General features: G+C 41.4%; 4 protein-coding genes and 1 long non-coding RNA gene across 7 annotated transcripts in view; 1 reads left to right on the top strand and 4 right to left on the bottom strand.

Moving 5' to 3' along the window:
- Positions 1 to 905, bottom strand: part of LOC143121366 (uncharacterized) — a 3,153-nt gene extending 2,248 nt beyond the window's left edge. The window contains exons 1-2 of the long non-coding RNA XR_012986475.1: positions 814 to 905; positions 608 to 718 (exon numbers count right to left, since the gene is read on the bottom strand). This is a non-coding gene — a long non-coding RNA (uncharacterized LOC143121366). The remainder of the gene's footprint in view (positions 1 to 607; positions 719 to 813) is intronic.
- A 22,060-nt stretch (positions 906 to 22,965) lies between these two features.
- LOC143122454 (endonuclease domain-containing 1 protein-like) lies at positions 22,966 to 38,883 on the bottom strand. Its single transcript, XM_076283275.1, has 3 exons — positions 38,556 to 38,883; positions 32,440 to 32,586; positions 22,966 to 23,275 (listed from the first exon to the last, which is right to left on the bottom strand). Exons 1-3 carry the CDS (start codon positions 38,583 to 38,585, stop codon positions 23,081 to 23,083), a joined length of 372 nt encoding a protein of 123 aa, XP_076139390.1. The 5' UTR covers positions 38,586 to 38,883; the 3' UTR covers positions 22,966 to 23,080.
- Positions 38,884 to 45,192: 6,309 nt separating this feature from the next.
- Positions 45,193 to 76,772, bottom strand: LOC143121372 (uncharacterized). Of its 3 annotated transcripts, XM_076281747.1 has the most exons (17): positions 76,530 to 76,772; positions 72,646 to 72,666; positions 71,190 to 71,352; positions 70,358 to 70,626; positions 67,592 to 67,719; positions 65,232 to 65,415; positions 63,308 to 63,397; positions 62,822 to 62,984; positions 61,164 to 61,432; positions 57,544 to 57,683; positions 56,510 to 56,729; positions 52,249 to 56,407; positions 49,712 to 52,155; positions 48,327 to 48,427; positions 47,268 to 47,332; positions 46,674 to 46,816; positions 45,193 to 45,856 (listed from the first exon to the last, which is right to left on the bottom strand). In XM_076281747.1, the coding sequence occupies exons 1-17, from the start codon at positions 76,591 to 76,593 to the stop codon at positions 45,756 to 45,758; spliced, it is 8,724 nt and encodes a 2,907-aa protein (XP_076137862.1). In that variant the 5' UTR covers positions 76,594 to 76,772; the 3' UTR covers positions 45,193 to 45,755. The 3 variants fall into 3 exon arrangements, with proteins under 3 accessions (XP_076137862.1, XP_076137855.1, XP_076137847.1); XM_076281740.1 differs by having other exon boundaries at positions 48,327 to 48,424; positions 49,712 to 56,407; XM_076281732.1 differs by having other exon boundaries at positions 49,712 to 56,407.
- A 15,323-nt stretch (positions 76,773 to 92,095) lies between these two features.
- Positions 92,096 to 95,131, top strand: LOC143117061 (uncharacterized). Its single transcript, XM_076278527.1, has 8 exons — positions 92,096 to 92,177; positions 92,327 to 92,472; positions 92,595 to 92,672; positions 92,776 to 92,805; positions 93,291 to 93,393; positions 93,548 to 93,732; positions 93,860 to 93,937; positions 95,120 to 95,131. Exons 2-8 carry the CDS (start codon positions 92,344 to 92,346, stop codon positions 95,129 to 95,131), a joined length of 615 nt encoding a protein of 204 aa, XP_076134642.1. The 5' UTR covers positions 92,096 to 92,177; positions 92,327 to 92,343.
- A 48,189-nt stretch (positions 95,132 to 143,320) lies between these two features.
- The window catches only part of LOC143121540 (transmembrane protein 272-like), a 1,549-nt gene continuing 690 nt past the window's right edge, over positions 143,321 to 144,179 (bottom strand). The window contains exon 4 of the mRNA XM_076281957.1: positions 143,321 to 143,646. Within this exon, the coding sequence (XP_076138072.1) occupies positions 143,453 to 143,646 (194 nt within the window). The 3' untranslated portion in view covers positions 143,321 to 143,452. The remainder of the gene's footprint in view (positions 143,647 to 144,179) is intronic.

Below are 144,179 nucleotides of genomic sequence, written 5' to 3' on the forward strand. Positions count from 1 at the left end.
GATCTGAACCAAAGATCCTTAGGTCAAATCTCACATCTCCTTAGGTCAAATCTCACACATCTCCTTAGGTCAAATCTCACAAACTCAAAGATCGTAATTCTTGATTTCGCTTACGAACTGACTGTTTTATGCATTCACTGAACAAAGGTTATGGAAATTAATCACCACTTTTCTATCAAAAAGCTTGTTGTAAAAAGCATAACTTGTTGGATTTAAGACCTAGGTTCACTAGCTCTGTGCCTGCCTGGGCGCCTTCTGGTTAACACCGACCCTTGACGAGAACCCACGTGAAAGATGTGATGCAGGATGTAACTGTGTGATTTGTATAATTGCAATGTGTACATATAACAATGTCAAAAAGAGACACAGCCATTTTGTAAGGGTATACATACTTGGTACCATGTTCACATTCAAGCAAAGCACTGCTACTTGGGCAAAGTGATATGCAGGCAGCACCTGAAAAGCTCTGGTGTTACTTCTTCAAACCCCAAGGAGCAGTGTTTTGCCTGAATGAAAACATAGTTCCAAGTATGTATATAATGCGGTGAATAAGCTAAAGTCCCAAAAAGTCAGCGTGTTCCTTTAAGGTGTGATAAGAGTTATTTACCCGGTCATGTCTGCTAACAAGTTTTTTTTTTGTTTTTAATTTCATCCGCCCTCCCGGAGAGTTCCAATCTCATTTGAGTTTTCAGATTTTCAAAAAATTTGTTGCAGGCTTCTGCGAGAAAGAAACAAATAATGAGTCAAAATATACAGGCTCATCAGTTTATCATTTATCACTTGAATGTCAGGTGAATATGTTTAAAATCGTACTTCTCAGCAAGTTCTCTGGTCCCCAAGTCTCCCCAGAATCTTTAATGGCTTGGATGATGGCTTTCGTTACCTCCTCATTATGAGACGATCTGAAACTGAACAGAAAACGTATACAATAACGTACACTGATTTTAGCGTTCACTGCCGATCCACTGTTAAATCCAGCATTCAATTGTATCTTGATTATGTGGACTGATATGGAAGAATATTAGACTTAAATGTTTTGTACGTGTGTATCACGTTTTGAAACTGTAGAAATTATTTGTAACTGTAAAAATGATCTGTACAAAATTACAAATATGCCCTACACATACAAATCTATTCTACGGTTTTACAGCTACAAATAATCCTCCAGTTAAAAATATTTTACCATTGCAAAAATATTCTACAATTACAAATCAATATTCTACGCACAAAAAGTTGTCCTGCAGTTATAAATCTTTTCTGCAAGTGCACAGACTTTTGCACCACCTTAGGGATGAGAAGCGCATCATATGTATTGTGTGTGTGTGTATCAGGATTTGTAACTGTAAAAATGATTTGTGATTTAACAAAAAAATAACACCAACGATTTTAAGTGTCCATTTTTACAGTTACAAATAATTTCTACAGTTTCAAAATGTGATACACATGTACAAAACATTTGAGTCTAATATTCTTCCATAGACTGACAGTTAAGCTACACAACAGTAGGAATGATTCATTATGACCTGAGTGAAGTGATTAGTACTGTAGATGCAAGTCTGGAAACACAAATATTTCTCCATACCCTTGTTTCTTTTTTCCATTCTTATCCAGACCTTGAAATTGCTAAAATCAAATTCCATACTTTTCCAAGTTTTCCATACTGCATAGGAACCCTGTGTTCTTTTTCCTACTGATAGTATGCAATGATCTCAAATAACAGGGCTATAAATAAAGGGAAAATAACATTTGACTAGATTGTGAAATTGGACATACATGTCATTAGGTCCCACTCGCCACTGCAGCTCTTCTCCCAGCCCACGGTGTATACGCCTCACTCGTGCCTGGTGAAAAAAAAAACATAATTGAAAGTTTTATGCAAGGAAATACTGTTAGGAACAATAGTGTCGTTTCTTAAAGGCACCATCAGTGATTGAGCTACGAGACTTCCTAATTCAGACTTTGCCGGGAAGCAAGTGCAGATCTTACAAGGCTGGTTTTCCGCTAGTAGACTGTAGGGGAGCAGGGAAAGCCACAGGTCATTTGACCCTCAAAATGATTTCTAAAGTGTTTATTAAGTTGAAAATGTGGCATTGTTCCACATCACTGATTTATGAAATTGGCCAAGAGTTTGGTAAGCAGGTCACGATGCATGCATTACCTGCAGACAGAGACAAGCACCACTAACCTAGATTAGCATAGTTCACTCATTTCAGAGTATCCCAATAGCCTGTCGCTCAAAAAAGCAAATAAGAAAATAATAATGATTCAGGTTTTCTTGTAATTACTACTGGCAAAATGTGCAGTCACATCATGTGCAAGTGTCAATGCAAATTGACACCTGGTGCTTTCTAGGCATATACTTACTTGAAACTATACTCTTGTGAGTGCAGTGACAAAGTAGAGCAGTCTTTTTGAAGGTTTTTGAAGTTTCAAAGTGGTTCCTGGGTGCTTTGTGATATTACTGCACCCAGACAGCAATCAGAAGAATATAGTTCCAAGTAAGCATTACCACTTGCACATATTGTGACTACACAGCTCACAAGAAAGCTCAAAATTGACCTGACAAATTGAGGTCATCAGGATACTTAAATCAATGAACTATGCTGAGCTAGGTTAGTGAATTTGTATCGGTCTGCGGTAATACATACAATGGCAGAAAAGCTTTTACCCACTTAGTAAAGCTATTGGAGAAACAGCGAATAAGTCAATTTAAAAAAAATGGTGGCGTGGTCTTTTAAAACATACAATGAAATACTTTACCGATAGTTTATGTGGCACTTTGTTGTTGGTGCTGGAGGAGGGCTGCTGTCTGGAGTTGTTTTAGGTCACCTCTCAAAATCATCAATCGGACTCCTGATGTCACCCTGCATCAAGAAAGAGAGACACATGAGCATTTTAGTGCATATTTTCCCCACTGAAACAGAATGCCACAGCACCTGACAATGGCAGTCAGTAAATATCTTAAAATAAACCTTACATTTCAAGGGCTTAATTATCTTAACATGCCAATGGGCTCTTCTACTACTCTACAGGGTATCTGTACATTTTCCAAATGCACATTTAAAGACTTTTAAGACCTTTTCAAGACATCTAAATAGGAAAATAGGAAAGATGCAAACAGATCAACTTAACATGTACAATATTTCCTCCTGATTGCGAAAACGTTTGTTTTCTTTTTCTGTCAGTCCGTGCAGCTTGAGGCTGCGCCGGACAGAGAGCTTTTAAAATCCATAGGCTATGTCCTGCCTAAATTCGAACGTATGGCCACCCTATCGCTAACTGGCTTACCAACCATTTCTCCCGCTCATTCTACCACTCAAGTAGGCTACCTGCGTATGTCTCAGGCCTCGGCTATACCACGAAAACGTCAGGCATATTTGTACATATTATTACCGTTCACACCTTTAACCACACCCGTGAAAAACATCTTCACTCTGCAACCATTACACTTTCTCCAGTAGCCTTATAGGTCACTTATACAATTGCAATTTTAATACACGAAAAACCGAATGGAGACCATTTCACTCGCTGACGGTCCCATACGCAAATTTAATACCTCCTTTAAAAAATTCGAGACATCCCAGACAATTTAAGACTTTTTTTTTTATCCATCCTGTGCAGATTAGCTACTAGTGGTTGTGTGATTCAAACTGCGGTGATTCAAAATACTATTAATTTGCGCTACGGTTGTAGCTTCTAGCTCATTTGGACAAGGTAGCTGCTAACGTTAGCACAACTCGACAGAGCACCGGGAAAAAACGCCCCCCTGGGAATAACGGCACAAAATGTTAGGCCTTACATTAACGTTACAATTTTTTTGCAAAAGAGGGGCAGAACAATAATCTATAATCTATCTCCACCGTACTTTGAAGCAACCTTAGACATTGACAACCCAACACACACCAGTCCCAATGCAACTAGCTCTAGTGCTAACGTTACTCAATCACATCATATGCGAATCAGCCTAGATAAACGTTACACTAGTGTCACACTAGCTACTAGCTATGTAGCTAACATTAACGCGCGCCCAAAATTTCTCAACCTTCTCTGCCGGTAACTAACGTAGCAACTATTTAGCTAACAGCTAAGTTATTTAATGATAGGCGCTAACATTAACGCTAATTTAGACCATCACGTTAGCGTCAGTTAGATAGCTTCTTTTTTTACCTAAGCGTTTTATTCACACTTTACCTTTCTAGAAAAAACATACTTATGTAGAGCTACATCTGGATGGATACAAATAATTATCTTATTTCAACTTACCTCAAAACGTCACGAAGGCTCGTATTGATACTAGCATGTTCCTCCTCATCCGAGAGTTGTCGCCAAGCATTTGCAATCTCATTTGGCGATCGCCTTGGAGTGCTCATGGTTAGAACTATAGCAGCTACTTAACTGCTACTACAACTTGAAATAGAAAATAGTGGGAAATACAGTTAGCTGCTACTTGGAACCTACTGTCCGTGTCCAATCTGCTGACTGTAATGAACGTTAACTGATCTATATCCCTGATTTTGAATAAGTGAGCCAGATGAGGTCCAATCATTCATGAGAACCGCAACATTTGATTTAATGTGATTGGACACTGCAGGTTCTGGCGGGGATTCTCCAACAGCAGCAAGCAAGATTAAAGCTCAGATCTCAGATCAGTGGGTAAAAAACGAAGAAGCATCAGTAGCGCAATTTAAATTAACCCTTTCGCAAAACCGCATAATCCATGTCCAAACGGGGCTACCTTCACTACTGTGAACATTGTGATGACCTGGTGTCAAAATCCACCTTCTACAGGCATCGAAGGAATGTTTCAGAAGGGGTGAGTTGGTTCTACCTATCAACATTTCTTTTTTTGTTGTTGTTAATACATACATACATACACTGTAGTGTGATGTTTTTTAAGTGGGTATACTGCGCATCATGTAGACACCACTGCATAGCATAAAAACATCCTAAGTCTCTTGAGGAACTGGGCACTCAATATAGCCTTAAAAGCACTTAAAGTACATTACGGGCCATAACAATGGCATATAAAGAAACTGCATGAAATGTTCTCATACCCTGCAAATCACTTGTTTCAAAACTACCTGACCTCATCAATGACTTTTTTCCACGTAAACAGTTAACCACAAGGCAAACCGCTCAGACCAGTGGCACTGTTTCTCAGGTGAGTTTTGACAATGGCACAAACCGATCTACATGAAACCTGAAGGACATGGACACACTGCTCATTACATAAGTGGATACATTATTAAGACTCCTTACAAAAATGTTTTAAAAATGAACTGTTTCTCACTAATAGGCCAATACAGACCTGCAGAGAGAGCAAGATGAGCAAGAGATACAGGATGAATGGGTGAGCAAATTTGCATTCTAGATGAAATGTTACAAGAATATTTACTGAATACCTTCTTAAACACCCAATAAAGTGAAAATATTGGCTCCACATTACTCACATCACAGCTGTCAATTAACAATTGCTATTACAATTCTACAATAATTGGAATTTCACGCTTTACAGCGTTTCCCATACGTTGACTAATTTGTGGCAGCCCACCACAGTATCAAAATTGACCACCACAAAAATGATTTTCTATGCTGTGGCCTACTATTGAAATATGACTAAATTAGAATAGAATAGTGTTAGAACACTGTTGTGTTGTTGAGGTTAGCCATAATGTTACAGCTACAGTTAAGAACAAAATGATTAATACGCCCTGGCAAATATTGATTTAATGTTGATTTTCTCTTGACCAATATGTTTGTTCTGACTGAAAATGACACCGTCACATGCCAAAAGGTTGATAGACAATGTGGAAAAAACATGGAATCAAAAAGTAGTGTGTTCCTCTTTAACATTTTTATAAAAAACGGTATGTCAAAACTATTCATACCCTTTTTAAATCAATAGAAACATCTTTATTTGCATTCACAGATCTCAAAATGGTTCTTGTGATATCTACCAAGCCTCTTCGTGTCTCCACAATGATTCAAGACCACAACTTTTTAACAGCAATCCGGGTTTTGAGTCAGGAATAATTATTTGCCATCACTCTGGCCTTGTGCTCACTTTTTTTGACGGATTGAGGTCTGGACTCTGGCTCTGCCACTCTAAAATGTTGATATTGTTCCCTGTTCATTTTCAGTCAGAACAAACTTATTGGTCAAGAGAAAATCATTAAATCCACCGCCCCCCATACACCTACCACCACAAATACAATTCAATTCTGTGGGAAACACTGCGTTATAACTTAATGCTACTGTACAAAACTCCTGTAACTCCAAAAATGTACGGTTCTGTGTTATTCAGATGAGCAGATCCATACCCTCAGACTCTGACTCCTTGGATGAGCAGGTAAACACATTTAGATTTCATATTTAATTTGTATCTGTAATCATGATGAATAAAACTATGTTCTCCAAAAGTATTGTAAACTATTTTATTTAGAACATTTAAATCCAGTTAAACATTCAATTACATTTAAACTACATTCATTTCATACAATCTGCACTCTATTACTTCTACACAGTCTATAAATGAGGATCCAGACAGCGAGGAGCTTGAAGAAGCTAGCGACCCTATGGAGCCTACAAGCACACACAATGTAATTGTGTTCCTTCTAATGATGCTTTCCAAATGGAAATGTTTCTTTACAGTTTCAGACAGGGCATTTGTGTCACTTTTAGTGGTACTAAAAGCCTTTCTTCAGGCAATAGGCATGCTGTTCCAAAGTGAACCTCTCAGACACCTCGGCAATCTCTTCCCAAAATCGATGTACCTCGTCAGAAAGCACACGGGTTTTAATAAAGATGACTTTCAAAAGCATATAGTCTGCCCTATGTGTAACTCTGTCTACACTTATGAGGCAGTCAAGACTGTTAGATGAACGTGGCAACATTATTAGGAGGACTGCTAACACTTGTTACCATATAGCCTTTCCAAGTCACCCTCAAAAAAATGTGAACCATCACCAACCAGAAATGTGGCACCATCTTGATGAGGTCTGTTTTGGGAAAGGGGGAAAGGAGCACGTTTACCCTAAGAAGATGTACTGCTACTGGAGTATAATACAATCCATTAAGGATTTAGTGAATAGACCCAAATTTAGTGACGCCTGTGAAAAGTGGAGATCTCGCACTGTCCCGGAAGGGACCTATGCAGACGTTTTTGATGGCCAGGTATGGAAAGATTTCGGTGTAGTTGCAGGCCAGCCATTTTTGAGTGCATCTGGCAATCTTGGCCTTATGCTTAATGTGGATTGGTTTCAACCGTACAAAGACATCCATGATTCTGTGGGAGTCATTTATCTTACAGTTATGAATCTGCCAAGGGAAGAGAGATGTAAATACAAAAATATCATTGTTGTCGGCATCATCCCTGGACCAAAGGAGCCAACACACCACATTAATGGTTTTTTAGAGCCTCTTGTTGCCGACCTGCAAAAAACTATGGGGTGGGGTCTACTGCACTAACGGAAATGGCGGGCAGCTCCTAATCCGTGCTGCTCTAATGTGCATTGCCAGCGACATTCCTGCAGCGAGGAAGGTGGCGGGATTTCTCGGCCACTTTGCCACAAGAGGTTGCAGTAAATGTACAAAGTCGTTTCTTAGGACAGCAGAAAATAAGGTAGACTTCTCTGGTTTTGAGGAAGATTGGCCCTCCCGAACAAACACAGAACACTGCATGTATGCCAAGAGAGCCAAGATAGCCAAAAACAAAGCCGAAAGAGCCAGAATTGAAGGCACATATGGGGCTAGGTACAGTTGTCTTCATGACCTACCCTACTTTGATGTAGTCCGCATGCATGTTATTGACCCTATGCACAACCTATTAGAGGGCACAGCAAAAAGGGTCATGCAAGCATGGAAAGAGCAGGGGGTCCTGTCTAAAGACAACTTTGTAGTCCTTCAGGAGAGAGTAAATTCTCTGAAACTGCCAAGCAGCACTGACTCTGGTTTACCCTCTAAAATTGATGCTGGTTTTGAAGGTTTCACGGCAGCCCAGTGGAAATTGTGGGTTTGTGTTTATTCCACCTATGCACTGAAGGGAATCATACCTGAGAATGATTACATAATTTGGAGAATGTTCATTTCAGCAGCCCAATTGTTGTGTTCCCGTGTAATCTGTCAGAGGGACCTTGAGGATGCACACAGATGCCTTAAGATGTTCTGCACCTCATTTCAGGAACGATACGGAAAGTCATGCGGTGTACCATGAACATGCATCTTCACTTACACCTAAAAGCTTGCATTGAGGATTATGGGCCAGTTCATGGTTTTTGGTGTTTTTCCTTTGAAAGAGCTAATGGCACACTAGGTCAGTACCACACCAATAACCATGATACCGAGCTTAATATAATGAGAAAGTGGCTCACTGAATGGCAGGTTACTGGTAGCCAGCTGACATCCCCCTTTTCCTCTGAGACTTTTGATTTTGAGGTTCAATGTGTTTTCAGCACCAATCCCGTTGTGACATCTGAGCACTTTGAGGTCTTATACGGCCTTGCTCATGACCTGAGGCTCACTAATTGGTATGAGTATGACAAAACTCTGGAAATAATGCTTCCTCCCATCAGACAGAGCACAATGTCATTTGTCCAAAATTCTGCACTAATGTCCATGTTTAAAATCCTGTACCCAAGTGAAACCATTTTGAGAGTGTCTTTACACTATACATATTGTTACCGATTCAGTTTAGCTGGGGATGTCTTTTCGGCATCCAATTATCGTACTGGGTCCTCTGCACTTATCTGTGCTAAGTGGTTGAGATGTGATGCACTAACAGGTGATCCCATCATTGATCTGGCTGCAACGACACGCCCAGGACAGATTCAATATATTTGGAAGGTACTGGTCTATGTCTTGAGGGAGGATTCTGTTAAAGTAGCTGAACATGTTGTTGCCGAAGTGAACTGGTTTGAAGAACATGGTGACAAGTGGCACTACGGTAACAACAGTACCTGCACTGTTCGGGGAACACAGTATGTCCCATGGTCACATGCTTCTTACATTCCCTTCAAAAGAATTCTTGGCCAGTGTGCTTCATGCTGCTGCAAAGTGGCTTTTTCTGCAATCAGAGAGGAAAGAGTTAATGTAGTAACAACAATTCCATCTGCAAGATGTGTTTAACTGTGATGCTTTGAATAGAACTTTGTATTCTTTGTATACATTTTGTTAGTCTTTATCCATTTTCCCGTTTTTCATCAGTAAGGAGTGAGGTTAGTTTCTGTTGTTGATTTCGTCTTTTGTTTTCAAGTAAATTAGTTCCACTCCAAATATGTAGTCTTGTTTGGTTTGTTATTTTGGTCTTTACCCATCCTGAAGTGTAAATAATTGAAGTTGTAATTTGAGTGTAATTCTAGATCATTTTTTGAATGTAGCCTATACAATTTCTACTTGGTTCATCAATGAAATGTTTGCTTGCCCTTACTTGCTTTGTCTAAGACATTAACAAAATCACAGCACATACGCAACAACAACAAACTGTGTCTTTTCGTAACCAACAATGTGATTTTATTAAGGAAGACCCTTAACGAGTGGACTGACCAATCGATCTGTAACAAAGACGTGACTTAGATCCCGTCTTGATGAGAGGGCTGACAGATTGCAATGTGTTTTTCCGATCGAATTTCCGTTTGAAATGAATTGCGACACACCTAACTACTAATCCAGGGGTCGGCAACCCGATCCCTCTGATGCGGCTCAGCTTTTGAAAATAATAATGAGTAGGCCTATTTAATTAAAATGTATTAATGTATCTGAGTAATTTATAACTTCCCACCTCACTTGACTGTAACCGTAGCCTGCACAATATTGTTAGGCCTACATTCGCGGTTCGTTGCCATGTCAATATAAAACAAATGGATATAGCCTATATGACAGTTTTGCGTGGAGTTGTCCTTAAATGATGACAGCCTCAATTCTTGCATGAAACTTCACCTCACTGAATATGAGCCAGCCAGACAAGGCCATCACCAAATATAATCTCTCTAATGTTCAATTCGAGTGTTGTGTTGTGAACTACGATGTTACTTTGCATACCAAAGGACACTGGGAAAATATGGGGTGGTGTTTAGCATGAGAAGCATATGGCCTACCGGTACTTCTGTCATTCCACTTTACATTTCAAGTTACTTGCACATTACTTTTATGTGTAGACTAGACTATTAAACTAGTAGAAAATGGATTAAAAAAACCCTCTGTTGAATGAAAGTAGGCCTAACTGTACGTTAATTATTTTGCTCTCCAGGCAAAAAAGGTTGCCGACCCCTGGCCTAATCAATCATCAATCTATCCACTATCAGTAGCTAATAGCCCAACACTTACCTCAGGGATTGAACACTCCATCAAACTGGTGAAGTGATTCCAACGTCCTGTCTCTAATGCTTCGTCTTCAAAGCCCCACGAAAAAAGAACATCTGGCTTCATCAAACCGTGACAACAGCAGAATAAATTTTAGAATATACTATTGGAGTTAAGTATAGACCTAGGCCCAAAACGTCCAGACTAGACCTCGACATGGCTGCAACAGCTGAACCTAATGAGTTTTAGACTGACAGGGGGAAGGCGGGAAAGTAAAGTGGTCTTTATTCCTCGCATGTGTATAGGGCATGTGTGTTAATTAGGCAGACCCTGGGCCTATCAGAGAACTGATACATCCGTAGCCTTTTATACCGCTCTGGCTTAGTCAGCGTTTTGTCAAAATAGGCCATTGGTGTGGAAACGTAAATATGTAGACACATCATAGGCTACACCAACTATCCAACTATGAAGGGTCCACAATAAATAGCCTACGACCAGAGATATTAAGCAAAAAAGTGCGAAAAACAGGCTATTTGGAAAACTAACTGTTTGTTTAAATTATCTTTGTGAAATATGTGGTTATATTGACTTCAATCACGCCATCTTCAGTCCCTGTTTCAAGTTAACATGAGTGTCATTAATAATCACAGGATTAAATAATGAAAATTAAATGACCTGTACGGGTTAGATGTAGGCTAATACACGCAAATGAACTGATTTAAATTTAACACAGCATCTTCAATTATCACGGTTGGACCAATTACAAAGGCTAAACTAGGCCTGTAACATATTTTTAATTCTGTTTGAACTTTCATGGTAAACATGTATGACTCCTCTAGCCAAACTTCACAGGTTTCAAGTAACCTATCGTCTTTGTATTTCGAGTTTGAACTGAGAAAATAGAAAAGTTACGATTGTACCGTTTTCCTCTGATAGCCTTGTGATGCCAGGCCTACCGCAAAATCCATAAACTGTGTGCGACCTGTGCTTTGGGTATATGCACCCCTGATATCTGATCACCAAATCAGGAGGCAAATAAATCAATATTTTAACTGATTCTTAAAAAATCAGGATATCATCAAATATGGTCCTGATATGCTGCGTGTGATAAAAAATATCCGGTCAACATATCTCCTGATTCCTGCTTATTTCGCCCAGTGTCCCCCGCCCACATTTTTCCTCCGGTTACAAGTCCGAAGCCCTAACCAGTAGGTCACGGCTGCCCCCTAATCTGTCTGATTTCCAATCAGAGACAGCTGTTTCTCCATTGGCCTCCAGTGATTGTTACCCCCACCAGGATGACAGCGTTATATACGTACGTTCTGGAGCCAAATACGGATCTAGCTTTCTAATATCTATGTGATTGTTGAAAGAAAGTGTAAGCAAACATAGTTGCTATATTTTGGCATTTTATGGATGTCTTTCACTATTGTTCCTTTCACTCTCATTCTTTCATGCCTTTGACAGTTCAGTCTCATGACTCATGAGGAAATGTTACATAACAGTTGCATAGCCAACACTCTTACAATAAATGGATCACTTCTAATAAACCAACACACATAAGTAGTATGCCTAATTTAAACTACCACACTTACAAGAATGCTCAAGGAAGTATAGGTCATAATTCATCGCTTGTTCACACCCACTCAGACACACTGAACATAGTTGTTGTTATATTTGGCATTTGATGAATGATTATGTCTCTTACAGGATGACATAGGTCATAAATAACTTGTTTACACACACCCACACACAAGACACGCAAGATGTTAACGCCCAAACATAGCACACATTAATAGCATACTTTGTAAAGCCCCATGCTCATCGTTATTGTTGTATACTTGTTTTGTTGTGTTCTTTCCTACTTTGTAAACATAGCACACATTAATAGCATACTTTGTAAAGCCCCATGCTCATCGTTATTGTTGTATACTTGTTTTGTTGTGTTCTTTCCTACTTTGTAAACATAGCACACATTAATAGCATACTTTGTAAAGCCCCATGCTCATCGTTATTGTTGTATACTTGTTTTGTTGTTGTTCAGTTTGTTGTTTTTGTTTGTTGTGTTCTTTCTTAACTTTTCTCAGGGCTCCCGTGAGAAAGAGATGACAAATATAAATGAGACTCACCTGGTAAAATAAAAGATTTTTTTTCAAGACGTCAGTGAAAGAAAAATTTGGCTGAAACTGAAAGGGGGTTATCTGACACGCACGAGACTGTTAAAGCATACTTTTTAACAGTATTTTTTTAATTTTAACTTCTCGCATCTTGAGCTTCTCTACCATCTCTACCGTCTCCACCTATGTGACAAGTGCTTCAACCAATGATATTTTTGAAAAGCAATTATGAGTTAAATATTAATGCTAGCCTTCTCGTGATACTTTACGTATTTTTTAAAAATATATATATATTTAATTAATTTTAACTGACCCGCCCACAAATTACCTGAATATCATTAAAATATGTTTTTTATGACTCATAACTGCGGGTCATCCGTGTGCGACCGCTCAATTTTGGTTGGACTTGCGCAACATTGACACACACACACACACACCTACGCCTTCGCCCGTCAACATGGATGGACCTGTTCTGTTTCAGGTTGTTACAGGTCCTCCAAAAACACACTCACTCACTCGCAACATATAGTGTTAGCATAGCGTTAGCCTCCATAGTTTGTGTTGGAAGGTCATTTTTAAAATATATTCCATTGCAGAATACGCAATACAAGCCATAAAATGTATTTTGTAACGCATTGCAATAGATTACTCAAAGTGAGAAACATATTTTGAATGCTTTGGATTACATGAACGTTAGATTTAATTTTTTTGCTGTGTATTCCATTACTAGGCTATTTGCTTTGTATACAGGCTTGGGAATCGGTTCCAGGTTCCGGTTTGGAACCGGTTCCAAACGTTCCAATCCATCGGAATCGTAGGCCTACACGTTAACAATTCCACTAACGATTCCGAACAAAGCTTTGTTTTAGAAATGTTTACTTTTTCCAGAAATGTTAAAGCATTCAACTTCTGTATTGATAATGGCACACATGGTATTCATTCTCTAAAACCACTTTAAATTACACTGCATTCCAAATTATTATGCAAATGAAAATTTTCTCAGATTTTCCTAAATAGTTGATGCAGTCAGATGAGTCAGTATAATTTGTACGGTATTACATCTCTGCCTTATTCTGCCAAGCCCATTTTAGAAATGTATTTTCTTCTGCCTTGTGCTCCACATTCCGGTCGGCTAGTTCCGGCCAGTTAGCTTCATTGGGATAGCACGGCAGAAGAGGATGGAGAGGCTAGTTAGCTTCATTGGGATAACACAGCAGAACAGGATGGAGAGGCTAGTTAGCTTCATTGGGATAACACAGCAGAACAGGATGGAGAGGCTAGTTAGCTTCATTGGGATAACACAGCAGAACAGGATGGAGAGGCTAGTTAGCTTCATTGGGATAACGCAGAACAGGATGGAGAGGCTAGTTAGCTTCATTGGGATAACATGGCGGCAGTAGAGGATGGAGAGGCTAGTTAGCTTCATTGGTATAACACAGCAGAAGACGATGGAGAGGCTAGTTAGCTTCATTGGGATAACACAGCAGAAGAGGATGGAGAGGCTAGTTAGCTTCATTGGGATAACACAGCAGAACAGGATGGAGGCTAGTTAGCTTCATTGGGATAACACGGCGGAAGTAGAGGATGGAGAGGCTAGTTAGCTTCATTGGGATAACACAGCAGAAGAGGATGGAGAGGCTAGTTAGCTTCATTGGGATAACACAGCAGAACAGGATGGAGGCTAGTTAGCTTCATTGGGATAACACGGCGGCAGTAGAGGATGGAGAGGCTAGTTAGCTTCATTGGGATAACACAGCAGAAGAGGATGGAGAGGCTAGTTAGCTTCATTGGGATAACACAGCGGCAGTAGAGGATGGAGAGGCTAGTTAGCTTCATTGGTATAACACAGCAGAACAGGATGGACAATAGCAGAGGGGTCAAGCAGGCAGACTTTACTCCTCTGAAGCAGGGTCTCCACCCGAAACGTCAGGAGAATTCTGAGAAACAATACGGTACCTTTACTCTATTTTTTTTCATGGCAGATCGACATCCTGGTGCCACTCGCCGAAATACGACTATGTTACGTTATGTATGCTAATATAATTCACCATGAACATAAATAAAAGCCACCTGTTGAAACTGATCCAGATTTCTTCCAAGATGTGTAACCTTAAGCCATCCTTACACTGGCAGACTTAGCCAGGGTCGTACTGGGAACAAAATTCGGCCCTGGCAATTTTCTCCTGGACCGGCCCACCACTTTTATTACTTAGTATTACTTAGGCCAGTGGTTCTCAATCTTTTTTCAGTGATGTACCCCCTGTGAAAAATGTTCTCAGCCAAGTACCCCCTAACCAGCGCAAAGCATTTTTAGTTGAGAAAAAAAGACTTAAAACAGAGCACTGTGCCATCAGTGTCTAATTTATTAAACTTTGGAACTGATAAACACATACAAAATTAAAACATTTGGAAAAAAAACTATTTTGAACATTTTAAATTGTATTAATCCATGACTAAATGTATTGCAAATGATTGTATATTTTGCAAATGATATGTATATTTTAAAATATCACGTACCCCCAGGGGTTACGCGTACCCCCATTTGAGAACCACTGCAGTAGACTGAATAGTGATCCACTTTCAGTTACGATCTGTGTCACACAGCACAAGATTGAGAACATGTGCATAGCACCAGACATGGACATGAGTGGGTGACTGAGAGGTCCTCAGTGCTGAAAATCCTTTATAATGGCCTTGCATATTTGCCATCCCATCTGTGGCATTTCCTATGCCCATGTCTTTGTTTAGCCTCAGATGACCCAACAACTATTGCCCAGTGGATGCCTCACACCTCACTAAGGCAATAAGCCTCTTGTGCACAGTGCCAGTAACATATCTTACACTGGTCATGAGAGGTGATCACTTTCTGATGAGGAGACACAGCACTCAAAAAATCCTCCATAGAAATGCATGGGGTTAGTTTGTAACACTGTCTACACATATCCCACCCCTTCCTCGCCAAAAAGTTGACGTGTGTATACACTGAGCCAATCATGTGGTGTGATGTGACTACATTGAGCCAATTATGTGCTGTGTTGTGCAGACATCGTGCCAATCATGTGTTGTGAACTCGCCACTGGAGCACGGTTGGTGTCGTGAAGCCTTGCGCACGCGCATTTCTGCCGAATAGGATAATAATAATTCATTTTATTTGTATAGCGCTTTTCAAAGACCCAAAGTCGCTTACAGAATGGGGGAAACAAAGAAACAAAGGACAACAGTACCACATACATACAAACATGCATACAGATACATATAGATACATATAGATACTTACAGACACAAGAGCAGCAGTGAATTGAGGAATAATGAGTAATAATGGTACAGACATTCAAGACAAGACAGGTGACAGGACAGTGAGTTCCAGAGTCGGAGTGCTGCTGAGGAGAAGGTTCTGTCACTGAAGGTTTTGAGTCTTGATTGTTTAGTGACTGCAGAAAGTAGTCCAGATCAAGGGGATAGCTGAGCCGTGGGGGAGGTGTTGATTGTGAGTGGGGCCAGGACCTCGGTAGATGTAACGTGGATGACGAAGGATCCCGGTTTGGCTTGCAGCAGAGGCAGCTGCAGCGTGGAGACGGTGATTTTTGTTGTTCAGGCGGTGGAGGTCAGCGGCAGAGAGGATAGGGTGAGGAGTTGGTGGAGTAGGGGGAAGGGTTGAAAGAGACTGCAGTAGCAGAACTGATAATCCAAGGTGGAGCTGAGTTGTGGTAGACGAGAGAAGACCAGGTAGGATATTGATGGTGGCTAGTAGCTGGTTAGCCACTAGCTGGCAGGCAGTGAGTTTTGCTGGGGCTGCCGTGGACCAGGGGTTGCAGTTGGTGGAGTGGGTGATGTTGGTTGACCCAGACCAAACACGCGCGGCGGACAAGTCCCACCATTTCAGACAGCTGTTGGCGACGGTCACAGTTGCTAGCGAGGCCCTCAGCTAGGCGTCGGATGACGAGCTCGGAGGGAATGGGGACTCCCCCCGCGAACGACACGCATACGCCGGTCAAAACAGCTGGGCTAATGTTTTTAGCAAGGCACGGTAGGCACACTAGGCAGACGACAGGCTAGGACAGAGTGGGGCTAATGCAGGGCACGCAGCAATCACCACCACAAAACACACAAGCGTACTCACCCAAGTCCACGCCAACCAACCCACACACTCAGAGCAGGGAGAAGGAAAGATCCAGAAAGTGGAGAGTTAACCTGCTGTTAGCTAGTTGGCTAACATGGCTGATAGTCCAGGAAGGGGGTAAATGAAAACGGGAACAACAGCAGAGGTGCGGAGTGGATTAAAGAGGAGCGTGGAGACGAACTGATGATTTAAGACAAAAAAAACAAACAAAAAACAGGCACTAGACAGACGTTGAGAACGAAACAAGACGAAAACATGGGCAGAAGCGGCAGTCAACAATCCAGACGCCAGCGATACTCTGACCTGGAAGAGACACGGACAAGACGAGATTCCAGGATGCCCGATGAGCGTTGCAATGCGTGTCCAGCTGAATGGACAACGTTCCAGCTTTCTGTAGTTTTAGAGAGATAATTCATCTGGCGAGAGTCAGGTTAGCTTTCTGTAGTTTTAGAGAGATAAGAGAACCTCGACCTCTTGTTCCACTGGATTTGTGTGTTTTTTTTTTTGCTCTTTTCAATACAATTGTCAAGGTGTTCTTTTAGGCAGACATCATATTTTCCTAATAAAAGGATGATTTTCCAGAAAGTTCCCATGGGCATCACCATCAATTGTGTCATCACTCAGTGTGTAGGCTGCCTCATTCTGTATGCCTGTAGCTCAGCCCCTTCGTCCCCATTACTTTCACCACATCTACAACACGCTCCAATATCCGACGTCTCTTTCTGACCTGTTCCCTATGAGCAGACAGCTGACTACCAGCAAACATGCTGCTGATATCTGCATTTGAGCACCTTATGGCTAACCTGACCCTAGCCAGATGAATTTCGTTCCGCTTAGCTCCGCCTAGTTTCACTCACATCCATCTGGGACCTCTTCCATTGAGAGTGATTTCTGCAACCGACTTTATGGTTCAGCCAATCAGGACGCGGGGCGGGAGTTTCATAGATGTGACATAGGCTGTTATTAGCGTCACGGGTTGGCTTCGATGTGAGTGGTTGAAGTAGCACGTCAATAGATGACGGACAAGTGGCTTATTCAATCATATACAAGCATTTTTTGATTAGGCCCAGCCTTCTGAAGCAACACTTCAATGGATCAGTTCCAGATGGATGAGTGGAGGTAGGCGGAGCGAAATTCATCTGGCTAGGGTCAGGTTATAGTTTACCAAGTTAAAATAGTGATTTTGAATCTTGAAAATGTCAGATATGGACTCAGCATCTCCAGTAACCCCTAAAACATACTAACATGGTCCATTTTGGCCAAGCAGCTCTTATAATATGATCAATATAGGTGATCATGCTAATTTATGCTAATTAGCTCAATTACACAAATTGCCCAACATATGCAAATTAGCATCTGGCAGTTTCTGCATGCTGGGAACCCATACTATATATTTCCATCATAAAACTTTGGTGTACTCAACATTTCCGGGTTCACCTCTCTGTCCACTGGACTATGCCTATGATAAGGCCAATAAGGTCAATATATTGTCTCAATTGTTTTTCATGTGACACGCCGAAGCTACATTCATGCATTGTTTTGCTCCATTTAAAAATGTTTCTGTGTAATTTGTCAGCTTTGATCAAATGTGTTAAATAAATTCCACTTTTATGTCATAAATATAATATGTTGCACTATGCAACAATTTTAACAAAAATTACCCTAATTATGCAGGTTGAGAGGCGTTCTGATGGTTCTACAACACTTTTTGGGTCGTTTGGTGGGTGCTTCGTCTCCCCCTATCGCTTCTCCGTGGAAAAAACGAATATGCAACTTTCTGGACCCGGTCCGGATGTGACTCAGCGGAACTATCCAATCGCACCTCGAAAATGTAGTCAGATTGTAGTTTTGAGGAAGACTACAAACGGACGCCGACTTGGCTTTGTTGCTGTTGAAATTGTAAGTAGCCTACCCTTGGGTGAACTTTGTCTTTGTAATGTGGTTTGATAGTCTCTTGAACAATGTGTTTGCTCGACCATTTTATTGTAAGCCATGTATGTTTTTAGCTTGGTTTCATGATGGCTAGCTCGTGGGGGTTTAGCGTAGCAGTCACTTGCTACCAAACCTGCAGGGGGAGCTGTGTAGTGAAAAATGCAAGCCCAAATCCGGCGAAAACCCAGAAACAGCGAAGGAATAACCAGACCTGCATAGTGCTTCTTTAAATTCCCCATGTGTGAAAATCTGTGAACATTTAATTAAACTTTGTAACTTTTTGTATTTGTTTGTACATTTGACCTAAAAACAAAATATAAAGTAAGTAAATGTAGCCTGATAACAATAGTAATAATAATAATAACTGAGTAATTATTCATAGTTAACAACTATTTTGCAATATTTAAGCAGTTTCTTCACATTACTTCTCAAATCTGAATCTAATTGCCCATGTAAGAAAACTTACAAAAGCATATTTAATTCATGTTTGTACCTTGTTTAGTCAAAAAGATGGAAAATTGATTTCAGCCTGGCGGTGGCGGCGATTTTGAATTTCTCAAATTTGAGGCATTTTGGGACATTTTTGAGCTTCATATACAGCAGATTTGGATTCAGCACCCCTTAATACCCCTAGAAATGTTGTACAATATAAATAACCACAAAATGCCTTCGGGGTTCTGATTTTGTGAAAATTTACCCTGTCTACTATTGAAGTCCTATCCGGTGACTGTCCATTTCTTTTATTGTCTATGGTGTGACTGTGACTAGGTTTGCAAAATTCCGGGAATTTTCAAAGTTGGAAACTTTCCATGGGAATTAACGGGAATATATGGGAATTAACAGGAATTAATGGCAATAAACTGGGAATTTTTAATATGGCAAGTTAGTCTATGACAGGGAACTTAAATGTAGTGTACAAACCCCATCTTGCAGTCTAATATTAGTTAAAACAACCTGATTTAATGCCATTTCAGTCAAATTTCTACCCTGCACATACTGTATGTCAATAACATGCCCACAGCAATCGGCATAGGCTGCTAGACATAAAGGAAACCTATGGTGCGTTCATATGCATGGGGAAAAAATGTTCCAACCAATTGGATTTTGTTGTTGAGTGGTGTGGTGTATCTTGGGCAGTTCAGTGTTGCTAGTTTAGCACGCTAGTAAACCATAGCAGAGCCCGTCTACGGAGAGCTAATGAATGACGTCATTGACACGTTTAAAAGACTTTTTAGAACAATTAATTGGCTTTTGAAAAATATAATACTCAACCAAGTGTATTTTCTTTGCCTCCCCTTTTGAATATAATACATCCAGAAAAGTGGATTTTGAGGGGTACAGCTCCATAGACCTCCATTCATTCTGGACTCGCCTGCGAGCGCCCTCATGTGGAACCACAGAAGGAACTGCAACCAGTTCAGAAACCGGAAGTTTTCCGAGAGTGGAAGTTCTCCCCTTATTAGACATTCTCTGACCATAGGCAGAGAATGGGATTCCCGCTAGCATGCTAGCTAGCTTTGTATGCTAAGCTAAGCAAAAATACGAACATACAAATCATATTGCTTATTACGAAACAAAATGTTAATGTTTGTATATGAAACAGTTTGTATGCATTACCGAAAAATTCCCAGTTAATTCCTGTAAATTCCTATTTATTCCCATAATTTCCTTTAATTATGAAATTATGAAAGTTTCCAATTTGGAATATTTCTAAAATTCCCCAGCTTAACTTCCCATGGTAAGTTTCTGGAAATGTTCTGCCCCTTTGCAACCCTAGGTGTGACCTGAATATCTATGGTGTGACCTGAATATGGTTCTGTATTCAGGGGACCTACTGTTGGGTGCACAGACACACACACAAAAACAAACACACACACACAGAAACAAACACACACATACAAACACACTTTAAGAACAGCCTTTAATTGCCCCAAATACACACAAACACAAAAACACACATACAAACACTCTTTAAGAACAGCCTGTAATTGTACCAAATACCTCAAATTGGACATTGTCATGTATATATCCAAGATTCATATTCAAATTCGATAGCGAATAGGTCTGCACTGTTGAGCTCCCATCACCTGGCATATATAGCATGTAGCCTTTGGACAAAAACACACCATTGTTGTCTTGACAACAGAAAGCTGACCAGTACATGATGGGGGATGTTCACTCTGTTTTTAACCACATTGGTGTAAATCCAGTCGGTCCCCGGAATGACCCCAGTCACTACATGGGCTGTGGTGGGCCTGCAATATTGGTTTCAACTAGCTTCTCCACCTGGTAGTACCACTGTTTGTTATCTGCTGCTGTCTGCGGGGCGGCGTTGGTCAGGGTGTAGGTGGACTCCGCCTGGTCCTTATCACAGTTGTGGCAGTGGGGGCAGACGTGGCCCTTCTGGTAGCCGGTGTTAGGTGGACTCCGCCTGGTCCCTTCCCAGTTGTGGCAGTGGGGGTAGACGTGGGCCTTCTGCAGGCATGCAAACTCCTCACCTTTCGGCGAAATTCGCCGTTTTGAATCCAAAATGACTGACTTACGTGGTTTGTGCAGAACCGATGAGAAAATATTTAGGGGGGGGGGGGGGGGGGGGTCAACGTGAGCTGTTTACTATTGTGCAGACGCAAACACATCTTGGTGTTGCCAGAGCGCCATTAAAAATGTCAGCAACGAATGTTAGGCTATGTGCGTTTAAACATCAGTGGAAGCTTGTTGCTGCAGAGGCAACGTGAACAGAACGCTCGCGCAGGTACAGCCTCCTTTTGTGAGCGCAGATAGGCCTAGATGCGTCTGAAATGTCAGCTGGAATGTGAGCACGGCGAGGAGAGGTGCCTAGAGATGTCACAGGTGGGCTAGTTGAAACTTTCAACTTCTGTTAGCAAAAGACGTTGAGATTAGTGTAGCAACATAGCATTGGCGGTTTTGTTTTAATGTTGTTAAAGTTAGCGATATGAGACAGAAATAGACACAATGAGTTAATTTGATGAATAGGTTACGTGCTGGACTTGGTCTAGATCGGCAAAAGGTGAAGCAAATACACAGACCTTATCAGAGCAAAGGCTAATGTGAATAACCTAAAGAGTTAAATGTCTCCTAAACTGGGCTGTGCAAAACGTTTAACTCTTTAATTATTCACATTTAACTCTTTAATTATTCATCTTTGCTATACTGATCTTGCTCAGAGACAAAATCAGTGTTGATTGACATGTCTTTAAGAAACGTTCAGTGACCTGTTCTGAAGTAGCCTGTGCCTATAGGGTAGGCTACGGTTTAACATGTAGTGTGAACACTATTCACACAACACAACTTTATTGGTTGGTTAAACAAACTAATTAGCACAATGCCACAATCTGTAAGTAACCTAGGCTGCAGGATAACACTTGTTATGAAACAGTGTGCCCTCCACAACACACCCACCCCCCTCTCCCCCAACATTATAAATAATTTGCACCATATTGCTATGTAGCATAGTAATGTTATACACCATTTGAAAGCTTGGACACTTGGGAATCCATATATGACAACCTTTTTCATGTACAATCTGTATAGTTTACATTGTCAGATTAATCTTACTGTCTCAATTAAATTGTATCAAATTGCCCTCCTCTCCCTCCGGTGCTACCCTACCTTCTAGCTGCAGTGTGTATCCTTATCAATAAGATAGATGCAGCAAATTGGGTATTGAAATAGTCACAGGAATCCATATTTTTATCCATTGTTTTATCCTATATTTGTTGTGCAGATGTATAATCCATCTTATCCACACCCATTGAACCAACAAAGAAAATGCAAAGACATTTCTGTAATTATTCCATAGTGTAGTCATTCCATCAGAACCTCTGACAAACAATCCAAATAGTCCAGAAACCACACAGTAAGGCTTTTATTGTCCGTATGCATTTTGGGTAACCAAAAGTCCTATGGGGAGTTTCCATTGGGCATTTTACAAAACGCATGAGCATACCTTAGCAAATAATGGTCTAAATGACTCATTTTTCATTTTATTTTGATCTACTTTTGCACACGGCTTCACAAGACCTGGTCTAGACACAAAAATGCCCATTCCATAGGAAGTTAAAACATTTCAAATCGATTTTACAAATTAGTCTAGTCTACCCTATTTTATATAATGTTAGTATGAAATAGTGTGTGTCTCAAGCAAGTTTCACCTGGTTTGGTTCAACAAATATTCAAACTTATCATCTTTATTCTAATACTATGCCTACTATGTCTTCATGTCCAATAGGCCTGAAATCTTCAGAAATGTCTGAACTTCAGGCACAGAGAAAAAAGAAAGAAAGAAAACTCATGTAGATTGCTTAGGAGGAGAGGAGGGCCATGCTGAAGCATGCTGCCAAACAGTGCAACGGGCCCCTCACACTTGAGGAGAAATAGGAGAAGACACTTTTTTATATTTACTTATTTTTTTCATACATATGATATTTTTGGCCACAACAAATTTTTTAGTGATTTTATAGTTTGTTTTCTTTGTAAATCTCTGGTTTTGGGCCATTTCATACTCCGTGGAAGCTATGCACTATTGTCACTTCGCGTGCCCTTCTCACCTTTTTCACCCCTGACCAGTTTGCATGCCTGCTTCTGGTAGCCGGTGTTAGGTGGACTCTGCCTGGTCCTTATCACAGTTGTGGCAGTGGGAGTAGACGTGGCCCTTCTGGTAGCCGGTGTTCTCGTAGTCACAGCTCACCGCCTGGTGGGCGCCCCCTGCTGGCCCCTGCAGGTTCAGCAGGACCTCTGAACTGGCTTCATTGGTCATCTCTCGCAGCGCTGATGCACTGGGATTATCAAGCTGCAGTTCAGATTGGAGACACGAGGGCAGGAGAGAGTCAGTACAGTCAGATGCTACATCAAGCTGCAGTTCAGATCACAGACACACGAGGGCAGGAGAGAGTCAGTACAGTCAGATGCTACATCAAGCTGCAGTTCAGATCACAGACACACGAGGGCAGGAGAGAGTCAGTACAGTCAGATGCTACATCAAGCTGCAGTTCAGATCACAGACACACGAGGGCAGGAGAGAGTCAGTACAGTCAGATGCTACATCAAGCTGCAGTTCAGATCAGAGACACAGGAGGGCAGGAGAGAGTCATTATAGTCAGATGCTACATCAAGCTGCAGTTCAGATCACAGACACAGGGCAGGAGAGAGTCATTATAGTCAGATGCTACATCAAGCTGCAGTTCAGATCAGAGACACAAGAGGGCAGGAGAGAGTCAGGCATTTTATGTGATTCACTTTCTAAAAGGTCATCTTTGTGTAGGGCCCTCCCTAATTCCTGAAATTCATGTGTTAGTTTATAAAGTTTAAAAATACCTTTGTGATAAGCTTAGTTAAAATACAGGTTATTGTGAAAATAATGTGAATAATGTGAATGTGAAAATTATATGAACCTTTCCATTTTGTGGGTTTCTGCCAATCAGCAGGGTGGCGCTGACAACCAATTAATGATTTGAGTTTTGTTTTTGTTGGGGTGGAGTGGGAAGAAGAGAAGAAGAGGGGACACTGTTAAGAGACGGACACAAGAAGAAGAAGGCATAGGCTAAGAAAGACATTAATAGTTAACACTGCTATTTAACATTGGGGGAGTTTTGTTACTTTTTTTCAATGTGGGCGCATGCTTAGCCTGTGCGAACGCGAAGGGAAAAAAAGTCATTTACCGCGGGGAAAGTTCATAAGGCTAGAAACCGCTACAGGCTAGTTACTGGACCACTTTTGTGCTAGCGGAATTCAACTGTGGCAGAGACGTGAACGACGGCGGGTCTTTCGTTCCCAGGCGTGGATGACTACAGGATTTCGGAGGGGGATTTCGGACTCCTATGGCACCTGGATTCGAACGACGGGAAAGGCTGGTCGTGAGTGGAATATTTTGCACGCCATACTGCTACTGTGATTCCTATGAGCTCCAACGAAAGCGCGCCAACTTTAGTTATACTGGCCAGTAGGACATTTGCTAGGTTGATTTTCTTGTTCTCTGTGTGGTTTCAACTGTTGCGGATAAACTATTATCTGTGGTGATTCACAATTAAGAACTGTGTGTGAATAAATTCGTCTTTGGTCTTCTACGTTAAAGCTATAACAGTGTCTGAGTTGGTTAGTAAAACGATTAAGAGTGTATTGTTGTTTAATATGATGAGTTACATTTTGATGTGCATCCCACCATTGTAGTTCCACAACCCCTAGACAAAGTAGAATTATGAGCCATATTATCGGTGGGAGGGCTACATTTGTGGGGGCTCGTCCGGGATGGAATAAGCGGTTTATTTTCAAGTGAATCTGGGAATTGTTTTTTGTTTACTGTGCATATGTGCTGTTGCTATTTGTGGCATAGTTTGCAAGCATTTTAGAGTGCTGTTTGAATATATAACACAGACATACAGAGTTATTGATTGGTGTATGTGTTTTTTTTCTTTCCTTCAGATTTTTTCCATTTAAACACTTATAGCTTCACAAATCCAACATGGATACAGAGAAAATTCTAGCTTGGTGTAATGAGAAAATAATTTCTTTTGAGCATCTCTTGTTCTAGGACAGGTGCTAATAGACATTCCCGAGGCAGATATTTACAAAGTTTTAGACACAGTCAAAGAGTTTGGAAAGACAAAAGTGCGTGGGCGATGCCATGATCACACAGGGAAACAGGAGTTTGTGTTAATTGAAACTTCTGTTCGGCTTTCTGAAATTACTGTTCCAGACAAAGTAGGAATAGTCGATGAAATAGGTCCATGGTCTGTACAGGTAATCAGTGAAATACCCCTTTCCCCCGGGCCTGATAAAGGAGATAATTTCCAAGCTAAGCTGCTTTCTTTTCTTCAGCAAGAAGGAAAATCTTTAGCTGATATTCAGAGCATAGCCTCCCCATCACTCACACTTAGTGCTGATTTAGTTGGAGCTATTAACTCGCTAGTCCAAAAATGTCACATTGCCTCACCAATTGAAACTCAGAGTTATAGGAAGCTGCGCACATTCTCAGGTGCAATTCCCACACCTAGTGGTGAAGATGAGTATGACGTATGGGCTGAACAGACTTCCCATATCTTGGAAGAATGGCAATGTTCTGACTCTTTGAAGAAACAGAAACTAGTCGAATGTCTCAGGGGGCCTGCTTCAGATATTGTGAGGTTTGTCAAGATTGGAAATCCCTCAGCTACATCCACTGACTACCTCAGTGCTCTAGAAACTGCATTTGGCAATACAGAAAGTGCATCGGATTTGCTGGTGAGGTTCAAAAGTACCTTTCAGGAAGAGGGAGAAAAACTCTCTGCTTATGTATTAAGGTTAGACAAATTGCTGCATATAGTGTTGCGTAAAAGCGGCATTGAGTACTCTGATATGAATCGCCTTCGCATTCAACAAATCATTCGCGGAGCACTTCCAAGTGACATGATAGCACTTCGTCTTAGGATGACCCACAAACTGCGAGACCCACCTTCTTTCGCTGAGCTCCTTAAAGAGGTACGAGAAGAGGAGAACATGGTTTACAATCGAAACCTGGGAAAAGCTACGGTGTCTTTGTCCTCTGTGTCCCCTACCAAACCTCCAAATGACACTGAACTTGAACTCCTTAAGAAGGAAATTATGGGCTTGAAGAGTGATGTAACACGTTTGTCGTCAGTGGCTGTTGTTCCAGCGGCCTCTCAGCTCCCTAAGGCAACCAGCTTAGCTGCAGCTGTTTCTTCCGCTGACAGGGTAGTGCCAGCAAAAACAGGGAGTGGAGCCAACTACTTCTGTTATAAATGCGGTGAGGAGGGTCATTTCCAACGTGACTGCTGTAATGAGGAGAACCTGCGCAAAGTGAATCAGCGTCTCATTAAGATGACACGGGCAAGGGGAAACTACCCCGGAGCTCAGTAGGGGAACGGCCTGAAGCTCCGGAAAAGACACGTTCCACCAAGTGCGAAACACTAGAACAGAGTAAAACTGCGTTGCCATCAGGATTAGTAGGGCCTACTTCTATCCTTCCTATTCAAATAGAGGGCATTTACGCTAAAGCTTTGCTGGATAGTGGGTCACAAATTACTCTTTTGTACCGATCCTTTTATGACAAGTACCTAAAACATCTGCCATTAACTCCAATTGGGAGATTTGGGGGCTAAGTTCTCAGAGTTACCCATATGATGGTTGTTTGTCAGTTAGGCTTGAGTTTCCTGGATCTGTGATTGGGGTAACTGAGACTATAGATGCATGTGTGTTGGTGTGTCCAGATCCCATCATGAAGGGAGAAGTGTCTATATTAGTTGGAACGAACACATCAGTGGTGAAAAAGCTGGTTGAAGCATGCAAAGAAAAGGTAGGGGAAGATTTTCTTACAACTTTGGCAGTTCATCCAGTAATGAAGACTGCTTATGAGAAAGTTATGGTAATGTCAAGTCAGTCGGCAGACATTGAGCGAGGTACTGTGTGGTTTTCACGCAATAAGCCACTTACATTGTCCCCAGGTGAGACTACAAGGGTAACAGGAATTCCTAAATATCCACAGAAGACCTCTAGCAGTATGCTTCTAATAGATTACCCTGAAGAGTCTCGGTTCCCACAGGAATTACTTGTCAGGCCTGAGATGCAAGCGGCAAATGTTCTACAGTCACGAAAAATCACTGTAACGGTCCGGAATATTTCTGTCCATCCTGTTACGCTGAAGAGGGGTACGCCCATTGCCCATATCTTTCCAGTGGAAGTGGTATCTAGTCCTTTTTCCTCAAAAGAGAACAGTCCAGAAGCTCAGTTGACGACAGAGTCATTCAATTTTGGTGACTCTCCAGTCCCTACTGAGTGGAAAAACCGGCTGGGACAAAAGATGCTGGACAGAAGTGATGTTTTCTCGCGGCATGAATTTGATGTGGGTTGTGCCAAAAGTACACAACACCAAATTAGGTTGACTGAGGACAAACCATTTAGAGAAAGATCTCGTCGGCTTGCACCAGCTGACATTGATGATGTGAGACAGCATCTGGCCAAGTTAAAGACTGCTGGTATCATTTCAGAGTCACGGAGTCCTTATGCCTCCCCCATAGTGGTCGTGAGGAAAAAGAATGGGCAGGTACGGATGTGCGTGGACTATAGGACTTTAAATCGACGCACAATTCCAGATCAGTACACAGTACCACGAGTAGAGGATGCTCTGGCTTGCCTTAGTGGGAGCAAATGGTTTAGTGTGCTTGATTTAAGAAGTGGGTATTATCAGATCCCTCTTTGTGATGATGACAAAGAAAAGACTGCTTTCATTTGTCCTGTTGGGTTCTTTCAATTTGAGAGGATGCCACAGGGAATATCAGGCGCTCCTGCGACTTTTCAGCGCATCATGGAAAGGACAGTGGGGGACATGAACTTATTAGAAGTCTTAGTGTATCTTGATGATCTCATAATTTTTGGAAAAACTCTTGAGGAGCATGAAGAGAGGCTCCTCAAGGTACTGGATCGATTGAAAGATGAGGGACTCAAGTTGTCATTAGACAAGTGTAAATTCTGTCAAACCTCAGTTAGTTATGTAGGACATATTGTGTCTCAAGATGGTGTCTCTACAGATCCGACCAAAATAGAGGCAGTGAGCTCCTGGCCCCGCCCCAAGAATGTGACTGAGTTGCGTTCATTTTTGGGGTTCTGTGGGTATTACAGAAGATTTGTTAGAGATTTTTCACAAGTGTCGTTCCCTTTGAACCAGTTGCTACAGGGTTGCTTGTCAAATAAGATGTTGGGAAAGAAAGCGGTTGTGAGACCTGAAGAGAGGTTGTACTATAAAGCATCTGAGTTGTTTGGTAACAGATGGGATGAGCGATGTGAGGCTGCTTTTGAAGAGCTAAAAGTTAGGCTCACTAAAGCTCCAGTGTTGGCTTTCGCTGACCCACGTCTTCCGTATACTTTACACGTTGATGCTAGCTGTGAGGGCCTCGGGGGTGTTTTGTATCAAGATCAAGGTCAGGGGTTGCGCCCAGTAGCTTTTGTCAGTAGAAGCCTCACACCTTGCGAAAAAAACTATCCAGTGCATAAGCTGGAATTTCTAGCCTTGAAGTGGGCGGTGGTTGATAAGTTGCATGACTACCTCTATGGTGTCAAGTTTGAGGTGCAAACAGACAACAACCCCTTAACATATATCTTGACCACAGCTAAGCTGGATGCTACGGGACATCGCTGGCTGGCAGCTTTGTCTGTTTATGAGTTTAGTCTTAAGTACCGCCCTGGAAGACAAAACATTGACGCTGACGCTCTTTCACGGCGCCCTCATTCAAATTGGGTGAGGACAGAAGACTGGATAAGCAACTCGTCTTCTGCAGTGAGAGACATGTGTCAGCTGCCAGAGGTGCATAAGTCAAATTGTTGTGCAAATTACCAAGTTGTTGCCAGTTTAGGTTGCTCTGTGAAATCTGTACCGATGGCATACTGTAATCTTGGAAAATTAAACACCACCTCAATCCCTAAATTGAGTTTTTCTGACCTGTCCACTGCACAGAGGGAAGATCCGTGCTTGGGTGGATTATGGAATGGCGTCCAACAGCAGGATGCTGGGAAAGTCCAGAGAACTCATAAGGACACTGCACTGCTTATGAGAGAGTGGGAGAGGTTAAAAATAGAAGACGGAGTCATGTTCCAGCACACACAGGCCCCAAATAAGCCAAAACGCAAGCAGTTGTTATTGCCACAAAAATTTCACCAGGTGGCCCTTAGATCATTACATGATGACTCTGGACATTTAGGCTTTGAAAAGACCTATGCATTTGTCAGAGACCGGTTTTATTGGCCTCGCATGAAGACTGATGTGGAGCAATATTGTCAGACATGTGCTCGATGCATACAGAGGAAAACACTCCCAAAAATAGTTGCCCCATTGTCTCATTTAAGTAGCAGTGGACCATTGGACTTGGTGTGCATGGATTTCTTATCCATTGAGCCTGATTCAAGCAATACCTGTAATGTTTTAGTCATCACAGACCATTACACTAGATATGCTCAAGCGTTCCCCACCAAGGATCAAAAGGCCACCACTGTTGCAAAAGTGCTGTGGGAGAAATATTTTGTTCATTACGGGCTACCAAGGCGCATGCACTCTGACCAAGGCAGAGATTTTGAAAGCCAGCTGATTCATGAGTTGTTGGAGATGTTGGGGGTGGAGAAATCCAGAACCACCCCTTACCATCCCCAGGGTGACCCTCAGCCAGAACGGTTTAATCGAACTCTACTGAACATGTTGGGAACCCTGGAGCCAAAGCAAAAGAATCAGTGGAGTAGACATATCGGACATCTTGTGCATGTTTATAATTGCAGCAGAAATGAAGCTACCGGTTATGCACCATATTATTTGATGTTCGGACGGGAGGCAAGATTGCCCATTGACTTGAGTTTTGGGATTTCGTGTGATGGTTCTTCAACCAAGTCGTACCAGAGATATGTGAACAGCATGAGAAAGGAATTGAAAGCAGCATATGAATTGGCCGAAGCCGCGGCTGAGAAGAAGAATGATGGAAATAAGAAAAGATATGACCGGAGGATCCATTATTCACATCTTAGTCCAGGTGACAAAGTGTTCATCCGGAACCTTGGGCTACAAGGGAAACATAAATTGGCTGACAGATGGAGCTCTGTACCTTACATTGTTGAAAGCCAAATGCCAAACCTGCCTGTTTTCCGGTTGAAGCCAGAAGATGGAGATGGGCCGGTCAAGATTCTTCATCGAAATCATCTTCTTCCCATTGGTCATAAGCTGCGATTGCTTCCAGATACAAAAGTTGCTGAAGAGACGGCAAAAAGAATTCTGAGGAAGCGGAAAGCTAAAGAGAGCCTGGGCATGGACCATAAGCTGAATAGTGCCACAGAGGGATATGATGAAGTTAAAGATGTTCAGGTTCTTGGCGATAATTCTGACAGTGAAGATGAGGAGTGTAGACCATGGGTTGGGTTGCCCTCTAAAGGTGGACATGGAGAAGACACCGAAGACGTCACACATCCACCATTTTCAGATTTAGATGTGATCGAATTTGACGAAACAGCATGCACAGAAAACACTGAGGAAGATGTCATACATCCACCCTGCTCAAATTTAGATGTGATTGAGTTTAACAAAACAGTGAGTGTAGGAAATACTGAGGGACCGTGTGAACAGAACCTTGAGAACATGAGTGATTGTTCGCAACCTACTGAGGATTATGAATTAGATGGCCTTTTTGAAGAAACGACCACTAGTGCTCCCAAACACTCTGACACCCTTCTAGAGGAGGCCGATCCGGAAGTGGACTTAAATGAGGAGGAAATTAGGGATTGTAGAAGGTCTCAGAGGATTAAGACAGCCACAAAACGCTTCACATATGATGAATTAGGTGAGCCCCATTTCCAGTCAGGCCTACCAGTTAGATATTGCTCAACACTGTTCATGTGGATAGGGAAACCCACACATAGCCGAACATGCATTGCACGATAGGAAACAGATAGTGTTTTATATTTGGTTCTTATTTTTTTTCCCCATTTCATTTTAATGTGTTATGAGGACATAACCTTTTTTTGGTGGGGGGAGAGTGTAGGGCCCTCCCTAATTCCTGAAATTCATGTGTTAGTTTATAAAGTTTAAAAATACCTTTGTGATAAGCTTAGTTAAAATACAGGTTATTGTGAAAATAATGTGAATAATGTGAATGTGAAAATTATATGAACCTTTCCATTTTGTGGGTTTCTGCCAATCAGCAGGGTGGCGCTGACAACCAATTAATGATTTGAGTTTTGTTTTTGTTGGGGTGGAGTGGGAAGAAGAGAAGAAGAGGGGACACTGTTAAGAGACGGACACAAGAAGAAGAAGGCATAGGCTAAGAAAGACATTAATAGTTAACACTGCTATTTAACATTGGGGGAGTTTTGTTACTTTTTTTCAATGTGGGCGCATGCTTAGCCTGTGCGAACGCGAAGGAAAAAAAAGTCATTTACCGCGGGGAAAGTTCATAAGGCTAGAAACCGCTACAGGCTAGTTACTGGACCACTTTTGTGCTAGCGGAATTCAACTGTGGCAGAGACGTGAACGACGGCGGGTCTTTCGTTCCCAGGCGTGGATGACTACAGGATTTCGGAGGGGGATTTCGGACTCCTATGGCACCTGGATTCGAACGACGGGAAAGGCTGGTCGTGAGTGGAATATTTTGCACGCCATACTGCTACTGTGATTCCTATGAGCTCCAACGAAAGCGCGCCAACTTTAGTTATACTGGCCAGTAGGACATTTGCTAGGTTGATTTTCTTGTTCTCTGTGTGGTTTCAACTGTTGCGGATAAACTATTATCTGTGGTGATTCACAATTAAGAACTGTGTGTGAATAAATTCGTGTTTGGTCTTCTACGTTAAAGCTATAACAGTGTCTGAGTTGGTTAGTAAAACGATTAAGAGTGTATTGTTGTTTAATATGATGAGTTACATTTTGATGTGCATCCCACCATTGTAGTTCCACAACCCCTAGACAAAGTAGAATTATGAGCCATATTATCGGTGGGAGGGCTACATTTGCATACCCCCCTCTCTCTATCTCTCTTACACACACACGCTCACACACACACACACACAAAGAGACAGATTCATGCACACACTCACAGTCATTACTTGGATGTGATGCTGTGTATTTCTTAGACAAACTGACTAAATAAGTTGTACAAAACAGTGCCCCCTACGGGTGAATGTGAAGATGATTGACAGCAGGCCTCACAATAGACACACACACTCACACACATTTCCACCTAATAGGCTACAATCAGACAAACAAACAATCAATCAAAGACAATACAAACAATCAGAGGTCACTTTGAACATTAAACATTGAATGCTGAGAGCTCAGAAAGGTTTCGCTGCATTATATGTCTCTTCTAAATGACCAACATGCAAATCACACTCACACACATTTCCACCTAATAGGCTACAATCACAAACAATTAGAGGTCACTTAAACATTGAATGCATTATATGTCTCTTCTAAATGACCAACAGGCAACCCACCTGGGGCTCAATCATCCAGGACCCTGATCTTGTTAATGGTGCGTATCCAACGTACTTGTAGGCCGAGTACACGGGGATCCTGTTGGTGGTGTCGTACAGCGTGGCGTAGCGGTACTTGTTCATGTGCTTCTGGCAGATCTGCTGGTACTGCGCTCCCCCCAGCACAGTAGGAGTGACCTCGATGAAGAAGTCAGGACAAATACACACCGCTGAGTATTATATTTTTTGAGTCACTTATTTGTTCTAAAAAGCCTTTCAAATGCGTCAATGACGTCATTCATTAGCAGAAAGCTAGTGTGTTGAGGGCAACAACGACCCAACCTGTAAGAAATCGAAAGGACGTAAGTACTCGTTCATTCAACTTTTGACCTATAATCCATATTGATCTTGCAGAAACCACAATCCAATCTTCGATTTTTCAACGACAACCAGGTGAAAGAGACACATTTAGCCGTCTAGCTCCATAGAACCCCATTGTTTTTGCACTTCGTGATCGCCCCTAGCGGAACTGCAGCAGATTGCAGGTACAATGGAGTAAATAGGGAGTGATCCGGCTCTCCGTAAACGGGCTCTGGTCATACCTACCGACCAGGGGCCTCATTTATAAAGCGTTCTTACGCACAGATTTGATCTTAGACGGTGCGTACACTCAAATCCATTCCAACGCTCAGATTTATAAAAGCCGTCTTTGACGTGGAAAAGTGCTTATCTCCACGTTGGGTTCAAACTTGACGTACGACCATTTCCTTGTGGTATTGCCGGGGTACTGCAAGTAATCAGAGGTCTAAGTGCGATGCATTTTCAAAATTCCAAGACCAACGATCTCATGTCTTACTTTGCCATATGCATGATCAATATCATGAGATTTTTAAAGACGTTTTTGGACGCAGCTTAAAGTTTCATGGTTTGGCATAAAACTGCTAATGAGAACTATAGCCCACTTAAGAAAGTGAAAAAACGTATAGCTTACTTATTTCATAATATCTATATAATAAAAAAAACACCAAGACCTACGATAGAATGATTGAAACATTCTTACAGGTGATCTAGTATATTTAGTATTCTCACCAATCTAATATTGACCATAAAATGTTCAATTGCCCTTGTTTAGGAGAGGAAAAGTACATTTGTGCCAGGGATGTAGTGATAAAATAAGAGGTGGGTGAACTATGAATTCTGAAATCTCGGTGAGGTGGACTGCGCCATGCGGTATCGGATTTTTAAAAAAGGCATTTGAACATGTTTGATAATGGTGGAGGTTATTGTGCAGTATTGGGAATATAGGATAGTATTGGATAATACAGTTTTGAATGTTAAAAGTGAATAAACTCTTTTGAGAGGTGGATAAACTCTAATAAGAGGTGGGTAGGCCTAAACTCTATTTCTGAAATGTCAGAGGTGGATAAACTGTGTTTACTTGCGTTTAGCCTCCACTACATCCTAATTTGCGCTCATAGGCCTATTCCCAGCTCCGTAACAGAAAGGTAATATTTGATTGTAAGCTATACAATGTAGGCTATAGATATTTTATATCATATATAGCCTACACAACCAAGGGACGGAAGTTATCCTCTGAAAGCAGGGCATCTTCATATTTAGTGTTGCGTCGGAGTTGCGTAAAGAGGTGCAGAGCTCGCACCTGTTTGCTTTTTTTGACTGGCAGTGCAGAAGATCAGATGACAATACGTGAGTTGGATAATGTAGGCTAAAATATAAAGGTAGGCTTAAAGCAAATAATAAAGGACAATGTTTAAGCCATTGGACATTATTGAAAGAAAACGATAGCAAAGATATGCAGAATGAATTAATAATGACCGGCGAACTAGGCTACTTTTTCAGCAAAAACATAGCCTATCCTAAAAGAAACGTTAAGCCTACATGACATATCACGCTTATAATTTAGTCCTCTGTTTTGTAGGGTAAATCAGCATATTACCCTGGGTCATATTGGAAACATACAGTAGCCTACTGTAGGCTACCATAACGTATAGGATTATGCTGTAGGCCTAGAGGTCTTTCCTTCATAAGGTAGGCCTACCCAATTTTCTTTTCTACAAAGTAGGCCTAAACAGAAAGCTTTGCTGGAAAAAAACATAATTAGTTAAGCTATTCGAACGACGCATATAGGCTAGTTAACATCAGATGGCATAGGCTAGGCCTATACTAATGTTTTTAATATATAATTTTACATAGGCTACAGCTTTTAGGCCATTGATTTCATTAAAACATATGCTAATGATATTGATGAGGGGGTGTTTACAAGGCGGAGACCTAAAACCATCCTGCTGCGCACAAGTTGACGTTCATTTGTGATTTATAATGGGCACATCTGGAAGGGTGGCCTAAGCACGTTTTTTTGTGCGTACGTTCGTTTTCTCTGAATCACATGTACGATCATTTCAGAAATGATCTAAGATCAAATGAAGGATGATTTCTACGCAACACTTTTATAAATGAGGCCCCTGGTAATGTTCCATGATGCTCACGAGATGTCACTGCCAGCCGAACTGCAGGGCTGGTTCTCCGCCTGCAGGGCGCTGCCAGCTGTGCTGTAGGTGTGCGACTCCTCTAATGAGTTACTACATTTCCCAGAAGTCTGAGGGGCGACTCCTTACTACAAGTTAGTACACCATCAAAATGTCTTCAAAGCTGGTATATTATACAGCTAGGGTTTTAATTAAGGTACAAAACTGGTATAGGATGCCTTTCAACACTAACCACTGACGTATGGTCCCAACCATAAACCATTGACCTAGTAACCACTGACCTAGTAGTGCACTGATGCATTGCCCCAATCATAAACCATTGACCTTTCACCTAGTAGTCCACTGATGCATTGCCCCAACCACTGACCTTTGACCTTTGACCTAGTAGTCCACTGATGCATTGCCCCAACCATAAACCATTTATCTTTGACCTAGTAGTCCACTGATGCATTGCCCCAACCATAAACCATTGACCTTTGACCTTGTAGTCCACTGATGCATTGCCCCAACCATAAACCATTGACCTTTGACCTAGTAGTCCACTGATGCGTTGCCCCAACCATAAACCTTTGACCTTGTAGTCCACTGATGCGTTGCCCCAACCATAAACCATTGACCTTTGACCTAGTAGTCCACTGATGCATTGCCCCAACCATAAACCATTGACCTAGTAGTCCACTGATGCGTTGCCCCAACCATAAACCATTGACCTTTGACCTAGTAGTCCACTGATGCATTGCCCCAACCATAAACCATTGACCTTTGACCTAGTAGTCCACTGATGCATTGCCCCAACCATAAACCATTGACCTAGTAGTCCACTGATGCATTGCCCCAACCATAAACCACTGACCTAGTAGTCCACTGATGCATTGCCCCAACCATAAACCATTGACCTAGTAGTCCACTGATTCGTTGCCCCAACCATAAACCATTGACCTAGTAGTCCACTGATGCATTGCCCCAACCATAAACCATTGACCTTTGACCTAGTAGTCCACTGGTGCATTGCCCCAACCATAAACACTGATGCACTGCCCCAACCATTGACATATTAGTTTGACCTTTGACCTAGTAGTCCAACGAACTGAGTGCATCTCTGTAGTGTATTCTTTCAGTGTGACATTCTGAAGACTTGATGATCCAGTTCTGCCAGGATTCCAGTCAATGCATGAATTAACACTATCTAAATAGGATGAGATGGTTTAACTATCTAGATACACACACTCACCCACATACACACACACACACACACAGAGACACAGTAGATTTATGTCACTTACAGGAAGGCACAAGGAAATAGGCCATAATTAATAACTTGTTCACACGCACACACACGCACACACACACACACGCCCTCACACACTAAACTGTCTAGAGGATAAATCAGTTGCTATATTTGCCATAGTTATCACAATTATGATATCACTATTTATCACAAAAACATCCAACCAAGACACACACAGCAATGGCGAGCCCAGAGAATTCAAAGGTAGAGTTTTTTAAACTGGAAGTAGCCTACTTTTCCCCTTATTCACATACAAGGCAAGAATGTATATATGAAATGTACATTATGTCCAAGAACAAAGTGTACGCCATTCTAATCTGGTGTTGATCCAAACCCAGGTGCAGTTAATGTGAGCTCCTTAAACAAAGAACGATGGTATTGATAGCACCCCAAACCTAGGTGCAGTTAATGTGAGCTCCTTAAACAAAGAAAGAATGAAAAAAAGTCTGCTACACCAGCTCCCAATGAATGCTTTAATTATTGCAATCGTTTCATGCACTAGCCCTTCACCTGACAATCTCAAGAATAAAGAACACCCCATGAATTTACACTAACATGAAAAATAGATAGCATACTGCACATGAATTTGAGCACATTGAATATAAGTATCTACATATGCATCTATAATGACATAAAAATAGACAAGTCCCTTTATCTAAACAAGTGAACCCCTGGAGATGACAATACAGCACTCAACCCTTATACATAAATATACACATAAATATATTATACATAAATATCCATACAGTTGAGGACAGAGGAAACAGTTGGCGGGAGTTATAGTTGATGACAACTCGCAGTTGGAATAGTTGAACAGTTAAAAAGTTAACAGGGAATTATTGTACTGAGAGTTGGAATGGCTGAACAGTTAAATAGTTGGATAGTTAAAATGGTTAAATTATTATGACCGCCGCTTCGCGGTCATATAGGTTTAGTCAGATTTATTTTCTTTTTTTTTCTTTTTCGCATGTCCAAATTTCCGTCAATGATTCCCGGGACACTGAAAGACCGCGGTAGACGAAACTTGGTGGGCATGTAACCCCACATGGATAGCATGGAACCATGATTTTTCGTTTTGATCTGTAGCCCCCCCCGCTGGACTGCACCCCCCGAAAGGAGGGTAGGGCAGACACAGTTTTCTGTGAATATCTCGAGAACCGTAAGGTTTAGGAGGACCATTTTTTTTTGTATGTTGATTTCAAGGGGCCATGTCAACCCATTCCATAACTCATTTCATGTATAGCGCCACCTAGTTAAACACATAAAAGTAAAAATGAGGTGTTGTAATCGCAGGTATCTGTGACCTAACATAGTCAAAACTGCACGAAATTGGAAGTGTAGGATCATTATGACACCCTCTGAATGCACGCCAAATGTGAATATCTTGAGAACCGTAGGGCCTAGGATGACCAATTTTTTCTGTATGTTTGCCTCCAGGGGTCATGTTAACCCATTCCATGTGCACACATGTGCATAAACAGATACACACGAGAGATTTTGGAGCAGCCGTGGCCTACTAGTTAGCGCTTCGGACTTGTAACCGGAGAATTGGCGGTTCAAACCCTGACCAGTAGGCATGGCTGAAGTGCCCTTGAGCAAGGCACCTAACCCCTCACTGCTCCCCGAGCACCGCTGTTGTTGCAGGCAGCTCACTGCGCCGGGATTAGTGTGCTTCACCTCACTGTGTGTTCACTGTGTGCTGTGTGTGTTTCACTAATTCACAGATTGGGATAAATCTTCCCTCACGGGATCAAAAGAGTATATATACTTACACTTAAGAGATGTAAGAACTCTTTTATACCCACAATGTCACAAGTTTTTCTCACTTGAGTGTTTTTACAAGTACTATTTATTATGTTCTTATGTTTTAATGTTGTATTTAGGTCCATTGTTTGGTCTTATGTTTTAATGTTGTATTTGATGTCTATGTATTGTTTATGTTTTTATGTTGTAATGTTGTATTTATGTCTATTTATGAATATTCTCTCTCTGCTGGCTGCATAAGAAATTGGACCTTGGGGATAACAAAGACACTTTTAACCTTTCAGGTTCTGCACCTTTACCTCCACACACACTCTCTCTCTCACACACACACACTCTCTCAAACACACTGAATGTGGGTAATTTAATGTGGGTAATGAATATAATGTGTGACTGAGCTTACACTTGCCCTAAGGCAAACTAGAAAAACACAAAATGTAATTACTGTTACTGACTAACACTTACCGTAAGGCAAACCTGAGGAAAAGAATGAATGGAATTACTGTAACTGACTAACACTTACCGTAAGGCAAACCTGAGGAAAAGAATGAATGGAATTACTGTAACTGACTAACACTTACCGTAAGGCAAACCTGAGGAAGTGGACACATTCCTCAACCATTTCTCGGCCACTCCTCGAAACATTCCTGCAGCATTCCTAGAACGTAGGATGAAGACACTGACTAATCTGACCTTTCCGTGAGGATCACACTGGAATTAATAAAGTGGTAAGCGTAATGCAACGCTCAGACCATAATAAGTTCTATCTCGTTCCTTAGTAACACAAACGTTCTGCCTAAACTGCCAATTGAATACGCTGGCGCTGTCTTTATCTTCTGATCCAGAGTGTGTACGTGTGTGTGAGAAAGAGTGTGAAAGTGTGTGTGTGTGTGTTGTCATCTGATACACTGAGATACGGAGATAGAGAGTGAGAGAGAGTATGTGTGTGAGAGACAGTGTGAATGTGAGTGTGTGTGTCTGTATGTGTGTGTGAGAAAGAGAGAGAGAGGGAGGAAGAGCTAGTGTGTGTGTGAGAGAGAGTGTGCATGTGTGTCTGTGTATGTGAGAGAGACACAGAGGAAGAGTGTGTGTGTGTCTGTATATGAGAGACAGAGAGAGGAAGAGTGAGTGTGTGTGTGTGTATGTGTGAGAGAGAGTGTATGTGTGTAAGTGTGTGTGTGAGAGAGAGAGACATTGTGCAGGGACAGACTGGGACAAAAAATCAGCCCTGGCATATTTGACCCAAGTGGCCCTGAAATCAGCCCTGGCATATTTGACCCAAGTGGCCCTCAAATCAGTCAGGCACACCTAATTAAATACAAAATCCTTGCATTACCCTTAAAGGTGCCATGTGTAATGTCTGCCAAAAAATCAATTCATACTCCGCATTTCATAAAAGATGGGGGCAGTATACCTCCAGAAAGTGAGTTGGTCTTCCCTAGAGTAACAACCGAGACACGTGTATTGCAGTTTGGCTGGCGGTTATGTTACCCGCATACTGCCTCCCATGGCCGAAACTGGTATTATGACACTTGTCGGGCTGTGGCTAGTAATTTAGCATGCTAATTCAGGTTGATATCTCTTCAGCACTATACCTTGTCATTTTTTTTTAATGACATCATCACCCTTATTTCCTTCCATTCTTTTGATGCGTGTAGCTCATTTTTTGGATATTTTTACCTCAATTCTTACACATGGCACCTTTAACTATGCATGTTTTTATAGCTGTTGTGGAACACTGGACGTGGACAAATGTAGGCCTCTGGCACTCGGACTGATCAGAGGTAGCCATGGAGCACATGATCTCCATATTCAAGTATATAAGCCATTATGAAAGAAGAGTTTCTGCTAGAATTAAAAGTATCAAATGATTCAATACATTTAAATTAGGAATACAATGTTCAATTGATAGCAGCACCAGAAATATACTGTAGCCTATGTGTAAAGAGCTAAATTACCTAGATTGTGGTAGACCTTATTGCAATTTAAACCAGTTACCACTATATGACAACTGAAACAACAAAAAATAAACAGAACAATTATCGTCAAAATTTCAGTGTCCACCACTCTAGTTCATCAAAAACAAACCAGAAAAGGGACTCAAAGTGCTAAATACCGGAATTATCCTTTAAGTGAGTGTTGTCCTTTGAGAACAAAGATTAACCGGAGTGAAATTCCTTCTTTGTTTACGCAAACATGGTCAATAAAGCTGGGTGGCCGCCTCGGTCCCTCACAACAAGCCAAACATGGGAATTGAACCCACAACTTGTCAGTCTACTACAGCCGTGCCGTGCTCCTTAGCCACTATGCTACTGCATGCTAGCCCAGCTCCTTAGTCACTACGCTACTGCATGCTAGCCCAGCTCCTTAGCCACTACACTACTGCATGCTAGCCCAGCTCCTTAGCCACTATGCTACTGCATGCTAGCCCAGCTCCTTAGCCACTACGCTACTGCATGCTAGCCCAGCTCCTTAGCCACTTTGCTACCAGGGGCGTAGCCAGGATATTTTTTCTGGGGGGGCGGCAGCTTAGGCTGGCTACTTAGCTGCTAGTTTTGCAGTAGCTGTATTCTCCAGTTGAGATGATTACTAGCAAAATTATCAACAAACTCACTTTACACTCCTATGTTCTATGCTCAATGCCGCAAGATTACTCAGCCTATCCTCTCCCATTGTAGTTCGCAGGTGTGTTTTGACAAGCTTCAAGCAGGAAAAACTGCGTTCACAAGCAGCTGTGCTGACAGGTATTGCCAGTGTAATTTTGCAAAGCCTGGAGAAAACATCAAAGACCTCCTGGTGCGGTTCAATCAAAGACCTCCTGGTGTGGTTCAATCAAAGACCTCCTGGTGCGGTTCAATAAAAGCTGCCAGGTCTACAATTCTAGGTGCTCTCTGCATGCTTTGTACGATCTAAAACTCTTTTAATTTGGTAGAGCTCATGCTCAAGGTCAAAAAGGTCACACCCATACAATTTGGCAAATGCAAAAATGCTATCTTTGTCACAGAAGCTTTTGCTACTTGGATTTAAAGCTTGTATTCCATGCATTATGTCACAATTCTGATTGGAGAATCTGTTCCTGAGCTCACTGAGCATCCGGTCCAAAACCACGTGAAAGATTCCTGTCCTGTAATAATCTTTGCCATTGCCTGTTTCTCGGCTGCCCACAGTAGACAGAACATGGCATCCTCGTAGCTGTGAACTTAGTGTTCTCTTATGTTTTGGAGCAGTGTCTGTAGACCCTTTCAACAAGAAAAACAACAACAATGCTTGAACGTTCTATTTTATTCCCAATCTGCTTCCGCTTCATTAAGATAACATATGGAATGTTAAAACTGAATCCTTGTGCGAATCCAATTATAATGCTGATAATGGAACTCTCTTGAAACGGTCAATTGGAAATCAATTTGATGCAAAAGGCCTCTGGCTCCTACTGACCTCTCGCCACTGTTCTCATCACTCAGTTCCTCAAGCACTTTAACAACTGCTGGCCACTTATCCCACAAATTTAGGGCAGGCATAATATCTGGAAGCCCACCGTGTGTCACTCAACGCTTGCAACTCTCTGGGTGCACCTGAGGTCATGTCCCGTTGCACCTGCAACCGTTTGGGATGCACTGCCGATCCAGACATGTAGATGTACAGCTGTTTTAATAAGGAAAAGGAGCATTCATCCTCTGGGATCCCTCTCACGGTGTCCACAAGCACTAGATTGAGGCAATGCGCGTTACAGTGAACGCAGAAAGCCAGCTTTGCTGCCTCCTTAATGCGCGTTACAGTGAACGCAGAAAGCCAGCTTTGCTGCCTCCTTAATGCGCGTTACAGTGAACGCAGAAAGCCAGCTTTGCTGCCTCCTTAGTGCGCGTTACAGTGAACGCAGAAAGCCAGCTTTGCTGCCTCCTTAATTCGGGCGTTACAGTGAACGCAGAAAGCCAGCTTTGCTGCCTCCTTAATTCGGGCCTGCACACCGCTGGGCTTGCCACTCATGACTGCAGCCCCATCATAAGACGTTTCTTGGTGTTTTATGCCCCCCAACGTTGTCTTCAAGGCAGCGCTGCCTGGAAGGCACTAGGGTTAGGCATGGGTTAAGATTAGGGTTAGGGTTGGGATTAGGTTTAGGACAAGGTGCCTTTAAGTCGACGGTGGCAGCACTGCCTGGAAGACGACGTTGGTTAGGCATGGCTTAAGGGTAGGATTAGGTTTAGGACAAGGTGCCTTTAAGTCGACGGTGGCAGCGCTGCCTGGAAGGCGCTATGGTTAGGCATGGCTTAAGGGTAGGATTAGGTTTAGGACAAGGTGCCTTTTAGTCAACGGTGGCAGCGCTGCCTGGAAGGCGCTATGGTTAGGCATGGCTTAAGGGTAGGATTAGGTTTAGGACAAGGTGCCTTTATGTCGACGGTGGCAGCACTGCCTGGAAGACGCTATGGTTAGACATGGCTTAAGGGTAGGATTAGGTTTAGGACAAGGTGCCTTTAAGTCGACGGTGGCAGCGCTGCCTGGAAGGCGCTATGGTTAGGCATGGCTTAAGGGTAGGATTAGGTTTAGGACAAGGTGCCTTTATGTCGACGGTGGCAGCGCTGCCTGGAAGACGCTATGGTTAGGCATGGCTTAAGGGTAGGATTAGGTTTAGGACAAGGTGCCTTTTAGTCGACGGTGGCAGCGCTGCCTGGAAGACGACGTTAGGGGCATAAGACTTCCCCATCAACAAGGTTACTCAAGGTTATTTTCTAGACCATATCTTGACAAGAGGTGAATTAATGTTTTTGTCAAGCTCTCCGCATCTAGCTTCTTTGCTACCTCAAACTCCAAAAAACTTTTTCTGGATCTCACCATTGTAATAGTATCTCAAAACAAAAGATATTTGTTCCATTTTTTTGTGTCTTTAGTCTCATCCACAAATACGCTAAAAGCACCACTTTCCTTGACTTTTTTTTGTATTATTATTTATTATCAATGTGCGCACCATGTCTGCTAAGCATGACAAAACCTCATTTTCTATGTCAGGGCATATATATTTAGCATTTCTGGGACCATACATCTTTTTCAAAATCTTTTCGTCATGGTTTGCTACGATATTCAACATACCCAAGAAGTTCCCTTTCCTGCACGATGCCATGGATTCACGCTGCCCTCTCAGAGCAATGTTCTCGATTGCACAATGAAGAACCACTTCAGCAAGAGTTTTTATGTACCCCCTGTTCTCTTCTACAGTTCTGTTGTACTCTTTATTGTCCCATTAGAGATCCCTGATTTTGTTCTGCAATTTGGTGTTCTTTCCATGCTAACATGGCATTCTTGGTGTTCTTTCCGTGCTAGCATGGCATTCTTGGTATTCTTTCTATGCTAACATGGCATTCTTGGTGTTGTTTCCATGCTAACATGGCATTCTTGGTGTTCTTTCCATGCTAACATGGCATTCTTGGTATTCTTTCCATGCTAACATGGCATTCTTGGTGTTGTTTCCATGCTAACATGGCATTCTTGTGATGCTCAGATCTACTATGTGCAGCATACCCTCCGTCTGTATAGGTAGCTTTTTTCCAGTTTTTGAAACCTGAACCTGAATTAAATGTAGACTCAACATGGCCAGGTAAACTGAAATGCCTGCAAGCATAGCAAAAGGTAGAGTCCTCACTTATGGAGTATTCTAACCAGGGGTGGACTGCATACCGCTCACCCTTGAAGCTCCTGTTTTGGTCTCCCCTGGACTGTCTTGGGAAAATTGAGTTGAGGTTGTGCTGGAGCTTCATATCTGGACTTGGAAATGTCTGTAAAACACCAAAGAATTCCATTAGTATCAGCATTTAACATGAATGCTACCCACTTCAAATTACATTTTGTTCCTATGTTGTTTTTTAAGTCTAAACATGCTATCATTAACATTTTACAGATTGAATAAATGTGTGTTTATTATATGGCCCGCCTTACAACTCACTTGGTTTTTCTGCACGCCGCCATCTTGCCAGTCAAGGAGTGAGTTGTCCAAAACCTTTCCTTTTAGTAAACTATGTGTACACGAACAATGTTCTAAATGCTCAAGTTGATGTGTAGATACACTGATGATACTAAGATCAAAGTTTCATGTTGTGTCGAGCCTTCTTAAGTGTTTTAAAAATAGCGATTTTGACGCGATCATGTATCAAAATAGAAGTGCCCCTAGGACTCCCATTCAAAAGGCCGTTTCACCCAAAAACGACAACGTGGACAAGTGGCGCTTCAGATGTAATTAAGCTAGCTTTAAGCTCGCTAGCCAGAGATAAACATACAAGTTTGCAAAAATAACAGCAGCAGCCCAACTCAACTCACTCTTGCCACCCTTCCTCTATGTCGACACATTCTTACACATTAAACGAAGTGGGAAGATAACTATAGCCTATGATCTTATCATTTCAATTATCCTTTCAAGTATCACCAACTTACTCACCTGGTGGTATCCAGTGGTTAGCTGCTAGTCTCCATTAAGCACTGTCAGAATGTAGGCACGTTATGTCTTGCACTGTTGATGGGGGCGTGACCCAACATGTTGCTAATATGGAGCTTGCAGCATAAGTGACAAATGACAATATAATAATGCATATATTTCAGCTTCCTTTAGACTGGGGGTGGGGCCGTGAGGTTGGGGTAGCCAACAGGGTGGCCATCCTCTGACCAATGGTGGCCGTAGCCCCCCCTGGCCACGCCCCTGTTCGCTACTGCATGCTAACCTAGCTCCTTAGTCACTTCGCTATTGCTTGCTAGCCCAGCTCCTTAGTCACTTCGCTACTGCATGCTAACCTAGCTCCTTAGTCACTTCGCTACTGCTTGCTAGCCCAGCTCCTTAGTCACTTCGCTACTGCATGCTAACCCAGCTCCTTAGTCACTATGCTACTGCATGCTAGCCCAGCTCCATAGCCACTATGCTACTGCATGCTAGCCCAGCTCCTTAGTCACTATGCTACTGCATGCTAGCCCAGCTCCTTAGTCACTATGCTGCTGCATGCTAGCCCAGCTCCATAGCCACTATGCTACTGCATGCTAGCCCAGCTCCTAAGTCACTACGCTACTGCATGCTAGCCCAGCTCCTTTGTCAGGCTACCACTACCCCATCCCTTTTCCAACTGCCAATTGTATGCATGTACATGCCAAACATGCCACATTTACCATTTTCTTTTAAATATACACACCATTTTTATTGTTATTATTAGACTAGGACAAAACATATTTTGAAAATAAGACTTTATTTAAGATATAAATATAATTTCATCACAATCAATTCAGGAACATGAATAATAAGCAATAAATAATAAACTCTTATGTACTTTCGTACATAGACGTTTGTAACTACAGTAATAACTTAGGATCGAGATAGTGCAAACAATACTGTTACTAATGTACACCTTAGCTACATATTTATTAAGACATATATTATTTATGTAAACATGCTATCGCATTTTCAAAATCAAATTATTGGGGAAAGAATTATGCACGTGACAGGACAGTTTCCTCTGCCAAGTACAGCTTTTACCGGCATGAGTATAAAAATCAGACTCAGGTATTCATTTTGATGGTCAAAATTTGGCAAAACGGTTCCATTTTAGACAAAAATAGCATTGAAGCCTGGACGTTTAGTCCAAATAAAAATAAAATAAAAAACAGATGCTTTTATGGGAGCAGTAGTCTGTTGTAGTTCTATGTACTATGACATGTGCATGACTTTCATGTTTAGTTTTTTCTAAAGCACTACATTTAAAAGTCCTTCCTGGTCCCACCTCCATCGCTTAGGTGACTGTGCATTGATTGACAGGTCAGTGAGCCAACCACTGCGCCAGCAGCAGCAGGGATGCCACCCCCAGGTTCCAGACTTTGAAGAGGCTCGTTGTGCTGCTGACTAGACTGGTAATCAAAGCTGATGATGGAAACAAAGAGAACATATAGAACCCAGCTGGTTATACAGGCATAGAGAACACATAGAGAACCCAGCTGGTTATACAGGCATAGAGAACACATAGAGAACCCAGCTGCTTATACAGGCATAGAGAACACATAGAGAACCCAGGTGGTTATACAGGCATAGAGAACATATAGAGATCACATGGAGAGACCACAGCTACTGCTGATAGAGATGTGGAGAACACACAGAGAACACAACTGGTGATGGAGATGTGAGAACACACAGAGAACCCAGACACGCAGATAAACAAACAGACAGACAATCACCTCTGTTGTTTATAAGCAGACACATAGAACACAGCTAGTGATGACATGGACAACACACACAGAATGCATATAGAACACAGCTGGTGCTGAAGACATAGAGAACACACACAGAACACACACAGAACACATAAAGAACACAGCTGGTGCTGAAGACTTGGAGAACACACACAGAAGGCATATAGAACACAGCTGCTGATGAAGACTTGGAGAACACACACAGAAGGCATATAGAACACAGCTGCTGATGAAGACTTGGAGAACACACACAGAACACATAAAGAACACAGCTGGTGCTGAAGACTTGGAGAACACACACAGAAGGCATATAGAACACAGCTGCTGATGAAGACTTGAACACATAATAATACAAATACATAGACAGGCAGATATAAATAGACAGGTAGACAGACAGATAGATATGTAAATAGACACAGACAGACATACAGATAGACAGATGGGTCGATAGATAGAAAGACAGACATATAGATAAACAGACAGACAGTCACCTGTGCCGTTTACATGGGTGATGGGGAGGGTCGTGGTGCCGCTCCTGCCGGCTCGTATCATCGTGTTGAATATGGCTTCCTCAGTGGGGATACTTTTGTTGGTGTGGAAGGTTAGGTCAGTGCTGTGGACAATCGAGCCGGCCCTAATAACAAATACAAACAACTTACCTTTACAATCTTTTAAAAAAAGACCTAAGTATAAGTATATATACTCTTTTGATCCCGTGAGGGAAACTTGGTCTCTGCATTTATCCCAATCCGTGAATTAGTGAAACACACTCAGCACACAGTGAACACACAGTGAGGTGAAGCACACACTAATCCTGATGCAGTGAGCTGCCTGCAACAACAGCGGCGCTCAGGGAGCAGTGAGGGGTTAGGTGCCTTGCTCAAGGGCACTTCAGCCGTGCCTACTAGTCGAGGTTCGAACCGGCAACCCTCCGGTTACAGGTCCGAAGTGCTAACAAGTAGGCCACGGCTGCCCAGTGACCTGTAGTTCTATTGCTGCTTCCTGTGAAATCTGTTTGATATGCTTTCTGATTTGTGAGAGAAACGAGACATGAACTAAATTAAAATGCCAGAGGATGTGACTACCTGAAGCTTCTTGCCGTCAGGCCAACAAAGTTGGGACCGTAGTCTTCACGGAAGAATGGCTCCAGCTACACAGAGAACACAGAAAATGTAATTTATGATTCAAAACAAATACATCTCTAGCCTGGTTAAAACCAAACCGGTTGCTAGCGTTGAACAAGCTGAGCGTTGAACTTGGATCAACTTTTAAAGCCTCACGCGAGCATTCATTTGTCAGTTAAGGCAAAGCGTTTGTGTTACTTGGGAATGAGACAGAACTTATTATGGTCTGAGCGATGCGTTACGCTTACCGCTGCCGCTTCATTTTTTCCAGTGTGATAGTTAGCGGTGATATTTCCAGTGTGATAGTTAGTGATGATAGTTAGCGGACCCAGAGTTTATTACAGAAGACTAAAAGAACACTTACCAACTGTCCGTATTAGGAGAATGAGGAGTAAGAGTTTTAGGGAAATGTGCAATACTAATATTTATTAGGCATAAGTGTATGTTTTTTACTCAGATTTGAGAACTTATTCCTTTGTGTATTCTGTATGTATTTGTTGTTATTCTTGTTGTCCATAAACATTTGTCTGTTTCCTATGTGTCATGTTGTTATTCTTGTTGTCTGTAAACATTTATCTGTTTCCTATGTGTCATGTTGTTATTCTTGTTGTCTGTAAACATTTGTCTGTTTCCTATGTGTCATGTTGTTATTCTTGTTGTCCGTAAACATTTGTCTGTTTCCTATGTGTCATGTTGTTATTCTTGTTGTCCGTAAACATTTGTCTGTTTCCTATGTGTCATGTGTTGCACTGGTGTGTGTGGGATGGTAAGCAGCTGTGAGAGACTCTATACACACAAAACAAATGTCCCTTTTGGGACAATACGTAAAGTTTATCCTATCTTTGATCCAGGGCTTAAACAGCAGCTACATGTCTGTATCATTTCCAAAGCGCTGTATACTGACAAGGTAATGTTTCACGATTCTCACGACTCTCAAGATTTGTTGCCTGGCTATGCCTATGCTGTAGCCCCAAATCTTGCATAGTGTACCTTTAATTCATGAAATGTAGGAAAACTTGCCTTTTGCTTTAGGCGTGACTCTCGTTCCTTGAAGACAGTGGATTGTCTGTCAGCCAGGGCAGAATCATAGGTTTCGTTGGTCGTGAACTCCACATTGGCTACTGTGCGGAAAACAATTGGACAAATAGGAAGTTTGTATGAAAACAAGTGTGGCAACCAGGAAGTGTGTATGAGGAAACAAGAGTAGCAACCAGGAAATGTGCATGAAATCCAGAGTGGCAACAAGCAGGCAAGGATAACATTTGCAATACTAGCCTATCTTTGTGTGTATGCATGTCTGTGTCTGTCTTTATTTCTGTGTGTGTTTGTGTGTGTAACCTGGGTTGTATTTGACTGTGGCTCAGCTCAAGGCTCAAACCTGTGAAATTGCAGCACCTCAGACTGGGAGGCAGGAGAGCCAGAAAGGAGGCTAAAGCGCATAGCTGCTACCCATGGGTGCTAGCATGACTGGCGTGCTTGGTTAGCTAAAAACCCACGGGTGCTAGCATGGCCAGCGTGCTTGGCAAGCTAAAACCCACGGGTGCTAGCATGGCCAGCGTGCTTGGCAAGCTAAAACCCATGGGTGCTAGCATGGCTACTTAAACACCATGGGTCCTTAGCTGGTACATTTTGGCTAGCATGACTCAATGTTAAAAGGTTGGGGTCAGGGTTAGCACAGCTACTTGTGCCCTCTGACTACTGTTACATGTGTGTGGATGTGTGTGTGATGGAGATAATGGATACTGTGTGTGTGTGTGTTTGTACACAAACATGTCTGTCTATCTATGCGTTTGTTTGGTGTGCCAGAGAGAAAGTGAAATCTGCGTTCCGTTTTATCTCAGTATCCGTTTCATCTGTAGCTATATACTGTGACCTGTACATGCTAATCGGGTCTTCTGGAGCTATACTGTGACCTGTACATGCTAATCGGGTCTTCTGTAGCTATATACTGTGACCTGTACATGCTAATCGGGTCTTCTGTAGCTATATACTGTGACCAGTACATGCTAACCGGGTCTTAACATATGTAGCTATATAGTGTCCTGTACACACTAATCGTGCTATATACATGCTAATCCTGTGGCTATATACTGTGACCTGTACATGCTAATCCTGTAGCTAAATACTGTGACCTGTACATGCTAACCCTGTAGCTATATACTGACCTGTACATGCTAATCAGGTCTTAACATCTGCATATCAGGTCATGTGGGTTCAGATTTCAGAGATATATATTTGTCACATACACAGTTATAGGAGTTTACAACTACTAGTGGAATGTAAGCCTGGTGCTCCATGACTGCAAATTGGAAAATAATATAAATTCAACAGAAAGGAATTGTAGTTAACTACAATAGTAGTTGATAATGATTACATTAAATATTAAAATATAGGTGTTGACTTACCTGTAACTAACGTAGGTGATGGAACAGCTGGTGTGGTTGAATTAGTAGCTGTAGAAGATGTCATTGATGATGTTGTGGTTGTTGTTGTACTACTTGTTGTGTGAGGCACTGTTGTTGAGACTGTTGTCTGGGGAGAAATGAATGATGTAAGCCCTGGTGTTGCCAAGGGATCTGTTGATGTTGTAAGCCCTGATATTGCCATGGGCTCTGTTGATGTTGTTAGCCCTGATGTTGCCAGGGAAGCTGTGGATGTTGTAACCTGTGTTGTTTTGACTGTTGTCTGGGGATCTGTAAATGTTGTAAGTTCTGTTGTTGTATCAGGAGCTGTGGATGTTATAAGATCTCTTGTTGTGGATGCTGTCTTGGGCTCTGTGGATGATGTAGATTTTGTCGTGACTGTTGTTGTATCAGGAACTGTTGATGTTGTATGTTCTGTTGTGACAGTTGTTGTCTTAGGAGCTATTGATGTTGTGAGTTCTGTGGTTGTCTTGGAAGCTGTTGATGTTGTAAGTTCTGTTGTTGTGACCATTGTCTGAAGGGGAGCTGTTGATGTTGTCTGAAGAGTTGTGGATATTAGTTGTTCTGTTATTGTCTGGGGAGCTGTTGATGTTTTGAGTACGGTTGCCGTATCAGGAGTTGTGGATGTTGTGAGTTCTGTGGTTGTCAGGGGAGTTGTGGGTGTTGTGAGTTCTGTTGTCGTATCAGGAGCTGTGGATGTTGTGAGTTGTGTTGTTGTCAGGGAAGTTGTTGATGTTGTGAGTTGTGTTGTCGTATCAGGAGCTGTTGATGTGAGTTGTGTTGTATCAGGAACTGTTGTTGATGTTGTGAGTTCTGTTGTTGTATCATGAGCTGTGGATGTTGAGAGTTGTGTTGTCATATCAGGAGCTGTTGATGTTGTGAGTTGTGTTGTTGTATCAGGAGCTGTTGATGTTGTGGGTTCTGTTGTTGTATCAGGAGCTGTTGATGTTGTGAGTTGTGTTGTCTTATCAGGAGCTGTTGATGTTGAGAGTTCTGTTGTCGTATCAGGAGCTGTGGATGTTGTGAGTTCTGTTGTTGTATCAGGAGCTGTAGATGTTGTGAGTTGTGTTGTTGTATCATGAACTGTTGATGTTGAGAGTTCTGTTGTCATATCAGGAGCTGTGGATATTGTGAGTTCTGTTGTTGTCAGGGTAGCTGTTGATGTTGTGAATTCTGCTGTTGTCAGGGGAGCTGTTGATGTTGTGAATTGTGTTGTCGTATCAGGAGCTGTTATTGTTGTGAGTTGTGTTGTTGTCTGAAGAGTAGTTCTGTTGGGTTCTGTTGTTGTCAGGGGAGTTGTGGATGTTGTGAGCTGTGTTGTTGTCAGGGGAGTTGTTGATGTTGTGAGTTGTGTTGTTGTCAGGGGAGTTGTTGATGTTGTGACTTCTGTTGTTGTCAGGGGAGCTGTGGATGTTGTGAGTTGTGTTGTCGTATCAGGAGTTGTTGATGTTGTGAGTTTTGTTGTCGTATCAGGAGCTGTTGATGTTGTGAGTTCTGTTGTTGTCAGGGGAGCTGTGGATGTTGTGAGTTGTGTTGTTGTATCATGAACTGTTGATGTTGTGAGTTCTGTTGTTGTATCAGGAGCTGTAGATGTTGAGAGTTGCGTTGTCGTATCAGGAGTTGTTGATGTTTTGAGTTGTGTTGTTGTCAGGAGAGTTGTTGATGTGAGTTGTGTTGTTGTATCAGGAGCTGTTGATGTTGTGAGTTGTGTTGTTGTCAGGGGAGTTGTGGGTGTTGTGAGTTGTGTTGTCGTATCAGGAGCTGTTGATGTTGTGGGTTCTGTTGTTGTATCAGGAGCTGTGGATGTTGTGAGTTGTGTTGTTGTATCAGGAGCTGTTGATGTTGTGAGTTGTGTTGTTGTCAGGGGAGTTGAGGGTGTTGTGATTTGTGTTGTCAGGGGAGTTGTTGATGTTGTGAGTTGTGTTGTCGTATCAGGAGCTGTTGATGTTGTGAGTTGTGTTGTCGTATCAGGAGCTGTTGATGTTGTGAGTTGTGTTGTTGTCAGGGGAGTTGTGGTTGTTGTAACCTGTGTTGTTTTGACTATTGTCTGGGGATCTGTAAATGTTGTAAGTTCTGTTGTTGTATCAGGAGCTGTGGATGTTATAAGATCTCTTGTTGTGGATGCTGTCTTGGGTTCTGTGGATGATGTAGATTTTGTCGTGACTGTTGTTGTATCAGGAACTGTTGATGGTGTATGTTCTGTTGTGACAGTTGTTGTCTTAGGAGCTATTGATGTTGTGAGTTCTGTGGTTGTCTTGGAAGCTGTTGATGTTGTAAGTTCTGTTGTTGTGACCATTGTCTGAAGGGGAGCTGTTGATGTTGTCTGAAGAGTTGTGGATATTGGTTGTTCTGTTATTGTCTGGGGAGCTGTTGATGTTTTGAGTATGGTTGCCGTATCAGGAGTTGTGGATGTTGTGAGTTCTGTGGTTGTCAGGGGAGTTGTGGGTGTTGTGAGTTGTGTTGTTGTATCAGGAACTGTTGATGTTGTGAGTTCTGCTGTCGTATCAGGAGCCGTTGATGTTGTGAGTTCTGTTGTCGTATCAGGAGCTGTTGATGTTGTGAGTACTGGTGTTGTCAGGGGAGTTGTGGGTGTTGTGAGTTCTGTTGTCAGGGGAGTTGTGGATGTTGTGAGTTCTGTTGTTGTCAGGGAAGCTGTTGATGTTGTGAGTTCTGTTGTTGTCAGGGGAGCTGTGGATGTTGTGAGTTGTGTTGTATCAGGAGCTGTTGATGTTGTGAGTTGTGTTGTTGTATCAGGAACTGTTGATGTTGTGAGTTCTGTTGTTGTATCAGGAGCTGTAGATGTTGAGAGTTGCGTTGTCGTATCAGGAGTTGTTGATGTTTTGAGTTGTGTTGTTGTCAGGAGAGTTGTTGATGTGAGTTCTGTTGTTGTATCAGGAGCTGTTGATGTTGTGGGTTCTGTTGTTGTATCAGGAGCTGTGGATGTTGTGAGTTGTGTTGTTGTATCAGGAGCTGTTGATGTTGTGAGTTGTGTTGTTGTCAGGGGAGTTGAGGGTGTTGTGATTTGTGTTGTCAGGGGAGTTGTTGATGTTGTCTGAAAAGTTGTGGATATTGGTTGTTCTGTTATTGTCTGGGGAGCTGTTGATGTTTTGAGTACGGTTGCCGTATCAGGAGTTGTGGATTTTGTGAGTTCTGTGGTTGTCAGGGGAGTTGTGGGTGTTGTGAGTTGTGTTGTTGTATCAGGAGCTATTGATGTTGTGAGTTCTGCTGTCGTATCAGGAGCCGTTGATGTTGTGAGTTCTGTTGTCGTATCAGGAGCTGTTGATGTTGAGAGTTCTGTTGTTGTATCAGGAGTTGTGGATGTTGTGAGTTCTGTTGTCAGGGGAGTTGTGGGTGTTGTGAGTTCTGTTGTCAGGGGAGTTGTGGATGTTGTGAGTTCTGTTGTTGTCAGGGAAGCTGTTGATGTTGTGAGTTCTGTTGTTGTCAGGGGAGCTGTTGATGTTGTGAGGTCTGTTGTCATATCAGGAACTGTTAATGTTGTGCGTTCTGTTGTTGTATCATGAGCTGTTGATGTTGTGAGTTGTGTTGTCGTATCAGGAGCTGTTGATGTTGAGAGTTCTGTTGTTGTATCAGGAGTTGTGGATGTTGTGAGTTCTGTTGTCAGGGGAGTTGTTGATGTTGTGGGTTGTGTTGTTGTCAGGGTAGTTGTTGATGTTGAGAGCTCTGTTGTTGTATCAGGAGCTGTTGATGTTGTGAGTTGTGTTGTTGTCAGGGTAGTTGTTGATGTTGTGAGTTGTGTTGTTGTATCAGGAGCTGTTGATGTTGAGTGTTCTGTTGTTGTATCAGGAGCTGTTGATGTTGTGAGTTGTGTTGTTGTCAGGGGAGTTGTTGATGTTGTGGGTTCTGTTGTCGTATCAGGAGCTGTTGATGTTGTGAGTTCTGTTGTTGTCAGGGGAGTTGTTGATGTGGGTTGTGTTGTTTTATCAGGAGCTGTTGATGTTGTGAGTTGTGTTGTCGTTTTAGGAGCTGTTGATGTTGAAAGTTCTGTTGTCGTATCAGGAGAAGTTGTGAGTTGTGTTGTCGTATCAGGAGCTGTTGATGTTGTTAGTTCTGTTGTTGTCAGGGTAGTTGTGGGTATTGTGAGTTGTGTTGTTGTATCAGTTGTTGATGTTGTGAGTTGTGTTGGTGTCAGGGGAGTTGTTGATGTTGTGAGTTCTGTTGTTGTATCAGGAGCTGTTGATGTTGTGAGATCTGTTGTTGTCAGGGGAGTTGTTGAAGTTGTGAGTTCTGTTGATGTATCAGGAGCTGTTGATGTTGTGAGTTGTGTTGTCGTATCAGGAACTGTTGATGTTGTGAGTTCTGTTGATGTATCAGGAGCTGTTGATGTTGAAAGTTCTGTTGTCGTATCAGGAGCTGTTGATGTTGTGAGTTCTGTTGTCATATCAGGAACTGTTGATGTTGTGAGTTCTGTTGTTGTCAAGGGAGTTGTTGATGTTGTGGGTTCTGTTGTCGTATCAGGAGCTGTTGATGTTGTGAGTTGTGTTGTCGTATCAGGAACTGTTGATGTTGTGAGTTCTGTTGTTGTCAGGGGAGTTGTTGATGTTGTGGGTTGTGTTGTTGTATCAGGAGCTGTTGATGTTGTGAGTTCTGTTGTCGTATCAGGAGCTGTTGATGTTGTGAGTTCTGTTGTCGTATCAGGAGCTGTTGATGTTGTGGGTTCTGTTGTCGTATCAGGAGCTGTTGATGTTGTGAGTTCTGTTGTTGTATCAGGAGCTGTAGATGTTGAGAGTTGCGTTGTCGTATCAGGAGTTGTTGATGTTTTGAGTTGTGTTGTTGTATTAGGAGCTGTGGATGTTGTGAGTTGTGTTGTTGTATCAGGAGCTGTTGATGTTGTGAGTTGTGTTGTTGTCAGGGGAGTTGAGGGTGTTGTGATTTGTGTTGTCAGGGGAGTTGTTGATGTTGTCTGAAAAGTTGTGGATATTGGTTGTTCTGTTATTGTCTGGGGAGCTGTTGATGTTTTGAGTACGGTTGCCGTATCAGGAGTTGTGGATTTTGTGAGTTCTGTGGTTGTCAGGGGAGTTGTGGGTGTTGTGAGTTGTGTTGTTGCATCAGGAGCTATTGATGTTGTGAGTTCTGCTGTCGTATCAGGAGCCGTTGATGTTGTGAGTTCTGTTGTCGTATCAAGAGCTGTTGATGTTGTGAGTACTGGTGTTGTCAGGGGAGTTGTGGGTGTTGTGAGTTCTGTTGTCAGGGGAGTTGTGGATGTTTTGAGTTCTGTTGTTGTCAGGGAAGCTGTTGATGTTGTGAGTTCTGTTGTTGTCAGGGGAGCTGTTGATGTTTTGAGGTCTGTTGTCGTATCAGGAACTGTTGATGTTGTGCGTTCTGTTGTTGTATCATGAGCTGTTGATGTTGTGAGTTTTGTTGTCGTATCAGGAGCTGTTGATGTTGAGAGTTCTGTTGTTGTATCAGGAGTTGTGGATGTTGTGAGTTCTGTTGTCAGGGGAGTTGTTGATGTTGTGGGTTGTGTTGTTGTCAGGGTAGTTGTTGATGTTGAGAGCTCTGTTGTTGGATCAGGAGCTGTTGATGTTGTGAGTTGTGTTGTTGTCAGGGTAGTTGTTGATGTTGTGGGTTCTGTTGTCGTATCAGGAGCTGTTGATGTTGTGAGTTCTGTTGTTGTCAGGGGAGTTGTTGATGTGGGTTGTGTTGTTTTATCAGGAGCTGTTGATGTTGTGAGTTGTGTTGTCGTATCAGGAGCTGTTGATGTTGAAAGTTCTGTTGTCGTATCAGGAGATGTTGTGAGTTGTGTTGTCGTATCAGGAGCTGTTGATGTTGTTAGTTCTGTTGTTGTCAGGGGAGTTGTGGGTATTGTGAGTTGTGTTGTTGTATCAGTTGTTGATGTTGTGAGTTGTGTTGGTGTCAGGGGAGTTGTTGATGTTGTGAGTTCTGTTGTTGTATCAGGAGCTGTTGATGTTGTGAGTTCTGTTGTTGTCAGGGGAGTTGTTGAAGTTGTGAGTTCTGTTGATGTATCAGGAGCTGTTGATGTTGTGAGTTGTGTTGTCGTATCAGGAACTGTTGATGTTGTGAGTTCTGTTGATGTATCAGGAGCTGTTGATGTTGAAAGTTCTGTTGTCGTATCAGGAGCTGTTGATGTTGTGAGTTCTGTTGTCATATCAGGAACTGTTGATGTTGTGAGTTCTGTTGTTGTCAGGGGAGTTGTTGATGTTGTGGGTTCTGTTGTCGTATCAGGAGCTGTTGATGTTGTGAGTTGTGTTGTCGTATCAGGAACTGTTGATGTTGTGAGTTCTGTTGTTGTCAGGGGAGTTGTTGATGTTGTGGGTTGTGTTGTTGTATCAGGAGCTGTTGATGTTGTGAGTTCTGTTGTCGTATCAGGAGCTGTTGATGTTGTGAGTTCTGTTGTCGTATCAGGAGCTGTTGATGTTGTGAGTTGTGTTGTCGTATCAGGAGCTTTTGATGTTGAGAGTTCTGTTGTCGTATCAGGAACTGTGGATGTTGTGAGTTGTGTTGTTGTATCAAGAGCTGTTGATGTTGTGAGTTGTGTTGTTGTCAGGGGAGTTGTTGATGTGAGTTCTGTTGTTGTATCAGGAGTTGTGGATGTTGTGAGTTCTGTTGTTGTCAGGGGAGTTGATGATGTTGTGAGTTCTGTTGTTGTCAGGGGAGCTGTTGATGTTGTTATTTCTGTTGTTGCGACTGTTGTTGTGACTGTAACAATTAACAATGTCAATGACAAACATGAGACAGAAGATGGCGATAACTATCATATTGAAAATGATGGCGTTAACGATGATGTTAGTATTTTCCTACTTCCAAAACAGTTGAAGATGCTGTCAGCGTCAGCCCCGTTGGAAGAGAAGCGCACAAACTCAGGTTGGTTGTCAGTAATTGTTGAGAGGATCCAGCTCTGGTAGCGGGATACCCTGGTGTAGACCCCCGGACTGCGCCCACAGCCACTCCCAGAGGTGAGCACACCTGCCTGGACCCACGCTGAGCCCTGCCTGCTGACCAGCGGACCGCCAGGGTCTCTCTGTCAATCAGACACAGTCAGTCAATCAAACAGCCAGTCTCTCTGTCAATCAGAAACAGTCAGTCAATTAAACAGCCAGTCTCTCTGTCAATCAGAAACAGTCAGTCAATCAAAAAAGCCAGAACCTCTCTGCTTAGGTAGATAAGTCTGGTTGTCTCTATACATTACTAGACAAGTGTTCTACCAGACATGGCAGGTGTTACCTGACAGGTGTGTGCATTACCTGAGAGTTGTGTGTTATCTGACAGGCGTTGCTTTACAAGTGTGTGTTACATGACAACCATACCTGACAGGTGTGTATATTACCTTACAGGTGTGTGTTACATGACGACCATACGTGACAGGTGTTTATGTTGCCTGACGTGTGTGTGTGTCAGGTGACAGGTGTGAATGTTACCTGACGGGTGTGTATGTTAATTGACAGTTGAGTGTTATTTGACAGGCGTTACCTGACAGGTGTGTTTCATTACAGACATACTGAACAGGTGTGAATGTTACCTGAAAAGTGTGTGTGTTACCTGACAATTGTGTATGTGACCTGACAGTGGTGTGTTATTCAACAGGCGTTATTTTACAGGTGTGTGTTACATGACAACAATACCTGACAGGAGTATGTGTTACCTGACAGTTGTGTGTTATTCAACAGGCGTTATTTTACAGGTGTGTGTTACATGACAACAATACCTGACAGGAGTATGTGTTACCTGACAGTTGTGTGTTATTTGACAAAAATTACCTTACAGGTGTGTATTATATGACAGGGATACCTTACAGGTGTGTGTGTGTGTGTGTGTGTGACATGACACCTGTGTACCTGGCAGGTGCCTCCGTCCTCACTAGAAGCACACATCATGTTGTCTGTGATGTTCAGGTCCTGCCTCAGGCAGTCGCACTGCCTGTTTCCAACCACAGGGGGCGCTGCATCCCGCAGGGCCCCGGGAGCAGGCAGAGGCACTGGGCACGCAGAGGAGCAGGACCAGGAGAAAAGACAAAATTACAATAGAATCACACTGCAGCACAGAGGACCAGGAGAAAAGACAATGCAAAATTACAATAGAATCACACTGCAGCTCCAGAGTTTAAATACCCACCTGTAGTATCATCTAAATACCCATCTACATGTAGTATCATCTAAATACCCATCTACCTGTAATCTAAATACCCATCTACCTGTAGTATCATCTAAATACCCATCTACATGTAGTATCATCTAAATACCCATCTACCTGTAGTATCATCTAAATACCCATCTACCTGTAGTATCATCTAAATACCCACCCAACCTGAGGTATCATCTAAATACCCATCTACATGTAGTATCATCTAAATACCCATCTACATGTAGAATCATCTAAATACCCATCTACCTGTAGTATCATCTAAATACCCATCTACCTGTAGTATCATCTAAATACCCATCTACATGTAGTATCATCTAAATACCCATCTACATGTAGTATAATCTATGTGTAAATACCCATCCTACCTGTAGTATCATCTAAATACCCATCTACATGTAGTATCATCTAAATACCCATCTACATGTAGTATCATCTAAATACCCATCTACATGTAGTATCATCTATGTGTAAATACCCATCCTACCTGTAGTATCATCTAAATACCCATCTACATGTAGTATCATCTAAATACCCATCTACCACCCATCTACCTGTAGTATCATCTAAATACCCATCTACATGTAGTATCATCTATGTGTAAATAACCATCATACCTGTAGTATCATCTAAATACCCATCTACATGTAGTATCATCTAAATACCCATCTACATGTAGTATCATCTAAATACCCATCTACATGTAGTATCATCTATGTGTAAATACCCATTCTACCTGTAGTATCATCTAAATACCCATCTACATGTAGTATCATCTAAATACCCATCTACATGTAGTATCATCTAAATACCCATCTACATGTAGTATCATCTATGTGTAAATACCCATCCTACCTGTAGTATCATCTAAATACCCATCTACATGTAGTATCATCTAAATACCCATCTACCTGTAGTATCGTCTAAATACCCATCTACCTGTAGTATCATCTAAATACCCATCTACATTTAGTATCATCTATGTGTAAATACCCGTCCTACCTGTAGTATCATCTAAATACCCATCTACCTGTAGTATCATCTAAATACCCATCTACATGTAGTATCATCTAAATACCCATCTACATGTAGTATCATCTAAATACCCATCTACATGTAGTGTCATCTCTAAATACCCATCTACATGTAGTATCATCTATGTGTTAATACCCATCCTACCTGTAGTATCATCTAAATACCCATCTACCTGTAGTATCATCTAAATACCCATCTACCTGTAGAATCATCTAAATACCCATCTACATGTAGTATCATCTAAATACCCATCTACCCGTAGTATCATCTAAATACCCATCTACATGTAGTATCATCTATGTGTAAATACCCATCCTAACTGTAGTATCATCTAAATACCCATCTACCTGTAGTATCATCTAAATACCCATCTACATGTAGTATCATCTATGTGTAAATACCCATCTACATGTAGTATCATCTAAATACCCATCTACATGATCATCTAAATACCCATCTACCTGTAGTATCATCTAAATACCCATCTACATGTAGTATCATCTATGTGTAAATACCCATCCTACCTGTAGTATCATCTAAATACCCATCTACATGTAGTATCATCTATGTGTAAATACCCATCCTACCTGTTGCATCATCTAAATAACAACCCATCCCACCTGTATCATCATTATCTTAATACCCATCCAACCTGTAGTATCATCATCTAAATAACCTTCCAACCTGTAGTATCTAAATACCGATCCAACCTGTAGTATCATCTAAATTCCGATCCAACCTGTAGTATCATCTAAATACCGATCCAACCTGTATCATCATCTAAATACCTATCCCAGCTGTAAATACCCATCCCACCTGTATCATCATCTAAATACCTATCCCACCTGTATCATCATTTAAATACCCATCCCAGCTGTAAATACCCATATGTAACTGTGTTGACCGTGCGGCTCAGCCCTGCACTCGCCGGGAGTCAAACCCGCAAACAGCAGCACCTCGTATCAGGAGTCGAGTGTGCTAACCCAAGCTGCTAGCGCTCTCACTACCTCGTATCAGAAGTCGAGTGTGCTAACCCAAGCTGCTAGCGCTCTCATTACCTCGTATCAGGAGTCGAGTGTGCTAACCCAAGCTGCTAGCGCTCTCACTACCTCGTATCAGGAGTCGAGTGTGCTAACCCAAGCTGCTAGCGCTCTCACTAGCAGCACCTCGTATCAGGAGTCGAGTGTGCTAACCCAAGCTGCTGGCACTCTCACTATCTCGTATCAGGAGTCGAGTGTGCTAACCCAAGCTGCTAGCGCTCTCACTAGCAGCACCTCGTATCAGGAGTCGAGTGTGCTAACCCAAGCTGCTAGCGCTCTCACTACCTCGTATCAGGAGTCGAGTGTGCTAACCCAAGCTGCTAGCGCTCTCATTACCTCGTATCAGGAGTCGGGTGTGCTAACCCAAGCTGCTAGAGCTCTCACTAGCAGCACCTCGTATCAGGAGTCGAGTGTGCTAACCCAGGCTGCAGGAGTCGAGTGTGCTAACCCAAGCTGCTAGCGCTCTCACTACCTCGTATCAGGAGTCGAGTGTGCTAACCCAAGCTGCTAGCGCTCTCACTACCTCGTATCAGGAGTCAAGTGTGCTAACCCAAGCTGCTGGCACTCTCACTACCTCGTATCAGGAGTCGAGTGTGCTAACCCAAGCTGCTAGCGCTCTCACTACCTCGTATCAGGAGTCGAGTGTGCTAACCCAAGCTGCTAGCGCTCTCACTAGCAGCACTTCGTATCAGGAGTCGAGTGTGCTAACCCAAGCTGCTAGCGCTCTCACTACCTCGTATCAGGAGTCGAGTGTGCTAACCCAAGCTGCTGGCGCTCTTACTACCTCGTATCAGGAGTCGAGTGTGCTAACCCAAGCTGCTAGTGCTCTCACTAGCAGCACCTCGTATCAGGAGTCGAGTGTGCTAACCCAAGTTGCTGGCGCTCTCACTACCTCGTATCAGGAGTCGAGTGTGCTAACCTAAGCTGCTAGTGCTCTCACTACCTCGTATCAGGAGTCGAGTGTGCTAGCGCTCTCACTACCTCGTATCAGGAGTCGAGTGTGCTAACCCAAGCTGCTAGCGCTCTCACTACCTCGTATCAGGAGTCGAGTGTGCTAAACCAAGCTGCTAGCACTCTCACTAGCAGGACTCTTAAGGTGTCTGGAGGGAGGTTTTTAGAAATAGTCGTTTTCTGTGATAAAAACGGGGTTTTCGTGTAAATGAGAGGCCAAACCGCAGGGGAAATATCTGCGTCTTCCCTTCGTGTAAACGGGACCTAGTTTCTCAGTCTTGATGTCTCACCTCCTTGTCCATTGTCTCCCCAGCCAGAGGCCCAACTTTGGGTGCCATTTTGGAAAGCGCTCTCATTGGAAGCTAGACACACAGGACTGATGAAGTTGTTGAAGTCGAGTGGGGCAGCCAGAAGTAACAGGGCAATGTCGTTTTCTCTTGTCCTCTCCTTATAGTCTGGATGCTTCATGACCATAAACACACTCCTCAGTTGTTCGTTGGGATTGCTGCCTTGCTGGTTCTGACGACCGAGGTACGCTGTTACACCAGTGTAGACCGTCCTGAAAACAAGAGACATTCAAGTCCTGGAAACACTCACATTAAGTGGTATCATAACCATTGTTGACGGTGTGGAAGTCGACATAATCTACAAGCCAAAAATGAAGATTGCTCTACGCACACTGTTGACGTTTACTTGATTTTATTCAGAGCGAACAACGCGTTTCTCACCTGAGGACGCTGTATGCGAAACACGTTGTTCGCTTAGAATAAAATCGAGTAAACGTCAATAGTGTGCAGTAGACCAATCTTATTTTTTGCTATTTAAGTATGTTCCTGCAATCTACCTGCACCTAACCAGGCTGTGCGTGGATCTTGGTTTCATTTGGAATATTCTGCAAGCACTCACATTAAGTGGTATCATAATCATTGTTGACTGTGTGGAAGTCGACATATTCTACAAGCCATTCAGATACACAAAAGCAGACCACCTCTCAAGGGTAATAAGGGTTAAGTCATTCTAAAACCATACCAAACAGAGGCAGAATAGAGTACCGAAGTGTGACGTTCTGTTTCCATGACGGCAGTGTCACTGGATCTAAACAACCTTTCGAAGTGGCTTCATAGCATTGAATGTAGACATGTGGGATCGTTTCTAGCTAAGTAATTGTTTTAAATGTAGGCTATAGCCATTTAAACGTGTTTTACCTGCAATGCAGCAACTTAGCCACATAACATGGATTCCCTGGCAGGTGTAATAGAAAGAAACGAAATTCCAGTGAATATTTCACGTCTTATCAAAGTCTGGCAAGTGTTAAAAGAAGATGTTTTTGGCCTCAAAAATAAAGGCAAGACACGTCTGTGAGAAGGATTTTAACCGCATGCTATGAAGTTACATGCTGGTCCCTTTTATAGAGGAAACCCATGCCCATAAAACCCTCAAAACTTTCTAGTCACAAATGTGATCGTGTTGGCATGACAAGGCTACGTCATGGCTTCGGTACTCTACTGGATAGAATAGAATTGTTCATTAGCATTCCGTTACTTGTGCTCATTATTACATAATCCAACATTCTGATAACCTATTTGTGCTTGTTCTTCCAAAAGGGCTGTATCTCCATAAAGTGCCGTTCACACCAGGAACTATAACTATAACGATAAAAGTGTCCTCACTGACCAATGATAAAGAAAGTGTCTCTTTGTGTTGATGAATGTGATGGCTAAAATTTGATGGATCCTGATTGGCTTTTTATTTTTCTCAAAAACGCTCTGAAATCCTGTGATCTGTGATCCTGACAATATCGTTCTTCATGTCATTATAGTTATTGTTGCTTACGTCGTCATTCAAACTAGCTAGAACAATATGTTTTCATTAGTTATCATTAGTTTCATAGTTATCATTCTTGGTGTGAATGGCTCTTAAAAGCTGTATGTCCACTGGTGGCCTGTACCCGGGGAAGCAGTGGGCTGCAGTCATGATCCACTGTGGGTTGATGAGGGATCCTCCACAGAAGTGAGTTCCTGACCGGTGAAGACTAGCCTGCCAGGGCCAACTTCCTGCTGGGGCAACTCCACCTCCACCTACTCTGGTGTTCAGGGGGGCTCTACCACACACTGGGGGAGGGAAGAGAGAGAGGCTTATTCCATTGGACCTAATCATCCCCTTGCTGTAATTGGCTAATTTATTCCCTCACTCTCCACCATTCCAGCTGGTGAGCATTCTGGCACAAAATGGTTGCCGTGCTACACATTGATGATGGTTGTAGTGAAGTAAAGTGCTTTGAGTACCCAGAAAATAGCTATATTAAAGTAATGTGGTGTCGTTGGTTCTGGACAGGAGTGAAGGGATGTCACAAATTTCTCTGTGAAGTCACAGGTTTTAAAGTGATGTCACAGTTGTACCTGTGACATCACAGCTTTCCCTGTAGGGTACATACCCAGCGGCGTGGACGTTGTTTGTTGATTGGGTGTCGTTGTAGTGATGTCATCAAGCCCGGGACATGTGACGTTGCTGTCTGGGTCCATACCTATAGATGTGACGGGGAGGCAAATAAAATATATTCTACAAACATAAATAAATAAATGGATGAATAGATATACATATAGATAGATAGATAGATAGATAGATGGATAGATAAAGACACATGACCAACAACCTCCCCGGTCTAACCCTAAACCCTAACTACACCCACACACAAGGCCAACAACCTCCCCGGTCTAACCCTAAACCCTAACTACACCCACACAGTGTAAAATAAAGACACAGACTTGGGCTTGCAGGCGGTGGCAGAGGCTTTTGAGAGGTACCCTGATGCAAATCGCCCAGATGGTGAACTCTTACTCTTACCATTTACCCCTAGTTTATTACAAATACTTGCCAAGTGCCCCCATTTACCCCTAGTTTATTACAGATACTTGGATGATCTCTTTGGCCTGTGGCAGCATGGTGTGGCAGCCTTCAAGCAATTCTTGCACATCATAAGACAATCAAAGTGACTAGCAATCTTCAGCCCCAAATGATGGAATTTCTAGATACCGAGGTTTTGTTTGTAGATGGCGATTCTGAAGGGTCGAAGCGCTTGGCAAAGAGAGTCTTCTTTAAAAGTACAGACACTCATGCATTACTCCATAAGAGTTCCTATCATCCCAGGCACACATTTAAGGGAATTGTAAAGTCCCAAATTATCAGATTCAGACGCATTTGTACTTTTGAAAGTGACGTAGAGAAGGCCACTATGACCCTCTTCAGAGCTCTACGTGAGCGGGGTTATTCCCGACGGTTCCTAAGGGGTATTAAAGCCCAGGTGAGACATTCTTTCCCATTAGTCGTCAACCTCCTGAGAGCACTAGGCTCATTCCCCTGGTTCAGACCTTTCATAGAGAGGCAGTCAATTGGAACAAACACTTAAAGTCTCATTACGAACATGTACAATATCGAATCCCACAGCTCAAAGAATTTCGTCTTATATCTGCCTTCCGCAGAAATAAGAATTTACAGGATACGCTTATACGTACAAGGTGTACCACCTGTGGAATGCTTTACATTGGGGAAACAAAACACTCGGGTAGGGTGCGTTTGAAACAGCATTTGTACTGTATTCGAATCAACAAAGACAGACCTTTATACCGCCATTTCCAACAACACCCAATAGAACAATTGTGCCTCACAGGTGTTCAATCAGATGCGTCATGGGACAAAACACGGAGACTAAATTGTGAAAGAGTGTGGATGCTTAGATTAAATATCATCTCACCATGGGGTCTTAATGACAAATGGTAGTGGTCTTTTAGATTGTTTCTCCCTATAGACCAGGCTTCTTTTTTATTATTTACACCATTAAAGGAGAATTCCGGTGTGAAATTGACCTTAGCTGCACTGAAAGATGTTGCCGAGTACTTACATGTGTCCAATAGGCACCTTCGGTCACCCCCTAGTATTCCGAATTGCGCCGATTTTCGCCAAACTTGCATAAGGTTTTCAGCTAGCTGTGGGGGCATAGCGTAGAAAAGACATAACCCTAAACCCTAACTACATCCACACACAAGGCCAACAACCTCCCCAGTCTAACTCTAACTACACCCACACACAAGGCCACACAAGGCCAACAACCTCCCCGGTCTAACCCTAAACCCTAACTACACCCACACACAGGGCCAACAACCTCCCCGGTCTACTCTGTCTAACCCTAAACCCTAACTACATCCACACACAAGGCCAACAACCTCCCCGGTCTAACCCTAACCCTAACTACATCCACACACAGAGCCAACAACCTCCCTGGTCTCCATCCTCTCCTATCTAATTCTCCATTCCCTTCATGATGCAGACAATCACACAATCCACGCTGCCAGCGTCCATACCTGCAGAGACGAAATGGACGTATTCCGGGTTGACCATCATGTTGATCCAGGCCTTGTAGCGGGACACTTGTGTGTAGACCGCCGGCAGACTTGTCTGCGGAGGACAACCTCCGCCAAAACTCTCAATCCCAGTCTGCAGCCAAGAAATGCCCAGTTTGGTCACCAGTGGACTGCCAGAGTCTCCCTATAAACATTCACCAGAATTACAATATGAGATTCAGGCCATGTACATGTAGCCTGGTATTTAAAAAAAATGTATTTGTATTTGAAATTATTTCCATCCACACGAATGTGCAGAAACAGACGTTGAAGGCTATCAAGAATACGTCAGTCAAACAGATAGCAATATTGTAATTGGAGACGTGACAACATTTTAAACAAAAGGGATTTACGTCACATCACAATCCAAAAACTCTGTTTTCCCCTGTCCAAGCGCAAAAACACTGAAACAGAGCTTTCGAAAATCTCCACTTTTGTCTGGAGCGTGGGGGAGTGGCCAGTAGATCCAAGCGGGGCTGTAAGAATGTTTTGTTATTCTATTATTTTGGTTTAATGCAGTGGTTCTCAACCTTTTTTGAGCAAACACCCTTTTTTTTTTAAAACTACACCCCCGGGTAGGCTATAGGCCACTCACCCTCAAGCTATATTGCTTAAATAAAAAAACGAGCCCATTTCTGCGCTGTTTTGGTTTCTTTTGGAATTATAAGAAAATGTCCCTATGAGCCTATTTTATTATTAAGCAGATTTAGCCCACTGTTAGAAGCAATAGGACACTGGTTGGGTAAAAAAAAAAACACTACCACATCAGCATTGGTTGTAATGATTTATTTTTAAAAATCAATAGGAACATTAAATCTAGGCAACAAGACGTGTCATTTTATCATGAAAACTGAGCATAGATAAACAGTAAAATGTAGCTGGGACGGTAGAGGGGTTAGAAACCCATGAATGAAAATAGCCTATTTATTTCAGGTAGCCTATTTTTGCACCAAAAATATGTGAAAACCATGAAAGTTTAAAATGTAAAAAAAAAACTCTCACGTTCCCAGCGCCCCCCTAGGTTGTACGAACGCCCCCCAGGGGGCGGTACCGCCCCCGTTGAGAAACCCTAGTTTAATGTATGGTTCCTGTAGTATTAGCTATGTTCTAAGTTATAGTGTTTGGTCTATGTTTGTTCTGTTATTCTATTGTTATGGTTTTACTGTTCCTGTAGTATTAGCTATGTTCTAAGTTATAGCGTTTGGTCTATGTTTGTTCTGTTATTCTATTGTTATGGTTTTACTGTTCCTGTAGTATTAGCTATGTTCTAAGTTCTAGCGTTTGGGTCTATGTTTGTTATTTTGTTTATTATGTTCATGCTATGTTAGTGGTCATTAGTTCATTAACATGCTTGTTCTATGATTCAGGTATTGTGTTGGTCACAAATTCATTTAGAATCGCCTTTGACTGCTTCATAGTGGCTGGCTACAGGCATGCACAAACATGTCCTTAAAATAACCCTTAACATTTGTTTTCAAAACTGCAACTCACCGAGTGGTTCATGGTGTACATGTGCTTGAATATGGATGGGAACAGTGGAACTTAAACTTGTCTGCATGGCACTTCAACAGCCAGGTCATTGATATTCATGAGTAAAAAATAATTAGACACTTATGTGTAAAGTTTTTTTCCCCCCCTATTGTGTTTAGTAATTATCAATCACATTTCACATGTAAATAAAGCCGGATGAGATCTGATAACGGGATAGTTAAGTCATTTATTAAGTTGAACACTATCAGCTAGATAAAGGGGGGCAGTGAGACACAATGATTTTCGGAGTTGTAAAGGACCAGATTGTTACCAGAAGCACGGTGGAACTACCACTGTTTACATGTACCGACAAATTGTTGGAATTATTTGAAGCTTAAGAAAAACATCTTCAGAATCACAGGAACGAAGCCCCTCCCGGCAGGAGTCATTGGCCCAAAACCCAACATCTGGACTCACAGACTCTGCTGCACGTACTCACAAAATTCATAAAGGCTTACCTGTACCTTTACACACTGTCAGATGAAGCCCTACCTGGCAGGAGTCATAGTTTACCTTTACGCACTGTGAGATGAAGGCCTACCTGGCAGGAATCATAGTGTACCTTTACGCACTGTGAGATGAAGTCCTACCTGGCAAGAGTCATAGTGTACCTTTTAGCACTGTGAGATGAAGTCCTACCTGGCAAGAGTCATAGTGTACCTTTTAGCACTGTGAGATGAAGCCCTACTGTACCTGGCAGGAGTCATAGTTTACCTTTACGCACTGTGAGATGAAGTCCTACCTGGCAGGAGTCATAGTGTACCTTTACGCACTGTGAGATGAAGTCCTACCTGGCAGGAGTCACCGCGTCCATCGAGATGTCCAGCACACACCATGTTGTCTGTGACTGAGCTGACGCCACGCAAGCATCTACACTGTCGCCTTCCAATCACTGGAACATTCGTCTGCTGAAGGGCCTCTGAAGGATGCAATCAGGGAGAAAGCAGTTATAGCAACCAGTCAGAATCTAATCTTCAAACACAAAGATTTATTGTTTGACTTATTGATCATTTCATTGACCAACTAACTGATTTACTGCAGAAATTGCTCTGGGTGGTATTGTTTTAAGTGTAACACTTACCTATTGCTTTCTCATAAAATCTTTTGACTTAATTTAAGAAGAATTTGACTTATTTTAAGATGTCTCATCCTGAAAACGAGCACAGTGCGTTGAGCAAATTTGTCTTGATAAGGCTCCTTAAAATAAGTCAAAATCTTATTTCGGGAGAGCGCCAAGTAAATTGCTTAATGCTAAAAACAATACCAAATAGATTTTTTAGTATTTTTGCAGTTTTCATCAGATTTACAGATTGATTAATTGATTGATTAACTGGTGTGTCTGTGTGCGCGAATATGCCTCTTTTCAGACTAACCCAGGGGTGGGCAAACTGCGGCCCGGATCCGGCCCGCCAAGCACTTTCATCCGGCCCGCCGAGCATTTCATTTGGTTATCAGGCTGCTCGCTATTTTTTTCCTGCGATAGAGACGACGTTGGTTAGCTTTACTGCAAACTGCTTTTCACTCTTCTTAGAGAACGTTTACAATGTCAATGTCAAAACATCATGTTAAATAGAGATAGCATCATGTTAAACTAAGTTAACTCTTAGTTATCTCCTTTGCAGCAGATCTAACGTGAACATTATGCGATCCATTTAATTGGGAACGCGTCTCCACTCACGAGAGGGAGAGAGAGACGCAGGTTCCAGCTGGCTTGTCAATGTTGATAATTGATATCTCGTTCTTATAAGAAATCATGAAGGCAACAGTAGTTCCCACTACTGACCATTTAAAAACTTTGAGGCCCAGCCGTAGGTACAGCACTAGCCATAGCGGAGCAGGCAGAAGATCATTGAGAAATAAACGTGAATTAAAGCGACTGTCTTAAAGCGACAGTGCACAATTTATACATTAAACAGCATAAAATTAGCAGTATGTTTAAGCAATTCATATTTTAAAAGAAATACTTTTCATACAAAAATTATAGGCTATAAAAAATGTATTTTTTTATGTGTGTGTCGTGGGGGGGGGTTGTTGTGCGGCCCGCCGGCCAATTTTCAAAACCCAATGTGGCCCTTGAGCCAAAAAGTTTGCCCATCCCTGGACTAACCTCTAGGAGCAGTATAGTATATATACTCTTTTGATCCCGTGAGGGAAACTTGGTCTCTGCATTTATCCACATCCGTGAATTAGTGAAACACACTCAGCACACAGTGAACACACAGTGAGGTGAAGCACACACTAATCCCGGCGCAGTGAGCTGCCTGCATCAACAGCGGTGCTCGGGGAGCAGTGAGGGGTTAGGTGCCTTGCTCAAGGGCACTTCAGCCGTGCCTCCTGGTCGGGATTTGAACCAGCAACTAGGGATGGCAAAATGTAAAAAAAAAATCTTAACCGGCCACTGAGCCTCATTAACCGGTTAAATTCGGCCACCGAAAATTCTATAACTGCCATTTATGATACCTGTGTCCTGTTGCGCGTCTTTCTCTGCCCGTGAAACAAGTTATCCCCCCATTTTAGAATGGTTAGGCTCCCGTCACACAATATTAGTTCGTGCCCTTTGTATTATATATTTTCCCCAATCAGTGTCCACTACTTGTGGAGGAATAAGGGTTTTGTTTTGGGGAGAAAAATAATTGCTTTCCCTGCGCACCCACGCACAGGCACATTACGCACAACGTCGACCTTCCATGCAACACGGCACCGAGCTCGGGCTATAAAAAGCTCACGTTACAAAGTCACAAACAGAGAACGCTACATTTGGTGGTGTTACAGGAAAGTATATTAACCAACGTCTTCGTAAAAATTTTTACCGATTGCCAACAGCCTCTGTAGCGTGCTGCACAAAATCCTTTGCAATAAGTTCCTGTCGTCATGCCATTTAAGTACAGATGAATAATAAAACACAACAAGTAAGCATATGCTAAATTAGTCTTTCGTGTCTTCGTTTGCCATTACATTGTTACAATTATCATCATGCCATAGTCAACACGCAGCCACTAACAAGCAGTAAACGTATAATAATAAAAGTTTTTAGGCCTATATGTTCTAACTGTTTACATAATGGGTAACATGCTTCACATAAGCCTTATTTAGGTTAATAGTGGCGATTTTTTTTTAGCTGCGCAGACAGGACCTGTCATGTAAGGCGTACAAATAGTCACTATAGTAACCGGTATAAACTGTTTTGGGAATGGCTACGTGAGCTCTGCTGCGGCAGAGCCATGGCTCTGTGCTGTGGTTGCGCTTAATAAATTCCGCCGTGGGACGGCTCATGCTCACATTTATCATTTTTAGATATTGAGTGATCATATCGCCCCATACAATACAACACCAATAACACGTGTGTGCGCAGTGTAATAACAGACGCTGGCTGGCATTCGGGAGCTTTAAAAATAGTGTTTTTTTTTTGTGTTTTTTTTTTAACCGGCGGCAGAAAATTTTAACCGGTCAACGTTGATTCGGTCAACCACCGGTTAAACGGCTACCGGTTAACATCCCTACCAGCAACCCTCCAGTAGGCCACGGCTGCCCGTGTGTGTGTGTGTGTGCCTCTTAACCTTTAGGAGCGGCGTTTCCCCAGCCAGTGACCCAGCTGTCGGTACCGTTGTGCAGAACGCTCTCACTGTCAGCAAGACACACAGGACTGATGAACTCATTGAAGTCGAGTGGGGCAGTCAGAACCACCACAGCAATGTCGTTTTCCCTTGTGATGGCGTCATACTCTGGGTGCTGTGTGATAGTAAACAAGTTCCTCAGTTGTTCGTTGGGATTGCCGCCTTGCTGGTTCTGACGACCGAGGTACGCTGTTAAACCAGTGATGGAAGTGCTGGAAACAGGAGACATTCAAGAGTCCATTCAAATTTAGAGTCCTTAAAAGTCGAGATATTTTACATCAGTGCAGAAGACCGACTCAAAAACAGACCACCCCTGCTATTCATCTGCTTGTGTTTTAGGACAATTTTGCTTAACACACTGGCAGAAAAATATGCTTGTTTTCAGGATGAGACATCTTAAAATAAGGCAAACTCTAAAACCATAAGCAGTGTGCTATTAGCATGCTATGAATGTGCTAAAACAGTGCCTCAATACCTGCTAAAGCAGTGTGCTATTATTAGCATGCTATGAATGTGCTAAAACCCTGTCTCAATACCTGCTAAAGCAGTTTGCTATTAGCATGCTATGAATGTGCTAAAACCCTGTCTCAAATACCGGCTAAAGCAGTGTGCTATTACCATGCTATGAATGTGCTAAAACCGTGCCTCAATACCTGCTAAAGCAGTGTGCTATTATTAGCATGCTATGAATGTGCTAAAACCCTGTCTCAATACCTGCTAAAGCAGTGTGCTATTATTAGCATGCTATGAATGTGCTAAAACCCTGTCTCAATACCTGCTAAAGCAGTGTGCTGCCGTCAGGACCGCCTGCGCGCTGATGAGGGATCCTGAGCAGAAGTGGCTTCCTGCTCGGTGAAGACTGACCTGCCAGGGCCAAGCTCCCGTTGTGGCGTTCTGACCGCTGATCAGCCCCAAGTTCCGTGGAGCTTTACCACAGGCTGGGGGAGAAGAGCACCAGAGAGATGAGGGCGGAAAGGGAGGGGAAAAACAACCCCAAAACAACAACAAGAAAAACAAAAAACATCAGACTGGGGGAGGACAGAGGGAAAGAGATGAGGTACCACAGGGAGGGAAACAACAACCCCAAACGACACAACATCATCAGACTGGGGGAGGACAGAGGGAAGGAGATGAGGTAACACAGGGAGGGAAACCACAACCCCAAACGACACAAACAACAACAACAACAACTCAGACTGTGTTCAGGGAGGTATTGCAAGTACCCGAGTAAGTGGTAAGTATTCTGAGTAAGCGGTAAACCTCCTAATAGAAGAGCTGTATGGCTTCATTCTCCTAACACAAAATTGCCATAGGGCTCTTGTTGTAGAAGGTTTACCACTTACTCTGAGTTAATATACCCAGGTTTGTAACGAAACCATGTACTTGGAATACCCCCCAGGGGAGGTCTAACACAGGCTGGGGGATAAAAGATCAGGTTGCCGTCACACTTTTATATCTAGCAGGGTATTCTGAAAAACAGAAAACTCCTTCATTTTTAAAATAATTCCGTTCACACCGATGCTAAAAACAGCTGGGGAAGGATGTCGCGAACACGTCGAGCAAATAGGTGGCCAGTGATTACAAACAAATGAGGAAACATCACCACACAATGCAAATAGGTGGCCAGTGATTACAAACAAATGAGGAAACATCACCACACAATGCAAATAGGTGGCCAGTGATTACAAACAAATGAGGAAACATCACCACACAATGCAAAAACGCTGTTTAAAATGCTAACATGAAACTGGAGTTTTCCCAAATCTCCACTTTGGCCGGAGTTTTCAGAAATAATAGTTTTCAGTGATAAAACCTCAGTTTTCATGTAAATGAAAGGCCAAACCGCATGAAAAAATCTGTGTTTTTCCTACGTGTAAAAACGATCTTAGTCCGTTTAACTGTATAATAAGTATATATATTCTTTTGATCCCGTGAGGGAAATTTGGTCTCTGCATTTATCCCAATCCGTGAATTAGTGAAACACACTGCACACAGTGAACACACAGTCAGGGTGAAGCACACAAATCCCGGGCGCAGTGAGCTGCCTGCAACAACAGTGGCGCTCGGGGAGCAGTGAGGGGTTAGGTGCCTTGCTCAAGGGCACTTCAGCCGTGGCCTACCGGTCGGGGTTCGAACTGGCAACCCTCTGGCTACAAGTCCGAAGCGCTAACCAGTAGGCCACGGCTGCCCCAATCGTAAAAAAAAGTAAATAAGAAAACTTTACAACTCACCAGGCAACTGACCAAATGAACCTAAAAGAAGAAAGGGAAAAAAGAACAGAACTTCAGACAAAACAACTGTCGATTTGTGTTAACTCCCAACCTACCTCAGATCAGACCTGACCTGCCTTCTGTCCACAATCAACCCTCCAACGTCTGACCAATCTAACCCCTGACCTATACAACACTTAATCAATAGGCATTATACAACAGTTAGATCTCGGTGAAATTGTTTATTCATTTCTGATTGGACAAGAGGCATTCCATTTCCACTCTGAGTTCTCACAGCTAGTATTCCCTGTGTTTCAGCTGCTGACGTCAATATCACATTTGTCAGTTTTTGAGCAGCAGTTTTAAAACTTTACATTTTAGGGCTTTTAATCAGCAGTTGTAAAACTTTACATTTTATGGTTGTCAAGCGAGGAAACGTAGCAAGGTGATGTACAGAATTAACATGCAACACAAGGAGGTGAGTAGTCAAATTAAAGTCAAAGAATCTATATAAATGATAAAAACAACAGAAACAACAACAATAATAACAATAATAACAATAATAACAATAATAATAATAATAATATAGTAAATATGTATAAAATCCTGAACTTGAATATAGATTGACACGATTAATTGCTTTACAACATTTGACATTTTTCTCCCTCTCTCTCTCTCTGTTACATATTGGGCAACTCTCTTTCACTTTCTCACCCACACATCTCATTAAGTAAATTAATTTACGAAGACTTGAAGATCCAGTACTGCCAGTAAACTCATTAAAACACGCACTAACATACTGACCTAAATATGCAAATGTACGAAGACTGGAAGATCCAGTACTGCCAGTAAACTCATTAAAACATGCACAAACTTACTGACCTAAATATGCAGGATGACTGGAAGATCCAGTACTGCCAGTAAACTCATTAAAACACGCACAAACTTACTGACCTAAATATGTGTCCTTAAAAAACGTAATATCTCTGACACACACACCTATACAAACACACACACACACAGTGGTCATGCTGTAATCATGCATCACATTAGTTGTCGCTTTGGATAATTGCATCTGCCAAATTAATTAATAAATTAATTAACAAATTAATAAATGTAAATGTACAAGAACAGATTGAAAAAGCTTGATGGTCTTTTGGGCCACCCTCGACTTCAAGGCAACGCTGCCATACTTTAGCCCTCCCTAACCTAAATCGCCCCTAAACCTGATCCTAACCTAACCCTAGTGTCTTCCAGGCAACGCTGCCATAATCTAACCTTTGCCCAACCCTAGTGTCTTCCAGGCAACGCTGTCATAATATAAACTTTGCTCAACCCTAGTGTCTTCCAGGCAGCACTGACTTTCCCTAATCCTTGCCCAACCCCTAGTGTCTTCCAGGCAGCGCTGCCTTAAAGTGGACAGGAAGGTCGCAAAAGACCAAAGATCATTGAAAGATTTAAAGATAGTTATACGCATAGATCATTTATAGAGCAAGCAGATAAATCTACCATATTTTCCAGACTATAAGTCACACTTTTTTTCATAGTTTGGCTGTTTCTGAGACTTATAGTCAGGTGTGACTCAAAATATATGATTTAACATGTTAATTGTTAATTCCTTGGTGTTAATTGTTAATTCCTTTATTTCTTGGTGGTACTATGATATAGAGTTATAATGTGCGCACGCGCCCAAAATTTCACTTAGTCTAATTATTTATTATTTGTTTATTTACTGTATTATAGTCTACTTATCAAGCATTCACAAGGACTTCTTATTACTCTAGTATCACTCTTTAACACACCTGTATCTGTTTTTGATTATGAATAAATTGCAAACACTTAATTTCAACATTTATTTATTTATGTTTTAGCTGAATAGTTGAAACAGAACAGAAAAGGTAAAACACTTAAAATAAATTCCAAAGAGGCTTGAAGTAGCTGTCCTCATCTGCTTGACGACTAGCCATGCCTTGGGTTGAATGAGCAGCTCTCCTTCCTTTGCCAAGCCAAGTCTTCACATAAGGAAGGGCATCCCACTGCTTTCTGTTTCATTGCTATGGTCTTTTTAAAAAACATATCATATTTTTTTTCTCTGCATTTTCTTTGTATAGTTTCTACTTGTCCTCTCTACTTGAATCTCTCTCGAAGCGTTGTGGTTTTCTGTTGGTATGTTTGGATTATTTTTTCCCACGGACGTGATGGGACGTTTGAATAAGTGCGTGGAATGTTTGAATAAGTGTGTGCGTTCTTTCGTGTTCTCAGTGCACGTGTGTTTTCAGTGCTTTGGTAGCCTAGTTACTCTGCTCGCTCCCACTTCCAATCGTTTTTTTTATATAGGCTACTGTATATCATGAAACACGTTTCTTTGAGTCATCATGCCTTTTTATTTGGGAGACTGCAACATACTTCTGTCCGCTAAAACACTTTCATTATTGCTGCGCAAGATCTGGTTAAGCCGTACATGTCTCGTGTTTCTCCAGCGAAACATTGCACACATAAAACCAGAATAGGCTATTGAAACATCAACATATTTTTCTTTAGCCTGTATGTTTTTTTTACTTGGGAGACTTTCCAAGAAACGTCCGTCTGCTAAAACACTTTGGATACCAGTGCACGTTGGCGCAATTACTGTAGGCTACTGTAGTCTACGCGCGCTATAGCTTCCTCGTTGTCTGTCCAGCTGCACGGGAGGTTTAGACACAATTCAGATACAGTTCAGAACGATGTATATTAAATATATTTTGGGGGAAACGTGTTGCTTCTGGTAATTTGACGTTAGCAGTTGTGTTGTCATGCTGAAAGTGCAATATTTTTCAGAGACAGTATAGTTTTATTTCCGGTACGGCGTACCCTCTCCGAATATTTTAGTGGTACTCCGTACTGGCCAGTACCGGCTTACTTTCACCCCTGATTCCTGCTGACTGACATGAATCGGCTCTTGACTGCCTTCACTCCTTCATCTTCATTAACATTAATCTGTTTGGCCTCTATGTGTCCAGTTACATAGTCTGTCAGTTTTTGGTTTTGGATTTTTACATTTCTAAATAAATGTGATTTATAGTCCGGTGCTATAAGGACTTATATCGTTTTTTTCCCCTCTTCATGACACATTTTTTGACTGATGCAACTTATAGTCCAGAAAATATGGTACCTGCAACACAGACACACACACACACACACACACTCAAACAAGGATGCACAGCAGAGCTAGTGAGTGGGGCTGAGTGGTGCGAATATCCCGCTCCTCGCTACTCGGCTGCTCAAATTCGCGTCAGGGCGCTCCGTTCAATTTAGCTCCCCGCTCCACTTAAAAATCATCCCACTCCAGTGAAATCGCTCCACGCTCGCTCCAATTTAAAAAGGGAAGAAATAATCTACAGCCGAATTTTTTCTTTTTCTCATATGCTCACATTTTTCCGCAAAATGTGTCTTTTTAGATTCCAAAATTAATCTTTACTCACTGGAACAGTGTCACCACATGATTGTTCTTGCTCTACATTGTTAGTATCTAGTTGTTTTGTAGGAATAGTACACTTGTATGACTTATCAGTTTCCTTTCTAAATATATTTAGCGAACTCCATCCCCATCAACGAACTTACTATGGCCAATATCTTTGAAATTGAACAGTCTTGGTTTCATTAGGAAGACATGAATTCTGGGTGGATTTGGTCATGCCTCAGACTCGTGGTGTGAGCGGTATCAGAGCGAAATTGGAGCAGAACAGAGCGGGCGCTCCGGCCTCTAAATTAAAAAGCGCTCCGTGCTCCAACAACATTCCATCCGCTCCACTCCTCACTCGCGTTCTGCTCCGCTCACTAGCTCTGACACACACACACACACACACCCCTATGTTATTTATCCTGAACACACACACACACACACACACACTGAGAAGGAAACTTACCTTGAACTAGCAGGGCTGCTATTGTGGTCCATACCAGCCAAACAGCTGAACCAGCGGACACCATTTCTGGCTATTCCTGTATCCTTCTCTCTCTCTCTCTTCTGACTTCCTCTATCCTTCTCTCTCTCTCCTGACTATTTCTCTATCCTTCTCTCTCTCTCCTGAATACTTTCTTTCCCTTACTCTCTCTCTTTATATATGTCTCTCTCTCTATCCCTCTCCCTCCCTCTCTCTCTCCCTCTCTCTCTATCCCTCTCTCTCTATTCCTCTGTGCTATAATGCAGTGTTCACTTCATGGATGATCATGTTATATGAAAGGGGCTGTCCTCTTTCAGGTCCTCCCTCTTCCGTAGGGCCTCTCCCAGGTGCTCTTCCTAACACACATACCCCTCCCACACACACACCTCACACAGACACACTCCCAGGTGCTCTTCCTAACACACATACCCCTCCCACACGCACACACACACACCTCACACACATACCCCTCCCACACGCACACACACCTCACACACACACACACCTCACACACACACACACACCTCACACTCACACAGACACACCTCACACACACACACACACCTCACACAGACACACCTCACACACACACACACTCTCCCAGTTGCTCTTCATAACACACATAACTGTGTCATAACATCACACATGAGTATACCATAACTCACACATACATACAGTACACACACACACACACCTCCCACACACACCTCACACACACTCTCCCAGGTGCTCTTCCTAACACACATACCCCTCCCACACACACGCACACACACCTCACACAGACACACCTCACACACACACACACTCTCCCAGTTGCTCTTCAATAACATCACACATGAGCATACCATAACTCACACATACATACAGTACACACACACACACCACATCTGCATAACTGTGATACCATAAGCAAGTTCATGTAGTGTGATCAGAATCTGTGTATTCAGAATTAAGATATTAATAATGTACATTTGCATTTAGCATTTGAATTTAGCTGACACTATTATCCATAAATATTCGTGACCGTAATGACATAAATGGATGGTAAGGTGATGGGCGTGTTTGCATTCCTTTCCTTGAAGAATCTCCGTCTGCATTCCACAGTGGGGAGAAGTTCACCTTGTCTAAACAAATATTCGATTTCATTATTGCTAATTATATGCTAAACTATGTAACTGTCACAGCCATGCCAGGTTCCCCAGTCACTCACCTTTAGACTCAACCAATCCCTCAGCCATGCCCATCAATCAGACCCTCAATCCCTCAGCCATGCCCATCAATCAGACCATCAATCCCTCAGCCATGCCCATCAATCAGTCCCTCAATCCCTCAGCCACGCCCATCAATCAGTCCCTCAATCCCTCAGCCATGCCCATCAATCAGACCCTCAATCCCTCAGCCATGCCCATCAATCAGTCCCTCAATCCCTCAGCCAAGCCCATCAATCAGACCCTCACAGCTCATGTCTCCCGTTCACTTTCCCGATTACTGAATTCCCTACACCTGTGTTTCTCTGGATTCTAGCCCTATATTTACCCCACTCTCCCCTACACCTGTGTTGCTCTGGACTCTAGCCCTATATTTACCCCACTCTCCCCTACACCTGTGTTGCTCTGGACTCTAGCCCTATTTTTACCCCACTTCCCCAGTACTCCATGTCTGGTCTCATCAGAGAATGACACAAGAGCTCTCTGCTCCCGACTTCCCACGTTTATGCCAGTTTTTGCCGGAATCTCCAGTTAAGTTAGATCATTTGTTTGGACTACCTTATTATTTGAACTCTTTAGCGAATCTTCTGTGCTTTGGACCTTTTGCCGGATTTCTGTTAACTTTGTGTCTCCTGTGTGTTTGCTAAGCCTTGGGCCTGCAACTTCCTTGTTTACCGTGGTGATCATTAAATCTGAAAACCTGGATCTGAATTCTCTGTCTGAGTCAGTGTGTCCTGACAGTAACTATCCACCTAGGTTAAAGCAACACCAAAGAACTTTTCTTCTGTCACACGCACGCTATTTGTTTATCCAGCAACGGCATTGCAAATAACGATGTCCATAGACAAGGTAGAATATGTTGCATGATTTTATGAAAGTATGATGTATTGCGACATCATGCAAGTCAAATTTGTAGTTTCTTATGTCTCATTCCATCGAACTACAAACCCGCTACCCGATCTAGCAAACTTACATAGTGCGGTTACAGCCGATAGAGGGCCGCGAAGCAAATGCAGAAGTGCTGTTCACCCTGTTACGAGTTGATGAACCACGGAAACAATTTTGGAAACATTATTTTAAGGTACAAAAAACTCTTTGGTGTTGCTTTAACAAAACCCATATTTGTTTGTCTGAGATTATATACCAGATACTGGTGCTGATGATGTGATTTTATTCCAAAGTGATCCATTTGTGTGCTTAAGATGTAGGTTTTTGAACATTCTAAGTTCCGCAACAATTGAAGGTTCTAAAATTCTATGTTGAATTCAATGAAGCCAGAGCCATATAAAGGTAGAGTTGCGACAATGGGTGTTCAAAATTCGTTAAGGTCACGTGGTTCATGTAAACTTCAAAAAGTTCCCGGAAGTGATTGACAATGGATTAGAATGCATTAAATAAGCTACTGTTCAATGAGAGACAGAGCCACAATTTTGGGTAATTGACAGACAATAAATGCATTGATATACAATATTTATAACACAGTGTAATTATTGTGTAAACTGTGTAGTTATCCTACCATTACAACAATATTAAATTAAATTCCAGACCGTAGCCTGCTAAATATCGGAAGGTGACCTTTTCTTCTCCCTTTTACGTATGTGTCACTTAATATTAGTTTCTGTACAAAACCAAGACGGGAGATTCTTTAGAAAACGCAATAGCACCCACCCCATAAGTGTAGCCTAGTCCTATCTAAATTATCGTTATAAAAAAAATGACCTAGTACGTGACTCAAGAGTTGTAAACAGTGTTTTTGAGACTGCGTGTAGCCTACAAAAGCGCATGGAGATTTAAATTTTGCAACGATAAACTGTAACACAGCTAGTCTAAGTCTAACATTAACTTGTCTGAGTTTTCTCTGGTAGTTCTTCACTGATCTGAGATAATGAGCGAACTACCTTAAGTAGCTAGCGTCTCGTGAGAATAAAAATGTTTTTAAAAGTTTTCTAACATCTCTCCAGTGTAATGGTGGGCATGTGTTAACCGTAGCATTACCTACACATTAACCCCATGGTAATGCGATGCGTGATCATAATAACATATAAAACGTGATAGCCTGGTTATTTATCAGGGACTATGAACTCATAAACAGCATTTTGTCACCGTTTGTCATTCACCGTGCTGTGAATACAGCATTAAGATGCTAGGCTAAAGAGCTTGAGATTCAGAGAACCTGCATGGTTGTGCTAATGTGACCGACTGTACGTATAGGGTCTTGGCTCTACATAAGTGCACGACTACGCCACTTGGGGCCTTTCACACCAAGATATATTGTAAACCCAAGTATACTTGCTGAGACACACAGATAAGATAAGTAAAGACAGAGACGTGATTCCAGTACAAAAATAAACAAGATTTATTAATATGAAATTCACTTAAAAGGCCATTTACGAGGTTAAGCACTAGAGCGTACACCCGCTGGGGTGAACGGCAAGGGGAAGTGGTAATGGCTGCCACCAGGGATATTACTCTTTGGGACAGTAGCAGGGGAGAGATAGAGCTAGTCAGCTGATAGGGAGCGGTTACCTGTCCTGGGAGAAGTGTGAGGCCGACACAACTCGTGCTCTTGACTCTGGTGCCTATTCACACAGACACACATACACACACACACGCATAGGCACAACTACTGCAACAATGTGAACACAGCAAATGGTGAGGTGCACGTTACCACTACAAAATACTGTAAGCAGTGCGCGATGAGGAGGACTCAGATCCGGCAACCTGCCCCGTGAGCAGCTTCACTATTACTCTGGAGAAGAGAGGGGGGGGGGGGGGGTGGTTAGCACTCGGTGACTGAGAAAACAGTAGAGCAAAGCTGAAGGAAGGATTTTACTGGTAGCAAATGTCGTGGAAAAACCGGTCCACTTCCGAATCCAATGAACAATATCACTTAACTACTTACTAATTAGCACTCTGGAACAAAGCGTCCGAAGGAGACAATGCAGACAGGAGATCTCTGAAGACTGCTGATCTTTATTCACCGTATTGCAGTGATAGTCCAGCCTAAACGATGTCCAGACCAGTTGTCAAGCAATAGGGTGATGTGAGATGTCATCAGCTGGCGCCCCCGATGAGATCTGAAATCAAAATGGCTGCGGCCTATCTTTTATACTCCTTAACATTGAAGTTGGGCCTTCTCGCCTCCCTCGAAAGACACCTGTTGGCCTATCAGCATCCACCAAGGTTACGACTATTGGTGGAACCCATTGTCTCATCATGCATAAATTATATGCAAAACTGTCTTCTTCTGGGGTTTTCCCAGATTCTGTTTTTTTCCAGTTGTAACAGGGTTTTTTATCTTGCCACCTGTTACTTGGCCTTGCTGTTACCACCATTACATCATCCAATTACATCATCCTCTCGCTCTCGGCCATCTAGTTCACTGTGAACTCCTTCACCTCGACCATCTAGCCAGGTGTCACTGTGAACTCCTTCACCCCACTCCTTGACTGCTGGTCTGGTCTGTTTAAGATGTGTACAGGCCTTGAAGTCTCATAATAATTGCAGTAATATCAGTTTATAAAAAAAACATACATGCATCCTTTAAGTCATAGAAATCCACCACACAAACTACTGGGGCAGCCAGTACCACACATGCCCTAATGCCGTGAAGGAGAGAGGCAACAGGAGGCTAAAAGGTAACGGCCAAGTCAAATAATACCAAATGAAACCAACTAAACAGAAAAGAAAACAAACAAAACGGCAAAAGCTACTTTACATTCATTTTACAGTAGGCAAAACAGCAGTGGCAACTGGTTCTGGAGACACAAAATAGTCAGAATCAGCCATCCATAAACAATACACAATCAACAAATAACAGTTTTCCATTGACAGGATTTACACATGCACACTAGGCATCACTCTACTTTACCTCAGTGCATCCTAAAAGCAAACACAACACGCATAAGCGGAGGGAGCGGGGGGGCAGGGGGGGCGGTCGCTCCGGGCCCACGACCGCAAAGGGGGCCCACTTTTGGCCAAATCTATCTTGATTAATTGTTATATTTACTGATGCTTATTTTTACTAAAATGTCAGGCCTACTAAAGATGCCACTGGTCCCGAGTGCGCTCACAATGGGAGTTCGTCTGTCATGCTGCAAATTAAATAGCCCGCACTCTCCCTCTCGCTACACTGTTGCGTTTTAAAAGCGAAACTGATGCCACAACCGGTCTGGGTTTGCCGAAGTAGCCTATGCTACAGGCTGCATTTATTACAGTGTAGGTCTAGTCTACACTGTGCCTATTTAGAGGCAGGAGCATAGGCCTAAGCTTGCCGCGACAACAGCAGTCACTATCAGGCGCGCCAGCAGGAATGAATGTTCAGCGCATCTACCCCTCCGCGCGCAACAAAACATTGAAAGGCTTAATATTTGTCCGTTTCCCGGTTTCGTTCATGCATTGGCCACCTAAAAAGTAGCCTAGTACAAAATGCAATATACAACAATAACGCCTAATAACGACCTATTCATTTGGACAACTTTATACGACCCTAAGGGTAAAGTTACCTTTAGTTTTGTTCTAGTTTACCGTTTTGTATGGCTTAAACAGCGTTCGCGCTTTAACATCAGTAAACATTATAATGGTAACGTTTTGAAAAGCATTTGCCTACCTTGTTCATCTGAAATAACTCCTCTAGTTTTGCTGCCTCCATCCTTTGCTACCTCCACTCTTTCATTGTTTCCAAAAAATGTTTTATATCCATGATAGCCTTGAAGTCTTGAGTTAGTGAATTAGCTTAACATTGTGTGTTGATAACTGGCAACCATAGTAAAAGAAAGCAAGTAGCCTAGCCCACAACTTTTGTAATTGCTGCGTGCGTAGGCTATTATTCCCTCTCCTGCTCAAACAACATTAACGTTGATTTTGACAACAAATTTTAAAGAAAATTGTAAATAGCCTATTGTCGAGCAGTTAATGGGATACTGCACAGTTGTGAAGCAGTTGGAAGGTAATGGTGGGCTAACTTTGTGTGAACACACACGGGAAATTCTCTCTCATTGAGTTGCCTGATAATACGCACAGCTGCACCGATGCATAAACTAAACGGTAGACTAGGTCATCAGGACATAAACAAAATGCCTCAGCCTCTAATAAGCACAATATGAAGTGGGCTAAATAAAAACATGATGTTGGAATAAACACCGACAGTATAGGGGCCCACTAAAGATCGTCGCACCCCCTATAGTGAAGCATTAGCTCCGCCCCTGACAACACGGCAAGGGGACCCCTGGCACTCGTCACTACAAGCCGGCGTGAGAACACTGCTGTACACAAGCATATGTCAGATACAGCGAGACAGGCATTTACGTCATAGGCTGAGGACATGATTAGCTCACATGTGTTACACCATACTAGCCTGGCTAGCGCCACCACTTCTCAATGAGACGTGGTCTGGGACCCAAACGTTCATTTTCTCGTATTTGAAAAAAATGCCCAGATCCGTTTATTGGGTGCCACGGATGTCTATCAAATGCGTCTGTGCATAGCTCATCATCGTCTTGCTTTCCCCCTTGTTCTGTGATTGGTCTCCTATCTCAGGCGAAAATTTGCTCCATGGTCTCCAGGCTGCCTTAGCAGCGTGAATCAAATCGCGCGCAAGGCAGCATGGGAACACCCAGGCTAACACCATACTACAGCGGCAACAAACACATATAGGTAGTAAACAGACATACATAAGAGCAAAGGAGTTTACAGGCAAATGTTTCTCCTCAAACGAGAGTTACAAATAAATTTACCTTTGTTGGCTAGGTTCCTTAGTAAACAGTGCAGGGCTTCGTTGAACCGTCCTTCGCCCGAGACCTACGTTACAATGTGGCTATTAAATATATGTACAACCTCACAAACATGATAGCCTGACGTTGAACAACAATGATTAAAATAGTGTACTATTACCAGTGTTGGGAGTAATGCGTTACAAAAGTAATGTAATTACTGTAATATATTGCTGTTTGCGGTAACGCGGTAATGTAAGGCATTACAAAAAAAAAATTGGGTAATATTTACTCGGTACAAACTTCAGTAACGCGCGTTACAATGCAGTTTAACCCAAAATTAAGCGCTTGTTTTGTTTTGATACATATTCGCAAACACCACGCGAGAACAACAGAGGAGAAAAAATCCGCGCAAAATAGTAGAACATTATCTCCTGATACTGGTTGAATATGACTGTGGCTGCAGCAGACTCGCAGGCGGACTCTATTTGCGGGATGGACATAAGCCTACTCATTATTTTCAGCTTGTCAGAGACAAGGCTATGAAGAACATAATAGTTAGTGCACTTTGTGTGCGAAACCGAAAGATCTCTCAGCTCGCGAAATAGCACAAGTCAATTAATGAAACATCTAAAGTAGTGCCACGCTAATCTTTTTGATTCTTGATAAAACACAAACTATGCTGTTGTGCATTTCAGCTTTGTGCTGTGAACTTAAATTGAAGAGAATAAAGGGATAGAAATGCAGAAAAAGATTGTGTAGCCTGGCAGTGCCACCGCTCCCACCACGCGCATCACGCACTTTGCGTTGGGCACCAAAGGACAGAGGGGGCACCCAAATGTAACCAATGAATAGTAGCTTTACTGCAAACTGCGTTTCACTCTTCATCAATAACGTTTACAATGTCAAAATGCACTAACACGATGTTACATGCAAGTTTGATACCTTTTGGCTTCTCAATCACCACGTAGTACTAGAATTGGTGGGTCTTCAATCAATCGTTTTCCAAGCATTTAGGCTACATGAAGCACATTATATGCTGAGTCGACTGAAACGCATTCCATTCAGATAGCTAGGTGGATACCAGGCTCATAATTTACTTGTATTCGCAAAACGAAATGTGAAGCAACATGTCATTGCATACTTCCATTTCCAAAGCAATGAAGGTTGCTTAAAACAACTTAACATTGTGCATATTATTGTTAATATTGTGCTATCAATGTAACTCAAACAAATAAGAGCTGGCAAAAGGGCATTATGACAACGTAAAGATCAATGCTCTTAAAGTGACAGTGCACCATTTATAAGTAAAACAGCATTTCTTCAGAAATTAATGTTTAAAAATACACAGTAATGGTCTGTAAATAATAGGCCTTTTATTTTACTTTAGGTGTTTGAGTTATCATTTAAATGTCACTCACTCAAAGCCACTCACTTAGGGCACCGAAATGGCCAGCAGGCCACCATCTTGACATGTCTTTATTAAAGGAACCGTATGTAAAAATTGTATTTCAATTAATCATAAAATTGCCCTGATATGTCACTAGACATTACGAAATCATGTTCATTTAAAATACTTATATCACTGACAACAGTAGTCTGGCCAGGATATTGTAATTTAAAAAGTGAAGTTGCAGCCCTCAACTGATGTTGATGTTGTCATGTTGTGTTTTGGCCTAATGCGCCACCCTCCACCTATCTACTAATCACAAAGTCAGTAGTGTTTCGTCATCCGGTTGCCAACTCTGCCAGTCAGAGGGGAGGGGAAGGGGATACACCGCTCTACAGTAATTTGAAAGTGATTGTAGTACCCGTTTTGGCCACAATCTTACATACGGTTCCTTTAAGCTTTGATTTACAATATAGTAGGCTCTCTATTGATTTTAATGAGTAGGCCTAGGCCTTAAAGTTACAGTATTTCTATCACAATTTACCAGACTGACTTTTTGTCGGTTTTTAACAAAATTCTGACTATGATTGTTCCTTGTATTGCATTATGAGCACTGCGCCTATTGCATTCTACTGTTGCCTTAAGCCTAGCTCAGTCATTATGCTATACCACATCTCCCTCCATTGGAAGAGCAAGCTGCATTGAGCGTAATAAACTGCATTTAGAATGGCAAATCCATATTTCTAGATATTTTGGTGAAAGTAACTTAAAAGTAATGCAATAGTAGTGTAATGCCTTACAATTCAGAGACAGTAATATTATAATGTAACAAATTACTTTTAAATGACAGTAATAAGTAATGCATAGTACATTACGATTTTGAAGTAACTTGCCCAACACTGACTATTACCTTCAGTAGTAGGGCTACCCACCAACTACTCGGAAGCGTCTGGCGACAGTAGGACACCTGTTGTCCAAAGTTTAACATCAGATAAACAGTTAAATACATTCATATGATCGTGTAGCAGATGAGGCAATAGCACGTACCTTTCACAGACGAACACCCAGAGAACCAAGGATAGCCGAATCGGCAGAGTTTACAGAAACCAGGGATCTTAGTTGGCCTACCTGGTGAGGTAGGCCAACTAAGGTGAGCCTGTTGTTTTATAGGAAGTGGTGTTGCCGCTAAGGAAACCTAGCCACTTAGAAGCTAACTGGAAGGCGCGACAGCTGCAGCTCCCTCAAATCTATATTCTCATGCATATTAGGCTATAGCTTTTGCCAATGAAAATGAATGCAACATAAAAAAAAAAAATAGTAGGCTACTGCTCCTAACTGAAGAAACGTTTACGTTACTGTAAGGAAATTATTATTATACAACAATTGGGTTCCATGGAACTATTTATTTGTTTCTGATTGGCCGAGAGACATTCCATGAGTTGGAATATCCCTGGACATTTCAACTCAGACTTTGCACAGCTAATAATTAATCACTCCGCGATACAATGCGAAGATTTGACACAATGTTCTCATCCCAGCTCTCCACTATTTTAAGCAATGGGTTACTCCTTAGCAAACCATAACAAAACAGTGCTTCACCACATCTGTGGATTAAGCCACACAGTCAACTTAATGTAAGTAAGATAAACGAGGATGCTAATTGTTCTCAGCATTGCCAGCATTGTGTATAATATGATTGTCACTTGGAGGAGATTTGTAGATAACTAACGTTAGCATAGTTAGCTAACCGCTGCTAACGTGCTAGAATCGTCACGTCAGGCTGTGCACAGTATTGTAACATTTATTCACCATAAATTAATAAAGTTGAGTGATTCTGCAATGTAGGCTATGTTTCCGTTTTTTTGCAGTACCATGTCCCTTACATGACATGGCCCAGTGTCCTTGTAACATGCATGCAGCAAACCTAGATATGAATGTGATTTCAGCCCGACTTTCAACATTTCTTTCAAGAAGACACGTAAACCACAAAGACCCGTAACGGTATCTAACGAGGGATCTGGAATGTTGGTTAACTAGCAACCAAGACGCTGTCTATTGAAAAGGGAACTATTTTTTGATGCGTAAGAACAATGTCGAAATTAACATTTTTAAACAATATTGGGGTGTTTTCAGATTATTTAGTTTGTGGTAGAATTGTTGCAAATATAGCACTCGTGATCGTGGCAATATAGCACTCGTGATCGTGGGATTGGTCATGGATATTCCCACAACTGTTGTTGCCTGCGCCACTCGGCCTCCGGCCTCGTTGCTACGGCCGAACAACACCCGTGGGAATATCCATGACCAATCCCACTCTCACTCGTGTGATAGCAATACATTTACGGTTAAAATTATTAATAATTGAATTGCCATGTGACCCTTCTTGGTTTAAAACAAAGACACCCTCCCCCTCCCCCAATCAAATGCTAATGTGGTGGGTCAAGGGCTATCAGGTATACAGGACAATTGATGTTACCTTGATATAATGTATCCATGTGTCATGAAATGTAAATGTATTCATGTCTGGTATCATTGTGATAGTCTCAGTACAAGGATTGTTATGATTTGATTGTGAGAATGTTTGGAACATTCTATAAGTGATATTTCTGATATATAAGATATCTCTCCTCATGCTATTCAGATAGGTGTGAAGTGGGTGTGAGTAGGTGTGTCTGATGCCAACTGGAGAACCAATCATGTGGGCTTGTTTTGGCGCCATTTTCTTCTTTGTTTAAAGCATTTAAAAGTAACTAAACTGCAATGTTTGTCAGATTCAGACTTAGACTAGGACTAGAACATGAAGAACTGAGGAAGAGAGGAGAGGTTGGCTACAGGCCAACCTAGGCCTACATAGACCATTTTTTGTACCCTCTCTGCTTGTAACAGAATAAACTTGATTCCTGAGTTTTTCCTGAAGTTTGCCAGTCTAAGATTAATATTAAGTAATTATTAACCACAATTACTTACACGTGCTATATTGCTTAATTATCCAGGGTTCTCAAGTTTTGAGCTCAGCTTGGAGTGAGATTTGGGAGGGGGGGCACTCACTCACTAATTTAAAAAAAAAAACCTTAACCCTTTGAGACCTTGAATTTGTCATTGTAATCTATACATCCTATATCTTGTTTTTTTTATTTTTCAGGACAGTCAGGGATTTGTACCCATCTGGGAAAGTATAATGCATATCCTATGTCTCTTATGTCAGCCTTATCAAGAGAAACCATTTGTGTTTTTATGTCACCAGGAAGCATGTCAGTAGAAATAACTTTTCATATTTACGTGGGATAGATTGGAATCTTGAAATATAATAATCGTGACGCTGGGATATTCTGTGGCTTACCAATTTACGAGATGTATATGTACTGAGTGAGACAAATGTTTTATTTATTAGGCTAATTGCTTTATTCACTTGAGTAGCCTATATTGTCACTATACCATTGGACTAAGCATGTGCATGCCGAGACCATTTTTTTTTATAAGGACAGCAAGTTCATTATCTTGGGTTGCTATTACATTATGGTGGTTGGCAGGTCATTGTCTGCAGCAGTCCTGTATCTTTAGAAAAAAAATGTATGTGTAGCATACTCGCTCAAATTGATAACACTCGTTAATAATAAGCCAATTTTCATTCATTTTTGACATGGTCCATGGAGGCTCAGACGGGTGTCCCGGGACCTGATGAACACGGCGCTAAAAAGCACAAACGAGTGCGAAAGTTGCAGCCGTGACGACAGGGAAAGTTCAGGCAGCCACGAGAGTGATTGGTCATGTAAAATGAACGTTGCTGATGTCTGGGTTACACAAAGCTATAATGACACAACCATTATGTTTTCTTAATGACCAACAGTTTAGTTTATAGATAAAAAATAATTTTGCCTTAAAGTAGGATAGGCCAAACGCTCATGAAAAGGCTTGATTTAGGGCCAATCTCAATTCTCTGTTTTACCCCTTCCCCTTCCCCTATCCCTTTATCTTACCCCTAGCCCTTGTCCCTCGAAACCGCGTGGCAAGACATAGGGGTGAAAAATATTCCCCTTGGAAATGAGATACCACTAGCCAACCATAAGGGAGAGCGGGATGATTGAAACACTTGAATTAACGTAATTTAGAGATTGTACCACACTGAAAGCTAATATTTTGTCATTAGCAACATGTCTTCTGTCAAATAGGCTATCATTGCATTTTCAGCTCGGAATAAAACCATTCAGGAATTATTTCAACAGCAGAACGTGCATGTTCGTTCGTAGCCTAGCCTACCTCCTGGTCCGGATGAATGAAACAGGGATGGGGGACAAAATAAACATGCAGTTTGCTATGTAAACATCCCACAACTCCTTCGATATTTTACAATAATATCCAAATGGTCATTACTTGACATCAGAAGCAATCGCTACCTGTAATAGCCTATGCGAGGAGTCGGCAGCAATAGGCTTATGCAGCATTCATATCAGACAAGCGGTAAAAAAGTTCATTGAATTTAGCTGATGTTGGACTTTACATTTCTGACATGGTATGCTGCCAATTCGCGGGGTATATCAGACATGGAAATATGTAAAATGCGAGACATTTGCGCAAATAATGATGTGCTGTTAACATTCACAAAACAGCGATTTTTGAAAACTTCCTCATGAAGAATAGGACCTTCAATATATGGTCACAAGATTGAATGCAACATAAAACAATAATGCCAACATTTCATGTCAATTAATATCTCGGTGTGCTTGTTTTTCCGGTGTGAGCGGTGTATGTTGGGTATTACCCCTCGGTTTCAAGTAAGCTCCCGATCTTGCTTGGTTTTAAGGGGTATCTACCGCTTGCCCTTATCCCTACCCCTCGATCGAAATGAGAATTGAGATAGCCCTTCGTCTCACTTGCACACGCAAAACTAAGGGGAAGGGGAAGGGGTAAAATAGAGAATTGAGATAGCCCTTAAGGACATGGTTCACACCTTCATTAACTGCCTTCGCCCCACATTCAACAATATGCTTGTGACTTCTCATGTCAGCCTCAACATCAGGATACACCCTTGTATAACCCCTCCCTTTGGCCACAACCATTCCCTCATTCAGACAGTACCCACATCCATATGAGCCATTAAACTGATGGATACCTTGAACTGCACATTTTGCCACTGCATCGCAGGAACAAGTAATAGGGAAAACCTTGGAAATTTGAGAGATGCCAGTTTCAGGATGGACCCATTTAATGCCGTTTGCATTGGTGTCTTTTATGTCCTGGACAAACTGGTGCAAAAAGGTGGCCATATCAGGTTTGCCCTGTCCAAACCAGACTCCTGCCAGCAAAACATTCTTATAACGCACCTCAGGGGGCAGTTCATTGATAATACACCGAATGGGCCAGAGAGAATTGGATGAGGAGTTAAAAAGTGGAACACCGTCACAGTTCCACAATAAGGACACATCTCCTGGTTTGTAATCAGTTTTGCCCAGTATAGCATTTGTACAGTCACTAAGACCTTCTCTCTGTATGATGTCACGAATCTGATTGGCTAGTGAAAGACTTATAAAAAAGTTACCCTCTTTGAGATTGCCATTATTTGTTTCCTCACCACAGGTCAAGCAATTTGTGTTCTGTGTTGATAAATGTGCCCCACAACCTTGGCAAAAGAAATGTAATTTGATGGTGTCAGATGGGTCTTTAAGGAGCTGTTTGAATACATGCAGAGAATGTGGCAATATGTTATTTGCTGGTAAAAGGATGCTTAATAATTTCAGATGATCTTCAATTGCTGTTGCAGATAAACTGTGTCTTAGGGAAAAGGCTAGGATTAAGACAATAAATTGTGCCAATGTCACATCCGACCCTGGGTATAAAGGGGAATCCATAGACTTGTCTGTGTTGGAAAATCTGGGCAAATCACTTGCTAATTGATGATTTTCAAAAGTAGGAATGTCCAAAAGTATCTCTGAATTGTCTCTCTCTCCATTGTCCTCCGAATTGTCTATTTCTCCATTGTCCTCATCTGCATGCTCTGAACCCTCAACACACTCCTGGTTACAATGTCTCCATTTGGATGTCCTTGGAACCTCATCAAGCAAATCAGGGTCTAAAAATCTAAATATATGAATGGCACATGATACCATTTGATAACTGTAACTTTTATTTTGGAATGAGGAAACGTAAACAACAATGCCACCAGCTTTTCATAATTACCTTTTATATCTGCCTTTTTTTCGTGTAGGCATATTCATTTCTGTCTCCATTGGAAAACTACCAGGAGAAGAAATATTGTTGATTGTTTTTATGGTACAATATTTAGCTTGGTTACTGTCATTGCTCAGTGAGTCTATAGGCTAACATATAACTCCATACAGAACATAAGAGTAGGCCTAAATGTCATCTATAAAATGGTTGTTTATTTAAGGGCCTCTATAGGCTACAAAGTATAACTTTCTTTACGTTTGCAATGTTAATATTTGTAATAATACAAACTACTACTTGCTTTTAAAAACAATTTTAGTAGTAGGTCTATGCTCAGCTATAGCCACTTGGCACACCATTCATGGAATCCACTGAGCTACATAAAAAAGGGCTCACCCGCGTGAGGGCTGAGTGGAACACAGCGCAGGTATCGAGCTGGACTACGTCAAAAAGTAGCAGTTGGATTCCGCTTATCCGTCAAGAAGGGAGACAGGATAACAGTTGACAGTGAGTAACGTTAATGTCATCTATTTTAGATAATGTATCCTTATAGTGAAATTGGGACAGAAATACAGTCCTATAAAGGCTATTAAAAGTGATTCTCTGTTCATTTTTTTTTATTATGTTGTCGATGACGACGACGTTATTACTAGCTAGCACAGTTAGCCATCGCTAGCTAGTTACCAGTTACTGTCCCTATGTAAACAGTTGTACAGCTATCGTAAAAAAAAATACCATCAGCATCACTGTTGGTTAACAATCTAAACATTGTAAGTAGTTTAAGCCTAATACTGTCATATCTACCTGCGTGATGTGTTTGTTTCTTGTAGTTATTTGCAACAGTAACAATTGGCCTACTATGAAGCCATATCTATAAGTGTAACGTTAGATAACTACCGACAGCAACAATGTTGCAGTTGTGGAATGCACGCGTACCAAGTGAAACTGTTTCATTTGTAAGTATCATACAACGGCTCTTTATCCCTCTTCTACCCCTTCCATTTGCAGAAAATGTACATGTTAATTCAGTGGATCGAGGACCCCCCTACATGGGATGTACTACCACATAATAAAGTTGTTAACGGCTTATGTGAAGTGGGCTACATATGTGACGTACAGTATCGGGATGAGACCAGCCCCGCTAAGATTATCCAGAAAGGTGTGTGAATTTCATCGATATGCCAGTGTTTTTTTCTTGTTTATGAAAGTGAAATTAACTGTACATGAATTAGTTCTCCATTGAAATGGTGGATTATGAAAGCAAATTTATTTTGTTGGTGAATGAAAAGTTTTAGTTTTTTCCATTAGGGAGCAGAACTAAATTAATGAAGGCCTTGGAAGCACTGGAGAGGGGGTGCAGAAATGCAGCTACTGGCACAGAAGAACGTGGCCGTGGTCTCAGAGAGAAACGCCCCCCAGCTCAGTTTTCACCTGCCAGCAGTGAGGAAGATGAGGTAAGTTATGAGGCCAATAGCCTCATAAATATGACCTTAATTGATGGATCTTCTGATCTAACTTCTGAGGGCAATGTTAAGTCTTTTTTTTTTTAAATGTTCAATCTTTTCTTATGCTGTAGGAGGACACAAATCCAAAACTAAAGGGGAAAAAGAATTTAACAAAGGCTCTGTCTCTGCAGTTTTTAAATGAATATGAAGTAAGTGAAGAGTTAACATTTGCTATTGTCTGTGCTCAGCTCAGAGTGTTGATAATGTCACATTTGGTTTGGTTTGGACTTATCTCTCTCCCTTGCTCCATAGGAGAGTGAGCCGGGATACTCCAGAGATGTGGTACGTTAATAACCTCATTTATCAGTACAGTTTATATATAAGAATACCTCTGTAAGTAAAGGTTGGAATTTACTTGCTGTTAGACCAAGCGTAAGCGTTTGCACCCTCCTGCGACCCGCGGTGTTCTGTGTATAGACTTGTTGCAGCATTACACAGTCAAATCGCACAATAGTGGAGGTCTCCACTTGGGGCAGATTTGGAAAATTCCTAGGGTTGTTGTCAATATTGCATCTTGCCGTCACTGTTTTTTTCATGCAATCACCCCCCACTTTCTTGTCAGTATCGCATCTTGCGGACATGTCATGCTTGCTTGCGACGACATGCCCAACCGAAACTCAAAACAACCACAGAATACCCATGGCAGCCATGCTGCGTACACAAATGCATTGTCTACAACAAGTAAATTCCAGCCTTTTATATGCTTCTGTGCACTGATGGAGATTTGCAACCTCTGGGATTTCTGAAAATTCTCTCTTTCTCCCCAGAACCCAGCAGCCGATAGCAGCATAGCTAACCAGCTTAATGAGATGCGATGTCTGCTTTTAGAGATGCGGGAGAAAATAATCAACCTGGAGCGTACTGTGAGAGGTATGTGTTTCTGTATTCTGAACATAGATAAACATAATGTCAATGCTGTTGTTTCTATTCTGTTCCTGTCTCGAAGTCAGGATTTTTTAGCCCAAAAGTATTACATAGCTCCTGAATTGTTACTGTTTGTTTTGTTTGTTTGTTTTTTATACAGATCAAATTACTCAGCCAGCGTCATCCACATTATCAAGATCACCCTTATTACCATCATCATCATCCCCATCACCACCCTCAAGAACAACATCATCAACATCACCACCCTCAAGAACAACATCATCAACATCACCACCCTCAAGAACAACATCATCAACATCACCACCCTCACCCTCACCAGTCCAGGTGAAAGTCACTTATGTTCCCAGAAGCCATTCAAAGAAAAGAAAAAGCATCATGCTTTTTGCAGCTTGATCATTTACACATAGTGCTTACTGACATTATTCTCTTTCTGTATTTTGGTAATTTTTAGATTCACATAGGCCCAGTGTTGGGAGGGTTACTTTCAAAACGTATTCCGTTACAGAATACAGAATACATGCCCAAAAATGTAATCTGTAACGTATTCCGTTACGTTACTCAATCTGAGTAACGTATTCTGAATACTTAGATTACTTCCGCATTGAATTGGATTTTATAAGTGTAGGAATGCGGCCATCAAATCCTGCTTAGGCCTACTAAACAGGCCTATTCTGGTGTGTTCTTCTGTTCCAAATGGCTGAAGTGTTAGGCCCACACAGGAGAATGTAAAGTCAACTAAGCTACCTGATACAACTTTAAAATAGCAAGGTGACCACTAAAACTACTGTACAGCAGGCGACTAGGCTAATTAAAACAAACTAAATAAATAGGCTACTTTAAGGGCGTAGCCAGAAAATATATTAGTGCCTGTGAGATTTTTCGGTGGCATCAACCCAGTACAAGTGAGGGGCGCATATGACAGGTGGAACGCAAATGACCTGTAAATGTAAACACTATCTAGGCTACTGTATATCAGTGCTCTCAAAATGAACGTGATTGCGTAATGACAATCAAAAACCGCACGTTAAAATATGCTAGCCTACTCGCAAGAATAATTCTTCAGAGGCTCCACCATATAATTCATTTTAAAACGTAGGCTAGATCTAATTAGAAAAAAAAATAATCCATAAAGCTATTTTAAGTTAGAATAAAAAACTTAGAATGCAGTGCCTATTTTAGAGATTGGTTTAATTGTAGGCCTAGGTCTAAATCAACACGTGAACTATAGGCTCTGTTTATTGATTAGCAAACTGTGTAACCGATTGGCCGAAGTAGCCTGAGCTATTAATACTTGGGAAAATATCCTTTGAACAGACATCAGGAACCGCGATCAGTGAGGAACAGGAGTTACCTCCACTTACTTTACTCCTAATTTGCTGTGCAAACAGTCATTTCAGGGTCTCCGATGACGCGTCCATAATGCGCGCTGGCTGCGTTTTGAGGCTAGTGCAAGACGGCGGGGCTTGGATTTAAACATGGAAATCATAGATTGCTTTTAGGAGCTTCTGAGTTGCCTTTATTTATTTAGAGAGTGAATAAACTTATGAAACAGAGAAGTATCGTCATGTAATCCATTGGTTTCAACAATGTAACTGTATTCTAAATACCAACTATTTAACTTGTAACTGTATCGGAATACAGTTACTCATAATTTGTATTCTGAATACGTAACGCCGGTACATGTATTCCGTTACTCCCCAACACTGCATAGGCCCTACAGTGAAGATCACGGCCACCCAGTATGCCCACATCAAGTGGAGTGACCCTAGAAAGGCCACCAAGGACTTATTGATGGCAGTGTTTGGGAGGCAGGTCCTGGCCACACATTCTTATACGGGGAAGCTGTCTAATGCCTTTCTGGGAAGACAGCCCAAGCCCCAGCTCAATTCTGCAAAGACGTCGGACATACTAAGTGAGTATCTTGTTTGTGTTCCCATAGTTTCCAGTACAATGCAGTGCTCACACTAACCATTTCACTCCTTATAAGGCCTATTTTAGACTGCTATCAGTGCATAGCAGTTAATGTGTATTCACAGTGCGTGTGTGTGGTGTTCACACCAGAAACTGTGACCTGCATGAACCAGCTGCCAGCAGCATTATATTAGCAACAACATGTCAGATTTCATATCGTTTGTGTTATTGAATCGCAATCTTACACTCAATGGCGTTCTTGAATGTCATTATTGGTACTTAAAGTACAGCACTACGGAACTCTGTGCAAGTTCCTTGTTCCTGTGGCTGTACTTTGCGTACCAATAATCAGGGATGGATTACTGCACAGGCCTACCGGGCCCAGGCCCAGGGGCCCAAGGGGTCAGGGGGCCCTGAAGCCCAAGCCATTGCATGGAATAATTGATCATCAATATCAACACATCGGGATGTAGACTATGAATCTGATTGAATTAAAGTATTGGCCATCCCCAAAATGCACCAGAATACAGGAAATCACATCAAACAAATAAAAAAAAAAAAACACACACATATGCGAGAATTAGTGGGGGGCTCTTAATACATCTGGGCCCAGGGGCCCGAAAGTTCATAATCCGTCCATGCCAATAATGACATTCAAGAACGGCATCTCATGTAAGATTGCTTAATTGAAGAGCTCAATTTCAAAGAAATAACTGGGCTAAACGACAAATCACAAGGGGAAACAAGCTATAGTATCCATGTTTGCCTTGTGTCTGCTCCAGCCAGTGTATCACTGTATCTTCTAAAGATTTACAGTGTATTAATCTGTTCATGTGTTGCTCTTCTCTCCTATATGTTTTTCAGACTATATCACCAACAAATTTGGGGTGGACCCTGCCCTGGTCAAGCAAGCCATTTCACAGAAATGCGCTGATGAAGCAAAGTTGGCCAGAAGGCGCTCCAAGTGAACGCGTACACACACACACACACACACATGCTCACTCACACACACTCACATCTGATTTTTTTAAAAATGTATTGATATAATAAATGTTATTTACTTATGACCATCCATTTCATTTGTACTGTGCTTCGTTTCTTTTGCATAATGTCTATGGAGACCATGTGCATAAATCCATTAGGGAACTAGAAGTAAAAATCCAATAGGAATAAGTCCTATAGGAATAGAAATCCTATAGGAATAAAAATCCAATAGGAATAAATCCTATTGGAATAAGTCCTATAGGAATAGAAATCCTATAGGAATAAAAATCCAATAGGATATATCAAGTTCTGTGCTTTTAAAAAATCCAATAGGATTCCTGTAGGATTTGTTTGTTCCAAAATATGATAGAAATCCTTTAGGATTAGTCCTATCAGAATCCTATAGGATTTTTTGGTAAGGGTTACACACCCTGTAAAGTGCCATAAGAAGGCTGGTTTACCAAATGACAGACAGTTGAATTTCTGAATAAAAAGAATGTTGGTACAGTTTTGAAATCTTAAACGTGTAACCCCACACAAGCATAACGTGGTTGTAGGGAGGGAATGTGCTATTTTGGAATTTTACCCGGATACAACGAATAGCCTATTTTTTGATTGGATGTCGGTGGCTATTTATTTTTTGATTTGTCTGAGTGGTGCGCTAGTTCTGAACCCTGCGAGAAATCCTCTTGTATCCCTGCGTCTCCTCTAGGCTACTAATTATGCAGATACCTTGACATCCCTAGTAATATTTCTGCGTGAGAAGGTGTGGCATGTGAGCGTGTGAACTTGTTGAATTGCGTGTGTCTCACACCCATTGCGTGAGACTTGAGAACCCTGTTTTAAACTAGATGTACCGCATAGCGGTACACAATATGACCGCCACTCAGTCCTGTACAGCCGTTCCGCGAAAATAAATCACACTTCAATTTGTCTCCATATTTTACTCCATCCCCCACTCTTCAAACTTTTGTGTATGCTTGTTTGGCATGCCTGAGTGTGTGTGTGCGGCTGCACAGAAAGTAGCCTACTGGTGCTGAAAAGTTGAATAGATTGTAGAATAGCCAAAGAAGATGTAGCATTGTTATAAAACCTTTAAAATCTCTAAACAATCACAAGTAGGGCAGTTCATCACAGTTCATCCATTGCAACTGATTGATGAAAGGTCATTTACACCTGTAGGCTACATTGTATTTGGGAAAAGCAAAAGGTATCAGCATAATGTTATTTATGTATTTATTTGTTTGTTTGTTTGTTTGTTTGTTTATGAACAAAAACATCTCTGTCAGTTCCATGCCGTTTTCAACAGCTATCAAAAACAAAGGTCATTTTTGGATGGATGGATTTTTTGTGAATGTTTCTTCTTCTACATAAGATTTTAGTCATCTTTAGTTCATGTAATACTTCATTGTCAATGCACAAATTAAGTAACAGTAGTCTGAAACGTTATTGTTAATGCACAAATTAAGTAACAGTAGTCTGAAACGAAATGCTGTTTTACATGTAACCAGTGGTGCAAATAACTGACATGTCCAAATGGGCCTTGATGAAATGCGTCGCTAGACTGTTCATACACATTTTAACGGGCCAAAGTTGAAGAACTGTTGTCCGTTATTGTTCGTGCAAATATAGGCTGATTCATGTTCCCTTGCATTGTGTAACTGAGGTCCATGGCTAGTCTGGCTTTCACCAGACCAAGCTCAATCTTTTAAAGGCACACTATGCAGGTTTTTTAGCTTAATGTGCAAGTTTTTTCGCTTAATTTACCTTCATTTAACAGCTTCAGAGTCATTGGAATGATTATATGACTTTTTTCGGGTTGAATGGTGGCCGTCTCGCTTCCCCCTAGCGCCTGTGAGCGGAAAAACCACCCTTGCAACTGTGGGCCGGCGGGCCGACGGCCTCAGTGTCAGAAAGTATAACGAGTGTAACAAGTTGCTTTACTGTATTCAAATACACATACACGCCAGGCACCGGCTAGAAAAAGGTAGCGATGGAGTTTCTCAGACATTCGTCATGACAAAGGCAGCGAAAAAGAAGCAAAAACCGAGAAAACAGTAAGGAAATTGCCAATACTGCATAGTTTACCTTTAAGAAATCAAAAAATAAATAGCGGGCAGATCAGGCTGGGTTCACCCAGCCTAGTCCATGGCACCCGATATTGTTTAATTTTCCGATTGAGATATCCACGCTCTGGCTATTCTAAATGCAAAAATGCATCAGGGAGTTATGACAAAACTGTGACTAACAAACTAGATCCTAAGAGAAAGCTGTTAGCTTCCCTAAGCTACAGGTAGGCTTATAAGGTAGGCCTATTTACAACATAAATTGTCAATAGGCTATGCTGGCGACACAAATAAAATCTCCTTTGGAAACCAATGGCTTACGCCTTACAGTATCAAGCGGACTTAAACTGCCATATTGTGGCGAAAAGTTGTAATAAAATTCATGCAGCTCCATGAGTTAAGGAAAGCGCGAATGAAGTAGCCACTTCTAAATGGGACCCACTACACAGTAGCTTAAGGTGTGTTGCTAAAGCAACCATAATGAAATGAAGGTGTCATTGTTTGGATACTTCACACACACGTGCTTTTTAATTTCACAGACTACAACTACCAAGCTGGAATCAAAGCACATCGATTCCCCTCTCACACACCCTGCATGCACTTAAAACAAAATAAACAGGCGTCTTAGTCTCACGCATGTAGGCTATAGGCAAAACTGTATCAGTAACGTTGGTAAATCTTCCATTGCACAGAATGATTTTTGAATTTGCTTGGTATATCTGCATTTCTAGTTTTCTACGAATGCAATCAATCAAATTGGCCTCCATCACTCAACCAACGCTAACGGTAACATTACCTAGGTCCTTATTGATATTATAAGATTAACGTACCTGCAGTAAAAACCAAGCATGTCCGATAAACATCCTCAGATGTATGTCGGCTTCAAGAAGAAATGGGAATTACATTTCATGTGAACATCGTCCTAACCTTATTAGACGTTCTCTGCGGTAAATTACAGTCCTTGTAGGAAGCGTCCATTGTTTTTTTCAACCCACTTTTAACTTCCAACAAAATTACGTCTCACTGCAACGATGCGCCATCTAGTGGACAAACTACTACTTATCGCCAATACTGGAAATGCAGCCATGATGATGGTGATGAATATTTATTATGGCTTTCTTTTAATCCTACTGAATTTGTAATTATGTATCGGCCGTTCTAATACCGATAGTATGTGGGTGCCTGTGTGTGTGTGCATGTGTATATGTGTGCACCGCCATCTACAGGCCAATGAGTGTACAGTCACTAAATGTACACATAACCTAATTTTTTTTAGACCCCCCCATGGATGAAATTCTACGAAACTTGGCATACCCCCAGAGAATGCCAGGTCAATCATACACATAAAATTTGGTGCAGTTCTGAACATCTTAACTGAAGATAGGGGCGATTAAAGCAGAATAATATTGCATTTTCATTTTTTACCGGGGGGGGGGGGGTGCAAATCACAAATGAGTGATTATGGGCCAGGTTGATGTGGGCCCTTGAGACCAACATACCATAAAAGATTCTTCATCCTCAGTGCCACGGTTCAGGTAGTTATTTAGGAAAAACTGCTTTTTTTGCGGTTCGGGGGGCCCAGCACGGGGGTGGAGTGGCCCCCGGGGACGAAACGAAATTTTTCCCTAAAAGTCTAGTGGGGCTACATACCCACCAAATTTCATGTGCCCCGGTGGTTCGGTGTCCCGGGTATCGTTGACCAAAAATTCAGGAAGTAGATGACGGGGAAAAAAAAAAAAAAAAAAACTTTGACAATCCCTATATGAACGCTTCGCTAGCGGCGGTCATAATTATCATTGTAACCATTTGTGTAAGCAGAAATATTGTTGTGCTGAGTTCTAAGAACAGAGAGTACAAGTTAAGTGTGCACCCAGACAGACAGGAACTGCACCCTGTCTCTGTGTGTGTGTGGGTGAGATAAGAGTATGTCACAATGAAGTCGCTATGTCTTGCTTCCTATTTTCTGTGTGCATCTGTACAATAAAAGACAGCTTTTAGGCTGCAGAGTCAGAGACTGATGGTGTGAGGAATTCTTCCTTAGCAGGCTCTCCTCTTGGTACCAGAGTTTGTGGGCAAAGCCATACTACGTGTTGTGGTTCTTGTATCTATATGTTGGGGTTAAATTCCCTGACAGTTACCAACAATGTTAACAACAAACTCAGCTTCACTGCTGCAAACAAAGTTGGCTATATGCTTCGCCATATAACGAACCAGCTAGCCTTGTGATAACAAAATCTTTACCTATTGTTTAGTACACTGAAAGTTATCCACATATCAAACGATTAAATACACAGTTATGAAGGAATTGTTTTGGGGAAGCAGTTGCACTATATCCCACTTTTGCTGCCTTTAAGCCACTTAAATCCATAGCCTAGATGAGCATTGCGCATGCGTTACAACTTGATGTGATGGTGAAGCTAAATGCCCAAGAAACGTCACGTCATAAAAGTTGTAGGCCTATAACGCAAAAACGTAATGACAGCTTGTTCGTGGTGGTGTAGTGCTGCCTAATTGAAATGGGATAGGCAAGGGTTATCTTATATTCGGCTATTACGTGTGGCACATTTATTGGGCTTTTAGCCTCTTTTAATTTATTTGATGAGGAACTGATAAATACTGAGCAGCAGAAAAGTCATAGTCGATACATAAATCGTTTATTATTATAATTAGGCTATTGATAGCCTACTATTACTTTACTACTATTACTGTTATTATTATTATTATTCGGATGAGGCAAAGGAATGTAAATCTGAGTCTGAAATGTTGGTTACAAACAGTCTATACTGCTGTAACTGCACTGCTGTTATGTAAGGGATAACGGCCGCCGAGGTGTCCTGTTATACGGAATTAATGGACGAGGGCGAGGGGCAAAAACTCCCCTCCGCCCAAGTCCATTAATTCCGTATAACTGGACACACCTCGAAGGCCGTTATCCCGCTTATCACCCGGTTGCCACTGTAAACACTGTAAACACGCGGTTCTGTTTAAAAAGAAGCTCACTAGTTCAGCTTGTTGTACAACTTTAGCATGGACAGTTAGCTTGTTTACAGTTGATTCCATTGTTGGGAAGCCTGCAACCAAAAGATTCTAGAGCGCTGCAACCGTCGTCCTACTATGGTTGTTATAGTTACCATTCATAAGCATTGATATGGAACGGTGTCCTGTTATTCAGAATTAAAGGCCACCCGCCAGCCAATCAGAAAAGAGTATTTCTTCTCACCGGGTGATAATAATTGTTAACTTCCGGGAACTATTTGAGGCTTCCATTAGCTGCCATTGTTGGAAAAAAATGGAACATTAGCGTCAATGGAGTTGTCGCAACTCTACCTTTATATGGCTCTGAATGAACCCAGATATTCTTTAGAACGTTCATTTCCCAACATTCCCGTCACACCGGTGTGACGGTACTCCATTTTTGTGCTTGACTGCCCCACTGTAGTAGAATGAATAGGCCTGTTATTAAATAAGGAGCTTCAAATCAAATGATGCAGTTACTGTTTAAGGTAGGACACTACAGGCTAAAGAAAAGATATCCGTCCCATCTGCACACTGTCTTACATGCTCCTCATTTACACACACAAACAACCCCCTCTCTCACACACACACACACACCTATACACACATACCTCCACACACACACTCACACAGACACACACCATAACTCACACATGCACAAACACACACACTCCAACACATACACACATACACCCAGGGCCGGCTTAAAGGAACCATATGTAAGATTGTGGCCAAAACTGGTACTGCAATCACTTTCAAATTACTGAAGAGCGGTGTATCCCCTCCCCCTCCCCCCTGACTCGCGGTTGCCAACCCGGATGCCAAAACACTACTGACTTGTGATTAGTACATAGGTGGAGGGTGGCGCATCAGGCCAAAACACAACATGACATTACAAAACACAACATCAACATCGGTTGAGGGCTGCAACTTCAATTTTTAAATGACAATATCCTGGCCGGACTACTGTTGTCAGTCATATAAGTATTTGAAATGAACATGGTTTCTTAATGTCTAGTGACATATCAGAGCCATTTTATGATTAATTGAAATACATTTCTTACATACGGTTCCTCTAACAAAGGGGACTGTGTGGGGCACAATGTGGGCTGCAGCCTCAGGTCAAGTCAAGTTTATTTATAGATATAATAAAAGTAATAAAAAGACAAGGTAGAATAATTTTCAGGTCACAGAAGTATGAGAAAGGCTGGCGCCTCACAACTACTTAATACGCGCCAGCGGAGGGGTCTTGCTTCGCCCTGAAGGGACTTAATTATGACCGCCGCGCAGCGAAGGCAGACACAGTTTTCTGTGAATATCTCGAGAACCGTAGGGTTTAGGAGGACCATTTTTTTTTTGTATGTTGATCTCAAGGGGCCATGTCAACCCATTACATAACCACTCATTTCATGTATAGCGCCACCTAGTTAAACACAAAAAAGTAAAAATGAGGTGTTGTAATCGCAGGTATCTGTGACCTAACATAGTCAAAACTGCACGAAATTGGAAGTGTAGGATCATTATGACACCCTCTGTATGCACGTTAAGTTTTGTGGAATTCCGTTCATGGGGGGCCACACAATAAATTCATTTATGTTACTATACACCAACTGGCCTGTAGGTGGCCGGAGACAGTTTTCTGTGAATATCTCGAGAACCGTAGGACCTAGGAGGTCCACCTTTTTTATGTATGTTGGGGGGGCATGTCAACCCATCCCATTACCACTTACTTCATGTATAGCGCCACCTAGTTAAAAATTAAAAAGCAAAAAATAAGGTGTTTTCATCACAATATCTCTGGCTGACAAGGTCAAAACTGCACGAAAATAAAAGTGTAGGATCATTATGACACCCTCCGAATGCATGCCAAGTTTTGTGTACTTTCGTTCATGGGGGGCCTTACAATAAAATAATTTATGTGTACATTTAGTGACGTACACCAACAGGGATTCCCGGGACACTGAAAGACCGGGGTACACAAAACTTGGTGGGCATGTAACCCCACATGGATAGCATGGAACCGTCGTTTTTCGTTTTGATCTGTAACCCCCCGCTGGACTGGACCCCCCGAAAGGAGGGTAGGGCAGACACAGTTCTCTGTGAATATCTTGAGAACTGTAGGGCCTAGGATGACCATTTTTTTCCGTATGTTTGCCTCCAGGGGTCATGTTAACCCATTTCATGTGCACACATGTGCACAAACAGATACACACACACACACATACATTCACAGTAATCATACGTATGACACATACTCACACAGTAGACATATGTACGCTTGCATGCACAGGCACATACGCAGGCACACACACAAGCACGCGCACACACACACACACACACACCCACACACATAACATAAACATGTACATGCACACAATTCAAGAATTTCTCAGAATTATGAACAGGCAAGATGGAGGTGGGGTTGTATAAAATGAATTTTACATGTGAAATCTATGCACTAATCATGTTTTGGTACTTGTTGTCTAGCAGATACCAGGGAGAATTGAGTGTGGATAATGCAATTTAGTGAGACAGTTAGAATCATATAGGCCTTTCAGCGTGATTTATTTTTGTGGAAAAAATGTGCTGGACTGGGCGGCGGTCATATTTTGTACCGCTCTGCGGTACATCTAGTTATTTCAAACAATAATAGTATTATGGTGGGAGTAGGTTATTATAGTAGTGTAGTGTAGTTAATAATAGTATTATGGTGGGAGTAGGTTATTATAGTAGTGTAGTGTAGTTGTCATTTCAATTCCCGGCCACCACCCTTGTGCCCTTGAGCAAAGCACTTAACCCCAAGTTGCTCCGGGGACAATGTAATCCCTTGTAATATAGTTGACATATGTAAGTCACTTTGGACAAAAGTGTCTGCTAAATGTAAATGTAATATAATGTAATAATATATGTTTATATTAAATTGAATAAATACACAAGTTAACATAACAAATAACCTGTTTCTTTCGACTTAAAAATGAATTTGATTGATTTATGGTAACATATGTAACTATTAGTTGTTGATTTTTTTGTATCCTTTTCCACCTAATGAAACTCATACTCCCACATCTGAGGTGCCTACAATTCCAAATGATCATTCTCCCTTTCTCTACCAGATGTTTTCATCATGGAATTGTCAATGAGCTTAACCGCTCCACTAAGGCCTCAGAACACACACGCACACACACAGGCACAGACAAGCATATTTACAAACACATTTAGATCAGTAGAAACACACATTTAGATCAGTAGAAACTCAACCACGGTAATATATGTGACTGGCATTCATTACACTAGATGGAGCCATTTTCCACAAACATTTTTATACCTCATTTAATGAGTATTCACCTCAGGGTGATTGATTTAAAAGTTCAGTGAGGTATTTCTTGCGAGATCGGTATTCAGTATTCCACTGCTGATCCATCCTCTTTCATCTCTAGGATGTGGCCCACTGTGATAAAGCTATAGGATGTGGCCCACTGTGATAAAGCTATAGGATGTGGCCCACTGTGATAAAGCTATTGTGGGTTTTTTGTCTGTACAACAGAAAGCAGACCAGAAATTACTAGGTATATTTACTTTACTCACTTTGCTGCCATTAATCATAGTGGATGGAATCCACTATCTTGAAATCTCCTGGCTTCTTCTTCTTCTTATAACCTTTTCTTTTTACCGTTTCAAGAATGAATGCGACTCTAACCGCTTAACGTACAGACATGTTGAAATAACCGTTCTGAAGGTCTGGAGTGGGGCAAGAGAGTTATTATTTCAGATTTTTGTAAAAGTTTATACTTTTTGAGAAATAGGTCATTAAAAATGTTAAAAAGCTCGGTAACACTTTATTTTAATGTGTCGCTGTTACAGTGTACCTACCTAATTAGGTACAGTGGTACAACCTGTGTAACAACATGTACTATCAGGTACTATCATTGTACTTGCATTATGTATTTGTGGGTACCTACATATAGCTGTTACATTGTAATACTGAGTGCTTTTACAAAACTTTGCCAATTTGCCTAAATTTTCATCAGAGGCAAAGAGCTGACCTGAGACCTGCTGGATGGGGTAAATCTGGTCATGATAGATTTGATATACAAATCATTCTTAGCTCCAGTCAAGGCCTCATTGTCTTCAGTGTACATGTAACAGCTGTGCTGCTATAACCTTGTTACTCTTTGATACAGTAGAATAAACCTATTAAGTGTACCAGTTAATTACTTACATGTACATATGACATGTATGTTATGTCTTCGACGTCTTGGAACAGGTCTATGTATAAATGTATATACATGTATAAAAAAGTAGCCATTCTTGAAAATGTACAGTCATATTCATGTTTTACTATTTTCATACCCCCATCCATCATTGACACCCTATACTGCCCAAATTAACAGTATATTACCACACATTAAAAAGAAACTGCAGTAATGTCCCGTATAAACTGTGTATTGATTAACCGCAGTGCCCAGTAGCCCAATGAATCAGAATCAGATTGTGCTCCAATCATAAAGAGTAATGAAGCAAAGAGATGCATATTCATGTGTCTGGCCCTGTGTATTGACCTCATCGCTTGTAAAATCAATAAAACTCGACTAATAGGCAGGAAATTAGGCCTATAGAAAGTAAGTAGTTGGTATAACCTAACTCAGTACCCGTAGGCCTATGGAACGTAAGTGGGTATTCTAACTAACAAACGAACTAACTAATCACCTAACTAATTAGCTAACTAATTAATTTACTGTAGGTGAATAGAAAGTAATTGATTTTTTTCATCATGAATTATCCTTATCACGTCTTCATCCAGAAACTTCAGATTAATCCTATCTCCGACCGTACGTCCTGTTGAAAGAAAATAAAGATTTACATTTATAGTTTATAATATAGTGTTTTGTATCATAGTAGCTTAATAAAATGAAACATAACACTCCTACACTTCTGTCTGTGACTACAACCATCAGGCAGGTTCAGGATCAGGCAGAATGAATGATATAATACAGGAAGCTTATCACCCGGAGAGAAAAAATACTCTTTTCTGATTGGCTGGTGTGGTGGCTATTAATTCTGAATAACGGGATGAAGTAGATCTGGTTAAAAAAAAAATGTAATCACCCTTGTCCATTAAATCTGTATAACAGGACACCTCGCATTATTCTGAATATTGTGATGATAGTGTAGTACAGAAGAAATACCAGGATAAACTTGCACACCAAATACTGCCGATTTAGACTTTCTTTTAATGAAAAGAAGAATATCATACAATTTGATGAAAAAAAAAAAACTTGTCTCATACAAGTTACAACTGCCACACCCGCCTAGCCTTGGTTTGGGGCGCAACACCCAACTGACTCTCACAAGTACAGTAGAAAATATAAAAACAATATACTCAAATACTAATAACATACTCAAACCTGACATTACAAATGGAAAACATTAGTTAATATGTGTCAATTATGCTGTATTTTTGTTGTTTTCTTTCTTTTTTTCCAAATTAGGTGCGATGAGTGAAAACATTTAACAAACCCTTTCAGTATTTGTGTTTGTAAAACAGAGTTCAGTTTTAGATCTCAAACAACCTCCTTTTTTCCAAATTAGGTGTGATGAGTGAAAACATTTTAAAAACCCTCTGTTTTTGTCACTGAAAAAGATAGTAGAGGATGGTGGAGTGGAGTTGCTGTGGGCTTGAAGTGGAGACTTTCGTAATTTCCATTTCAGTGTTTGTGTTTGGACAAATAACAAGAGTTCAGTTTTAGATCTCAAACAACCTCCTTCTGGTTTTAGGGTGAATTATTTTGCTCCTTATTCAGCTGATTTATTTATAGAGAGAATACAATAACTTTAAAAAGAAGTTTGTGACAAGGTAGGAATATCTACCTCTTGATCAGGTGGTAAGGTAGTGGCAGGCGATTTATCACATTTCAGCATCTTGCATCATAATAGTATAAAATATCAACATAGATCTACAGACTACAAACTACCATCACACACGCACAAACATGCAGGGCTTCCTACTTACTCATGTCATTTACGAGGCCTATGCGACACATTTTCTTCAGGATGGAGGCGGTGATCTGCACCGCACCATCACGGTCATATGCCTGTGAGACACACACACACACACACACACACACACCATAACACATACATAAACACACAGTTTTTTTTCATGCAAGTAGGGACGCTCTTTACTTCATGGCATTACATGTTATCCACTAGAGGAGCACTTGGCATGTGGGGCAGCCGTGGCCTACTGGTTAGGGCTTTGGGATTGGAACCGAAGGCTTCTGGTTCGATCCCCGACCAGTAGGAAAAATGTGGGCGGGGCAAGTGGTTGAGCACTGCTCTCCCATGCCCACATCCACGACTGCTCCCCGAGTGCCGCTGTAGCAGGCAGCTCACTGCGCCGGGATTAGTGTGTGCTTCACCTCACTGTGTGTTCACTGTGTGCTCTGTGTGTTCACTAATTCACGGATTGGCTAAATGCAGAGACCAAATTTCCCTCCTGGGATCAAAAGAGTATATCTACTTATATACTTTCGTTAGCACTTCTTTCTCAGATGTAGTAGAATAGGGCTGCATTCTGTACTGAAAATTACACCCTTTGGAACACTGTCATGTAGGTCAAAGAGGGCACTCAATAATGGAACCCATTAAAAAACACTGGCATGTAGGTCAGAGGGCACTCCATAATGGAACCCTTTAGAACACTGGCATGTAGGTCAGAGGGCACTCCATAATGGAACCCTTTAGAACACTGGCATGTAGGTCAGAGGGCACTCCATAATGGAACCCTTTAGAACACTGGCATGTAGGTCATAGAGGGCACTCCATAATGGAACCCTTTAGAACACTGGCATTTAGGTCATAGAGGGCACTCCATAATGGAACCCTTTAGAACACTGGCATGTAGGTCAGAGGGCACTCCATAATGGAACCCTTTAGAACACTGGCATGTAGGGGCAGCGTAGAGGGCACTCCATAATGGAACCCTTTACTGATGGAAGGACACACACAGGGAATGGTGTATAGACCATTTTAAAGGGCACCGTATAGGGTGTTGCATTATGTTTACAACACTAGAAGGGCACTCATTAAGACACATTATTCAAATATATTGTTTGAAGTGCCCCCCCCCCCCCCCCCCCCCACACACACACACACAATACCTGTGACATCTGGTTGATTATTTCTGTGGCATCGGCATTCTCTAGTCTTGCTTTAGGAATGGGTTCATAACCGCGTAGATGTTTCTCAGACATGAACGCCTTAAACCTTTTAAAGTCTCTTTCTTCCAGATCATCAAGGGTCTTGAATAGCAGCTGCAGCAGTTCAGTCTTGATGTTCCTTTGATGTGGAGACACAGATACAGATATAGTAGCTTATGGTGCAAAAATGTCTTGTACATGAAATACATAATTTTGCCAATTTAGGACTATTATCTGCCTACTTAAGGGTATTTTTACAAAGATATTGTGATTAATCGTAGTATCACAGAGTAACTGTAGCCTATTGTGATATTATTGTTATCATGAACCAAGTATTGTTTTTGGAGTTACCCATCTCTTTTGCTCTTCTCTTCCTCTCTCTTTTGGTCCTCCTCATTTCTTCTCTCTTCTTTTCTTTGTTCCTCCTCCCTTCTTCTTTCCTCTTCCCTTCTCTTCTCCGCTTCCTGTCTCTTTCTCTCTTCTTCTCTTCTCTTCTCCTCCCTCCTTTCCTCTTCTCTTCTCTTCTCCTCCCTCCTTTCCTCTTCCCTTCTCTTCTCCTCCCTCCTTTCCTCTTCCCTTCTCTTCTCCTCCCTCCTTTCCTCTTCCCTTCTCTTCTCCTCCCTCCTTTCCTCTTCCCTTCTCTTCTCCTCCCTCCTTTCCTCTTCCCTTCTCTTCTCCGCTTCCTGTCTCTTTCTCTCTTCTTCTCTTCTCCTCTCCTCCTCCTCTCTCTGGATTCTTTCCCGATCTCTGATTGGCTTATAGAAACAGTTTGAGCACTCATATGCATTGTCATAGCCGACTGGCCTGAAGTATTGTCCTCCGTTGTAAACATAGACAAAGCGCTCATGTATAGTCTGTTTAAGGTAATTGTCATAAGAACCACATGGGGGCAAGACTGTGTTACACTTGCAGCATCTCAAGCTGTCGCCCATATTGCTCTCTGATGGTCCGTTCCCCATTGTGGATGAATGCTGATGAAGACGTTCAAGTGCACCCTGGGTTTGTTTGTTTACCTGAGACAAAAGATTGATAAAATATTATGACTCCATAATAACAGTTTCAGTTCTGTCATGGAAAGTATGTGCATGACCAGATTAGGGCACCCTAATAAACAACAGAATTAAATAAAAACAGAATGCAGTGGTTTGCAAATCACATAAAACGCACGCCTGACACTGCTCCTGCTTCTAGAAGAGTCTAAAACGCACACGTCACACTGCTCCTGCTTCTAGAAGAGTCTAAAACGCACACGTCACACTGCTCCTGCTTCTAGAAGAGTCTAAAACGCAAGCCTCACACTGCTCCTGCTTCTAGAAGAGTCTAAAACGCACACGTCACACTGCTCCAGCTTCTAGAAGTCTAAAACGCACACGTCACACTGCTCCAGCTTCTAGAAGAGTCTAAAACGCACACGTCACACTGCTCCTGCTTCTAGAAGAGTCTAAAACGCACACGTCACACTGCTCCTGCTTCTAGAAGAGTCTAAAACGCACACGTCACACTGATCCTGCTTCTAGAAGAGTCTAAAACGCACACATCACACTGCTCCAGCTTCTAGAAGAGTCTAAAACGCACACGTCACACTGCTCCAGCTTCTAGAAGAGTCTAAAACGCACGCCTCACACTGCTCCTGCTTCTAGAAGAGTCTAAAACGCACACGTCACACTGATCCTGCTTCTAGAGGAGTCTTAAACGCACACGTCACACTGCTCCTAAAACGCACACATCACACTGCTCCAGCTTCTAGAAGAGTCTAAAACGCACACATCACACTGCTCCTGCTTCTAGAAGAGTCTAAAACGCACGCCTCACACTGCTCCTGCTTCTAGAAGAGTCTAAAACGCACACGTCACACTGATCCTGCTTCTAGAGGAGTCTTAAACGCACACGTCACACTGCTCCTGCTTCTAGAAGAGTCTAAAACGCACGCCTCACACTGATCCTGCTTCTAGAGGAGTCTAAAACGCACACGTCACACTGATCCTGCTTCTAGAAGTCTAAAACGCACACGTCACACTGCTCCTGCTTCTAGAGGAGTCTTAAACGCACACGTCACACTGCTCCAGCTTCTAGAAGAGTCTAAAACGCACACGTCACACTGCTCCTGCTTCTAGAAGAGTCTAAAACGCACACATCACACTGCTCCTGCTTCTAGAAGAGTCTAAAACGCACGCCTCACACTGATCCTGCTTCTAGAGGAGTCTTAAACGCACACGTCACACTGATCCTGCTTCTAGAGGACTCTTAAACGCACACGTCACACTGCTCCTGCTTCTAGAAGAGTCTAAAACGCACGCCTCACACTGCTCCTGCTTCTAGAATACTATAAGGTGGGACCACATTGGCCAGCGGCACGTGTAACACAACGCTCAGACCATAATAGACCTCTGAAGTGTAAACACAACGCTCAGACCATAATAGACCTCTGAAGTGTAAACACAACGCTCAGACCATAATAGACCTCTGAAGTTCGCCTACAAAAAAGTTGCCATCTTTGACATCCCGATTCTTCCTATGGGAAAATAACATGGGGATTTTAAATTATCACACCTGTTAAACTCTCGTGGGGATGAAAAAGTCTGAAATGCAGACGTTTTCCTGAACACACTTTTGTCCTCTGGCTTCGAGTGGATACTGTGATCTCCGGTACGTGAAGGTGGCACACTTAGATTTTTGCTACCCCAGATCTCCTTATATGGGCAAAGATGGCCGTTTTTTGTTTTTTTTTGTAGGCGAACTTCAGAGGTCTATAAGTTCTATCTCATTTCCTAAGCAACACAAACGGTTTGCCTAAACTGAAAATTTCAAGTTCAACGCTCAGCTTGTTCAGCGCTAGCGTTACGCCAGCGCTGCCAACATTCCGCTGCCGAACCATCGAGAACAATAGGAAACCTGCCGCTTGCCAGTGTGATCCCCACCTAAAACGCACACGTCACACTGCTCCTGCTTCTAGAAGAGTCTAAAACGCACACCTAACACTGCTCCTGCTTCTAGAAGTCTCTGAATCCGTTGTGGTTAAGCATTCTGTCGCCTGACCCTGTGAGAAGACTGTTACGAGCGCTCCCACAGTCAGACACGTACACAGGCCAGCTGTAGCTCTAGTTATTACAAAAAGGAACTACACAATAGCAATGAGATTGTGAGATAGAATCTGTCCTAAACAATTATGAGAACATGAGCTGATCTGTGTACGGCTTGAATAGAAAAAAACAACACATTGGCAATAGACAAGTGTTATTTCAAGAAAAGTCCTTGTACTGTATATGGCAATAGACAAGTGATATTTCAAGAAAAGCCCTTGTATATGGCAATAGAGGCATTTCTTAGTAAAACTTGAGAACAGGACTTCTTTTCATAATTAGCGTGTGCTGAAGTTATGGTCACGCAACCACAGAGGGGAAGAGCTTTTTGCTTGTGTCTGCTTCAGAAAGACAGAAACTGATGAAAGTGAACTATTCTATTCAATAGATCCCTCGTGCTTCCGATCTGCTTCAGAAGACAGAAACTATTTTGAGTGTGTCCTGTTCCTCTAATCTGATGAAACTGAACTATTCTATTTAATAGATCCCTCGTGCTTCTGATCACGTACACTTTCACCTCTGAACCACTATGATTATGTAGGCCTGTCTGCACTTTCACACTCTGTAGAACTATTTTTCAAGGACATTCATATTAATACTCTGTATAGTATTCGGTGTGAGTAAATCTTTGTCAGTGACACATGCCACTAGAATAGACATCAACTAGTCAGTCTATTTAGGTACGCTTTCATATTAACCCATCACCCAGCACATTACACCATTCAAGCACAGAGTAGAAGGACTTTTTGGATTGAAACTGAAACCAGGCTAGTGCTGCAAGAGGACTGAAACCGTTGTGGTGAAGTGGCGTGTGCCTCTAGGCTGCTGAGAGGCACGTAAGCGTCCATCTTGTGTGCATCTGGTCACGTACACTTTTCACCTCTGAAACACCGTCATTCTGTAGGTCTGTTCATGCACTTTGACTTTAACTTCATCATTAAGATTAGATGAAAATGTGTTTAAGTGAATGTTTGTAAACTGTATAAGTAAGTAGCTTTGTCAATGAGAGAAGACTTACGAGACATCTATACGAGACAAACTTTATAAAATAATTAAAATTAAATAAAAACATGATTCAACTCACATGATTCTTCTGCCTCTCTCCTCTGCTTAATGTTTATGTTTAATATACATTACCATCACATACATACAAACACATCTGTATTTTACAATTATACATAATCTAATAACCCCAGGCGCATACACTGTAGCATCACATGATTTAACAGATATTTCTAACATAACATGTAGCTTACGCAATATATATTTTAGGCTTTGGTTTAGAGTTTCAATTGCTGTGTGTGATTTAACATGTATTTCTGTATCAAACATTTTAGAAAATATGAATTCTCTATCAAAAGTTGTAGTCATTCATGAATTTGCAGAATCTCCCAAACACTGTCACACACAGAAGGCACTAATTTCAATGATGGAAAAAGTGGACCAATAAACCCAGACACTTGTAGCATAACATGTAGCTCATGAAATAAATATTTTAGGCAATTGTTGTGTATGATTTAACATGTATCTCTGTATCTAAACATTTAGATAATGTGTAGTCATTCATGAATTTGCACACACAGAAAGCACTAATTTAGATGATGGAAAAAGTGCACAAGAAGCCTAATGGTATCTGATACATACTACAGATAACATTTGCTGACCCACTTCAGTCAATTTGAAGCAAAAAGTAAAACTACAGCATGGCATGGGGGGCACTTGTGATTAAGCACAATACAACATCACAAAGTATCTCCTAAACAACAGAAAACTTCAGAGGGGCTCAGATGCAAAACCAATTTAATATGTTTGTGCACATTGGTGAACGTGGACTTTTGCATCTGAACTCTTCTGTAGTTCCTTAAATGACATTCAGCAAAGTATAAGCAATTGAAATACACCTCGAGAGAAATGCGATATCTAATATGCACTACAATGTGTAGTCCAATGAGAATGGTAATGGTAAGTGTAACAGTACAAATTACCTGTGATAACTTTAGAAGTTGATGACCAGTGGCAACTCTTCCCTCGACACTCTTTGTTGTGATGCTGCTACTGCTAAGTACTAACTGATTGTTATGTTGCTAATGCTAAGTGCTAACTGTATGTTGTGATGTTGCTAATGTTAAGTGCTAACTGTATGTTGTGATGTCGCTAAGTGCTAACTGATTGTGCGCTCACTCTCTTCCGTCATCTCTTCCGTCAGCACAACTTGTGAAGAGCTAGTGCTGGAACTCCCCCAAGTTTGATCACATACACAGAAACATGATGCTAGTGCTTCGGAAAGACTGAAACTGTTGTGGTTAAGTGTTCTAAGTCTGTAAGTGGATGAGACGTAACTGTTCAAAATAGCCCTTGTGTATCTGATCACATACACTTTTGACCTCTAAACCACCATCAATGTGTAGGTTTCACTTCCTGTCATCAAAACATCATTACAGGATAATTCCGGTAATTACTGTAGCACTTTGAGTCCCTTTTCTGGTTTGTTTTGGATGAACTAGAGTGGTGGACACAGAAATGTTGACGATGGTCGTGTCTCGAATTTTTGACTTGTTTAGAATCGCCTTTGACTGCCTCAGAGTGGCTGGCTACAGGCATGCACAAACATGTTCCTAAAACAACCCTTCACGTTTCAAAACTGTGCAACCCAACACCGAGTGGTGTGGTTACAATAGCTGGTGTCACATTGCCTTAATGAGGTTTACCAGACTCCAGTTTGATGTGCTGATTATTTTCAGTCAATATACTGAAATGCTCTTATTGAAACATTTTCTTATGAGCAAATTCTCTTATAAATAACTAAATGCTGGTACTTGTATAAGCTTTTTTTAACCTAGGGGCCTGTCCCCCTAGTCTATAATTATTTATGAAATCCAAATAGACTTTTGTGGGTTTTAATTTAATTGTATTTGTTTAGCACAGCAACGGAAGAGAATTGACTTATACCTGGGTTCCCACTGATCAGGGAATTTCTAGAAAGTCATGGACAGTCAGGGAATTTGATCATGGATAGAAAATGTAATATTTTTGTAGTCAGGGAATACCAGGGAATTCTGGCAATAGCATGTAGTCGTCCCCAAAATGTGATCTTTATTTCAATGCTTCCTTCTAGGTCTTTATCAGGTATTAACTTATCTCATGCCTTACTTTAGATATTGTGGATAACCTGTTAACAAGGTTTTGCACTGAAAAGCCATGAATCCGAAATCAGATTGGTTGGTTTAAAACGTCTTGTTATTTTCGGTGGCGGTATATTATTTATAGGGAAGGTCATGGAAATTCAGCTTTTTACTCAGAGAAAGTCATGGAAAAATCAGGGAATTTTAGGGTCGACTTACAGTGGGAACAGTATTTAGGCTTACAGTATCACTTACAGTATTTAGGCTTACAGTATCACTTACAGTATTTAGGCTTACAGTATCACTTACAGTATTTAGGCTATTTTTGTTCGCGACAAACAACAACGAAACAAGATCAATACAATTTTCTTTATTTGTCATATGATGCATAAATATCCATAATATACACGTCTTCTCATAAGCTCCTAAATAAATATGCACTGAATAACGTTTGGCTGTAGCCGCCGGATAGGTACCCGCCCACCAACGAGCATGAGAGCTCGTGCCCAACACGGACTTTGGTGCACGGAGCTGGTTCCTAATGCTCCATGCGGCGCCATACTTGAAAATGGCGTATGCTAACATAAACTCTTGACCCCCTGATTTGAGTTCTGTGTGTGCTAACATGCTGAAGCTAATCTGCACGCTCTTGACCCCCTGATTTGAGTTCTGTGTGTGCTAACATGCCGAAGCTAATCTGCACGCTCTTGACAGAAACACAAAAAAGGAGCACGTGGCACAAGACACAGGAAGTAAACAAAGCAAACAGGAAGACACAAGAGGAGCAGACATGATGGGAAAACACAAAACTAGGAAAACAAGACAGGAATAGATCTTTACAATAATGTTCCATTTTAAGCCTTATGTGACAAAATACATCTATAAAAAGGATATTCTGTATTCTGTATAATAATGATGTATAATATATGTATAATAATGATGAACACAAACATACCTGGAAATGTGAACTTAATTCAATATAGATAGTGATTTAGGTGAAAAATATTGTGTTAATTACAGTGAAATATAAAATTTTAGAAAAAATATGGTTGAAACAGGTGAAACAAATACTTAATTTTTCTTCATGTTCAGTGAGCCCAGAAGACAGTCCAACAACTGCCCAAAAATTAACATTTTAAACCCACATAACCACATAGGCCCCCCTACTACTTGGTGCAGACTGATTACTGGATGAGTCAGAAATATAGGAGCCTTATCAAACATTAAAACAGATCACTAGCCCATACATCCCATAATCATCAGTCAGAAATGTAGGAGCCTTATCAAACATTCAAACAGATCACTAGCCCATCCATCCCATAATCATCAGTGGTACCAAATGAAGGTGAAAAGGCCATAAATGAAATTGCCATCACTCAACCATAGCCGATAGAGACATGGATACCTTGTTGCCATCAATCATCCATAGCCGATAGAGACATGGATACCTTGTTGGGATCAACCATAGCCGATAGAGACATGGATACCTTGTTGGGATCAACCATAGCCGATAGAGCCATGGATACCTTGTTGGGATCAATCAACCATAGCCGATAGAGACATGGATACCTTGTAGGGATCGAGTCACTTTGGTTAAAAAGCATCAGCCAAATAACCTGGATATAGACCCCTAGGTCCATAGGTCCCTAGCAACCGTAGTCAAGAGTGAACTGGACAAGTGCTAGTTTGTTTACATGGACAGCACATATTTGGGAAAATAAAAGCCTGGGCTATTATTTGCAGTTTTACGGTAGATGTCTCCTGTACTACACATGGGAAATTCAGTCTGCTTTTCTCTGCCAAAAGTTAACCATTTTCAAGCACCTTGCACCTTTGTTTCAATGTCTAAGGCCTACTAAACGGCTCTATGCGTTGTAAGCCTACTATACAGCTCTGGGTTTGTTTGTCCTCTGAGTTCATCCTTAACAATGGTTATATAGGGACCTGAAACCAGGAAATGCCTATCATGTTTGTGAAAAGAAATGCAATGTATACATAACACACAACAATGCTTCCGCCTACCACTAGGGAATTCAGTGTGGTCATCCAATAAGCAAACAGGTAGACAGTCTTATCACAGTGGGGCCCTGCAGCTGGATTGTAGTTGGGCTGGTATATTGGATAGATCCACATGGTGCCTGCAGACAGATAGACCATTTAAATATACAGAAACACTCATCACCTGTTGATAGTATAAGTATAAATATATATATATATATATATATATATATATATATATATATATATATATATACTCTTTTGATCCTGTGAGGGAAATTTAGTCTCTGCATTTATCCCAATCCATGAATTAGTGAGACACACTCAGCACACAGTGAACACCAGTGTTGTATAAAGTACTAGAAAGCAATACTTGAGTAAAAGTACAGTACAAGTATCGCACTAGAAAAAGACTTTGGTAGAAGTGAAAGTTACCTTTTAGAATATTACTTAAGTAAAAGTCTTAAAGTATCTGATATATACTGTACTTAAGTATCAAAAGTAATTTTCTGATATTTAATGTACTTAAGTATTTGAAGTAAAAAGTAAAAAGCAAGCGGTTTTATTTTGAACTTTTATTGTGAACTTTATTTTGGCTTTCTTATAGTAAAGCATAAAGCATATTCAGGGTTCCCATATCTTTTTAATCTCACTCATCAAATCAAAATCACATTCTTTTCTAGGACTTTTCAGGCACAATTCTCTTAAGTTCAAAGAACAAACAGCATATTAGAGCTGACATCAAAGAAAAAAACAGAAACAGAAATGTCACTTTTGTATGACCTGCTTGTAGGGAGAACATTTTGGTCATGTGGTATTAGCATTTCTAGGGCTTACTCCCCAGGTCACCATCTCACTCTCACACACACACAGGCCACCTATGTCCAGCTACTAATATGACACATCCCAAATATGTGTTTTAGTCAACGATACGACACTTGACCCATCACATCAGTACTGCGACTTTTGAATTATTTGTTTGATGCATCTATGTGTGAAAACATTAAAACAAAAGAAAAGAAAAAATGACCTGCTTGTAGGGAGAACATTTTGGTCATGTGGTATGAGCATTTCTAGGGCTTACTCCCCAGGTCACCATCTCACTCTCACACACACACAGGCCACCTATGTCCAGCTACTAATATGCCAGTCATAATATGCAGTCATTAGTTGAAACTGAAAAGGTGTCTGTCCATCTTCAAAAGAAGCTGGTTTTCAAAGTTGCCAGAATTCAGTGCTTGGGAGTTTCCATAGTGGTGGAAATTTGATAAATGAAGCAACATTTCAGCTCTTATATCCTGTAGTTTTTATTAGTACCATGGTTCAACAAATGTGTAAAGGTTATATAGTAATTCACTTCAACTAAGAAGTTAACAAAAAATATTCCACTATTCCACAAGTTAACAAAAAAGAAAGAAAGAAAGAAAGAAAGAAAGCCTTTGAAATGTATCTCACGCTTCCACAAAGAAGGATATTGAACTAATGTTTAGGCTACATGTTTTTTGCATGGGTAGGCTATATTGTTGTTTGGTGATTTAGCCTACTCCTTTACTACACCCTCTTCTGAGCAAACAAGGCATATAGGTTTATCATGTAGGATAATTGCTCTTTACATTAAATAACTTTAATTTATCCTCTCTACTTGTCCCTGTAGTCATGGCCTCCTCATCACTAATTTCGGGCTCATACTTTTCAGTGGTCGACTGGTTGATCTGCTGCTCAGTCTCTCCTGGCCTCTTTCTACCATCCATCCTTCCTGGCGCATGTGTCTAGGGCCGGCTCGGCTATCCGTATCTGAGAAAACTTTTTGGAAAAGACGGGCTATATGGACCCAACCAACTCTTTTTGGGAGAACTCCCTCACGTAGGCTACAACCCATGCAGAGGCATTGCATTGGTGTCATGCACAGAATGCGGAACGTGTCCTACTTTAAGAAAAGATAGACTAACGTGACAAATGTCAATATTTTTTTCCTCGACCGGCCCAAAAGTGAAGCGGCCCACCGGGAATTCTCCCGATTACCCACCCCGGGCCTGATTCAGTCTTACTCTTCTTGGACTGAAGACAAGTCCTGCGATGCTGAATAGCCTTTCACAGGCCGCTGAGGCAGGTAGCTACGGTGGCGCATTGCATTCACATCACAAAAAAAAAAAAATCAGGTTATTATCTCATAATTACGAGATAGTATCTCATAATTATCTTGTAATTACGAGATAACTATCTCATAATTACGAGATAATTATCTCATAATGACGAGATAATCATCTCGTCATTATGAGATAAGGATAGGATCCGTGCTGAGGATCTAAACAGCCTTTCAATAAAAGCAAGCACATATTTCCTACTGATTTCCTGCTTTGAATGACTTTCGTACTTTGAGAGATTAACATGTCTTTAAGTGGCATGAAAAATAAGCCTGTCAAATCGCCAACAACCCCAAAGCAAAGAGTAAGCTCAACGTGTCCAGTTACATAGTCTGTCTGTTCTTAGTCTTGGATTTTGTGAAATAAATGTCTAAATATCACCTGTTTGCTGCAGCTTCGGTCTGCACGTCCTTTTAAAACAGCATCTTTTTCTCTCTCGAGCATTTAATCTGCTGCCGGCTTGTCTCTCCACGTCGTCCAAAATGCTTGATTGCATTGCATTCTCCAATTTTTAGCTAAATTTTCATGTACCAAATTTTCATGTACCACAACTTGTCAGCAGCCTTCGGCTTGCCTCTTGCCACTATTCACTCCTTCTTCTTCCGATGTAATTTCTGAGTCATCTACAAGATGTTTACACACACACACACACACACACACTCACGTCAGTAAATAGAACCAACTTGACGTTGACTTCAACCTGTGCTATATCCTAGATGAGACTGCCTGGGTTATTTTGTTTCGATATCAAACACATAGTAATTGTAGCCTTAAGGGAATAGGCATTTAAAAGAGAGACAGTTTTTTCTTAGCTTGTTCAATACTTTTTCCCTGTGTTATTCCAATTCATTACACATGACTACTTATGGAGTTGTTACTACTTAGTGGACTCTACTTATTACCTTACCTGGAGTTATTACTAATGCCTGGTGAAAATGTTGTACCCCCCGTATTCCACTTTTCAAGGGCCCTCTCCTCCATTGGGGCCCTATACTACCCACTCTCCCCCACTGTTCGACGCCCTTTAATCTGCTCAAACTTAAAGGAGAACTCCTTCACATAGATCTCCATTTCTCAACGTCACCGAGTACTGTCGGTATGAACAAAACTGAAACAATCGGTTTTACCTAGCTCGAGTTGCTGCAGCTACAGCGCTACACACTGGGAGCATGAACATGGCTGCCTTAGCTGCTGGCTGCAGCAACTCGAGCTAGGACCAAAGTCCTTTTCAGGCAAGTACCTCCACTCGGCAGCCATATTGCAACACTTTTTGGGCACTTATCGTGCATCTATTTCGGCAGAAATGCGTGTGCGTAAGGCTTCACGACACCAATCTTGCTCCAGCAGCGAGATCACAACAGATGATTGGCACAATGTCTTCACAGCACACCACATGATTGGCTCAATGTATTTTACAACACACCACATGATTGGCTCAATGTATTCACAAGTCAACGTTTTGCCGCGGAAGGGTTGTGATATTTGTAGACAACTGACTAACCCCATGCATTACTATGGAGGATTTTTTAAGTGCTGTATCTCATTAGAAAGTCTCTGGTAAAACTGGTTGTTCTGGTACCCCCCCCCCCCCCCAAAAAAAAAAAAAGTAACTAAGTAACTTTTACTTAAAGTACATTTTAAATGAACTACTTTTTACTTTTACTTAAGTACATTTTCAGATTGGTATTTTAACTTGTACTTGAGTAATATTTCATCAAGGTATTGGTACTTTTACTTGAGTACAATATTTTCGTACTTTTTCCACCTCTGCCAAAAACCAATACTGAAGCCTATGTGTTAAGAATTAAATTACCCAGATTGTCGTAGACATTAATGTAATTTATACCAGTTATCACTGTAGGACAACTGAAACAACATGAAATAAACAGGGCTGGAAATATTGTATTCCTGTAGGCTATACTACCTACCTACATTGCTGGTACATTTTGGAACAGTATAGCTACATGAACTAATTATCTGTTCCAGTAGCCTATCGTATAGGTTATAGCTTATTTGGTTTGTGCATGACTTTACGTTTTGTAGCTTACATTTCCGTCAGTCTACAGTCTTTTAGCCCATGGCATGATAACCCTTCGAAGATAGAAACCTTCTCTACTTTGAGAGACCAACCACCACTCATGCCATCGATGTTGAATTTTGGGTGTCTGACGGAAACTGATCAATCTTACCAACAATTAACGTCGATTTGACACTCTTTTGCTGTCCGGGTTTGCAAATCATTAATTTACAAAATGTAAGTTGCGCTATTTGTTATTGTAATCACAGCACGGCCTTACTATGTTATCATTACCATATCATTACGTTATCGCAATTAATAAATCCTCTAATCATCATCGTCAGCATGGCATGTCACACATACCTGCTCCACCAGTGAGTGAGTTCTTATCATGTAGCCTCAATAGGCTCGCACTCTCCACCATCTGCTCACTGTCCCTCTGCTCTAGCTTGCTTACATCCTCGTTCAGACTCAACGAACTTCAACATGTTACTGACATGCTAGCCTAGCCTACTTGCAATATTGTATTTTTGAATCTTTTACATTGGTGTTAATTTTGCACAATTGTCACTACCGGCACCCGCCGCAATTTCGTGTAGGCAACTTAGATTAACTTTTGATGCTGGCTCTGAGCCAAAATGGGAGGGGTGGGGCCTGACGTGAGCTGTTATTGGATCAGTCCAATGTCAATAGAAATGTAACCAATGGGCCGCTGATTGTCCTTCCTTTGGACCGATCGTTGGCCAAAATAATTATATAGCCTATTCTATCGGCCCAAAAGGTGCGTCGGCCCACCGGGAAAATGCCCGGTATGCCAGATGGCCAGTCCGCCCATGATAGGATCTACAATTAGGTGTTAATTAATATTACTACCTAGGTCGAAGTACTCCCAAGTGCTATTGCGCCAGACATTGTAGTTCTCCTGTTTATTCGCTTGGAAAATCGTCACGTTTCATGTTGTGTGCCCTAACATTTTTAATCAACTACTTGTGCAACTGTATTTAAGTAGGGAAAATGTGGATGTGTTTGATTAATGCCATCATACTCTCTCTACGGCCACGGCAGAGCCCGCTAGCATAGCAACATGCTAACACATTCGCACCGCGCGCCAGAGCGTTTGAGTGCACATACCGCGGGAGAGGTACGACTCAACTCGTGAAAGTTAAGGTAAGAACATATATTACTACTGATTTTGGGTGGCGTGTTCCTTTAAGTCAAATGATTTCACAAGAAAGCGCTAGGTAAGTCTCTTTATACTGAAAACAATACCAACTAGTTTTTTTTATCTTGATATAAGATTAATAACACTTGGTTAGATTTGGTTAGATAAGCAGTTTTTGCAGTGTTGAAAGGAACTTCAGCTTCAGACTTTCTCTTGGGAAGCTGTTAGGTCTATACTCTAATAGACCATGTCATTGGCTCACACAAGTGGGGGCAGAATTGGAAATGTGTCATAAATCATGATTATCTCGTTAATACGAGATAATTATCTCGTAATTATGAGATAATTATCTTGTAATAATGACATAATATGTCATAATTATGAGATACTATCTTGTAATTATGAGATAATTATCTCATAACCTGATTGCCTGAATGCAATGCGCCACCGTAGGTAGCGGAGTGTTCAGCTTCACAGAAAGCTGCCAATGTACAGAAACATTCCTTGCAAATACGGCCACGGGTGTATGACGTTATCTTCACCACTACCCTGTTCACTGAGTTCACCATTATCGTCGGGGTGGTCGTCTATGATAACGGGAGGTCCTCCAGTAGGTGCTCGTGCTTCCATGGCGGTTTCAGTTGTGCGTCCTCCTCCTTTAGCAACAAACAAGCGCTGAAATAGAGCGTGCAGCGTGCGTAATGCAATCTAGGAGCAGTGATTCGCCAAACCTCCCTTATTGCAGTCGCACACATTTCTTCTAATTTTATGTTTTAGTAACGAGTAACGAAGATGCTTAGTGGAAATATAACGGAGTAAAAGTATAAATTTTATCTAGGAAATGTAGTGGAGTAAAAGTGAAAGTTGACATAAATTTAAATAGCAAAGTAAAGTACAGATACGTGAAATTTCTACCTAAGTACAGTAACGAAGTATTTGTACTCCGTTACTTTACAACACTGGTGAACACACAGTGAGGTGAAGCACACACTAATCCCCTGCGCAGTGAACTGCCTGCAACAACAGCGGCACTCTGGGAGCAGTGAGGGGTTAGGTGCCTTGCTCAAGGGAACTTCAGCTGTGCCTACTGGTCGGGGTTCGAACCAGCAACCCTCTGGTTACGAGTGCGAAGCGCTAACCAGTATGCCACGGCTGAATATGTATTATATGCATAGAAAATAAAATAGCTTAAGTTACAATATTAAATATGTCATCTTGTATCACTCCTGTATTGAGTCCTGCATCTTATGTATGACATCATAATGGATTTCTACACCATAATGGATATGGATATGCTGTAGGGTTGACTTGCAGTTTCTTACCAGCAATGTGCCAAAGCAAGAAGAAATGGGAGATCGTGAAGTTCCATGCGTTGCAGGTGTAGCGGATGATGGGGATGCGGTTGTCATGGCTGGGTGGGCAGGTCAAGACCGCCAGAGACAAGGTGAAGATTCCTGCCACCACCAGGTAGAAAGGTATGTACCTGTGTATCGGACAGCTATCCAGGTACAACACACCTTAGGATGGGAACAGAGAGTGAGGCACTGTAGATTATTTGAATATACAGAAACACACCTGTTGATATTAACCAATGGTAAATGTATTCTATACATAGAAAATAGAACAACTTGAGTTAATATTAAATATGTCACCTTGTATCACTCCTTACTCCTACATCTTATGTATGACATCATAATGGACTCACATCATAATGGACTTACATCATAATGGATTTACATGGATGTAGGGCTGACTTGCAATTTCTTACCAGCAATGACCCAACACAAGAGGAAGAGGGAGATAATGAAGCTCCATGCGTTGCAGATGTAGCGGATGCGGTTGTCATGGCAGGGTGGGCAGGTCAAGAGCACCAGGGACAAGGTGAAGACTCCTGCCACCAGCAGGTAGAAAGGTATGTACCACTGTAGCGGACATCTATCCAAGTAGAGCGCACCTTAGGATGGGAACAGAGAGTGAGGCAATGTAGATTATTTAAATATACCGAAACACTCATCAACTGTTGATATTAAAGGATAATTCCGGTATTTGGCACTGAGTCCCTTTTCTGGATGAACTAGAGTGGTGGACACACCGAAATTTTGACGATTGGTCCTGTCTCGACTTTTCTGATTCTTTTTGAATCGCCTTCACTGCTTCAGAGTGGCTGCCTATGGGCATGCACAAACATGTCCTTAAAACAACCCTTAATGTTCGTTTTCAAAACTGTGCAACTCACCGAGTGGCTAGTGGTGTTCGTTGATTATTAAAAACAAATATATCGCCGCAAGTATGATTTCCAGCCGTGTTCTTTGCTATTGTAGAACTATTTTTTCAGACACCTCCCAACCGCATATAAACTTCTGCTCAATATTTGAGTCTGAAGCATAGACAGTAAAAGAAGGTCTCGCGGAAAGACTACAACCGAATGTAAACAGCCCCCGTTTCCGTTGGCGCAGTAATATCAACGTGCAATGACTCTTTCTTACCAGCAATGACCCAACACAAGAGGAAGAAGGAGATGATGAAGCTCCATGCGTTGCAGATGTAGCGGATGCGAATGTCCGAGCAGGGTGGGCAGGTCAGGACTGCCAGGGACAAGGTGAAAATTCCTGCCACCACCAGGTAGAAAGGTATGTACCACTGTATCGGACAGCTGTCCCGGTACAGCTCACCTTAGGACAGGAACAGAGAGTGAGGCAATGTAGATTATTTGAATACCGTAAAACTTCAAATAATAGCCGGGTCCCAAATAGACGCCTGTCTCTTTTAATCGCTTGATGTGGCTACAGGTTGTACAGGTCTGAGAGTGAGGCCCTGTGAAGATGATGTGTGTTTACGTATTGAAATGTTGTTTAGCAGCAACGGAAGTAAATTAATTGACTTAAAGGAACTCACCAATTACAATCTCTGCAATGGGTATGGGTAGCACTAGAAGCTTAAGAGATACTGTTGGGGAACAGAACTTATAATTAAAGACATGTTGTATCTACCCATAATTCTGGAGGTTGAAACAAGAATGAATGAAAAGTCTGGGAAAAATGCAACAGCAAGTGAAACCATGGGGCCTACCTAAAACAGGTGTACAGTAGGAAAGTATGTTTTGCAGTACAGTCCTGGCATCCATTGTCTACAATCAATATCTACTACAAAAATACAGAATGGGACAAACAGCGAAAACAGTAAGGAGAGGGCAGCCCAACATACTCTAAACATCACAGAGACTAGCACAGTAACCAAACATCACAAAGAGACTGACACATGTGAACAGTAATTAATATATTGTAATATAGGCTAACCCCACCAGTTCTTGTGTAATATAATCATAGACTTTCAAATCAGGAGACACAGCACTCAAAATCCTCCATAGAAATGCATGTGGTTAGTTTGTAGTTATTAACTAGTTTGCAGTTGTCTACACATATCCCACGCCTCCTGCAGCAAAAAGTTGACATGTGAATACACTGTGCCAATAATGTGTTGTGTTGTGAAGACCTTGTGCCAATCATATGTTGTAAAGTCTTGCGGGTGGCATTTCTGCCGAAATAGATGCCTGAAACCCAAAAACCGCATGGCCGACCAGTAGAGGGACTTGCTTAAAAGGACTTTGATATAGGCCTAATCCCTTGTTAGAACCTGAAAGCATCAGAGACTCATTTATTTTTTAATGGATTGTGTTACACTCGGTGGGGGGATTACGGCCGATTCAGACTGCCTCCGTGGCATGTGCATTGTGTGTCTGTTCTGTGGCTTCTGCGTCGCGTTTCATGTGAACATTCAGACCAGAAATGTTTCTGATGTAGACAAGTGCTGTTGTGGTCAGTCTGCCTATTAAAACATCTCTGATGCTGCACTGATGTGGCCAGTCTGCCTATTAAAACATCTCTGATATGGCCAGTCTGCCTACTAAAACATCTCTGATGCTGCTGCACTGATGTGGCCAGTCTGCCTATTAAAACATCTCTACACTGTCTCTTTTGGCTGGAAACGCTTCCAACACGCTTATCTGACACATAAAAAAGCTCTCTATCTGTGCTGAGACACACACTGTCACACACAGAGTTATATGATATAGATGCATGATATGATATAGATGCATGATAATATATACAACATTTGAGATAAGCATGAACGTTATGGTTATGCAAGCACAGGTGAGAAAGAGTCCGTATTCTGTATAAGTAAATATATAGTATACACTGACAAGTGTTACTAGACTAGACGCCAACTAGACAGTCTAGAGTACGTATTCTGTATAAGTAAATATATAATATACACTGACAAGTGTTACTAGACTAGACGCCAACTAGACAGTCTAGAGTACGTATTCTGTATAAGTAAATATATAATATACACTGACAAGTGTTACTAGACTAGACGCCAACTAGACAGTCTAGAGTACGTATTCTGTATAAGTAAATATATAATATACACTGACAAGTGTTACTAGACTAGACGCCAACTAGACAGTAAATATATAATATACACTGACAAGTGTTACTAGACTAGACGTCAACTAGACAGTCTAGAGTACGTATTCTGTATAAGTAAATATATAATATACACTGACAAGTGTTACTAGACTAGACGCCAACTAGACAGTCTAGAGTACGTATTCTGTATAAGTAAATATATAATATACACTGACAAGTGTTACTAGACTAGACGCCAACTAGACAGTCTAGAGTACGTATTCTGTATAAGTAAATATATAATATACACTGACAAGTGTTACTATAAGTAAATATATAATATACACTGACAAGTGTTACTAGACTAGACGCCAACTAGACAGTCTAGAGTACGTATTCTGTATAAGTAAATATATAATATACACTGACAAGTGTTACTAGACTAGACGCCAACTAGACAGTCTAGAGTACGTATTCTGTATAAGTAAATATATAATATACACTGACAAGTGTTACTAGACTAGACGCCAACTAGACAGTCTAGAGTACGTATTCTGTATAAGTAAATATATAATATACACTGACAAGTGTTACTAGACTATATAAATATATAATATACACTGACAAGTGTTACTAGACTAGACGCCAACTAGACAGTCTAGAGTACGTATTCTGTATAAGTAAATATATAATATACACTGACAAGTGTTACTAGACTAGACGTCAACTACACAGTCTAGAGTACGTATTCTGTATAAGTAAATATATAATATACACTGACAAGTGTTACTAGACTAGACGTCAACTAGACAGTCTAGAGTACGTATTCTGTATAAGTAAATATATAATATACACTGACAAGTGTTACTAGACTATATAAATATATAATATACACTGACAAGTGTTACTAGACTAGACGCCAACTAGACAGTCTAGAGTACGTATTCTGTATAAGTAAATATATAATATACACTGACAAGTGTTACTAGACTAGACGCCAACTAGACAGTCTAGAGTACGTATTCTGTATAAGTAAATATATAATATACACTGACAAGTGTTACTAGACTAGACGCCAACTAGACAGTCTAGTGATGTAAGTGCTTTTGGATTGAAACTGAAACCAGGCTAGTGCTGCAAGAGGACTGAAACCGTTGTGGTGAAGTGGCGTGTGCCTCTAGGCTGCTGAGAGGCACGTAAGCGTCCATCTTGTGTGCATCTGGTCACGTACACTTTACACTTTTCACCTCTGAAACACTGTCATTCTGTAGGTCTGTTCATGCACTTTGACTTTAACTTCATCATTAAGATTAGATGAACATGTGTGTAAGTGAATGTATGTAAGTCAGTAGCTTTGTCAATGAGAGAAGACTTACGAGACATCTACTGGTCTAGTGAGAAACTAAAAATAATTACAAATAAATAAAAACATGATTCAACCCACACGATTCTGCCTCTCTCTCCGTAATGTTTATGTTTAATAATACCATCACATACATACAAACTCAACTATATTTCACAAATATACACATTCTAATAACCTCAGGCACATATACTGTATATCACATGATTTAACAGGTATTTCTAACATAACATGTAGCTTACGCAATATATAGTTTAGGCTTTGGTTTAGAGTTTCAATTGCTGTCTATGATTTAATGTATTTCTGTATCAAACATTTTAGAAAATATGAATTCTCATTCAAAGGTTCTAGTCAGATGAATTTGCAGAATCTCCCACACACACACACAGAAGACACTAAATTAAATGATGAGAGCACCAACCCAGTTTGCATCTAAGACAATACAACATCACAACGACAGTTAACATCTAAGGGGTTCAGATGCAAAACCCAGTTAATATCATATCATATCATATTATATCAGCTGTCACACTGCTGTTGAGTGTTGATGACTTGATTTATTCATTTTTAACAACATACACATCTGTGACGGTGGACTTTACTGTTATTGCATCTGAACTCTTCTGTAGTTCCTTAAATGACATTCAACAAAGTATAAGCAATTAAAGCAGACATTACATCAAACACACCTCAAGTGAAATGCAATGTGTAGTCTAATGGTAGTGGTAAGTTTAGCAGTAAAATGTACCTGTTGTGCCATAACTTCAGGAGTTGATCTTCTTCTTGACACTCTTTGTTGTGATATTGCTAATGCTAAGTGCTAACTGTTGCATCATCTCCTCCGCCCTCCGAGTGTTTATTACCACGGACAGACAGCGTGCGTCTCACATCACACTGCCGCTGCGTCTAGAAGATTCTGAAACCGCTGTGGTGAAGCACTCTGTTTCCTGACCCTGTGCGACTGTTAAGAACTTCCCACACGCAGGTCAGCACAGCTTATAGACCCTTTCAAGAGAGTTCCATTATCAGCATCATAGTTGGCCCCACAAGGCTTCCGTTTTAACATCCCATATGTTATCTTAATGCAGAGGAAGTAGATTGGGAACCAAATTGAACGTTCAAGCATTGTTTTTGTTTTTATTGTTGAAAGGGTCTATAGATAAATTAAATATAAATAAATAAATAATCTATTAGAAACTGGACACAGTGAAATTGTGAGATAGAATCTGTTCTAAATAATTATAAGTACAGAAATATGGCGTGTGGGACATATGACATACTATTCTTTGACTTTTGCCCTTCTTTGCCTGTATTTATTATCAAACAATGCTGTTTATGTTTGTTTAAGTAAAGCACATTGAATGAAATGCGCTATATAAATAAACTTGACTTGACATTGTGAAAAAGCCCTTTTTTATTGAGTTTTTTGGACAACCAGCTTACAATTCATGTTTATGGCTTTAAAAGATCTCCGTTTCTCAAGGTCACCAAGTACTGTTGGTACGGAAATAACAGAAAACAATCGTTTTTACCTAGCTTGAGTTGCTACAGCCTAGTGTGGGCTTATTCTTATGCTACTACTCTAGTGTGGGTTTATTCTAGCCTGATCAAACACTAAACCCATGTAGAAAGACTACAGCTTAAAGCGTCCGGTGATTTCAATAATGTGTGTGTGTGTGTGCGCCAGTATCAGCCAACCTCACACTGTATCTCTGTACTGAAATCTGAGGGCTATTTGATGGTTCAACTTCACTGTTAAGTTGCATGTAGGCTTAGTTGAAAGAGTGTCGGGAATTCCACCCGCCTATTGCAAGACAAGGTATCCGCTTTCATTCATTCATTCATTCATTCATTGAACGTGTGCTGTGCTGTGCTGTAATGGGAACCTTATTGCGTAGGCCTATGGTAGCCTAAATTGAGTTAATTATTAAATTCGTAGGATGGAATACCTCGCGGCAACAATTGTGTTTAAATGTAGGCTAGTGGCCTACTGCTTCAGCCACTGGCAAGCGACTGGTGGCTTGAGAGCGACGTGTTGGAGACCCAGTGTAGGACTTCTCATTGGCAACAGTATTAAACCAGCCAACAATTTAAAATATGAAGAAGAGCTCTTTTATTTCATTGAGTTAAATGGAAACAGTGTAGGCAATTTTTACCCTGTCTCGTAGGCTATTTTGGGGGCCGGTCTTTATTTATAAAAAGAATCCCAGCCCATAAATTTGAGGATTTACGCACGTGTCCAGGGCATTTTCAGCGCGGGATTGCGGGTATTGAGCATCATTTATTTAAGTCCCGCAACTCTAGTCATCATAATGTGCGAAATTCCGGCACACATTTTACAGTGCTGTCTGATAACGTTTATCTAATAATGGAGCGGCGTGAAAGTGGGACTGTTGACTGGACAGACCAACTTCTGACTTCAATTGAACGTAGCCCCATGCAGACACACACACATGTAGTCCCATGCAGACACACATGTAGCCCCATGCAGACACACACGTAGCCCATGCAGACACACACGTACGTAGCCCCATGCAGACACACACACATGTAGCCCCATGCAGACACACACACACGTAGCCCCATGCAGACACACACACATGTAGCCCCATGCAGACACACACACACGTAGCCCCATGCAGACACACATGTAGCCCCATGCAGACACACACACACACATGTAGCCCCATGCAGACACACACACACGTAGCCCCATGCAGACACACACACATGTAGCCCCATGCAGACACACATGTAGCCCCATGCAGACACACATGTAGCCCCATGCAGACACACACACACGTAGCCCCATGCAGACACACATGTAGCCCCATGCAGACACACACACATGTAGCCCCATGCAGACACACACACATGTAGCCCCATGCAGACACACACGTAGCCCCATGCAGACACACACGTAGCCCCATGCAGACACACACAGACACACACGTAGCCCCATGCAGACACACACACACACACATGTAGCCCCATGCAGACACACACACACACATGTAGCTCCATGCAGATACACACACACAAATGTAGCCCCATGCAGACACACACACATGTAGCCCCATGCAGACACACACACATGTAGCCCCATGCAGACACACACACATGTAGCCCCATGCACACACACACTTAGCCCCATGCAGACACACACGTAGCCCCATGCACACACACATGTAGCCCCATGCAGACACACACACACGTAGCCCCATGCAGACACACATGTAGCCCCATGCACACACATGTAGCCCCATGCAGACACACACGTAGCCCCATGCAGACACACACGTAGCCCCATGCAGACACACACACACACACGCATGACCACTGCGGGTGCCTCTCTCTCTCTCTCAGCAGGATTTGTCACCACTGAAGTGAAATTATGCTAGATGCTTCTACATCAACTGCTAACTGACAGGAAGGCAAAGGTTTAAAGATCAGGAATTTTGCAAAAACAGAAGCATGACATATCCTAGAGTCGCCATGAGATGCGAGGGAACATGGATGTGTTCTCCATTTATAATAAAATCCACGTTTTAATTGACTGCGGACGTGAACAGACAGCTACAGACACGGAGTGCATAGTAGGCCTTTAACCTCTAGAGTAGATAGATAGATAGATAGATAGACAACCTTTATTGATCCCCAAGGGGAAATTCAAGGGCATTCATTACAGGGTGAATGAAGACTCTCTCGCCCGCCCCTACTGCCTGTAGGAAGAATATCCCGGTTGCAAGTTCAGTTTATCGTACCCGCCGACCTTCAGTCTCACAAAGTCTCAGACATCGCGATAAGCAGGATCAGTTTACATCCTGCATCCACAGCAATTGCGATTGTTGCAAACGTGTGTATAATGGCATAGCAGCGAAGAGCAGCAGGAAGATGCAAAGAAAAGGAAAAGAGCTTCAGACTGAGCGAGGGCTCGCACACGTATAAGTATAAGTATAAGTATATATACTCTTTTGATCCCGTGAGGGAAATTTGGTCTCTGCATTTATCCCAATCGGTGAATTAGTGAAACACAAACAGCACACAGTGAACACACACTAATCCCGGCACTCGGGGAGCAGTGAGGTTACAGGTCCGAAGTGCTAACCAGTAGGCCACGGCTGCCCCTTAATAGAGCTCCCGAAACCTGGGAAAATGAAAATATATGAAAATATATGTAGAAATTTCATTAGGGCTTTCAAAATAATGTGTTAATTTCGATTAGTTAATTACATAAATATTAACACATAAAAAAAAATAACGCTGATGTACGTATCTACACGTACAGACGCTAGGGGGAGTTTTGTAGACAAAAAGCATCAGGCTTGCCTGGTGTCCCTTTAATTCATCTAAATTAATCGCATGCATCAATTTTTGCTATGAAGATATCTTAAAAACAATTTTGGCAGATGAGTGAATCAATTAAGAGCCAAACCAACATTATAGACTTTAAAGTTCAACGTCTCTCTCTTTTATTATACATTTTCCTTAGGCTCAGGTATCAGCGTACTGCCTGGTGTCAAATTTTTAGCATGATAAATGCAAATGACTGAAGTTACCACTCATTGTCAATGATTTGTGCAGAGTAGGCTACCCTAACACCAAGGTAAAATGTGATATACCCCCCCTGATTTTTTTGGCCATTCAAACATGTTGTAGAGTTTTATTCACATAATTACTAGGTTGTTGCCTTTTCTATCCAGTAGGTGGCAGTCCAGGATAAGAAATGGAGCAGTTCAAGTTTGAGTATAAACGTAACGAGGAAAACGAGACAAAGTAACGCAGCATAGCCTACAAGTGCAAGCGGAAATGTAATGTGTGAGGTTATTGGAATGGAAATAAATGTAACCACCTTCAACACACTTTTGAAGACATTTTGTTTCAAGTGTGCAACAAATGTAGCCAATTTAGTAAGGGGAGTTTGTCGATTAGTTAGTTAGTCGGTCATAAGGTCGGCTAAGCAAATAATAGGCTATGTTAGCAACGTTAACTGTGACCAGGCTGGCGGCTAGCATTATTAGCATCAAGAGGTGTGCTGCTAACTCATACCTCCGTATTCTTTTGCGTTTGCATTTGCATGAGGTGATACTTCAGACTTGACGAACTCCTATTGTAGGCAACGGAAATTCCTTACTGCAGAAATAGTAGATTGATGCTCCTGTCAACAGGATTGGTCTGGGCGTTCCTTTTAAAAGGTAGCCTAGGCTAAATGTTTCATTCAAACGTGCTTTCTCGTCTGCCTCCATTAGTCACTCCGCCAGACTGCACTGTCAAATGTCACTATGAAATGCGATTAATCAGTGTTAATATTTATGTAATTATTTAATCGAAATTAACACATTATTTTGACAGCCCTAATTAAATGTATACATATATTTTCATATGTAAGTCGCAGGACCAGCCAAACTATGAAAAGTATGGTGATCAACTTTTCTGTTTCAAAAATGTTTAGCTATCTATAATTGTTTGATTGCTAACATTAGCAAACTAATGGGGAAGCAAACTAGCCCAAAACCTAAAAATTGGCCAGTGCATGAAAAACGATGTTTTCACCTGCGCTGTCCGAACTTAAGGCATATGCAGCACGAAAGTAAGCATATGTGAACAGCAGAGGAAACAATGGATTCGCAACACACAACAATGCCTATGCCTCCCACTATGAAGTTCAGCGGGGTTATCCATGATGCAAACAGGTAGACAGTCTTATCACAGTAGTTCTTTTCAGCTGGATTGTAGTTGGGCTGGTATATTGAATAGATCCACACACTGCCTGCGGACAGAGAGACCATCTTAATTATACAGAAACACTCATCATCTGTTGATATAAACCAATGGAAATGTCTTCTATGCATAGACAATAGAACAGCTTAAGTTACAATATTAAATATGTCACCTTGTATCTTGTACATCTTATGGATAACGTCATAATGGATTTACATCATAATGGATTTACAATTTCTTACCAGCAATGACCCAACAAAGGAGGAAAAGGGAGACCATGGAATGCCATATGTTGCAGATGCAGCAGATGCCAACATTCTGGACCTCATCTGCCAACCTGTCAGCATCAGCTGCTGCTGTTATGGCAGGGCAGACATGCCAAAAGCACCAGGGACAAGGTGAATACTCCTGTCACCACCAGGTAGACAGGTATTTTCCTCTGTATCGGACAGCTATCCAGGTACAGTGCACCTTAGGATGGGAACAGAGAGTGACGCCATGTGAAGATCATGCACGTTTACATATTCAAATACTGGTTAGCAGCAACTGAAGTAAATTAATTGACTTAAAGGTACTCACCCATTACAATCTCCGCAATGGATATGGGAAACACTAGAAGCTTAAGTGATACTGTTGGGGAACAGAATTTATAATTAAAGACATGTTGTATCTACCCATAATTCTGCAAGTTGAAACAAGAATGTATTAAAGGTCTGAGAAAAATGCAACAGCAGGTGACCTTGTGGCCTACCTAGCACAGGTGTATTGATTACATGGCAGGTGAAACCTTGTGGCCTACCTAGCACACGTGTACTGTTTACATGGCCTACCTAGCACAGGTGTACTGTTTACATGGCCTACCTAGCACAGGTGTACTAGTTACATGGCAGGTGAAACCTTGTGGCCTACCTAGCACAGGTGTATTGATTACATGGCAGGTGAAACCTTGTGGCCTACCTAACACAGGTGTATTGATTACATGGCCTACCTAGCACAGGTGTACTGATTATAAACCTTGTGGCCTACCTAGCACAGGTGTATTGATTACATGGCTAACCTAGCACAGGTGTACTAGTTACATGGCAGGTGAAACCTTGTGGCCTACCTAGCACAGGTGTATTGATTATATGGCAGGTGAAACCTTGTGGCCTACCTAACACAGGTGTACTGATTACATGGCCTACCTAGCACAGGTGTACTGATTATAAACCTTGTGGCCTACCTAGCACAGGTGTATTGATTACATGGCCTACCTAGCACAGGTGTACTAGTTACATGGCAGGTGAAACCTTGTGGCCTACCTAGCACAGGTGTATTGATTATATGGCAGGTGAAACCTTGTGGCCTACCTAACACAGGTGTACTGATTACATGGCCTACCTAGCACAGGTGTACTGATTATAAACCTTGTGGCCTACCTAGCACAGGTGTATTGATTACATGGCCTACCTAGCACAGGTGTACTAGTTACATGGCAGGTGAAACCTTGTGGCCTACCTAGCACAGGTGTATTGTTTATATGGCCTACCTAACACAGGTGTACTGGATAAACAGGAGATTTTTCTTCCCAGTACAGCATCGGAATCCATGGTCTCTGATAGTACAATGCTAAAAAAACACAAGTTGGGAACAAACAAGGAAAACAGTAAGGAGAGGGTAACCAAACTTACTCTAAACATCACAAAAAGAAAGTCACATTATTTGAACACTTCATTCTTGACACAAGACAACCAGGTCTCTTGCCGCACAACACTTGCCACTACACCTCAGTCCAGCAGATGGTGGTAAACATAAGTACATCAAAACATGACTCAACCATCATGATTCTGCCTCTCTCCTCTCCTTAATGTTTATAACCATCATGATTCTGCCTCTCTCCTCTCCTTAATGTTTATGTTTAAAGGGACATTCTGCCTCTCTCCTCTCCTTAATGTTTATGTTTAAAGGGATATTCCACTATTTGGGGAAATACACTCATTTTCCACCTCCCATGGAGTTAAACAATTGAGTTTTACCTTTCCCCAGTTCATCCAGCCGTTCTCTGAGTCTGACAGTAGCACTTTTAGCTCCAGCTCATTGAATCAGATTAGACCATTAGCATCTCTTTAACTCGAGGGGAGGTGGAAAATGAGTGTATTTCCCCAAATGGTGGAGTATCGCTTTAATGTACATTACCATCACATACATGCAAATACATCTGTATGTCACACTTATACAAGTTGTAATAACATTAGCATAGTAATAGCATTAGCATAGTAATAGCATTACAGTGCATACAGAAAGTATTCACAGTGTTTCACTTTCCCCACATTTTGTTATGTTTCAGAATCGTCTTTAAATGGGTTCAATTGTTTTTTTCTTCTCATCAATCTACACACGATACTCCAACACTTCACAACAAGTGGTGCACAAAACAGGTACTTTGAGTTTTGTAAATTTATAAAAAGTAAAAGACTGAAATATCCATTATTGATAATACTTATGAATACTTTTGACTCTGATGAAGACACTATCATGTTGAAACGTTAGTCACCAGCACCAGTAAAAAAAAAACTCGCATTAACTAACCATGTGCTCCTGTCTTTTTTCTGGGTTCAGTCTTATGAAGACTCTCCTCAATGGAGATCAGGAGTTCCTTTGAGAGGATTAGAGAAGCGTAAAGGACAAACATCAGTGCATCACTCCACCAATCAGGCCTTTATGGTAGAGTGGCCAGATGGAAGCTTTATTCTGGGAGTTTCCCAAAAAGTGCTTGAACGACTCTCAGACCATGTGTGTGTGCAGCATGCGTGTGTCTGTGTGTGTGTGTGTGTGTGTGTGTGTGTTGATACTGTGTAATTCCTTTATTCAACCCTGCCACAGTTCTAATAATTTTTAATAAGCTTGAAGGGTATGGTTATGCACAGAGTGGAAGATCATTTTGCTTGCTAACTTCTAACCTAACTTCTAACCTAGGGGTTAATAACACGTGTGTACTGAGTTTGTGCCAGCAGCCAGACCAATGGATACTTTGTCTTAGCTGAATTACTGAAGCTAAGCAGGTGTAGGCCTGGTTGGTACTTGGATGGGATACCTCTTTGGAAAACTAGGTTGCTGCTGGAAGTGGTGTTGGTGGGTGGAAAAAAACCGCATCTTTAAATGTAATAATGTGTGTGCTCGAGATGTCAGGTGATTCACACAATTATTTTTCTTTCCCCTAGCCATTTATGAGGGAAAAAAAAATATTTGGTAACTTCCATAGACATCCAAAATGGGATGGGACGGTTGAATTGGCACTGGGGTGTCAGGTGCGGCTATATAAAAAAATGGTTACATTTTGGCCCTCAGAGTTAAGGTAGGAAGGCCCCTTAGCAGGATTCTGCCCCATGTAGGTCTAAACCAACACTGAGCACAACTGTAATTTGATTTTGACTGTCCGTCAGTGCAGCAAAAGTTGAACATGTCTTCACACTTTTTGATGCGTCTCAGCACTGCATTCAATGCAAGCGTTCGTGAGCACTATTACTCATTTGCAAAGTAAATGAAAACATGGAAATAACTGAACACTGAACCCAATCTGGATGACCATGTGGCTGAGAAATTCGGACCTTGCTGATCAGGGACACATAAATACATGGACTTGTGACACAATTACAGTGTGTGTGTGTGTGTGTGTGTGTGTGTGTGCGCGTGTGTGTGTGTGTTTATTACCACGGACAGACAGCACATGTCTCACATCACACTGCCGCTGTTTGACTCTATACAGTAGATGACTTGAGGGAAATAGCACACATATGTCTGCACAGCAGATAATATCACATTTGAAAGTTATGGTTATGCAAGCACAGGTGAGAAAGAGTACACACACTGTCACACACAGAGTTATATGATATAGATGCATGATATGATATAGATGCATGATAATATATACAACATTTGAGATAAGCATGAAAGTTATGGTTATGCAAGCACAGGTGAGAAAGAGTCCGTATTCTGTATAAGTAAATATATAGTATACACTGACAAGTGTTACTAGACTAGACGCCAACTAGACAGTCTAGAGTACGTATTCTGTATAAGTAAATATATAATATACACTGACAAGTGTTACTAGACTAGACGTCAACTAGACAGTCTAGAGTACGTATTCTGTATAAGTAAATATATAATATACACTGACAAGTGTTACTAGACTAGACGTCAACTAGACAGTCTAGAGTACGTATTCTGTATAAGTAAATATATAATATACACTGACAAGTGTTACTAGACTAGACGCCAACTAGACAGTCTAGAGTACGTATTCTGTATAAGTAAATATATAATATACACTGACAAGTGTTACTAGACTAGACGTCAACTAGACAGTCTAGAGTACGTATTCTGTATAAGTAAATATATAATATACACTGACAAGTGTTACTAGACTAGACGCCAACTAGACAGTCTAGAGTACGTATTCTGTATAAGTAAATATATAATATACACTGACAAGTGTTACTAGACTAGACGCCAACTAGACAGTCTAGAGTACGTATTCTGTATAAGTAAATATATAATATACACTGACAAGTGTTACTAGACTAGACGCCAACTAGACAGTCTAGAGTACGTATTCTGTATAAGTAAATATATAATATACACTGACAAGTGTTACTAGACTAGACGCCAACTAGACAGTAAATATATAATATACACTGACAAGTGTTACTAGACTAGACGTCAACTAGACAGTCTAGAGTACGTATTCTGTATAAGTAAATATATAATATACACTGACAAGTGTTACTAGACTAGACGTCAACTAGACAGTCTAGAGTACGTATTCTGTATAAGTAAATATATAATATACACTGACAAGTGTTACTAGACTAGACAGTCTAGAGTACGTATTCTGTATAAGTAAATATATAATATACACTGACAAGTGTTACTAGACTAGACGTCAACTAGACAGTCTAGAGTACGTATTCTGTATAAGTAAATATATAATATACACTGACAAGTGTTACTAGACTAGACGCCAACTAGACAGTCTAGAGTACGTATTCTGTATAAGTAAATATATAATATACACTGACAAGTGTTACTAGACTAGACGTCAACTAGACAGTCTAGAGTACGTATTCTGTATAAGTAAATATATAATATACACTGACAAGTGTTACTAGACTAGACGCCAACTAGACAGTCTAGAGTACGTATTCTGTATAAGTAAATATATAATATACACTGACAAGTGTTACTAGACTAGACGCCAACTAGACAGTCTAGAGTACGTATTCTGTATAAGTAAATATATAATATACACTGACAAGTGTTACTAGACTAGACGCCAACTAGACAGTAAATATATAATATACACTGACAAGTGTTACTAGACTAGACGTCAACTAGACAGTCTAGAGTACGTATTCTGTATAAGTAAATATATAATATACACTGACAAGTGTTACTAGACTAGACGTCAACTAGACAGTCTAGAGTACGTATTCTGTATAAGTAAATATATAATATACACTGACAAGTGTTACTAGACTAGACAGTCTAGAGTACGTATTCTGTATAAGTAAATATATAATATACACTGACAAGTGTTACTAGACTAGACGTCAACTAGACAGTCTAGAGTACGTATTCTGTATAAGTAAATATATAATATACACTGACAAGTGTTACCCAGATAGCAAAGGGGCGTTGAATCCACGTTCGTTTGAAGCGGCGGAGGTTGATTCAACGTGGATTCAACGCCCCTGTGCTATCAGGGTACTAGACTAGACATCAACTAGACAGTCTAGTGATGTAAGGGCTTTTGGATTGAAACTGAAACCAGGCTAGTGCTGCAAGAGGACTGAAACCGTTGTGGTGAAGTGGCGTGTGCCTCTAGGCTGCTGAGAGGCACGTAAGCGTCCATCTTGTGTGCATCTGGTCACGTACACTTTACACTTTTCACCTCTGAAACACCGTCATTCTGCACTTTCACTTCATCATTAAGATTAGATGAACATGATGTGTGTAAGTGAATGTGTGTTTGTCCTGTATATGGTAATATATTAGTAGTCACACTGTTTTTGAGTTAATGACTTAATAAAAACAAACTAGCATAACATAAAATCAACTCTTCTGTAGTTCCTTAAATTACATACAGCAAAGTATAAACAATTAAAACAGCCGTTATATCAAACACACTTCAAGAGAAATGCAATGTCTAATACGCACTACAATGTGTAGTCCAATGAGAATGGTAATGGTAAGTGTAACAGTGCAAATTACCTGTGATAACTTTAGAAGTTGATGACCAGTGGCAACTCTTCCCTCGACAGTCTTTGTTTTGATGCTGCTACTGCTAAGTACTAACTGATTGTGATGTTGCTAATGCTAGATGCTAACTGTTTGTGAGGTTGGTAATGCTAAGTGTATGTTGCTAATGCTAAGTACTAACTGTTTGTGCGCCATCTCTTCTGTCAGCACAACTAGTGAAAAGCTAGTGCTGAAACTCCCCCACGTCTGGTCACGTATGCTACTGTTTTGGAAAGACTGAAACTGTTGTGGAACTAAGTCTCTAAGTGGATGAGACTTAACCCTCCTGTTGTGTTCGCGGGCAAATGTGACCGATTGACAATAATTTTCACTCAAAAATATTGTTAACTTATTCTGACTACCATGAGAATCCATGAATTTGGTAACACCGGGCATCTGAACACAGAAAACAAATAATTTCATAACAATTTGAGTGTTTTATTTAACTCTAGAACACCCATGTGTATTCCCGGTCAAAAAATGACCGTCCATTAGAAATGAATGGGTGAGAAAATGGTCAGTGTACTGTTATGTGTGCTTCTGTACATTGAAACACACACACAAACACACCCTCACTCCCCCTCTTTGCTTCTATGCCAGCCCCCACTGGAACCTTTTCCCAATAGTATCTCCCCCTTTCTGACTTGCATGAGCTCAGGTCAATGTAACTTTAAGGTAAAAACATATAGGGTGCCTCTTAATGCTGTCTAGTTCTTCTTCATTGAAGTACCCCCCACACACACACACACGCATGCACACATGCGCACACACACACACGTGTTTATTACCACAGACAGACAGCGCGTGTCTCACATCACACTGCCGCTGCTTCTAGAAGATTCTGAAACAGCTGTGGTGAAGCACTCTGTTTCCTGACCCTGTGAGACTGTTAAGAGCGTTCCCACATTTAGACATGCACACATACAGTCACACAGGTCAGCACTGATTATTAGAAACTGCACACAGTACCAGTAAAATTGTGAGATTTGAGAATCTGTTCTAAATAATTATAAGTACAGAAATATGACATGTAGGTAAAGGCTCACACATTTCTGTACAGCAACTGTATAGAGCTTGCAGAGTATTGCTTGGTTAAGCTTGGTTAGTGGAGCAGCATTTAGCTGGCTGCTGCTACAGGTAGACTAAAGTGTTGTGTAGATCATCTGCTGCTACAGGTAGACTAAAGTGTTGTGTAGATCATCTAAGCTAATGACAGTTAACAGATCGGTTAAGTTGATGGTTGACTAGGCCTCTATAAAGTACAACGGGGGCCCCATATGCAGTATTCACAGAATCATCACATATCCAGTTCATAACAACAATTAAATTAGATATAGTCACCTACAAATGAAACAGAGGGCTCTTGTTTTATTGAGCAGGTCTTGCATAGAAGCCATAATAAGGCCATATCTGTGTATTATTTGAAGTTTTAGGCTATGGTATGTTTATTTTTTCTTCACACAGGATGTTAGTGTGCCGTGGGACATTTTAAGTGTCAAAAGTGTGCCGTGGCACAAAAAAAGTTGAAAAACACTGGACTAGTACACTATAAAGCACACAGGTTAAGGTGTTGGATGACTAGTACACTATAAAGCACACAGGTTAAGTTGATGGCTGACATCATGTGGGGCAGTGATGACCATGTGGTATATATGGGCAGTGATGACCATGTGGGGCAGTGATGACCATGTGGTATATATGGCCAGTGATGAACATGTGGTATTTATGGGCAGTGATGACCATGTGGGGCAGTGATGACTATGTGGTATATATGGGCAGTGATGACCATGTGGGGCAGTGATGACTATGTGGTATATATGGGCAGTGATGACCATGTGGTATATATGGGCAGTGATGACCATGTGGGGCAGTGATGAACATGTGGTATATATGGGCAGTGATGACCATGTGGGGCAGTGATGACTATTTGGTATATATGGGGCAGTGATGACCATATGGTATATATGGGCAGTGATGACCATGCCGTATATATGGGCAGTGATGACCATGTGGGGCAGTGATGACTATGTGGTATATATGGGGCAGTGATGACCATGTGGGGCAGTGATGACCATGTGGTATATATGGGCAGTGATGACCATGTGGTATATATGGGCAGTGATGACCATGTGATATATATGGGCAGTGATGACCATGTGGGGCAGTGATGACCATGTGGTATATATGGGCAGTGATGACCATGTGGTATATATGGGGCACTTAGCTCTCTATATGGATGACCATGTGGTATGTATGGAGTTGAGAACAGAATCTCCTTGGCTGTGTTTCAAGGCTGTTTTCTCAAAATGAGTTTCCTTTCGCACTATGAGAATGAAATATTTTAAGTGCTTCAGAAGCACTTAAAAACACAAAACTTTCCAGTCTTGGTATATTGATTTTTAAGGCTATTCACAGTATATTCTGATATACAGGATAACAAAAGTATATATCCATAAATCCCTCTCTATTTTTTCCCAATTAATATGTGAACACAATGAAAACTAAATTTGAACCTGGCTTTATCCTATGCTATTTTGTTTTTAAAAATGTATTCAAATAAGTGCATATTTAATGAGCTTAGGGATGTGTACAGGGCAGGGCTAAAGTTGCCCAGGCAACTTCCCGTCTGCCATCTTTGACTGAGGTGCCCCTTCCAAAAAATAAAAATATAGGCCTGTATTATTTTCAGGGATTAAAGCTATCCGTTGCTAAGTTCTCCGTCAATTTATAGAGGCCATGGTATCATCCCAAGGGAAAATGTGTCTTCTTAGTTGTACAACAAATGAACTGTTGCTTTTATTTCGTTGGCTTTGTACTTGTAGTCTGTGCAATGACAATAAAGTTTAATCTGTTCTAATCTAATCCTGTTTTTAATGAAGTAAATTCCAATTCTTCGAAAAAGAACACATATTAAACATGTTATCCAAATCAAAACCAATATTGGGTTTTCAAGATCTGATTCAATCCAAGAGCCAAAATTCACTCAGATCACTTTTGAACAACCTGTTGTTATGGTGTGTTCCAATTGAACAACCTGTTGTTATGGTGTGTTCCAATTGTACTCCTACATCATATTCCCAGTTACGAACAGGAAGTTGCAATTGGAACGCCCCTAAAAATGTGATTCTTACTTGCCAACTTGTTTGAGCCCTGAGTAGCCTACCTTATATTTAACGTTCCTAGATAGCAGCATCAATTAACAGTAAGTGCTCTATCTAAAATATTTAAACCATCTACTTGACACTGCATTTAAGATCGTTAAAATAGAGCCTGAACGTTGACAAAAAGCAGGGACAGAAAATCATTGAGAGATCATGATAGATCACTAAAAGGTGGAAACAAGGAGAAACCAAATCTTGAGGGGAATCACATTTATTCTGAGAAACAAAAATACCTCATGAAGACAAATATTTGTTTTTCAAAAAGACAAGAGCCACAATTATTGCCCCTCAAAATGTATGTGCATGTCCCTGAATGAGATGATGCCTAATTTGCACATTTAAACATTAAATTACAGAATGTTATTGTTAATGTTAGTAATAAACTAGGGAAATTTCGTAGTGATATCTGCTAGTTAAAAACCCTGTTCACCTGTTGCCATCAAAAGGGCAATGCAAGGGACACAACACACAACAATGAACAATAAGGCTGCTAATATGTAGATCAGTGTGGTCATCCAAAATGCAAACAGGTAGAGAGTCTTATCACAGTAGGGCCCTTCAGCTGGATTGTAGTTGGGCTTGTATATTGAATAGATCCACACGCTGCCTGCAGACAGACAGACAGACCATCTTAATTATACAGAAACACTTATCATCTGTTGATATAAACCAATTGTGAAAATGCAATCTATTCATAGAAAATAAAACAACTTGAGTTACAACATTAAATATGACATCTTGTATCTCTCCTTAAGACCTATTCACACCAAGAACGCTAACAATAACGATAACTATAACCATAACGATAAAAGCGTTCACAATGAACGACAATAAACAAAGTGTCTCCTTGTGTTAATGAATGTGACGGTTAAAATTTGATGAGTTCTGATTGGCTAATAACTTTTTATCGTTCTGAAAATCGCTCTGAAAGTGATCCCCAACAATATCGTTCTTCATGTCATTATTGTTATAGTTTATGTGTGAACGTCGTCATTCATATAACGAGAACAATATTTATTTATAGTTATCGCTATCATTATCGTTCTTGGTGTGAATGGGCCTTTACTCTTACATCTTATGTATGACATCATAATGGATTTACATCATAATGGATTTACATCATTGCTGTAGGGTTGACTT

This window comes from Alosa pseudoharengus, unplaced genomic scaffold (assembly GCF_046254945.1).
Source record: "Alosa pseudoharengus isolate Yale_2024_CS ecotype anadromous, Long Island Sound unplaced genomic scaffold, YU_APseudo_1.1 YU_APseudo_1.1_scf_1, whole genome shotgun sequence".
In the NCBI taxonomy this organism is placed as follows: domain Eukaryota; kingdom Metazoa; phylum Chordata; class Actinopteri; order Clupeiformes; family Clupeidae; genus Alosa; species Alosa pseudoharengus.

What these genes read in the sequence shown, in the direction of transcription:
- LOC143122454 (XM_076283275.1), bottom strand. Translation starts at nt 38,585, where the DNA reads ATGTGTCCACTTCCTCAGGTTTGCCTTACG. An exon ending in TTCCTCAGGTTTGCCTTACG is followed by an intron (nt 32,587 to 38,555) that starts GTAAGTGTTAGT and finishes GGGGGAGCGCAG; the next exon opens with TACCAGCAGATCTGCCAGAA. An exon ending in CCTGGATGATTGAGCCCCAG is followed by an intron (nt 23,276 to 32,439) that starts GTGGGTTGCCTG and finishes TCTGAACTGCAG; the next exon opens with CTTGATAATCCCAGTGCATC.
- LOC143121372 (XM_076281732.1), bottom strand. Translation starts at nt 76,593, where the DNA reads ATGGTGTCCGCTGGTTCAGCTGTTTGGCTGGTATGGACCACAATAGCA. An exon ending in CGTCCATTTCGTCTCTGCAG is followed by an intron (nt 63,398 to 65,231) that starts GTATGGACGCTG and finishes TCACATCTATAG; the next exon opens with GTATGGACCCAGACAGCAAC. An exon ending in CTGACGGCAAGAAGCTTCAG is followed by an intron (nt 46,817 to 47,267) that starts GTAGTCACATCC and finishes ATTTGTTATTAG; the next exon opens with GGCCGGCTCGATTGTCCACA.
- LOC143117061 (XM_076278527.1), top strand. Translation starts at nt 92,344, where the DNA reads ATGAAGGCCTTGGAAGCACTGGAGAGGGGGTGCAGAAATGCAGCTACT. An exon ending in CCAGCAGTGAGGAAGATGAG is followed by an intron (nt 92,473 to 92,594) that starts GTAAGTTATGAG and finishes CTTATGCTGTAG; the next exon opens with GAGGACACAAATCCAAAACT. An exon ending in CGGGATACTCCAGAGATGTG is followed by an intron (nt 92,806 to 93,290) that starts GTACGTTAATAA and finishes CTTTCTCCCCAG; the next exon opens with AACCCAGCAGCCGATAGCAG.